The sequence below is a fragment of the Taudactylus pleione genome, unplaced genomic scaffold (genome assembly GCF_031769625.1).
Source record: "Taudactylus pleione unplaced genomic scaffold, aTauple2 ptg000397bl, whole genome shotgun sequence".
Lineage (NCBI taxonomy): Eukaryota > Metazoa > Chordata > Amphibia > Anura > Myobatrachidae > Taudactylus > Taudactylus pleione.
Genome location: NW_028284799.1, coordinates 7,121,088 through 7,265,266, shown reverse-complemented (window position 1 = coordinate 7,265,266; position 144,179 = coordinate 7,121,088). Strand labels below are relative to the sequence as shown.

Genomic DNA, 144,179 nt, shown 5'->3' with positions numbered 1-144,179 from the left:
AAGGTTTTTGAGAAATAGGAGATTTCTATGGTCCGTAAATACAGTAAATGGGAACTTAGCACCTTCTAGTAAATATCTCCATTCCTTCATCGCCAACTTAACAGCTAGTAGCTCTTGCTCACCTATGGCATAGTTCCTTTTGGCAGGTGAGAATTTTTTAGAAAAGAACCCACAAGGATGGACTCGGTTGTCCTCATAATGTTGAGACAAGACTGCTCCCACAGCTTCAGATGATGCATCTACTTCCAACAAAAAAGGCCTGTCCAGATCTGGTTGTCGAAGAACTGGTGCTGTGATAAAGGCCTGTTTTAGAAGATGAAAGGCAGACTCTGCCTCAGGTGACCATTGGGAAGGATTAGCACCTTTGCGGGTCAAGGCTGTAATGGGAGCCAGCAATGTAGAAAATCCCTTGATGAAGCGTCTATAATAATTGGCGAAGCCCAACAATCTCTGGATGGCTTTCAGTGTCTGAGGTCGGGTCCAATCCAGAATTGCTTGTACCTTCTTGGGGTCCATTTCCAAACTGGAGCCAGAAATAACGTAGCCTAGAAAAGGTACACTGGGCACACCAAAGACGCACTTCTCCAGTTTGCAGTAAAGGTGGTTTTCTCTCAAACGGGTCAAAACTTTTTTAACATGTTCTTGATGTTTAGCCACGGAGGGAGAAAAAATCAGTATGTCTTCCAGATAGACAACCGAAACATATAACAGATCCTGGAAAATCTCATTCACGAAACTCTGAAAGACAGCAGGGGCGTTGCACAATCCAAAAGGCATTACTAAATATTCGAAATGTCCATCTCTGGTATTAAAAGCGGTCTTCCATTCATCGCCAGCTCGGATACGAATGAGGTTGTAAGCCCCTCTCAGATCTAATTTAGAAAAAATGACAGAGCCCTTGACCCTATCAAACAACTCAGTAATCAGGGGAAGAGGGTATCGATTCTTTACAGTAATGTCATTAAGGCCTCGATATTCAATACATGGTCTTAGACCACCGTCCTTCTTGCCAACGAAGAAAAACCCAGCTTCGGCAGGTGAGGTAGAGGGGCGAATGAACCCCTTTGCCAGGTTGTCCCGGATGTACTCGGTCATGGCTTGAGTCTCAGGCAAGGACAGTGGATAGGTACGACCATGAGGTGGTGTCTTATCAGGTATCAATTCAATTGGACAGTCCCATTCCCTATGAGGAGGTAAGGTATTTGCTTGCTGCTCAGAGAACATGTCGGCGAACATCTGATATTCCTTGGGAATGGCAGAAGAAACTATTGGAACTGTCTTTCTTACAGGTCAAATTTTTGGAAGACAGGATTTCTGACAGTCCATACCCCATGACAGAATCTGCATAGAACTCCAATCAATCCTTGGATTATGTTGACGCAACCAGGGTAGACCAAGAACAATTTCTTGAGAGGCCTCTGATATCACCAGAAATTTTAAGGACTCAGAATGAAGTGCCCCAATTCGGACCAATACTGGTTGAGTCTCCTTGGTGACTATCCCATTAGTTAGAGGGCGTCCGTCTATAGAGGTCAGAGAGATGGCATGGTTGAGAGACGAACAGGGAATCTGAAATTTATCTATGAAACTAGACGTTATGAAATTTCCGGCTGCTCCCGAGTCGAGTAGAGCAATAGCAAAGACAGGTTTGGGTTTAAGATCCAACGCTAGGGTAATCGTGAAATCTTTAATTTTTGGAGACGGGGCTCATAACTCCTAACTTGATGTCTCCAGGGTCAGTTAGGATTTGGCATTTCCCGGTTTACGGGAGCAGGAGATCAGCAGGTGTCCGGACTCTCCGCAGTACAGACAGAGGTTTTTTTGCATTCTTCTCTGACGTTCTTCTTTGGAGAGGTGGGTATGATTCACCTGCATAGGCTCCTCTTCAATAGGAGAAGGAATGGGACGGGTAGAAATGGAGGGGGCAAATGACCTTTGCCGGTCAGTTCTGTTTTTTTCAGCCTGACGTTCCCTGAAGCGTAGGTCAACTTTGATACACAACCAAATCATGTCGTTCAGATTAGTGGGAAGCTCTCAAGTGACTAGATCATCCTTTAGTCGGTCTGACAACCCATGCCAGAAGGCCGAGGTGAGGGCTTCCTCATTCCATTTGAGTTCTGATGCTAAAATTTGAAATTGCACGGCATATTGACTGACAGGACGGACCCCTTGTCTCAGTGTCATGATGTTTGATGATGCTGATACAGTACGCCCAGGTTCATTGAAAATCCTCCTGAAAGATGACCCAAAGCCTGCGTAATTATCCAGCAACGGATCTGAGAGCTCCCAGAGTGGGGAAGCCCATTCTAAGGCCTGGCCGGATAACAGAGAGACTATATAAGCCACTTTAGTTCTTGCAGTTAGAAAGTTGTCAGGCTGCAGGGTAAAATGTATGTCACACTGATTTAGGAATCCTCGGCAGAGTTTAGGGTTGCTGTCAAATTTACTTGGTAAAGGAAGATGTAAGCGGGGAGATGATCTGCCTCCTGTATTCCCAGACGCTGATGCGGATGTAGATGCTGGTACTACAGGGGTAGAAAAGGAAGTTTGCAAACTATCCTGTCGCTTGGACATCTCTTGCAGAAATTGAGCCATCTGATGCTGCATGTTTTCCAGATTTTCTAAACGACCAGAAATGCACCGGAACAAATCCACTCCTGACTCCTGATCCGTGGCCGGCTCCATGGGGCCAGTGCAAACTGTTATGTTCTGGGTTGTTTGTGGACCCGGGGTGGTAGCAGGAGCGATCACAGAAGCGGATTTGAATAAAAAACTAGTTTTTTTTAATAAGTGCTTGGCAGTAAATAAAAGTCCAGGAATATATAAATGTGCACAAGAGTTCTGTGGTGGGAGTAATGGGTTAATGTCCAAGTAGAAACAATTAGAGCTGTCCAGGTGTGCAGGTAGTGAGACTGAAAATAATCAACCAGGTATGCAGGTAGTGATGCAGGAAAATAATAGCCAGGTATGCAGGTAGTGAACTAAGGCAATGAGCAGGATGTCAGCAGGCTCAGGCACTCAGGTATGGGCAAGGGTGATGGAGGAAGCGGGGTAGTCCAGCGGAAGCTAGGAGCTGACAGGCAGACAGTGAATTCACAGGAACAGGATAAGCACAGAGAACTCCCTCTCAGCTAGGCTGACGTTGCACTGGCAAAGTAGGCAGGCACTGACCCTTCCTAAATACCCCATGCCGTGCTGTTACTGGCCGAAGGGAACATGTGACTCACCAGGATTGGCCAGCCGCATCACATGGCCAGAAGGCAAGATGGCGGCGCCCATACCAAACGGAACGGAGACGCCTCCAGGCCTTAGCAGCGCAGAGTGACAACAGGCCCGCACAACAACGTGTGCAGCCAAAGCCCCCCGCCAGACACCAGCTCCGCCGCCAGACAGCCCGCGCCACAACGACCTCACAGGTAACACCCGCCTAGCGCCATGCTGAAATACCCTGGCCGTGACAGGTAGTACAATAGGAAAGATGTTCCTTCTACCTCTAGACCAGGCCTGGCCAACCTGTGGCTCTCCAGCTGTTGTGAAAGTCCCAGCATGCACAGTTTCAGTTTGGCTATTAGGGAATGCTAAAACAGTGGCAGGGCATGCTGGGATGTGTAGTTTCACATCAGCTGGAGAGCCACAGGTTGGCCGGGCCTGCTCTAGACAAAACTTTTTCTTTAGCATTTTGTTTGAATCAATCCCATCACACCAGTAGAGGGCAGTATTTAGGAATAATGGGTGTTAGGCATAAGACATGGATACAGGATGGTTTCAGCAGTATCTTTTTTTTTTCAAAACTATTTTTATTTTTATTTTATATACTCACAAATGCAATCACACATGTACATGTATATTTATACAAACATATGGATATATTGCATGAATACATATACACACATATACAGAACTACCTCCCCTTATAATGAAAGCTCTCACGAGCAGGGCCCTCTTCCCTCATGTGCTTCTCCTTCACTTAATTTTACTTTGATATACAACAGTACCCCACCCTTGGTTGCCGACACCATGCTGCTTATCTAAGTGTTATGCAGCAATATATTAATCATGTATCTGTCCTGCATTGTTTGTACTGTTAAGAACTGTTTTCTTGTGTGCTCATTTGTTTATGTACATTGTAAGGCGCTGCGGAACCCTTGTGGCGCCATATAAATAAAGGATAATAATAATAATAATAATAATAATAATAATAACTGCAAACTGTACAAACAAATACAGTTCATGAGCAACATCAAACAAAAACATCCTTGTAAGATATAGCTAATCAAAAATAACTCTTAAACATAAGCACAGAGATTAAATATATAAGTCAATTAGAACCATAATAACAGAAGACAAAAACAATATATATATATATTATATTTTATACATATATATATATATATATATATATGTATAAAATAAAAAATAAATAAAAAAAAACACATACCACCCCCCGAACCCTGGTGCAGCTTGACCTTTCCATTAGTAGGATACTCCTACCCTGGAGGAGATATCATTGTTCCTCTCAAAAAAACAAGGAAGGTTATCCCCTAACCCGTAAATATAGAATTTAAAGACATAAATATACAACATCACTCCAAATTACGAAGTAGAGACCAATTCGTAGTCTCGAATAGTCGCATTATATGTGTTCTAGCATCCAGGGAGTCGATATATATACCCAATTTAGCATAAAAGCGAGCCACCCCCTTCTCAACATCAGGTATAGTTGCCCGTCTATCAAAATAAAGTATTTGTAGTAAAATGGTTTTAACTGCTTGAAGATAAGGTGCTGTGGAAACTGTCCAATACGGAGGATAGCTTTCTTCGCCACAGTTACCACTACCATAAGAAAGGTCAACAATTCCATCCTATGACCCTGCAGGTCCCAATTCATAAAATTAGCGCATAACATAGCCAATGGGTCCTTCATAAGATGTAAGGCGCATATCTTATTTAGAAATACCATAATCTTATACCAAAATTTTCTAATTTTCCCACATTCCCACATATTATGTAAGAAAGTAGCTCGTGAGAATTTACACTTCGGGCAGCAGCCTGACTCCTCCTCAACAACATGTTGCCTCTGACTCTGGGACATATATGCCCTGTGAATGGTCCTAATATGTACTTCCTGCCAAACAGCTGAATGGAGAATTCTCAGAGTCTTCTCTGTATGCTTTAATAGAACAGTAGGGGAATATACCTGTGGTATTTCTGAGGACCAATTTTGGATGCAACTCTCCCATAAAACCCCCGTTGTCGCAGGAAGCAAATAGGGATACAACAACAGTGTCTTGTAATACCCAGTATTGGATAAGTTAAATAAGGGCCATAAAATATCATTATCTTCCTCCCGCAGCTTAGGAGGGGGTAAAGTTGTAAAAACATAAAAAAATCTCTATTAGTAAGAAGAAATTTAGAATTCAAATCCTGAAAAGAATACATTTGGCCCCCTGGATCAAACACATCACGAATGGCAGCGATGCCCCTCACTCTCCAGACCAGGTACTCAGCGTATTCTAGACCAGGACTAAACATAGGATTACCCCAGAACGTATTATATTGAGACACATTGTGGCACCTGTGAAGCTTTCGGTTTATTTGTAGCCAAACTAGGTAAGTGTTAAAAAATAGAATATTATTTTGCACTAATGGTGGGAGATGTGATCTGGGAGTATGAAGGAGAGCAGATAAAGAATAGGGAAAAACTATTTCTTCCTCCAGGGATTTATGGGTATAGGCCTCACAACCCGTCAACCAATCGAGTATATATCAAAAAAATACTGTACTGGTGAATGCAGAGACATATGGAACAGCTAATCCGCAATCAGATTTCCCCAAATACATCTTAGCTCCAGATATACGTGGTTTCCCACCCCTCCATAAAAACTTATAAAATAGGCGAGTAATTTGAGTAATATCAAAACGGGTTAATCGTATTGGCAACATTTGAATAGGGTAGGCCAGTTTAGGGAATATAACAGATTTCAGCAATGCAACTCTACCCAGGAGAGATAATGGAAGGTGTCGCCAAATATCCAGTAGTTTAGTTATGTCGGCTATCACTGGAGTGAAATTAACAGTAAATAACTTAGAGATATTAGCCGGAATATAGATTCCAAGATACTTAATAGTTTGCTTAGTCAGTCGGAATTGATCCAAGCATGTAGCAGAAAGAGACATAGACGAGGACCCTGAATCATGCATATAAAGGACCTCCGATTTATGTAGGTTAATTTTATACCCAGCAAAAGAACCGAATCGTGACAGCAATGCCAAAATAGTAGGAACAGAGTTTGGGAGATCTGACACAAACAAGAGCATGTCATCCGCAAAGAGACACATCTTCAACATTACTTTCCCAATAGAAATCCCTCTAAATCTCTCATGTTGGCGAGGAACTATCACAAGAGGCTCCAGGGCCAGTGCAAGGCCAGTGAGAGAGGACAACCCTGTCGGGTGCCTTTCTGAACTTCAAAAGGGGTAGACAAGTAACCATTAGTGGAAACCTGCATGAGTGGGTCACGATACAAAGTTTGTAATAGTGACACAAACTCATCAGGAAATCAGAACTCTGATAACTGCAGAATTAAAATATAAGGGTAATCTGTGTTCTTTCAAAATTAAATTAAAGACCAAACACAGTGTGTCACTTGCTCTATTAGCTAATAATTTGCAGAATTCCCTGGAAAGATCATCCGGCCCCGGGGCCTTAAGAGGCTTCAATCCCCCAATAGTCTTAAGAATTTCTTCCTTAGTAATAGGAGCAAACAAGGACTCAGCTTGTTCTTCAGAAATACGAGGAGTGGAAATATCTGTCCAAAAAAATCAGCTTTTTGGCGTTCGTCAATAGGACTACAGTGGAAGAACATGTATTCCACACTAGGTTAGACAAAAGTCGACCCAATTTGTTTCCATGCTTATAAAATTTAAGGTATGTCTAGTAGACTGTTGTGCCAACACCGCTTCAAACTGAGTCTTTGCCTATAAGCGGCTTTATTACCAGGGGATGGGGAGGATTTAAAGTTTACATAGGTGGTGTCAGGTTTGACGTACTGGAATCCCCTAGTGAGGGGTTGTGGTGGTAGTTTGGAAGAATTCGGGGAACTGGCCTGGACATCAGAACTCCTCATCCACAGGTCTTGGATGTTGACGAGACCTGGTCAAAGGTGCGGAGTCTAACCTGCAGGGAGGTGTTCGCCAGTGACCCCTCCAAGTGGGATATGGGCTTAGCTGCACCCTGCAGGCAGGTCGCGGTCCTTTGACCAGGTATCCAAGCCCCGTGGGAATAGAGACTCGAATGTCAGTGGCTCAAGGGAAGTGCCTAACCAAGGCACTATTGCACCAGGAGATTCACCAGGAGATGCTGTTTGTGAGGTACTTGTAAATAGCACTTGAACTGCGGGGTGGCACACAAAGGATACACAGGGAACGGTGTGTGGGCACACTTAGCCACACGGAATGGCACTGGTAATATTCACAGGTTGAGATGGAATGGTACTGTAGCTCACAGGAGACACTGGTAACTTTAATGTTCAGGCAGAGATGGAATTGCACTGTAGCTCACAGGAGACACTGGTAGCAAATATTGAGGCAGTGATGGAATAGCACTGTAGTTCACAGGAGACACTGGTAGCAAATATTCAGGCAGAGATAGAATTGCAGTATCACTGAAAACAAAGCTCTCAGGCTGGGATGTAATCAGCACTGTTGCTCACAGGAACACTTGTAGCTTGTAATTGGTGCAGCTGTGAAACACTCAGGATAACCTTGTAGCTAGGAATCACAAAACAGCATGCACAGGTAGAGATATTAATCACCCTGGTGCTGAAAGGAGACACTGGAACTCCAACACACACAGAGCTATAAAAGCACTGTAGCTCGCTGGAGGCTAGATACACACTCCAGGAGTGTTATAGCTCTGTGGCTCACAGGAATACACAGGAAGGAATGTTATAGCTCTGTGGCTCACAGGAATGACTCTGGAGACTTGGAACACAGGCAGGAATGTTATAGCTCTGCTGCTCGCTGGAAAGCACTGGAACAAAGGCTTGGAATCCGAGGGAACCTGAAACAAAACTCAACTAGTAAACTAGGATTGACAACTGTTGATCAGGCAACTTCCTGGAGTTCTGGAGGTGGATTTATACTCAGGGGTAGCAGATTACTGGAGCACAGCGTCAGCTGACTGAGATCATGCTACCATTGGTTAGGAGGACTGTCACATGAGAGGAACTGTCATGGCGGCGCCCATGATGGGAACTCCGATCCCCAAAACACACAGCCAACCATGGAAGTCCGCAAAAGCGCCTAAGGTAGAATACTCAGCATCACACCCCTCATTGCACCAGGCGTCTGACCACAAGGAAGTAAGGGGAAGCCAGCACAGAGGTAAGAGATAGCCGATCCTAGGCTGAACCCTGACAGTACCCCCTCATTTTAGGGTGGGCACCGAACATCCATAAAAGCTCAGCTGGAACTCCTCAGAAAGACACAAAAAATACTTGAAAACACAGGAAAGTCAATAATCCAAACATCTAAAAATCTTTGCTTGAAGACATAAGATGATTTTTGAAGATTAGAAGAAGAAGATACACAACTACCAAATGGTCTCCCAAACTTCAATTGGGACTAAATAATTGGAAAAAATGGTCAACTAGTCATAGAAAGGTTGGTCATCAGGAAGTCATCGATTTTTCTTCTTTTTCCGAGACTTTTTTGAACCACTAGAAGAAGATTTAAGTTGCAAAGTGTCTTTCACGGGAACTACCGAAATCATTTTTCATCATACTCAGGATCGTAGTCAGAATCTGTATTATAATTCATCATCCTTATGCCTCCTTGAGTCTTATCCTTCTGGACAGGTTGTACCGGATCTATTTGAGAAGGACTCAAAGAAATGTGTCTGAGCTTAATAGTAGAGGGTGGTACCCCAGAACATGAGACTTTGTTGAGATGAGTATCCCTGAGAGAACTGTCAGGATAAGTTGGACTAAATTCTTTAATGACTGCCGCTGAAAAAGTGACTAAATCTGACAGCATCAGATCCTTTGAATCATAAATAGGCTCAACCCAGTCCCAAGCTTTACCTCGAAAAGACGAAATTATAAATTTAACGACATTAGTAGGCTTGATTTCAGACCATGGAGAGGATTTCATAATAGCGATGAAGTGATCCACCAAGGCATAATACTGCGTTATATCTCCATCAAAAAAATGGGCATAGAAACATCAGATGGATCCTGAGGGACATTTATAGATGTAGTGGTAGCGTCATCTTGTGAACCTCTTAACTGATGGGGCACTAAAACATTTGACTTTGACACAACACTAGAAGATTCTTCCTTGAGTAAAGAACCAGAGATCTTTCCCTGGGATACGGATTTTGAAATCCCTTTTTGGGATGTAAGACTTGAGACTCTCTCCTGGAGTATGAGACTTGATACCCCCTCCTGGGGTGTAACATTGGAAAACCCTTGCTGAAGTATAGAACTAGAAACCCTTTCCTGAGGTATGATGCTTGCAACCCCCTTCTGGGGTAAGGAACTCAAAATGAGGACCCTCTCTTGGGGTGTAACACTAGAAATCCCCTCCTGGGGTATAACACTGGGAACCCCATCCTGAGGTGAGACACTTGAAATCCCCTCCTGGGGTATAACACTGAGAACCTCATCCTGGGGTGAGACATTTGAAGTCCCCTCCTGGGGGAAGATACTAGGAACCCCCTCTTGGGGTAAGAGGCTTAAAACTCCCTCCGGGGGTGAAGAACTCGAAACAAGAACTTTCTCTTGGGACGTAATACTTGAACTCCCCTCATGGAGTATAACACTGGAAACCCCACCCCCATCCTGGGGTGAAGAACTCGAAACAAGAACTTTCTCTTGGAACGTAACACTGGAAATCCCCTCCTGGGGTATTACACTGGGAACCCCATCCTGGGGTGAGACACTTGAAGTCCCCTCCTGGGGGAAGATACTAGGAACCCCCTCTTGGGGTAAGAGGCTTAAAACTCCCTCCTGGGGTGAAGAACTCGAAACAAGAACTTTCTCTTGGAACGTAACACTGGAAATCCCCTCCTGGGGTATTACACTGGGAACCCCATCCTGGGGTGAGACACTTGAATTCCCCTCCTGGGGTATGACACTAAGAACCCCATCCTGGGGTAATATACTTGGACCTCTGTCCTGGGGTAGAATACTTGAAATCCCTTTCTGGGGAATAATATTTAAGACTCCCTTTTGGGGCATAACACTAGAAACCAACTCCTGGAGTATAGCATTCGAGGCCCCTCCTTGGGGTATGACACTTGAAACCCCCTCCTGGGGTATAGCATCAGGAAACCCCTGTTGGGGTACTTGACTTGAGGCCCCTTCCTGGGAAACAAGATTTGAAACCTTCTTTTGAGGTGAGAGATTCAAGGCCCCTCCCTGGAGCACAGAACTTGGCACTCCCTGTTGGAGTATGGGACCTAAAACCCCCTTCTGGGGAAGCTAACTTGGCTTTTCCTTTCGGGATACGCAATATGAAACCCCCTTTTGGGATGCAAGAACAGAGACTTCCTCCTGGGGTGAGTGGCTCAAAACCCCCTCTTGAGGTATGAAACTTGAGACCCTTTCTTGGGGAGTAACACTTGAAATGACGGCCCTCTCCTGGGGCATAAGACTCGAAATGAAGGCCTCCTCTTGAGGCATGAAACTTGAAATGAATGCCCCCTTCTGGGGCATGAAACTCGAAATGAAGACCCCTCCCTGGGGCGTGAAACTTGAAATGAAAGTCTCCTCCTGGGGTACAACACTTGTAACCCCCTCCTGGGGTGCCATACTTGTAACACCCTTCTGGGGTGAGAGATTTGAGACCCCATCCTGGGGCGTGAAACACGAAGCGAAGGCCCCCTCCTGGGGCATGAAACTTGTAAGGAAAGTCCCCTCCTGGGGTACAACACTTGTAATCCCTTCCTGGGGGGAAAGACTTGAACCCCCCTCATGGGGTACGGCACTGGAAACCCCCTCCTGGGGTGAATGACCTGAAACTTTAATTTGCGTAGAAACACTCTCCTGGACGGAAACACTTGAGATCCCCTTTTGGGGTGTAACACTTGTAATTCCCTTCTGGGGGGCAAAACTAAAAACCCCACCTGGAGATATGTCACTGACTTTGGGAGGATGACCTACTCCTCCTATCTTCCCTACACAAGGAAAGAAACATCTAGTAGCTGGGCCCCAATTATAACTTTCCTTGACAAGTGTCCTCTTCTTGTCTGAAATTGGAGGAGTATGAGTCACCAATGGAGACAGGGAAGGACTGGAAGTTCCACCTGTAAGGAGCACCCCTTTATCCCCACCTCTGGAAGGACGAAGAACACAGTCTCTAATGAAATGATCCCCTGAGCCGCAGTACAAACATAAATGCAGCTCCTGACGGTGCTGACGTTCAGTTTCTTTGATGGAATTTTTAGACACATTAGTGGTAACACCAGAGGGTTCAGAAGTAATTCCCAAAAACTCAGGGATAAATTTGAAAAAATGTATGAGGGACTCCTGTACTTGCCCTAGTAAATACTGGAATGTATTCAGCTGACCCGAAGAAAATTTTTTAGAACACTGGAGGGACTCGAAGGTGTTAAACGGTTTAGTCAGTATTTGAAAACTCTGTAAAAGTTGTGAGTGTGTTATTTCCTGGTTTCTCAGATGAAAGGTAATATCTTGACTAGCCTCGATATCCAGGGAATTGCCGACTTCCATAGTGGCCTGATCAAACTGTCAGGTTTGACGTACTGGAATCTCCTAGTGAGGGGTTGTGATGGTAGTTTGGAAGAATTCGGGGAACTGGCCTGGACATCAGGACTCCTAATCCACAGGTCTTGGATGTTGACGAGACCTGGTCAAAGGTGCGGAGTGTAACCTGCAGGGAGGTGTTCGCCAGTGACCCCTCCAAGTGGGATATGGGCTTAGCTGCACCCTGCAGGCAGGTCGCGGTCCTTTGACCAGGTATCCAAGCCCCGTGGGAATAGAGACTCGAATGTCAGTGGCTCAAGGGAAGTGCCTAACCAAGGCACTATTGCACCGGGAGATTCACCAGGAGATGCTGTTTGTGAGGTACTTGTAAATAGCACTTGAACTGTGGGGTGGCACACAAAGGATACACAGGGAACGGTGTGTGGGCACACTTAGCCACACGGAATGGCACTGGTAATATACACAGGTTGAGATGGAATGGTACTGTAGCTCACAGGAGACACTGGTAACTTTAATGTTCAGGCAGAGATGGAATTGCACTGTAGCTCACAGGAGACACTGGTAGCAAATATTCAGGCAGTGATGGAATAGCACTGTAGTTCACAGGAGACACTGGTAGCAAATATTCAGGCAGAGATAGAATTGCAGTGTCACTGAAAACAAAGCTCTCAGGCTGGGATGTAATCAGCACTGTTGCTCACAGGAACACTTGTAGCTTGTAATTGGTGCAGCTGTGAAACACTCAGGATAACCTTGTAGCTGGGAATCACAAAACAGCATGCACAGGTAGATATATTAATCACCCTGGTGCTGAAAGGAGACACTGGAACTCCAACACACACAGAGCTATAAAAGCACTGTAGCTCGCTGGAGGCTAGATACACACTCCAGGAGTGTTATAGCTCTGTGGCTCACAGGAATACACAGGAGACTTGGAACACAGGCAGGAATGTTATAGCTCTGTGGCTCACAGGATAATACACAGGAGATTTGGAACACAGGCAGGAATGTTATAGCTCTGTGGCTCACAGGAATGACTCTGGAGACTTGGAACACAGGCAGGAATGTTATAGCTCTGTGGCTCACAGGAATGACACTGGAGGCTTGGAACACAGGCAGGAATGTTATAGCTCTGCTGCTCATTGGAAAGCACTGGAACAAAGGCTTGGAATCCGAGGGAACCTGAAACAAAACTCAACTAGTAAACTAGGATTGACAACTGTTGATCAGGCAACTTCCTGGAGTTCTGGAGGCGGATTTATACCCAGGGGTAGCAGATTACTGGAGCACAGCATCGGCTGACTGAGATCATGCTACCATTGGTTAGGAGGACTGTCACATGAGAGGAACTGTCATGGTGGCGCCCATGATGGGAACTTCGATCCCCAAAACACACAGCCAACCATGGAAGTCCGCAAAAGCGCCTAAGTTAGAATACTCAGCATCACACCCCTCATTGCACCAGGCGTCTGACCACAAGGAAGTCAGGGGAAGCCAGCACAGAGGTAAGAGATAGCTGATGGCAGGTGGCAGTTAATCTCTTCTGGGATTGCAGATATAAAGCTGAAATATTTTTCCTAAATTTGGAAAGGTAAGAAATAATTACTCCATGCAAAACAGACTTTGCCGTCTACCAAAACAATAAAGGGTTAGAAATATGTTCCCGGTTATCATGAACATACTCCTACCACTTTGCTTCTATCATATTCCGAAATTGAATGGAGGAAGAAAGATAAGATGGGAAGCGCCATTGGCGACAAGATCCCACATCTACTGATGTTGCAATAGTGCACCATACAAGTGCATGATCAGATAGACATATAGGGCAATCCCAGTATCTAATACTTTAGAAAATAAAAATTTGGTCGGCAGAATATAGTCGATACAAGGTACCATGTGATGCTGACAGGCACGTAAAGTCTCTATCAGTAGGATGTTGCATCCTCCAACTATCCACTAAACCTAACTGAGAAATAAAAAATTGTAAACCTAATTTCAGAGGAGTGGCGATCCGTTTAGGGCTATGAGATTTATCCATAGCAGGTAATACAGTTAAATTAAAATTCCCACCCACCAATAACTGAGAATCAGTGAATGGGTATAACTTTGCCAACAATCCCCAGAAGAAGATTTTAGAATAAACTGTGGGAGCATAGATATTACAAAGCACCAGCGTCTCAGCCAAACAGATACAGTGCTAATAACATATCGGCCCTCAGGGTCAACTATATTAGATTGAACCTGGGGAGATAAATCTTTCCTGACAAGTATCGCCACCCCTCTGGCCTTGGAATTGTAAGAGGCATGCGCCACCAATGTAAAACCCAGTGAAGACAATTTAACAACCTCACTATCTGTCAGATGCGTCTCTTGCAGTAATGCTATATCTATCTGCATCTTTTTTAAGATACAAAAGTATTTTCTTCCTTTTCATAGGAGAATTAATTACGTCCCACACATTCCATGAACACAACTTAAGTTGCGACATAATTCAAATTGAACAGGATATAAATCTGAAAAATTATACAGATTGAACATCTAATAACGAGCAAAAATAGACCATACACTGCACCAGGGCCCTCAACACAGACACAGAAAAATAGAAAAATAAAAAAACTAGAAAAAATAAAAAAGTACTGACAAAAAAGAAAAGAAAAAACACAGAAATAGAAAACATGTAATTGAAAAAGAAAAGCAACATCTAGTGGACATAGTTATAGAAAATAATAAATATTGAGAATTAATAGACCAATGATAAATCGGAACAGCAAAATTAGGATAAAGAGAATACACTTCAAATGAAGATATAGAGTACAATCAATAATACATTCAAAACCAATATAATAGATTCAAGTAATGTAAAAAACATAATGCTGATAAGTAGAAATATATATGTAGGCATATACCTATATGTGGACATACGTATCTGCGAAGGCATTCTAGGTATAATTAACTGAAAATCTTCAACTGTGAACTATAAAGATATCATCCAAATAAGTGGCAAATCGAATGTAGACCAACCATTTAAAATATTAAGCAATAAAAGAAAGGCATATACATTACGAAACAATATACTCAAGTATTTTGATCCATATCGGAGGACGGTGCGGCGCCATCCTCTTCCTGAAGATAAGCCTGTGCATCAGCTACATTGGTGAAGTCTCTAGGACCTTGTGAAGTAAATATTCGCAGCCGAGCCGGATATAGAAGAGCAAATCATTTACCAACTTGAATAAGTTGAGAGCAAACCGGAGACATCTCTCTGCGAGCTCTAGAGACCTCTGCGGAGTAGTCCTGGAAAATAGACATACGTTTACTATCCCAGGAAAGAGGGCCTTTCTTTTTGGCTGAAGACCAAATGAGTTCCTTATGGCAAAAATTTAGACACTTGAAGATGACTGCGCGTGGCCTGGTGTTATGAGAGTCACGAAAAGGGCCCACGGTGTGCTCGTTCAATCTTCATAAGCTGTAATTCTTCTGAAATGCCAAGGAGCTCAGGAAGGTCAGATAGTAGAAATTTAGCAATATCAGGGCCCCTGACAGATTCGCTCAGACCTATCAGGCGTAGGTTATTACGTCTCAACCTATTTTCAAGGTTGTCGACCCTGGAGAGTAACTGTTGCTGTGTGGTAGTAAGTGATGACACTTGCTGTTTTAACTCCGCAATGTCGTGAAAATTAGCCCGAATACGATTTTCATTTTTAGAGATTTGATGAGACATAGAGGACAATTTTGATTTTATGTCCACTACTGCTCCCATAAATTTGTCAGCTTGTGTTTGTAATAATGGTCCAACAGTGTCCTGAATGGCTCTGACCACCTCCGCATACGATAAAAGAACAGGGTGTACCAGAGAGTCCGAAGCTGAGAGGGTGTCGTGAGAATCAGGAGTCGCAGAAATGTCTTCAGCACGCTGCAAGTTAGCGTCCGCATGTTTGACTCCACTTTTACCCCGCTGAGTTTTAGGAGTGGACAATGAAGCCACATATTTATCCATTCTTCAAAATAAAGGGTCAAAAGGCCAAAATCACAACTGAGGATCTCCAAATCACTTTGGTCTTGCAATATAAACTACGACCACTAGATGGCTTGTAATTCATATTATATAAAATAGCATAGCTTTATAGTAGTTTAACCAAGTCCAGAAAAGTCAGGATTCCACGTGGTTCAATATAAGGACTGCAATCACATAGGAGAGGATTCCAGAATTAGTGACCTGACCAGCAGTGACACCAGTATAGTAAGCTGACAGGTGGTGGTGATGGTGACTGTCAGAACAAATCACTCCAGCAGTGAAGCACAAACCACGGGTTTAGGGGGAGGCAAGATGGTGAAGCCCTGTAGCAGGCTGAATTAAGAGACGGCTAGGACGACAGCCACAGCCCCAGGAGGAGACCGAAGGGAATCAGTACAACCCAGCATGAGTCAGTGCGTGGTGAGCCGGATCACCCTCCTCCAGATGAGACAGCCCCATGCAGGCAGAGCACCATGCTCCGTCACAGCCCCCAGTAGCAGGAGCCAGCCGGTCCCCACCAGGAGCACATACAACGCCGGAAGGCACCCACGCGCACCGCTATCCTCGGTGCTTGAATCAGGCAGCAGAGAGCGGGACCAGTAGGAAGAGGTCACCAGCGGGCAGGTATGGCAGCCCCGGCCGCTCCGGTGGCAGGAATACATCGAGGCCATGGCATTAGCGCGGCACGCAGGCCCCAGCGCTGAATACCACCACTGGGAATCGGGAGACGAACCGGCCGCAGGGAAGGAAAGGTAAGTAGGGATGAGAGGGGGTCTCCAAAATTCAGTAAGGCAGGAGCTCCTGAAAGATGCGTCCTACCCGATCGGCAGCCAAGCCACGCCCCCCGGCTTAGCAGTATCTTAAAGAAAGTGTCCATGTACATTCCAGGATTCCATCAGACTCTGCAGAGCTAGAGGCTTTGCAAAATGATCTACAAGCTCTAATCACAGTGAACAGTCGGCCCAGTTAATTCAGATCATTTTGCACTATTCTGGGCTGAAGCAATTTAGCAAATTTGTCAATTCCAGACTGTTTTGAATATAATTGGGGAATTCTATCCTCAAGACCATCTCAAAGGAGACTCTCACATCCAGAGATCAAGATTTTTACTTTCAATTTGCAGTTCAGCACTGGAGGTTGAGATTCTGGGTCATTGGTCAACACTTTCAATTCAACAGTTTGCCTTTTGGCCAAGTATCGTCTTCAAGAATCTTTTCAAAGTTGCTGAATTAAGGAAGCAGGGGGTCAAGATGCAGTGCCTATAGAAAATCATATCCTGTCAAAATACTTACCTTTTGTTACATTACATCTTGTAAAATAAATCAAACTTGTTCCAGCATTATTTAACCATTTTGCCTTACAAAAATATCTAATGAAAAAAAAAGGCAGCCTTCCTGAAAATTAATAAAAATGTAATAACATAGTTGGAAAAGTGATCAGTCCCCTGATGTGATACTTTGTATTGTTACATTTTGTTGCAATTACAGCTATCAGTTGTTTGGATCAATTTTGAGCACCTAGATTGGGGACTTTTTGTCCATTGCTTCCTTACAGAATTGTTAAAGTTCAGTTATATTTTGTAATGAGCGGCGATGAACTGCTGTCCAAGTCCATCCGCAGATGTTCTTTCTTCTTCAGGGTCCATAGGGTCCACAGGAACTACCTTGCGGTATGTAGTTGGAGTGATCCATTGCACCAAACAGCTTACAGCTTTCCAGCTCCCAGCATGCATAGGGCCTCCTCCCTATATACCCCACCCCCAGCTACAGGCATTCAGTTTTTTTGTTTGGTGCACGGCAAGTATCCAAACGCACCGGTTATAACAGCGTGACTGCTTAGGCAGTCCCAGGCTTTTCTTTTTTTTATTTACCTTAGTTTTGGAAACTACTGAGTTTAGCGGTACTAGGCGCCGAATAGGATGCATGTACTGCGACTCCTTCTAACTCTGCCGATGCCGAAACGCCAGTATCACTATATGCCCTGGGGATTTCGGCGGACCACAGCGAGGCTTAGCTGGCGGCATTGCTGGGGTCAAGACTACGATGGGATTCACAGAGATGGTAAGGCAATTCCTCGTTGAATCGTGCGCTGCAGTAAGGGCCTCCGGTTAGGAGACACATCGGAGGTTGCTGTGGGTGAGGGACTCGTCAGCGTGTCCTCACTAAGATGGTCGGGGTCATATCGTCTGTTGCCAGGGATAGGTAGTAGACTCATTAGGGCGCACTAGCAAGCGTCTGCTACTGTGAGACCAGCATACCCGTGCCGTCAAAATCGCAGTTTAGGGGAGATAGGCGCTCCCCCGGCCGCTCCTCCCCCAACCCAGACGCAACTTCCAGTGTGGATTCCCGCATCTGGTTTGCTATTTCTGACCACCTCGTGTGTGAGACACTCATAGTCCGTTTTGGTGCACTGCTGAAAGCTGTTAGTCTCAGAGGTCTGGCCTGTCTCCCTGTATACCTCTTCCCTGGGTCAGGTATATAGCACTCTAGATCCTGCCAATACCTTGGTGGGGCTTGTCAGTTGATTCAGAGTCCATTTACATTAGCATTTGAATGTATATATGCATTTTATGTGACTGTGATGTTAGCTTCTGTATTTATACGGCCTTTTGTTTTTCAAACTGTCAGATATATCTATCCCTCTGAAAAGGTGTGGGGATTTTTCATTGGCTTTTCACAAATGTGAAGAGGGTCACATTGCATTTATACTTTATACCTGTTATACATTGCTACTGAATGTCTAAAGGTAAAGAGAAGAAGGGTGAGCCTCCGGCACTGAGATCATGTAAATCCTGTTTGGCAGGCCTGTCAGAGCAGAATTTTGTGCAAGATGGTTTGTGTAGTGTCTGTTGTAAACAGCCACCTTTTCTATCAGGTGCACCTGCACCGGCACAAGAACCATCCTGGGTGGCCTATTGGTTTCAGGTTTTGTCACATTTAGTGAACAGGGCTGCAGCATCATGAGCTCCTGCTATGGGGTACCCACAGCATTTGCATCCTTCTATGTATATGTCCCCCATGAATCCCTTCTGGTTTGATTCTTTTCCTCACCCAAGTCAGAGTATGCTGCCGTCTATAGCCCCACAGCAGTTAATGCAGGCAAATAGACCAATGGCAGTAAAGCAGGGGCATAAGGTAGGTTCCCTTCAGACGTTGCCTCAGGATTCTGACTCGGCCTCCTCATCGCACTCTGATACTCAGAGTTCTCGTTTTTACTCAGTGGTGGAAGACCATCAATCCTCAGTGGATGTCCCCTCTCTGGTGAGAGCGGTTAGATCTGTCCTAATTATAGAAGAAGAGGAAATTCTAATCTAATTTATAGAATGGGAAGAGGCTGTGCTGTAACTACACGAAGAGAAGGGGCTGCTAAATAAAGTGCAGGCCACCCCGCCTGCTTGGTTAGGTTGTAGAGACAAAGATAAATGTATTCAGAGCTCACCCAAGTGTGACACAATTAGACTTGCACTATGCGGTGTTTCCGAAAATGTCCGTGTCCAAAGGTTCCCACAATGCACGGACATGGACACTTTCTGATACACCGTACAGTGCAAGTCTGCCGGCAGACCTCTTTGTCCTACACTTTTACCTCCTACACTGGCTGCGCCCGAGACAAGCGAACAGCCCACTCTTGTTCCGGAGAACAGTAAAGACACAAACGGTCCTCCACATTCCCGACAGGAAGATCTCCTGCAAGCAGCTGATTTGAATATTTATACTAGACCTAACAGAGCTTCTCTCCAATATGGAAGATAGCCTCTCACTCTCAGCCTGAACGGGTGAGTATCACCTGCTATTACATCTTAGACTGTCGCAATTGTGCCCCATCTTGGCAATACGGTTTTGCTATGAAGACAGCCTTTAATGACTATTGAGGAAAAGTCACCTCGCAATAGAAGGGGTTATAATTCTATCTCCCTTTCTTGTAACCGAAGTTTAAAGAATCTTTGTTTTATTTTTATTGTATGTTTTGTTTTGTCCTCTGTGTCCAATTAATGTTGTATACCGCTATTAGGCAATCCATTTGTATCACCACCATATACATTTGCATGCTAGCACAAGTACACCTGAAAGGTGTTATATAATTTAGCTAATTTTAAGTTGTTACTTCAAATATCATTATAGCCTTAAAAATTTCTTTACTTTGTATCCTAACCAATTAGTTATAATATCTGTGTTTAAATTTATACTTTTTATGAATACAGTATATTTTATTGAATAAATACTTTTATATTTACTTCAGTCAGACAATTATTGACCTTATAATATTGTCAAATTTAATTGTGTCACACTTGGGTGAGTGCTGAATATATTTATCTTTGTCTCTACTGCCGAAATCTAAGACTCTGGTCTTTAGGCATCAGAAGGTGGCTAAAGATTATTTCCCTCAGTCTGAGCAACTGACGGCTCTCATGTCTCAAGTGTTTTCATTATCTGGATCTATTACTAGACCAGCTATAGCTGTGGCCTGGGTAGCCAAAGTTATGGAAGAATGGACGACATCTCTGGAAGATAGCATGCCTGATGCTACCAGAGATCAGCTATCTTATCTTTGTCAGATGCGAGAGGCAGCTGTTTATGTTGGGGAAGCTGTTATTGATGTGGGTATCTTGGCTTCTAGGGTGTCGGCAACTGCGGTTGCAGCACGGAGAACACTTTGGTTAAAAACCTGGAAGGCGGATACAGGGTCCAAGAAGGCTCTGGAATCTTTGCCTTTTGTTGGGAAAGTACCATTTGGGCCAGAACTGGATGACATAGTGGCTTCTCTGGCAATATCTAAATCTGCTAGGTTGCCATCTACGACTACCCCTAAGTATAGGCAGTCGTCAGTTCGGTCCTTTCGCTCACAGAGTAGGGCAAAGGGGGCAGTCTTCCTCTAGATAGAATATTTCCCACAAGAAACCACAGACCAAGAAATCTTGGTCAACCAGACATCCAGCTTCTAAGCCAGACAGTAAGCCCACTGCCTGATGGGGCGGGCCTCCCCCTGGGGGAGTCTCAGGGTCGGAGGACAACTTCTACAGTTTTCTCAGGCCTGGCATCAGACAACTACAGATATCTGGGTTCGAGAGGTGGTCCCCCAGGGTTACGCCCTCACGTTGCTGAGGCATCCCCATCAGAGGTTCATTGATACAACCCTTCTTTCAGACCCGGTCAGGGCCTTGGCTTTCCAGGAGGCTATTGGGGCCCTCCTGAGGTCAGGAGTTATAATCCCCATTCCTGTGACGCAACAGGGAAGGGGTTATTATTCAAATTTGTTTTTGATTCAGAAATCAAATGGTCACATCGCCCTATTCTGAATCTGAGGTCTCTCAACAAGTTCATCCATGTGCCCAAGTTCCATATGGAAACCCTATGGTCAATTATGCTGGAGATAGAGCCTGGACATTTCATGGTCTCCCTGGACATACAGGATGCATATCTGCATGTTCCTATTGCGTGATCCCACCAAAGGTTTCTGAGGTTTGCTGTAGGTCAGCAATATTACCAATTTCAGGATCTACTCTTCGGTCTGTCCACAGCCCCTTGGGTATTTACCAAGATAATGGCAGTCATGATGGCTCATCTCAGACGACAAGGAGTCAGGATACTGCCATATCTGGACAACCTCCTGATATTGGCACAATCTCAAGAGGTGTTACAACGTCATATCCAATGACTATTGGCTACATACAGGAGCAGAGCATGGCTGGATAATCAATTGGAAAAAGTCTTCTCTTTCTCCAACTCAGCAGATGGTGCACTTGGGGGCACTGCTGGATTCCTTGGAGCAAAGGATTCTTCTACCAATGGGCAAGATTGCGGCACTATAATTTCATGTGCCAGTCTACTCTGCAAGCAGAAAGTATCAATTCACTTGGCAATGCAGGTACTGGGCTCCATGGTATCCACCTTCGAAATGGTGGCTTATGCCCAGTTCCACTCCAAGTCCCTGCAACAATGGATTCTGTCTCATTGGGATGGTCAATATCATCCGATAAAGTCTCAGATAATCTGCATCTCGACAGAGGTTCGGCTCTCCCTGGCATGGTGGCTGCAGAGGACTCATTTAGATAAGGGTCGTCCGTTATGGGTCCCAGATTGGGTACTCCTCACCACGGATGCAAGTCTGTGAGGATGGGGAGCATTGACAGGTTGTCACACCTTTCAGGGTAGGTGGACGGCTCACCTACCAATAAATATTTTCAAGCTTCATGCAGTGCACAGGGTGTTCATTCTGGCGCAGGACCTCCTTCAGGGCAGGCCTGTCCAGAATCAGTCCAACAACTCAACTACAGTGGCCTATATCAACCATCAGGGAGACACACGAAGTCCGTCAACCATGAAGGAAGTGGCGAACATTCTGCTGTGGGCAGAATGCCATCTTCCAGCAATCTCAGCAATATTCATCCCAGGAGTCCTTAACTGGGAAGCAGACTTCCTAAGTCATCAGGCAATACATGCCGTAGAATGGGCTCTTCATCTGGAAGTCTTTCAACTCCTGGTGGACAAGTTGGGACTACCGGATGCAGACCTTATGGTATCACTTCTCAACCACAAGGTCCCCAGGTACAGGTATGGGTCCAGTACAAGGGACCCCTCAGCCACCTTTGTGGATGCTCTGGTGGTAAGGTGGGACTTCAGATTGGCATACCTGTTTCCTCCAATCTCTCTCCTCCCAAGGCTCGTCAGAAAGTTCAAGCAGGAAGGCATCAGGATAATACTAATAGCTCCTTCCTGGCCCAGGAGACATTGGTTCACCGATCTGACATGCCTATCCATAGACAGTCCACTGCCACTGCCTCTACGACCGGATTTGCTAGTGCAGGGTCCCTGTCTATATCCGGATCTATCTCGGCTGGCTTTGACAGCATGGCTTTTGAGTCTTCCGTCTTAAGGGCCAAAGGTTTTTCTTCTTCTGTGATCTAGACGATGCTTAAGGTAAGGAAGCCAGCTTCCGCCCGCATCTATCACAGGATTTGGCATTCATTTTTTCATTGGTGTTCCCAAAGAAAATATGACCATAAGGTTTTCAGGGTCTCCTGAGTTCTTTCTTTTTTTCAAGCCAGACTAGACTTAAGTCTTTATCTGGCTACCTTGAGAGTTCAGGCTTCTGAATTGTCAGTTTGGTTCCAATGCAGAATTTACACCCTGCCAGATGTTAGAACATTTTTGTCCTCCATACAAGGGCGAGGTACCTTCCAAAGGTGGTATCCCGTTTTCATATGAATGAAGAAATTGTAGTCCCAGTCTTCGGGCCTTTCTGTAGGTGAAGCTTCACTGGATGTGGTTTGAGCTCTTCATATCTACGTTGATCGTACCAGCTCCATCAGAAAATCTGATACATTTTTTGTGTTATATGGCTTTCATAATCGAAACTGACCAGCTAACAAGCAGGCTGGCTCGGTGGCTGCGTATGACTATTTCTCATGTGTATACTCAGGCTGATTTCCCTGTTCCAAACACGGTGAAAGCACATTCTACTCGGTCTGTGGGACCGTCGTGGGCGTTTAGACATGGCGCCTCTGCAGAATAATTATGCAAGGCGGCGACTTGGTCTTCAGTCCACACTTATATCAAATTCTATGCATTTGATACTTTTGCCTCCCAGGATGCTTCCTTTGGGCGGCAGATTATCCTTTCTGTTCAGGAGCGTCCCCACCGTTAAGGAAACTGCTTTAGGACGTCCCCAAGGTAGTTCCTGTGGACCCTATGGATCCTGAAGAAGAAAATAAGAGTTATGGTATAACATACCTTAGTTAACTCTTTTTCTTCGAGGTCCATAGGGTCCACAGGGCACCCACCCTGATACACCTGGCCTCAGTTGGGATCTGTTTCTTTCTTTTTGTATTTCTGATTCCCTCTTTTGGTTTTTGAGAGTGTTTCTTGTGTACAATATACTTCCTTCACCACCTTCCGTCTCTTGCTGTTAGGCTTGTTTACAAACTGAATGCCTGTGGCTGGGGGCGGGTATATAGGGAGGAGGCTGGAAAGCTTTAAGCTGTTTGGTGCAATGGATCACTCCAACTACATACCCCAAAGTAGTTCCTGTGGACCCTATGGACCTCGAAGAAAAAGAGTTAACTAAGGTATGTTATACCATAACTCTTATTATTACCTAGCACGACAATGGATTATTGTCATGCTAGGTGAACCCACCTGCCTATCTTCAACTGTCTAGCAGAGAGTAGCAGGTTTTTCCTCCAAGAATTTGGGTGTACTTGGCACCATCCATATAATCCTGACCAATTGCCCAGTCGGAATCTTGCACTTGTGTACTTGCAGGAAAAAACCCACAGGTGCAAGATTTTTTGTAAATTCGCACCTAATTCAATATACCCCAATGTCAACTTAAACCCTTGACTGACAGCCTGCGATCCCTTAACATTAAATACCGCTGAGGTTACCCTTTTAGTCTCACAGCTACTAATGGAGGTAAATCTGCCACTCTCCGTGTTGCTGAAGATGTTGCCACCTTTTGTTCAGCCCTGGACATTGTTCAAGTTCAGGTTCCAGAGTGGCGGGCTCGCCAGACTCACCTCCTTCCACCTGTGGCTTCTCCTAAGATGGCCCGTTTTCATATTGTGGGAGCCTCTCCTAGATCTCAAGATGCCACCATCTAACTCCTACATCATCTGCTGTCTCTCCAGCCGCTGGACCTTGACCTTGAGGGGCCTGTTCAACATTTTGGGAACCCATGTCTGAAAATCAGCTTACACCTATTGGCCCTCCGGGGTTGAGTCACATAAGTTGCGGGTCATTGCCTGGTCTCTCTAAAACTGTGATAACCTAACTCATATATAGAGACCTCCCTTGTGATCTAATGGCTTTGCTTTATTTTCTATCCCTTTGGTTAGACCATATGGGCACTGCAAGACTTTTTATTGTAAACTTTGTTGCCCCCCCTCTTTATAGTCAGAGGAGATACATATGTCCCTTACTTTCTTTCCTGATGGGTGGGTGGGTTCCTCATTTTCTGTGTATTACTCACTCTTTTTTACTAGGACTTTTTAGTCGCTAATTTTGAAAATATATATTTTTTTTCTTCAGGGTTTTTCTGATCTAATGTATGTATCTGTCATATTGGGAAAATATATTATTGTATGTAATTTTTATTGCGGTTGTGTGTCGGGGGTTTCAGACGTTTTCTCCACAGTTACCACCTTACACCGTTAAATTTGGTCTTGGGCCTAGTGGCAGAACTGGATGTTGGCATTATGCTGCTCAGGAGCGGTGTTGTTCTCTCTGTGTTTCTTTTTACTATGTTTTCATTTCTAGTGCTTCCTGTCCCCCCCCCCCCCCTTTTTTTTAAACTTTTGTCTCCTCTTCTATCTCTTTTTTCTCTCTTCCCTCACTGCCGGGGTACTGTTTACCATATATTTCTCACATGTTTGTTTTACTTACTCATCCCTCCTATGTATTTTATTACCATTCAATGTCTCAATTAATTAATGTTTCTGTTAATGCTAAGAGACTCAAAATTCCGGAGAAGCGATCTCATGCGTTACGTGAATTGAGAGTGGAGAGGGCTGATGTTGCCTTCTTACAGGAAACTCATTTTAAAGGTGCCTCTCAGGTATAGAGATTTTCCATGCGGGTGTTTTTCTAATAACCCTGAAGGTAAGACTTTCGGAGTCGCAATCCTATTTGCTCGCCATCTTCCTGTAGCTGATACCTCTCTCCAGATAGTTGTACTTTGAGGCCATGTTTTGCTGGTAAAGTGTACAATATACTCTCAGGTATTTACCTTTGTCAACATGTATACCCCAAATAGCGCTCAGCCAACCTTCCTAAGCAAGGTCTTCAATCTAGTTCAACCACATTTTGAGGGGGTGTTGGTGCTGGGGGTGATTTAAATTGGTCCCTAGATCCTTCCCTTGATTCATCGAACCCATTCGCTAGATACTCCTATAAACTCCATCGTCGATTCAAATGTTCCTTACATGAAAATCAATTTAATGACGTGGCGTATACATCACCCCACTATGCAAGATTACTCCTTTTACTCACATCCGCACAAGGTTTACACCAGACTCGATTATCTTTTTTACCGCACAGGTGTCTACACTTAGCAATAGATACCAAAATAGGCACTATTTATTGGTCAGACCATGCCTCTATTTCGATGAAGATTAGATTGCCTTCATCTTGCCAAAAGACTTATTCTTGGAGATTGAATGATTTGCTGCTTCAGGACTCTGGGCCTGATTCAGACCCGCTTGCAAGCGCATTGCGCTCGCAAGCGGGTCGATGGTGGCCCAGTGCACACTCGCGAGCCCCGGAGCGAGCACAAAAAGCGCTCGCTCCGGGACTCACTACAAAAGGGTCGGCTGTCGATGTTGATCGACAGCTCGCCCCGTCTTGTAGGCGTGGCCGGGGGGTGGCTTCACAAACTGAGGCGTTCCCAAGCGAACGCCTGCCGTTTGTGGGCGGCCCCACTGACATCACCAGTGATGTCAGTGAGAGAGCTTCCAGCTCTATTTGAGCCAGAAGCTCTCTGGGGCTTGCGGCCACGAGACCCTACCACAAGGGTCTTGTCGCAAGCCCGATGGTTGCGATGGTCTTGCGACGAGACCCTTGTGGTAGGGTCTCGTCTGCCGCAAGCCCTGGAGTGCTTTTGGCTCTATCAGAGCCAAAAGCACTCCCACTGACATCACTTGTAATGTCAGTGGGGCCGGCCCCAGACGATAGGGGTTCCCATGGGAACGCCTCCGTCTGGCCATCCATGCCCCTGGCACGCCCGCGAAAGGGGGCGTGCTGTCACTCACCATCGACAGCACGCCCCCTTTGTAGCGAGACCCATAGCGACAGCTTGCCCGTCGCTATCTGGGTCTCGCGCATGCGCACTGGCCCAACATCGATCCGCTTGCGAGCGCTCAGCGTTCGCAAGTGGGTCTGAATCAGGCCCTCAGTCCTCAGCAGGATGCATCCAATAGGCTGCCAACACACTCAGGGAAGACCATCCAAAAGGCTGATGCACGTTTCGCAGCAACCAACTGACTGATGTCTAGCAAACTCTCAAACCAGATTTTAGAGATTTCACATTTTATTCCCACCCCAAGGGGAATTACATATTTTTTTTTTAGGTCATAGACATTTGCACATTAAGAGATACTCTCTTTAATGTAAATTGAGTCATTACTACAGGGCATAATATGGAAGATCTCAAGTGGAGGAGGGTATCAATGAGTATCTTGTCACCCATCTCAATAAACAAACAAAATGAAGACCAAAGGGAGGTTCTACTGCAAAACAAATAAAACTCTAGACACTGCACACAAAGGTCCTCATTCAGACCCGGTCGCAAGCGCTGAGCACTCGCAACCGGGTTGATGTTTAGGTCCTGCGTACGCGCAGCGGCCGCACTGCGCGTGCACAAGCCCCGGAGCGAGAATGGAGCTCACTACAAAAGGGGCGGCTGTCGATGTTGATCGACAGCTTGCCCCGTCTTGTAGGCGTGGCCGGGGGGTGGCTTCACAAACTGAGGCGTTCCCAAGCGAACGCCTGCCATTTGTGGGCGGCCCCACTGACATCACCAGTGATGTCAGTGAGAGAGCTTCCAGCTCTATTTGAGCCAGAAGCTCTCTGGGGCTTGCGGCCACGAGACCCTACCACAAGGGTCTCATCGCAAGCCCGATGGTTGCGATGGTCTTGACCATCGCGACCATCATCATGGCCGCTCGCAACAACTATGCGAGCACCCAAGAGGCCGCAACTAAAAAAACATGTGCCCGCCCTGATTCAGAGCGAGCGCTCGCTTTTTGCAAGCGCCTCTGAATCAGGCCCTCTGTCTGCAGGCAACAAATTAAAGAAGCTATTGAGGATTATATTGTCACAAATGATCTACCAGATTCATCCAAGGTAACTATCTGAGAAGGTCATAAATGTGTTTTTCGGGTGTAAACTTATGCAGCTCGGTACACACTTAAAAAAACAGCGGTTGGCAGAGAGGGAAGCTTTATTGCGGAAGATACAGTCCCTAGAACTTATCCACAAGTCCACTCTGCCCGCGGAGACTCTTCAGTCTCTTACAGACGCTCGCCAAGCCCTTAATACTCTTATGTCTAATAAAATCCAAGTAGATGTTCGGAAATGTCGTAGTCATTATTTTCTTTGGGGAAATAAACCCAGCAAGATGCTGGTGAGGACCCTCCGTACCCAACAGGTGGCTAAAAATCCAAGTAGATGTTCGGAAATGTCGTAATCATTATTTTCTTTGGGGAAATAAACCCAGCAAGATGCTGGTGAGGGCCCTCCATACCCAACAGGTGGCTACATAGCCCACAAAAAAAAGGTAAATCTGGTTAATTTTGTAATTCTACAAAGGATATAGCTTCGGGCTTTCACTCATATTACTACCAGTTATATCATTTGAAGGGACTGAGAACTGATGAGGATTTTTTGCTAAAATAAGCCGCCATTAAAGCTTATCTCGAGGACGTGGGCTCTCCCACTCTTCAGGACACTGATGCACAGGCCCTTGAGGAGCCGTTTACACTGCCTGAATTAGAGAAGGCCATTAAGTCAACCCCGAGCGGGAAGAGTCTGGGCCCTTATGGGTTTTCTATTGCCTATTATAAAACCTTTAGTGACGTTATCTCCCCTTTGATGCTTCGGGCATTTAATGAGGTGTCAGATCTTTCTCCCTTTTCCTCTCAAACCTTGCTCACCCATATCACAGTCCTAATGAAGGAAGGGAAAGACCCAGCTCAGTGTTCCAGCTACAGACCCATATCCCTGTTCAGGGGTGCCATCAGAAATGATGCGGCCCAGGACTGACAAAATAGGCAGGGCCTTAGATGGGGGAGGCAGTTTGTCAGAGGTGGGCGTCGCTGTGGATAATGTGGGTGAACAGCGTGAGGGTGAGAGCAGCGTGAGAGTAGTCTGATGGTGTGAGAGCAGCGTGAGAGTGTGAGAGTAGCATGAGGGTGTGAGAGAAGGGTGTGGGTGTGAGATCAGGGTGAGGGTGTGAGAGCAGGGTGAGGGTGTGGTTGTGAGAGCAGGGTGAGGGTGTGAGAGCAGGGTGAGGGTCTGGGTTTGAGAACAGGGTGAGGGTGTTAGAGCAGGGTGTGGGTGTGAGAGCAGGGTGACGGTATGAGCAGTGTGACGGTGTTGATGTGAGAGCAAGGTGAGGGTGTGGGTGTGAGCTGGGTGTGGGTGTGAGAGCAGCTTGAGAGTAGCGTGAGGGTGTGAGAGCAGGGTGAGGGTGTGAGAGCAAGGTGAGGATGTGGGTGTGAGAGCAGGGTGAGGGTGTTAGAGCAGGGTGAGGGTGTGATACCAGTGTGATAGTGTGAGAGCAGGGTGAGGGTGTGAGAGCAGGGTGAAGATGTGGGTGTGAGAGCAAGTTGTGGATGTGGGTGCGAGAGCAGGGTGAAGTTGTGAGAGCAAGGTGTGGGTGTGAGAGCAGGGTGTGGTGTGAGAGCAAGGTGATGGTGTGAGAGCAGGGTTATGGTGAGGGTGTGAAGCAGGGTGAGGGTGTGAGAGCATGGTCAGTGTGTGGGTGTGAGAGCAGGGTGAGGTGTGTAAGTGTGAGAGCAGGGTGAGTGTGTGAGAGCAGGGTGATGGTGTGGGTGTGAGAGCTTTGTGTGTGTGTGAGAGCAGGGCGAGGGTTTTAGAGCAGGGTGAGGGTGTGAGAGCAGGGTGAGAGTGTAGGTGTGAGAGTAGGTTGTGGGTGTGAGAGTAGGTTGTGGGTGTGAGAGCAGGGTGATGTTGTGAGAGCAGGGTGTGGGTGTGAGAGCAGGGTGACGGTGTGAGAGCAAGGTGACGGTGTGGGTGTGAGCGCAGGGTGAGGGTGTGAGCAGGGTGAGGGTGTGTTTGTGTGAGAGCAGGGTGAGGTCTGTGGGTGTGAGAGCAGGGTGAGTGTGTGGGTGTGAGAGCGGGGTGAGTGTGTGAGCAGGGTGATGGTGTGGGTGTGAGAGCTGGGTGTCGGTGTGAGAGCAGGGCGAGGGTGTGGGTGTGAGAGCAGTGTATCAGTGTGAGAGCAGGGTGAGGGTGTGGTTGTGAGAGTATGTTGTGGGTGTGGGTGCGAGAGCAGGGTGAGGTTGTGAGAGCAGGGTGTGAGCATGGTGAGGGTGTGAGAGCAGGGTAAGTGTGTGGGAGCAGGGTGTCAGTGTGAGAGCAGGGCGAGGGTGTGAGAACAGGGTGAGGGCGTGAGAGCAGACTGAGGGCGTGAGAACAGGGTGAGGGTGTTAGAGCAGACTGAGGGTGTGAGTGTGAGAGCAAGGTGTGGTGTGAGAGCAAGGTGATGGTGTGAGGGCAGGGTGATGGTGATGGTGTGAGAGCAGGGTGAGGGTGTGAGAGCATGGTCAGTGTGTGGGTGTGAGAGCAGGTGAGTGTGTGTTTGTGTGAGAGTAGGGTGAGGTGTGTAGGTGTGAGAGCAGGGTGAGTGTGTGAGAGCAGGGTGATGGTGTGGGTGTGAGAGCTTTGTGTGGGTGTGAGAGCAGGGCGAGGGTTTTAGAGCAGGGTGAGGGTGTGAGAGCAGGGTGAGAGTGTAGGTGTGAGAGTAGGTTGTGGGTGTGAGAGTAGGTTGTGGGTGTGGGTGTGAGAGCAGGGTGAGGTTGTGAGAGCAGGGTGTGGGTGTGAGAGCAGGGTGACGGTGTGAGAGCAAGGTGACGGTGTGGGTGTGAGAGCAGGGTGAGGGTGTGAGCAGGGTGAGAGTGTAGGTGTGAGAGTAGGTTGTGGGTGTGAGAGTAGGTTGTGGGTATGGGTGTGAGAGCAGGGTGAGGGTTTTAGAGCAGGGTGAGGGTGTGAGAGCAGGGTGAGAGTGTAGGTGTGAGAGTAGGTTGTGGGTGTGAGAGTAGGTTGTGGGTGTGGGTGTGAGAGCAGGGTGAGGTTGTGAGAGCAGGGTGTGGGTATGAGAGCAGGGTGACGGTGTGAGAGCAAGGTGACGGTGTGGGTGTGAGAGCAGGGTGAGGGTGTGAGCAGGGTGAGGGTGTGTTTGTGTGAGAGCAGGGTGAGGTCTGTGGGTGTGAAAGCAGGGTGAGTGTGTGGGTGTGAATGCAGGGTGATGGTGTGGGTGTGAGAGCTGGGTGTCGGTGTGAGAGCTGGGTGTCGGTGTGAGAGCAGGGCGAGGGTGTGGGTGTGAGAGCAGAGTATCAGTGTGAGAGCAGGGCGAGAGTGTGAGAGCAGGGTGAGGGTGTGAGAGCAGGGTGAAATGCAGTTCATATTTACCCAGACAGGGATAGGGACAAGGGGTGCAGGCAACGGCATTTTGAATTTAGCACCAGCTGCAAGCCAATCGGAGCTTGCACACCGGCAGAGAACCAGGAGCCGCAGCTGCGGCCGCTCCTGATTGGCTGCTGGTCTGCAAGCTCTGATCAGCTTGCGGCTGGCTCCAAACTGAAAATACCGCCGGCGCTTATCCACTCTGCTGCCACCCGGGCCCCCTTTCTGTCTGGGCTCAGGACTCTAGTTCTGGCAGTCCCCCCTGATGGCGGTCCTGTACCTGTTAAATGTAGATTTGAAGCTTTTTGCCAAACTAATGTCTAACTAACTTAAATTGTTTCTTCCTAATTTGATACATTCAGATCAGATGGGATTTGTCCCTGGTCGAGACGCGAGGGATAATACCACCAAGGTTCTGGACTTAATTCATGTAGCTTCACGTCAACAGATCACAACTATTCTCTTGTCTAAAGATGTAGAAAAAGCCTTTGACAGGGCAGATTGGAACTTTCTGCTGGGTATACTGGGACATTTGGGTCTGGGTCGGATTGGTATTCAGAGGATACGAGCTCTCTACTCCACTCCATCGGCTCGTATTAGGGTAAATGGAGAACTGTCGGACCCTGTTTTGATTTCGAATGGCACTCATCAGGGCTGCCCTTTATCTCGTTTAGTATTTGTTCTTTGTATGGAGGCTTTGGCGAGGGCCATTCAGCAGACCACTAATATATCAGGAATATCATTGGGTGACAGTGAAAATAATTGTTGGCCCTTTTCGCAGACAACCTTCTAGCCATAGTAACTAACCCATTGATTTCAGTTCCCAACCTTCTTAATGAATTTGAATGCTTTGGTTCCATTTCTAATTTTAAGGTGAATTGATCTAAATCAGTCGCCCTGAATCTCACTGTGGATCAGGCTACATTGCAAGGTTTACAATCTGTCTCTCAATTCCAGTGGCACCCTACACAGATTAAATACCTGGGGGTTATTTTACATAGGAACCCTTCCCAAATATCCTCCTCTAGTTTCCCACCATTACTTACTAAGATTAAGTCAGATCTTCAAACCTGTCACTCTAAGAGGATCTCATGAAGGATAGGAGTAATTAAAATGAACATTTTACCTAGGGTCCTGTATCTTCTGCAGACTCTCTCTGTTTCAATACCACACTCTTGGTTCACAGAATTACACCAGGTCACTAGATATTACGTGTGGGTGGACCGTAGGCCACGTTTTAAGAATGAAGTGTTATATAAACGAAAACACTTGGGGGGTTTACAACTGCCTCATTTTCTTTCTTATTACCATGCTGTGCTCCTCACAAGGGTTATGGAATGGTGCAGAGTAACTGATAGAAAACAATGGGTGGTGATAAAAGCTGCCTCTCCCTTTTTCGACCTCTAGGTTGCCCTGGCTTCATTCCTTCCCAAGATCACCCCACCCTCTGCTAGGCCCCACTTTTTTCTGCTGGCGGCGTTTCCTGTCCCAACCACTCATTCACCCGGCCCCTCTCCTTTAACTCCACTGTTTGGAAACCCAGCTTTTCCTCCAGGTCTTGTGCCCAAATCATTTTCTATTTGGTGCTCACGGGGAATCTTGTCTGTAGGCCAATTGCTTGACTCTTCTGGTGTAATGAGTTTCCCTTTAGTTCAGGCCAAATGGGATTTACCTAATAGGGAGATATGGAAATATCTCCACATAAAGCATTGGGACCCTCTTGTGCCTCTCGCCATGGGTTCACACCAGTCGAAACTATGTGCACATCACATTCCTATCCCTCACACCCTTTGACCTTTTATTTATAAATTACTTATAGATCACCTCTTCTCCACTAGGCCTAAATTCACAAAGGATTGGGAGGTAGATCTGCATGGATTGGTGGGAGAGGATGATTGGTCCGAAATTTTTCGTAACACATTCCCTAGCTCTTTTAATATGTTGGTGATGGAAACGCATTATAAGGTGTTATCTTATTGGTACTGCTGTCCTAATATATTAGCTAAAATGGGGTGCCTAATTCATGTAATGAGGTTTTGGGTACTCCTTTACATATCTGGTGGGAATGCCCATTATTGTGTTGCTTCTGGAATAAGGTGAGAGACTGCAGGTGTTATTCTTCAGGAGGATTTACCATGTAGCCCTAGCTTCTGGCTTTTGAATCTCTTAAAAAGACCACAGGCACTTTTTAAGAAAACCCTATTGCGTCATATACTTAGTGCCTCAAAAGCAGTCATCCCGGTGCATTGGAGGTCTGCTACTGTCTCCAACATGAAAGAATGGTGTGCTCGGCTTTACCATTACATGTCTATGGATGACTTTATATTGTCTTTACCACATAGTTATCAAGATTTCACAGCGATCTGGCACCCCTGGCTCCTATACAAAGAATCTGATTACAAATCACTTTGCAGGGGGTAAGGACACTGAAGTGGGAAGAGGCAGATGCCTTTCCTTGGCTGTGAGGATCTCTCTTTTTCTTTTGACTCTTTCTTTCCTTTTCCTTTCTTTTTCTCTATTCGTATTTTGACTAAGGCCCTCATTCAGAGCCGTACGCTCTGAGCAGAGCGCACGCTCTGAATGAGGGCCGGCCTCCATGAAAATGGAGCGTCCTTCTGGACGCTCGTATAGCTGTGGGTCACCACCCACAGGCTATATGAGCGTGCATTTTGATGGCCGTGATGCTCGAGACCATCGCGACCATCGAATTTGCGAGCCGGAGCCTGCGGTTGAGGTTTTCAACCGCAAGCTCCGGAGTGATTTTGGCTCTATCAGAGCCAAAATCACTCCCACTGACATCACTAGTGATGTCAGTGGGCCGGCTTCTGACGGGAGGCGTTCCCGTGGGAACGCCCCCGTCAGGGAGGCACGCCCCCGGCACGCCTACCAAAGGGGGCGTGCTGTCAATCAACATTGACAGCACGCCCCCTTTAATCGGACACAACGAGCGAAGGACTTTCCTTCGCTCGTCGCGTCTGGCGCATGCGCACGACGGAGCTCCCTCCGTCGTGCGCATGCTCAGTCCAGAACATCGACCCACTTGTGAGCGGACAGCCGCTCGCGAGTGGGTCTGAATCAGGCCCTAAGTCTGTATTTTTTTGTTGTTTGTGTATTTATTATGTGATTTTTTTTTTTTTCCTTGAAGATTGTACGCTATCGATTATTTCTTGCTGTTTCTGTTGTGGATATGGCATGATAATTGAACTTTGTTTGTGATGGCTTTCAATAAACATAAATTGCAAATATACCCCAATGACTTGTAAGTCCTTCAAAGTTGCTGTTGGACTAATTGTAGCTTTTCTGCTCAATATCCTTTTGGCTCTGTCATCCAGATTGTAAGTATGATTTGATCCAGGAAAGGTATCGGTGCCATATGCTTTCAAATTCTTCTTAATAATGCTTTGACCAGAATTCAGGGCAAGTAAAAGCCTTTGAAATCTTTTTTGTATCCTTTGAACTTGTGCCTTTTTGCAACCATACTGAATTCTTTGTATTACCATGCACTACATTAATGGAATCCTCAAGGAACAGCTGGTATTATTATGAAGTAATTATAACCACTACAATCGTCATGTGGTGGCCACTTAGCCTGTTTTGTGATGTGTAAGGTCATTGGTTATACCTGAGCTCTGAGCAAGTTTATAATAGTTATTCTAAGGATATGATCACTTAAACCAAGTACATTAGTAATTAAATTATATTAATTAAACTTTTGTGTAAATATTTTCACTTTCATGTTGAATGCTTATAATGTGTAAATAAAACTGGAAAAATTTAGATTTTATTTAGTTTTATTTCCAGGGTTTAATATAACAAGTAAGGCTAGTTTCACATGCAATGGTTTTGTCCGGACAGAGAAAAACCATCAGGTTTTCTCCTGTAGATCAGTCCCTTTCACAAGCAACGGTTTTGTGCCATGTGTAATGTTTTTGCCATGTGTTTGAATCTCTTTTCAATCTGTCAAACTGAAGACCGTGGACTGCAGCCGTCCTAGTCAGTTATTATCATGGCTGTAACACGGCGACCGTGCCGTGATCGTGCAGTGTGAAAGCCCCCATGTATATGTAACTTCCACTGAAATTAAACAATGGAAAAAAATTACTGTTTTTTTGTCCCTGTCGGACAAATCTGTTGTGTGTGAAATAGCCCTAAGGATTTTGACTGGGTATGATTATTTTCTATAGGCACTGTATGGTCATACTGGTAGGCATTGTTACAGGAGGGCCAGAATGTGATTTAAATGCCAAGACAATACTGGAATGAAGGTGGCAATTCTGCTAGAAGGGTTGGAGAGTCACTGTTGTGCAATGAACACTTTCTAACTGTCTCTGACAAAATGGTTCAAGAACCAATACAACCTTTTTTTTTTTTGTTTAACAGTGGTGTCTGTATTTCATATTTAACAAGTAGATTTGCTTAACCATCTTTTTACACACAGCTAGTGGGTGATAAAAGAAGAAACTACATTCCCTTGATTTGGTGAGAGCAATTACTATACCTGGCATTAGCCATCAATATTCACTTACCCTACTGAAATGAATGTCTGAAGTGTCTCTCCAAAGCTCTAGTGTGTATGGTGGTAGCACGGTACGAGTCTTCTGTAATAAGTTATACAGCTGGGAAATTCAATGTTTTGGGGATTTTGAACTTAACTGTTTAAAAGAGGAAAGGTCTCTACATAGCCGTCCAGCTTCGTTTTTGCACTTAAAAAAGGCAGATCTGTAAATATTCCAGCTCTCCTACCTGAAGCGACCGAAATTGAGAGTGTGGCCTCATTACCATAGGCCACACCCCTACATGACGTTATTTGGAGGCGTACCCGCATGGCACGCCTCCAAGTAACATCAGGCTGGGGGTAAAGCCCAGCCCTCCGACACTGGCTGGGCTTCCCCCAGCTCTCTCCCGTCTGCAAATGGATGACGCGCGCATGCGCGCTGCATCCATTCACAATCCGGGGGTCCGGCATCGCCACACAGCTGCGGCGGTGGGGGTCCCCGACCTCCCGATTTCACCAGCCGCGCGCTACTTCGGCCCACGGGTGGAACAGCAGGACAATATTGTCCGCTGAAATCGGATGTTGGGGAGGGGTGTGCCCTCTATGGGTGGCACCCCTGCTCGTCCACACTGGTCGAACACCCCTAAAGCTGGCCCTGCCTGCTACTGCTATGGCATGACCTGCTCCTGATGTCTATTGTTACAAGTCCATTCCTAGCATCTTATTTATCAAATTTATTTGGTAGCAAGCAATTACATTAGAATGCTGGAGACCACCCTGTTTGTATTTATCATAAAGGATCACGTCAAGGCTTCCATATCGAGGATAAGCAGGAGAAAGAGTACGTCCCTTCCTACTACCCTTTCTGATGTTGAGTGAGGGTAAGCTATATATTTTGATTCTAGAAGATCAAAATTTATACAAAGTGAAAATGCTCAGTAAACAATTTGAACTGACATAAACCTCCTCTCACCCTGTTAAAGGCTTTTTCTGCATTCATTAAATGGAGGACTCTAGAAGAGCTGGAACCTAAAATATGTTACATACGAGGTCCAGCACTTTCATTGTGTTATTTAAAGTCTTGTGTCCCCGTTCCAACACCATTTGTTCACTCTGTATTCATTTCAGTCTGTTTGCTAGTAGTTTAGCAAATAATTTCACACTGACATTTAGTAAAGATTATTGGGTCTTTCCCTCTATAGGAATTATAGAAATGAGCGTCTCTAGCAGTTGGTTTGAGAGACACATGGTCTGATGATATGGTATTAACATGCATCTAGTAAGTGGTGCAACAGTAGTGACAAATGGTGTTGATCAGATGGTGTGCAAAAAGCAGCCTATATAGCCCTTGAGTGGGGAAGTGTCACCCACACTCCAAACAATGTACAGTTAGAATAAGATCACAAACAAGCACACAGGGGCTATAGATATTAAAACATAATTTCCTTATATATAGGAAATCCTCCTGTAGGGATGAATGATAATATACCAGATGGATGGGATCTTCTTATACAAACATATATATTGTGGATAATATGCTCCACTCCCTTTATATGTAGTATCATCGTTTGGACTACCAAACGATGATACTACACATATGGGGAGAAAAACACACGTGTAGGGTGAGAGCACTGCCCACTCAGGATATCTGTGTCCTCAGTCAGAATGCATTCTCCAAACAGTGATATCGATCACCCTCAGAATAGAAGGAAGAGCTTCCAGTAGTTTAACACTGTTTTATTTAGTAGAATACTTAAAAAGAACATAAAATGATGGACTCCTATCAGATGTTGAGTCTACACATGCAGGCAGGTAGACATAAAGGCAGTTGTTAAAATCAGAACCAGGTGTCCCAAGTCACAGAGGAACAAAAACCAGACAGTGTCTTACCAATGTGTTTTGATACCGGGTCGAATTTCTAAACGATAACGATATCGTTTATCGTTCCATCATTTATATCGTCCTGTTTACGGGCCCCTTCAACGACCAATCGATGGTCGATATCGACCATCGCCCGTGTATGCAGGCCAACCTGGTTGATATCGACCAGGCTAGCCTGTTTACCATAGCGACCAGCGTTCGTTGATCGCGGTGTCGTTATAGTAGTGGGTGTTTAGGGCATGTGCTGGATGTTCGATATCGAACACCCAGCACATGCAGGACAATCAGATAACAATCGTTGTCGTTATCTGACAGTCTTTAAAGTCTGACCGTGTGTACCCTCCATAAGTGTTGTAAGTTTAACCTTAAAAGCTTTATAGTAGCCGATTGTGCAGACTTCTGGTCCAGGTGTATTTTTCTTTTCTCTGATTTGTAAGAGGAAATGGGTCTATGCTGTTTTTTTCTCTGCTGAAAGCCCTGGAATATCTTCAAATATGAGCAAATAGCTGCCTGTTTGGATACATTCTCAGCTGGGTCATTTCTCCAGATAATTTGTATAAATTAGAGCAATAAGACTAGACAGAATCAGAATGAATAACGGAAACTGATCTAGCTAAAATTTCCTTGTTTCTTAACACAGTGTAAAAATCTATACCACCTTCTATATGATCATTTTATTTAGTAGTTTATTGAAGGCATTCTAGCCACTATTAATTCTGCAAGAGTATCTCTAGAGAGATTTTGGCCCTCATTCAGAGGCGGTCGCAAGAAGCGAGCGCTCACTCTTAATGAGGGCGGCCGCTTATTATTTTAAGTGCGGCCTCCTGGTCACTAGCTAAGCTGACCGACCAGGTTGATGGTCGCAATGGTCAAGACCATCGCGACCATCGGAGCTTGCGACGAGACCCTAAGGTCTGGTCTCGGCAACCACAAGCCCCAGGGAGCTTCCTGCTCTGATCGAGCAGGAAGCTCCCCACTGACACTGCTGATGTCAGTGCGGCCGCCCACAAAACGGCAGGCGTTTCTTGAGGAACGCCTCAGTTTGTGAACCCACCCCCCCGCCACGCCTACAAAACGGGGCGAGCTGTCGATCAACATCGACAGCCGCCCCTTTTGTAGTGAGCTCCATTCTCGCTCCGGGGCTTGTGCACGCGCAGTGCGGCCGCTGCGCGTACGCAGGACCTAAACATCAACCCGGTTGCGAGTGCTCAGCGCTTGCGACCGGGTCTGAATGAGGACCTTTGTGTGCAGTGTCTAGAGTTTTATTTGTTTTGCAGTAGAACCTCCCTTTGGGCTTCATTTTGTTTGTTTATTGAGATGGGTGACAAGATACTCATTGATACCCTCCACCACTTGAGATCTTCCATATATGCCCTGTAGTAATGACTCAACTTACATTAAAGAGAGTATCTCTTAATGTGCAAATGTCTATGACCTAAAAAAAAAATATGTAATTCCCCTTGGGGTGGGAATAAAATGTGAAATCTCTAAAATCTGGTTTGAGAGTTTGCTAGACATCAGTCAGTTGGTTGCTGCGAAACGTGCATCAGCCTTTTGGATGGTCTTCCCTGAGTGTGTTGGCAGCCTATTGGATGCATCCTGCTGAGGACTGAGGGCCTGATTCAGACCCACTTGCGAACGCTGAGCGCTCGCAAGCGGGTCGATGTTGGGCCAGTGCGCATGCGCGAGACCCAGATAGCGACGGGCAAGCTGTCGCTATGGGTCTCGCTACAAAGGGGGCGTGCTGTCGATGGTGAGTGACAGCACACCCCCTTTCGCGGGCGTGCCAGGGGCATGGATGGCCAGACGGAGGCGTTTCCATGGGAACCCCTATCGTCTGGGGCCGGCCCCACTGACATCACAAGTGATGTCAGTGCAAGTGCTTTTGGCTCTGATAGAGCCAAAAGCACTCCAGGGCTTGCGGCAGACGAGACGCTACCACAAGGGTCTCGTCGCAAGCCAGATGGTCGCGATGGTCTTGACCATCGCGACCATCTTTTTGGCCGCTCACTATAGCTGTGGGTGTTCACCCACAGCTATGCGAGCGGCCAGGAGGCCGCTCTAAAAAAAGAGAGGGAGGGCACTGATTCAGAGCGAGCGCTCTGAAAAAGCGTCCGGCTCTGAATCAGGCCCTGAGTGTCCATTTTAAGCCACCACTGAGTACTTGCTTTCCTGTAGAGGTATGACCTGTTGCATCATCTTATCGAAGACCTCTGACTGACCCTGATAAGATTCAGAAACTAAACAAAAGAAATGGGAATGTTGGTGCACGGTACAGTGTTTTGTTAGTCAAGAATGTCTTATTGCCACTCCATAATTCGTCACACAATTGTAAGAATAAAATCCTTATTTGAAATGGGATACTTAAAAATGTTACTTTTTAAAATAAAACTGTATAGTTGAGAGATATTAGTTAGCAAAAAAGCAAAAATTAAAACAAAGTGGAAAAGAAATTGAAGAATGAATTTAAAGAAAGTTTGCTGAGTCTCTGCCTTATTATTGCTATAGTTAATTCAAGAGACTTGTTGAGAAATATGTGTGTTACTAATAGAATAATTGTTATTAATATCAGATGGTGTGGTGAGACGGTTTACTTATTATCCAGTAAGTGAGAAAATTAAATTAGGAGACAAGGAGATAGTGTGTAATTGTTTTAAGTAACCCTGAGAAAGGAGATGGAAGGTTATTCAATAAGAGTATGTCATAGTTGGTACCAGAGGCCATAACTAGGGATTTGGTACCAACTAGGGGTTGGTACTAGAGGCCATAACTAGTGATGTCAGTGGGGCCGGCTTCAGACGGTAGGCGTTCCCATGGGAACGCCTCCATCTGGCAGCCACGCCCCCGGCACTCCCACCAAGGGGGGCGTGCTGTCAATCAACATCGACAGCACGCCCCCTTTGGTGCGAGACCCGGAGCGACGGAGAGCCCATCGCCAGCCGGGTCTCGCGCATGCGCACGACGGAGCTCCCTCCGTCGTGCGCATGCGCAATGGGGCAACATCGACCCGCTTGCGAGCGTCCTGCGCTTGCGAGCGGGTCTGAATGACCCCCAGAGTGCAGGGCTCTGGGAGTTGCACCTTCGGTGCCCCACGGTCCCTACATCTGGCTAGCAGAGTGCCTGGAACGACCCCCTGAAGCCAATATCGCTGCTCCATTGCCGACCAGAGCGTCCTTTGCATGTTCCAGGCATCCAACCCAAACTGTGCAGTGATGTATTTCCCGGTTTTAGTGACCCTGCCCCCTTTGGTGAGACGTAATGTGTTCAGGGTGTGGCACAGAGCACACTGCTGCCCAGATACTGCACTGCCAGAGAATAATGTTAAGAACCAGCATTTATTCCATATCACAGCATGACTTAAAATTAGGTCAGAGATTGAGCTTTGTGAAAAAAGTTTCAATTCCCCCAAACTTTTATATATATTGTTAATAATAAGTTTCTATAGCTATAGTTTATGAATCCTAATAATGCTATAGATATATTGGGCTTTATTCACAAAGCATTGGCTTTTGTAAGCTGTTGCTTCCCGATGGATTGCAGGTGAAAATTTAAAACACTACTCGCAGTCAGTGTAAAGCATGTTGGGCTGACACTGACTGCAGGTGCCGTTTGATACATGATACAGGTGCAGTATCATATCACTGGTGCAGTATCATATCACTGATTAACTTTACCACATTTAAAAGGTTTGTGGTCACACATTACAAGGTCCTGATCCTCCCCCCCCCCCCCCGCCCCCTAAAAAGACAATTTGCACACCCCGCACATGGCCTATGTTCACCACTGCTCTGTTATGCAGGGCAGCAGCAAAAATTATATACCACCCCAACCGTCTGCCAGATTAGGGAAAATAGCTTTACTGATCGGATCGGAGGGACATATCCCCCAAAATTAGGTATATCTTGTTGAAAGCAGGGCACTTGGGAGTTATTCCTAATAGCTAAGGATTCTGATTTGGCAAAAGTGCAGAATTTGCAGTGGTATTTGAAGCAATTACATATATATGTATGCAGATATATTGCATTAACGTACACAATTCACAATCTGTTGTACAATAACACAATATATCGTATGCATCATACAAAACATCGTCTCAGCTGATATCACAATATATTTGTACTTTGAAATGTGTGTACACACTACATGATGGTCGTGCAGAATGGTCGCTGGTATCATGATTGCATGACTAATCGTGTGGTGTGTACCCAGCTTTAGAGTATGATGTTGATTGTACCAAATATTGCACTATTAGGGGTATTCAATATGGGAGCGAAAACATCGTTTTTGCGTTAACATCGCACCTATGACGTCATTATCGCAGGTTTTAGTTTTACACAGTATTCAATTTCAAAGACTTTTCGCAGGTTCGAAAAGTCTTTGAAAAAAAACAGGGATAACTTTTCACCACTGAATAGGTGGCGAAAAAAAGTGCAGAATTGGGGTTTAGGGGTGCAGGCTTAAAAAAAATAGACTGCACCCCTGGGAATGACATTTAAAAGATAACTTTGTCAAAAAAGGTTTTTAAAAAAAATAGGGACACCCCAAAAATTTATTTTAAAAATTGGGGTGAAAAAAAAAAAATGGGAAAAAATTGTTTAACAATAGGGAAATAGGTTCAGGGCTATTCTGCAAGTATGCGGCAGGTGTATTCTAGAATAGATTTATAGCGGCAGGTGCACAAATGCAGAATTTTTAAAAACTTACTTTAGGGACTTCAAAATATGCTAGTACCCATTTTCATGTACCCCAAATTTGATGGGACCACTTAAAAAAACTAAAAAAATAACTTAAGTGCTTTTCTGGAACACTTCTTCAATGTCGGGAAAAAAACACCTGCTGCGGCTATTTAAATCCCCGACTTTAATTTACAGGCTAAAACAGGGGTACCCATAGTGATCCCCCATGTTTTTACAACTTTAGGGGGGTCCTACAATTTTTTTAAGGAAAATTTCGTAACTTTACGCAAATCCCACTTTGCCAGGTCCCGTTTTCCTTAGTTTCATATTGAATACGGGGATAAGCGGGCGCGCGCCCGATACTTTATCCCAGGTAAAATCTCCGATATGAAACGTAAACTTCGACAGCGAAGTTTACGTTTCATATTGAATTCCCCCCTTTACCTCACCTTCATTTTCTTATGTGTCCCTTCTCTTGAAATGTAAAAAAAAAAAATGCCAAACCATATTGTGCAACGTTCTCATTACAGTTAAATAAGAAAAAAAATACTTCCATATATTATTTGGGGACTGTGAATTTAAAGACAAATTATTGAAGTTCATTACATAAACATAAACATTATTTTACATCTTTAATTTGAAATGTTTATAAAATATGTATTTGTTCTATTACTTAAAATGTTATCTTTTTTTTATGACAAACACTATCCGAAGGTTATCATTCTGTGTATTATAAATTGGCCATGGGGTGGCAGCATTCTATCTATGTTACTTTACAGTGCAAACAGTAGTAAACGCTCCTAATTGCAAATACTCCACTAATACAAGTCCTTGCACAGATTTATTTGTGTGCATGTTCTTGTGTATTTTTATTATTTATTATAAAATATCTTATCGCATATATCATGTGAAAATCACTGTCATTTCATTCATTTCTATATTTGTTGGTTTTTGACAAATTATGAATTTATTATGATAAATGCAACTTTTGAATCTAAGTTTAATGATATATGGCAATTAGTAAACATTATGTAATCACTAAAGAACAACAGTTTTTCTGCTTTTCAAACCAACTAATTTACTGAATGAAATATACATTGAATAAGTAATTCAAATTCAGTACCTAGATTTATATGTGGACTTTATGAAATATAGAAAAATTTAATTTTCCCATGATTCCAGACCATGTCTTTTTTTCCATAACTAATGAAGTCAATATTTACTTATGTGTTTCATATTCTAGATTTGTTTATGTACTTCCCATTACTGGTTCACAACATACTTACCGACTTTCTACATAACCTCCATGGGAGAGTCCTGGAGGGGGCAACCCTATCTGATGGGCAGGGGGCATGACACATCAATCTTATCATCCTAGCCCCACCCTCTGCTGTGTAAAGCCGCAGTTCACATAATTTTACAATGGGGACTATACTGCAAGTCATCGTGACCTCGCAATTTGCTGTATAATTACAGAGGGGGTGGGGATAGGGTGACACAATTCAATAAGAGTCGCGTCATCCAAATTCCCGACCGCCAACTTTATGTGAGCTTGGCGAACTCTGTTGGGAAGCCGGGAGATCACCCCCAAGTAGGCACTGAACTAATCAGTTATGTAGCCAACTAATTAATGGCCAGTCTTATAATCTATGGTTTTACTCACTGCAATGTATTCAAATCTTACACATACCACATATAGAATAAGCTGAAATTGGCTGCATATGCATTTCAAATAAAGGCTAAAATCAAATGGATATAAAACAACGTATTTACACCCATATGCCGAGTGAGAGGCATCTCCAGAAACAACCAGTAGCGTAAACTCCAGGTTTATATCAGGGGTACATCAGATACACTTACTGTACTTATTACTATGACATAAGCACAAGAAAATTATTCTTTTCACTTGCTTTGATAGCAAAACAACACTTTTGTTTTTAGGTGAATCACAATCAGCCAATCCAAAGTGTCTGGTACAGTTATGATAATCAGCATCTATGTACACCTGTCCTTGGGCACCTGGCAGTATAAAGCTGGGTACACATTAGACAATTTTTTGAAAGATTTACCCGATTCCGACGGATCGGAACGACAAATTGATCAAATTGACAAGTGTGTATGCACTATGCGCGCTCCCGTGGTGTCATACGTCGACCCTAAAGGCAGCTTAATCTGACAATCTCTTTAAAGGTTTTGTATAAATCGTACAGTGTGTACGCACTACCGGACGACCAGGCGATATGTTGACATTATATAGTTAACGATGAAACGACCGAACGACGCACAATATATCTTTTAGTAGTCTGGAAGATTGCACAGTGGGTTTGTCCGGGGGTTCAAGGGAAATCTGGATGACCATTGCATCGTTTGCTGGTTGTCTGATGTCTACCCAGCTTAAGTCAGCTGCTATCAGGTGGATTTGTGTCTCCATTAGGGTTTGCCTCAGTTTGCAATTATGCAATGACACAGTAGTTGGTGTATGTCCCTCCTTCGCCCGTTCTGAGGAGCAAGTATAGAATCTGCATATGTATGTAGCGTATACACCTTTGTGAGCATGTACAGTACAAAAGTGCGTCCAATTCAGCATGAACACCAATGTGTGATGAGCTGGGAGTGTGGCCCCAATGTATTCTTCATCTTTGAGTAATGCTCAGGTTGCTGTCATTATACAAAAGTAGACAAATTAGAGCAAAGCATTCTCAGAGGTCTATTTTACTAAGCAGTGTTAGGAGACAGAGTGAAAAGTGATAAGGTGCCAGCCAATCAGCTCCTAACTGTCATTTTTCAAACACAGCCTGTGAGATGGCAGTTAGGAGCTGATTGGCTGGCACCTTATCACTTTTCACTCTGTCTCCTAACATTGCTTAGTAAATAGACCTTTCAGTACGATACAGATTTAATCGCTCTCTGCACATACACCAAGCACAGGTCTGGTCGCTATGGGCGAGCTTATCAAACTATCTAAAGAGGACAAGTGGAGGAGCTGCCCTGAGCAACCAATTATATTATAGCTATCATTTTATAGACTGTAAAGGATAAATAATAGTTATTAGAATCTGATTGGTTGCTATAGGCAACTCCTCGGTATGATAAATCTCCCCTTTTAAGAGCTAGTATTAATGTATTTTCATTAGGACATAGGCAGTTCAGTATAAGAATTCCTATTTATATTTTGTACATGTATCAGTGGGTAAAATAACCCATTTGTTGCTATGGATTATTGGGACTTCTACTATGTACAGCATGGGTTCAAATAGGGGTACTTACTTAAAAGTCTCCCCTTTATAGTTGGTCACTGGGACCTGGTAGGTGGTGAGGATCAGTGATGCAATCACTTCATACTCACGATGACATCATTATACAATGCTCCCACAGGATAAACATTGCAAAACATTTTAAATTTGATTTTCTAGGCAAAACAAGTTCTCTATTTCCCCCATCCTAGTACCCACAGACTCAGCCTTATTAGAAATAGGAGAGTCCCCTCTTTCAAATAATGTGTGCCCTCAGTGGTTATAATCTGATCCAGAGACAATACCAACCTGCACTGCAGAAATTCTAGGATACCTGGGGGATGGGAGAGGGCACTTAATGTTCATGATTTCACCCAACTTGGCACCTACAGACTTGGGGGCACCCTCATTTGAGAGTCTTTTAAACAATCTGGTACTCTTCGATCGTTCGATAATCGTTTGAAAATTGTTTGCAGCTTGTTTTAAAACTGTCTAAAACGACAAGCGATGTGCGCTCATGCTGGTCATTTAGACACCTATCATTGTACAAATATGTTGTACATCCTTCAGCTTGTTTGCAGATAATTGATTGCGCCTACACTGAAAGACGGCTCGTTCAGTGTAGGCACATCACAGACTGACAAACGACTGCACAATTCCATTGTTGTAATCGTGCAGTCTTTTGCCTGTCTTCTAGTGGATGGGCACCTTTAGTAGTTATATTCTTGTGGTCCACAGACAATACCACCCTACCCTATAGGAAGTGATAAGAAGTCCAGAAATGTGGGCTTCTAATGTCCAGATCTCCCAGATTATTTGATGCTGCAAGCTGAATATATTAATAATGGCATGCCCTGTTGTACTATCATATTATCCCAACACATTTTACCTGTCTTCCAACACATAAAAAAGACATGCTTTGTCACATGCAAGTGCAGATTTTATTATGAAACCCGTTGTGTAGAATCCAGCCTTTTGCTGCTTTGTAAAGGTGGATTAATGCTGAACCAAGAACCTTAAAGTATACCTTGGTGATGATTAGAATACAATAGACACACATTTATCTTTAGTTCATACTTTTGCAATTTCAATCATTTTTTTTTTTTTTACCATTTTGGGGTGATTATTTTACCTTGAGATTTTCAGGAAATTCAGAGTCTTCTGAAGAAAATAAGGTATAATTTGTGTGGCTACTGCATAAATAAATACCGGTTTTGGAATGTGATCAGCCCTCCCAAAAAGCCAAAATAGGCTAAACAGAGAAGGGGTTAATAGGCAAGGAAATACACCAGGGCCTGGAAAGAGTTAAGAATGTTTAAAATGATTCACTCTGTGAGCACTGCAGAGACAAGTTCCTTCCCAGACTGCTGTTGATTAGCAATACTTCTACATCAGGGACTCCTCCTGCCTGGGGAGGTGCCTGACTCTGTAATCAGTGAAGGATGTGTAGCTGCTTATCCCACAGCAGAGAGAGCATAATAACTACTCCAGTGGACAACTGGATGCCTGATACTCTCAGCTGCTGGACTGCTCTATCATATCTCTCCTGAGTAGATAACTCTAGGATCAAGTTGGACATATTGCTGAGGGTTTTTTTTAGTGCTTTGGGATAATATGCTGAAGAAGTTCCACTCATGCTAGAAAAGTTCAGATCATTGTCACTTCCAAGATTAATGTAGAGATGGATTTAAATCTCCATAATTGCAGCACATGGTAATAGGAGAAAGAGAAATGGTTGTAAATAATGTTAAACAGAATCGCTGAAGTGGAGATAACATTGTGACACTGGTTAACAGACTGACCTCACACTATCTAGGTTGTATAAAGTTAAGTATTCTATGAAGACGGGACAGGTGTCTGCTGCAGATGTGATGGTTTCATGAATACATTGGAAATATAACCAGGATTAAGGGACAGAGTGACTGTGACAATTCCTAAGAATGAGAGCTGGAACTCTCTCCCTGCTTTTCCTTCTTGCTCTCTTGACTCTGTGCTCATGCATTCATCCAGCCACTGAGGAGACTGTACACACTGCAAAGGTAAGAAGAGAGATTGGTGTAACCTCCTAATGGAGGACTATGGGCCTGATTCAGAGTTGGGAATAGAGTGAGATATCTCTCTCAACTGTGAACCTGAACAAACCATATTGCAATTGCAAAGGGTGTAGAATACATACATTTTTTTACATGTGGGGTAAATACTGTCTGATTTTGCATGTAGCCCACAAATACTGCACTGCTTTATTATTACTCTACAATTTAGATGACAGTTTGGAAACACTCCTCCCAAAACTAAATCTCTCTGCACATTTTAAATCTGCCCCACCTGCAGTGCAGCATGGTTTTACCAAGATGATCAGTTGAGAGAGATATCTCACTCTATCCCTAATAGGGGTATTCAATATGGAGCGAAAAATCAATATCTGCGATGATTTTGCTCGGATGATGTCATTTTCGGCGCTTTTACACCATATTCAATTTGAAAACTTTTCGCCGGTGCGAAAAGTATATTGCATTTGACCCTGCGAAAAAGTATCACCAAGGAATGGGTGGCGAAAAAAAGTGCAGAATTGGGGTTTTGGGGTGCAACATTTCAGAAACCACCCTGCAAACTTCAGACAGTCCCCCAAAGGTAAACTGTGTCAAAAAAATTTAAAAAAACACTTCAGAAGACCCCAAAAAAGCACTTTCATTTTGGGGGCGGAAAAAAAAAAGTTGGGGTACAAAGTTAAAAACCAGTGAACTACAATCTAGAGGGGTCCCCAAGTATGCCCCAGGTGTTTTTTTCATTGCAGGTGTTTGCGGCAGGTGGATTTTTCACGTTTTTTAAAACTTCACTTTAGCAACTTTTAAATATGCTCACCCCCATTTTCAAGTACCCAAAATTTGCTGGGACTACTTATTTTCAGCAAAAAAAACTTCTAAATACTATTCTTCACCACCTTCCCAAATCCCCAAAATAGCAGCTATTGAGCCCGTTTAATGACCCCAAAAACCTTCAGCAGGGCTAATTGGGGGTAGCCAGAGTGATCCCCCATGTCAGAGCATCTTTTTGGGGGTGTTAGGGTGATTTCTCCAAAAATCAGCAAAGTTTTCGCTGATTTCACTTTCGCTAGTGCCGTTCCGATATGCGGCGAAAAGTTCGACACGCATAGACGGCGAAGTTTACGTTTCATATTGAATACCCCTCTAAGTCTGAATCAGGTCCTATATCCACTTGCCATCTTTTCCCTTTTTTACAGTAAGTCTACTTATCCTTGCAGGAAATTTCTTATCATTGAATTAGCATTTTCTAGGGGGAAAAAAATTAAGATGTTCCTCTACAGATTGTTGTTGTTAATTGCTTATTTTATATTAAGAGCATTGAGATTATTGTTATCCCCAAATGTGTTAAGTGTTGGGTCATTTATTTCTTAGTTGTGCTACTTGTACCTCCAAAAGGTGATGGTATCTCGCATAGGTACCATGGACAGGCTCATATATACTGTAGCCGGTAGTAGATCAGGTGAACGGCCCATATTTGAAAATGCTAAAGATCTATCTAGATTTTAAGCATGTTGAAATATAGACTGATGCCTCTCCACATTGTTATACATAGACAATCAGTTGTCACTCTTATACTATTTTTTTTTAAAGTTTTCCACACAGAACTGCTGTAAGGAGGTAGACACCCTCCCAATTTTCATGTTGTTCCTTCCCTTCCGCACAAATTAGTGTAGATACAAAACCTTTGTTTACTTACAAAAGATCTGTATATATAAACGTTGATGCAAGAGCCCGTATTGAACACTGTGGATAAGGGAGGCAGGTTGAACGGTAAATGGAGTGTGATGTATGGTTATTCAATTATTATGAAGTCCATCTGTAGCCACGTACAAGGTGTGTTGACTAGATATAGAACAAAAATGAATATAGGATTATTAGAAGTACTGGAATATTCAAGCAGTAGCATAGTTAGCGGCTCCTGGTTCCTTGGGCAAAATCAGAATGATGGCTCCTAAGGGCAGTCCCTACCATATGTGCTCGGAGTGCAGCCAATGGAGGGCCAACAGCTGAGAGGAGCCTGCCTTCCCTGTAAAAGCTCCAGGTGTATATGTCAGCCCTTCACCCTTAGGTGGCACATGGAGGCCCTTATAAAACAGTGACGTGCGGTGAGGGCAATGGCTGGGGAGTATGATAGTGGAGGCTCTGCCTACCCTGACTGCACGTCCCTGTTATTTCTATCACTTCAACTGCAAACTGCTCATAGGATTTAGCCAATACCAATATAATACAAAAATTGAAAACCCCACAAAGGAGCCAAAATCTGCTTACATGTCTAATTGGATATACAGTCAGGTGCATAAATATTGGGACATTGACAGAAATTCCATATTTTCGCCTCTATTCACCACCACAATGGCTTTGAAATGAAACAAACAAGATGTGCTTTAACTGCAGACTTTCAGATTTAATTTGAGGGTAATTACATCCAAATCAGGTAAATGGTGTAGGAATTACAACGGTTTCTATATGTGCCTCCCACTTTTTAAGGGGCCAAAAGTAATGGGACAAACTAAACAATCCTAAATCTAACTTTCACTTTTTAATACTTTGTTGCAAATCCTTTGCAGGCAATTACAGCCTGAAGTCTGGAACGCATAGACATCATCAGACGCTGGGTTTCATCCCTGGTGATGCTCTGCCAGGCCTCTACTGCAAATGTCTTCAGTTCCTGCTTGTTCTTGGGGCATTTTCCCTTCAGTTTTGTCTTCATGAAGTGAAATGCATGCTCAATCGGATTCAGGTCAGGGGATTGACTTGGCCATTGCATAACATTCCACTTTTTAGCCTTAAAAACTCTTTGGTTGCTTTTGCAATATGCTTTGGGTCATTGTCCATCTGCACTGTGAAGCGCCGTCCAATGAGTTCTCAAGCATTTGACTGAATATGAGCATATAATATTGCCCGAAACACTTCAGGATTCATTCCGCTGCTTTTGTCAGCGGTCACATCATCAATAAATACAAGGGAACCAGTTCCATTGGCAGCCGTACATGCCCACGCCATGACACTACCACCACCATGCTTCACTGATGAGGTGGTATGTTTTGGATCATGAGCAGTTCCTTTCCTTCTCCATACTCTTCTCTTCCCATCACTCTGGTACAAGTTGATCTTTGTCTCATCTGTCCATATGATGTTGTTCCAGAACTGTAATGGCTTTTTTAGATGTTGTTTGGCAAACTCTAATCTGGTCTTCCTGTTTTTGAGGCTCACCAATGGTTTACATCTTGTGGTGAACCCTCTGTATTCACTCTTGTGAAGTCTTCTCTTGATTGTTGACTTTGACACATATACACCTACCTCCTGGAGAGTGTTCTTGATTTGGCCAACTGTTGTGAAGGGGTCTTTCTTCACCAGGGAATAATTCTTCCGTCATCCGCCACAGTTGTTTTCTGTGGTCTTCCTGGTCTTTTGGTGTTCTTTCTTTTTTCTGTGGTCTTCCGGGTCTTTTGATGCGTTCTTTCTTTTTAAGAATGTTCCAAACAGTTGATTTGGCCACACCTAATGTTTTTGCTATCTCTCTGATGGGTTTGTTTTGATTTTTCAGCCTAATGATGGCTTGCTTCACTGATAGTGACAGTTCTTTGGATCTCATATTGAGAGTCGACAGCAACTAATTCCAAATGCAAATGTGACACCTAGAATCAACTCCAGACCTTTTACCTGCTTAATTGATAATGAAATAACGAGGGAATAGTCCACACCTGTCCATGAAATAGCTTTTGAGTTGATAGTCCCATTACTTTTGGCCCCTTAAAAAGTGGGAGGCACATATAGAAACTGTTGTAATTCCTACACCGTTCACCTGATTTGGATGTAATTATCCTCAAATTAAATCTGAAAGTCTACAGTTAAAGCACATATTGTTTGTTTCATTTCAAAGCCATTGTGGTGGTGAATAGAGGCCAAAATATGAAAATTCTGTCAATGTCCCAATATTTATGCACCTGACTGTATATTTTACATGCATGTAGCTGGAAGAGCACAGTAATTGCAGCTGGCTCTGCCAACTTCCTGTCACACACATCCTAGATACAACAGCTGCACAGAGAGTATATTTTGAGTTAAAGGGTGCAGCCAATTTTTCTAGAAAACAGCCAAATATAATGGTTTCCAGTGCTGTAATGTAGTACAAGGACATTTAACAAGATAATCATATGTTTTTCTATGACTTGATGAGTTAATTTACAGCTTTGTGTGCTTTATTGCATATTACTTAATATAAAATGTAAACTTATACATTATAGCTTTGATCACTGACAAAATTGTAATGCTGTTTCCAAGGATACTTTTTCTATTACATTTATAACCTTTTTATTTTATTGTCCAATGGTCACAATAAAACATATCTAGCTTAAACATGTAAATGCATGGATTTTAATAGAGGAACCTTTTTGAGGTATGACGTACCTCATTTTCTCCAGAGCCCTCAACTTTGTTATATAATCTCCATAGGTACAATAATTATTTTATGTATGTACGAATACCTGGATATTACTTCTTTCATATTATTAGTCTATATGTGAGATTGTCATTTTGGTATTTTGTATTTCATTAGAATAAATATATATATATATATATATATATATATATATATTTTGCATTAATGCTTCAATAATAATAATCCTGATAGGGACAGAACTGTTTGCATGTGGCAAAGTAGCGGTGTGTCAGCTAAATGAGCCATCCCATGGAGAAGTTATACTGAGTGAGCCATGACTCTCCCTTGTAGAAATCTCCCTCCCTTGCCTCTGTAATAACACATCCTTCCCTCAGGACCGACTATAACAATTATGGCTTCCCCCTCACTGTAGTCTCGATGCCCCTATAGATTTATCCCCTCACTCTTGTCTCCATTGTAGCATTACACCCCCCACTCCACCCCCGCCAGTGTCCAAATGTCCTCACTATAGCATTATCCCCATCCCTCAATGGCAATAGAGTCCCTCAGTGGCATTTGCCCCACCAGTAGTTATAAATCCCCGTGCCATTACCAGCAGCTGCTCCTGTCCTCTTACCTGAGGGGGGCTCAGGCCAAACCGGTCCTGGCACCTGCGCAATAAATCTGGTAGGGACTGGGGCATGAGCGGCGGTGGCACAGTGAAATAGCAGATTTTCCTAGGGTGGTTGCTGCCCCTAGGTAAAATCCGCCACTGGTCATTACTAGGGATGAGCGGGTTCGGATTTACTCGGTTCTTTTCACCACTTTACCGCGAGTTCAGATTAGTTTGGATTTATTTTATTGGCTATTCAAAACACATGATAGCCGATAGCCAATAAAATGCTGTTTTGAGAACCGAGTAAATCCAAACCTGCTTGTCTCTAGTCATTACCACCCCCACCCCTTCGTCCATAGATCTTCATTGCAGCATTAACCATTTCCCCTGCCCGATGTGTCCATATGGCTCATCCTACCCCCCCGTAGCAACAGATCCCTCAGTGCCATTACCTCACCCCCTAATGGCGGTAAATCCCACAGAAGCATTATCCCCTCCCCTTCATGCACTGTGTAGTAAAGTGTGTCTCATAAGGGACTGATTTTGTAGAAATTGGTGGAATAGTTCTCGGAGAAGAATCTCAATTCCCCTTTTTTCAGTTTGGTATTTGGTGCATGCTCTCCAGAATGCCGATCGGATATGTTTCAACATGTCTTTTTTTGTGTATAATTCTATCCACAATGTTAATGCTTACCCTAATGGAAATATTGCCATTGATTATGACAATGACGACACTTCCGATGCAGGTGTTGGCATTAATGATGTCTACATAATCAATGTCGACCTTCTGGTGTCAACATTGTTAATGTTGATATTATTCATGGTGACATGAAGACTGTATACCCTTTGAAAGTACACACCACATTCTTACACACTGACCTAAATGAGTAAATAAATTGTCCTGATGGGAACAATTTATACTCCAGCTCACTTGGCTTTGGCTCTCCAGCTGTTGCAAAACTACAATTTCCAGCATGCTTTACCAGTTGATTGGTGGGAGGATATGCTGGGACTTGAAGTTTCACAACAACAGGAGAGCCACAGGTTGGCCAGGCCTGCCTTAAAGCATTATTGAATCCGTAACCATGGTAATTGTACTATTAGAGCATAGTTACCAAGATTCACAATTTCCCATGACTGTCCAAGTTTTCCGTAACCCAAAAATGGAATGTCCTTACTGAAAATGGGTGTGGTTTGTACAGGTCAGGGAGCATTAAGAGCTGATCACTTCTATTACTATACATTTCCTTAACTTTCAATATGGCTAAAAAGGGAGGTAGTTGAAATGCTGGCTGTCGAGATACCGGCGCTCAGAATGACAGCATCGGAATCCTGACACCAGTCAGAATCCCAGCGCCGGCATCCCGACAGTAAGTAGTGGGGCTAGGGGGAGGGTTAGGCACTGGGGGGAAGTGTATAATTGACTTGTGTGTGGGGAGAGGGGGGTAGGGAGGCTGACGTTTTGCCTAGGGTGATCAGGAAACCTTGCACCAGTCCTGATAGGCAGGGATTAGAATGTTTTAGGATTTTTTGGTGGATGCATTTAAATGTTTTACAGTGTGTAAAGGCTGATTTCTGTAGTCATCTGCAAGCCGAATACAAGTAGTTGAAGTTCTAAAAGTGTCTACGAACATTAATATATATATTTGTGACTTTGACAAGATTCCCTTTCTTGTTGAATTAACTCTCGTTTTAGTAAAGAGAGAGCTTTATTTGGGAACCAATAAAGTCATTGAATATCAGACCCTAGTCATTGAATACGGCCCTTGGTACCAACTGCTATTTATTTTGAACAATGAAACGTTCAAACACCAGTGATATTACATGTGAAATATGAACGTGTTTAACTAGTGTTTTTTTCGGAGGACTCCTCTTATGGAATAAAAAGTGAGTAACACACACACTCTCACTCACTCACTCACTCACTCACTCACTCCAGCGGAATACATACGACCGGCCGCATGACCGGACATTCAGAGCCCGGCAGGGGTGAAAATCCAGATCGCCCAAGGCAAGTATGTTCTAATCTAACTTTACCCCCCTAACCCCCCCTTCCCCTAGCCTAAACCGGGGGGGGGGGGGGTGCCTAACCTGAAGTCGTCCCCCCCCCCCCCCTCCCCGGGAACCCTAAACCTAACACCCCCCCCCTGCGGCTGTACGCGCCTGTGGCCGGGCTTACTGTCGATCTGTAAGCCAGGTGTCGGGCTCCCAGCGTAGGTGTAATGACCGGCGTCAGGTTTTTCGACACTGGCCATTAGACACCTGCCGGGATTAAACAGTCAGGATGCCGTCGGTCGGCATTTAGACCATCGGCATCCCGCTCCAGCTGGGGGGGCGACAGCCTAGTAAAATTCTATAAAATGTTATCCTGTCCAGACTTCAAAGCCACCGCAGCGCAGAATGAATTGACAATGTAGGCCCCAATCAATTTATAGAAAAAAATTGCCATTTTATTAATACACTGTGGTACCTTTATAAAACAGCATCTTCCACTGACAAGGTTGATTTAAACAAAATTCATCTGCAATCTACACGTGAGTTACACAATAGTGAATGTTGGCTCAAGTGATCAGCTTTATTTTAAATAAGAACTTTGAAGCCAGCGTTCTGTAAATCTGCGTGAGTTTGATAAAAGTCTGATACAAATGTTACACCAATAATTAAGCATAGTTCTACTTTGTGCCTAGTGCTTTCCTCAGTCTGTGGTTCTCTTCTCTGTGCACTGATGCAGGAGGAAGCTTGTGGTGATCACTTCATCATGCTTTGACCAATCACTGTGCACCCAGGGGTGTATCTAGGGGTCCGAGCGCCGATGGCAAAGTAATGGAATGGCGCCCCCTCCCCCTATATTTTCTATATAAATACACACACTGTACTTAAAACCTCTCCCTAGCCATGTCTCACCTGCCAGTTACAGTAACACTACACCCTGTCACATACTCAGCCTGTCACCTGTAGCACTACACCCTGTCACATACTCACACTACACCCTGTCACATACTCACACTACACCCTGTCACATACTCACACTACACCCTGTCACATACTCACAATACACCCTGTCACATACTCAGCCTGTCACCTGTAGCACTACACCCTGTCACCTGTAGCACTACACCCTGTCACACACTCACATTACATCCTGTCACATACTCACACTACACCCTGTCACATACTCACACTCAGCCTGTCACCCGTAGCACTACATTCTGTCACATACTCACACTACACCCTATCACCTGTAACACTACACCCTGTCACACACACACTACACCCTGTCACCTGTAACACTACACCGTGTCACTCACTACATCCTGTCACATACTCACACTCACCCTGTCACCTGTAACACTACACCCTGTCACACACTCACACTACATCCTGTCACATGTAACACTACACCGTCACACACTCACACTACATCCTGTCACATACTCATACTATACCCTGTCACATACTCACACTACATCCGTCACATACTCACTCACCCTGTCACCTGTAACACTACACCCTGTCACACACTCACACTACGCACTGTCACATACTCACACTCAGCCTGTCTCACTACACCCTGTCATATACTCACACTACACCCTGTCATCTGTAACACTACATCCTGTCACATACACTACATCCTGTCACATACACTACATCCTGTCACATACACTACACCCTGTAACATACTCACACTACATCCTGTCACATACTCACACTACACCCTGTCACCTGTAACACTACACCCTGTCACATACTCACACTACATCCTGTCACATACTCATACTATACCCTGTCACATACTCACACTACATCCGTCACATACTCACTCACCCTGTCACCTGTAACACTACACCCTGTCACACACTCACACTACGCACTGTCACATACTCACACTCAGCCTGTCTCACTACACCCTGTCATATACTCACACTACATCCTGTCACATACACTACATCCTGTCACATACACTACATCCTGTCACATACACTACACCCTGTAACATACTCACACTACATCCTGTCACATACTCACACTACACCCTGTCACCTGTAACACTACACCCTGTCACATACTCACATTACACCCTGTCACCTGTAACACTACATCCTGTCACACACTCACTCTACATCCTGTCACACACTCACACTACACCCTGCCCCACACTCTCACACATCCTGTAACACTACATCCTGTCACACACTCACACTACGCACTGTCACATACTCACACACAGTCTGTCACAATACACCCTGTCATATACTCACACTCAGCTTGTCACACTACACCCTGTCACATATTTACACTCAGCCTGTCATCTGTAACACTACACCCTGTCACCTGTAACACTACACCCTGTCACCTGTAACACTACACCCTGTCACATACTCACACTACATCCTGTCACATACTCACACTCACCCTGTCACCTGTAACATTACACCCTGTCACACACTCACACTACGCATTGTCACATACTCACACTCAGCCTGTCTCACTACACCCTGTCATATACTCACACTACACCCTGTCACACACTCACACTACACCCTGTCACACACTCACACTACACCCTGTCACCTGTAACACTACACCCTGTCACTTGTCACACTACACCCTGTCACATACCTCTGGGGTCCCGCTGTCAGCCCGCACAGGAGCAGCCGGCAGGTACACTCCTACATCCTCCGCTCCCCGGTGCCCGGCGGAATGTGAGAGGGAGAGTCAGCGGCGGCTGCCGGGGAGGCCGAGCGGGGGAGGATCCGGGGACAGGGAGGTGGAGGCTGGGGGAGGACGGGCGGGGAGGTGCTGGGGCGGTTGAGGTGGTGCCGGAAATTAGGAGGTGGGTGACTCCCTCTCACTCACTAGCGGCTCCCAGGCCCTGGACAGACATCATAGGGCGTACCTGGGACTCCGCGGCAGTCCTGTCTATTTCTACCCCTTGACCATGGGAGGCACTGCCGGACGGCGCCCCCCCTCGGCCGGCGCCACTGGCGAGTGCCATCCTGGCCAATGGGTAGATACGCCCCTGTGTGCACCTGTAAGTTTCTGGAGTGTACCAGTGACTGTCAGGGAAGGAGAGCAAAGTAGGCCTTATGAAATGGGGAGGCATAGACATTGCCTGGCATTGGCAAGTAAGTTAAAATAAGTTGGCTAGAGGGAGGTAATGGTGTCCGCCTCGGGCAGTGTAAGGGTAAGAAATGGCTCTGTTTATTATATTGAAAATAACCGTAGGTCTGTCGTATAGTCAGTACTTCCCGATGTGTTCACGTAGCTATATATAACTCTGAAAATAGTGATTTTAGTGGGTCAAATCAATATAATTAAATAAATCCTGACAAAAGACCCCACATCCTTGAGGGTTACTACAAGCCATATCTGTACAAGAATGTTTCCCAGCTCCTAATACCGAAGCCTGGTATGAAGAGTTAATACAAATACTTTGAGGAGAATCCAAAGAGACAGATGGAAACTTGAAAGAAAATGTTTCAGAAGGCTGCCAAGACTGGTCCCCAGAATGTCTTGTGTTTTATGTGCTATTATGACATCTATCTCATGTCAACAGTTATTTTTGTTAGGGTGAGACCCCCCCTGCTTGTGCCAATTCAACACTTTATTATTGTCTGCTTAGTGGGTTTTGGCTACCCAGCTGCTGTGTACAAAGTTCTTTTCTGATTGCCATGGTAAACGATGCTGAAGTACATGGAATAGGGTCAGTCTTCTTGCCCCTCCATGCTCCCTAAGCGGGTCAACAAAACAAATGATGATCCAGTGGGGTGCAGCACACAGAACACTCTCTACTCTGTGCATGGGAACGGCTTCTCCATGCATCTCTCCCACCTATCTACACACTGTATTGCTTAACGTTATATTACTGTGGACACTATACACTGCCCTCTTAGTGCTGGATCCATATAAAACAAAAGATACTATTACGGAGATGTGAGTATTGTTTTGCTGAAAATCCTTCAAAGTCAGCAGATCTAAATTGTATCCCTGTCCCAATTCCTGTTACAGTGGCGACAATACATATGACTGTATGGTGGAAGTTGCTGGAGAAACATTTTTTAGCTATATGTGAAAGAAATCGAATATACAATATTAATAGCTGATCTTAGAGCTAGTCATTGTAAAAACACCTTATTTATTGCTTTAATTTCTTTATATATTCATTATTAGCTGGGATTCCCAGTGTTGCCTGGGTTGAAGACTGGACCCTGAATTACACCTGCAGCCTTTATTTGTTTACATTGTCCGCACCTATAACCCCATTCCACTGATCCTGAAAAGGACCCCACTGTTTGATAACATGCATGCAAGCCGTGACGTAACTACCATGGGTGCACGGGGGGTGGCTGCTATGGTGGCCGAGCTGCCTCTGTGGCCTGTTGATCCCCCTGCACACAGTCACGCACACAAGGTAGGCTGGTCCAGTCAGGGCCATCGAGGGGGGCCTGGTGTCAGTGATGTTGATTTTGTGCTGGCCCGCCAGCTGATTACAGCTGGCGCCCTGGCAGGCAGTCATGGAGAGACAGTGCCGCCAGTTGTGAGGCAATCAGAGCTCACAGACTGAAAGTCAATCAGCTATGACGGCTCCTGATTGGCTGATTGGCTGTCAGTACGAGAGCTTCTATTGACTCGCATCTGGCAGCAGGTTCAAATTGTGCTGGCGCTGTCAGTCCATGTCTGCTGCCGCCTGCCAGTGCGTCAGCTGTAAATTAGCTGGTGGCCAGGCCCCAAATCCACACCTGCTGGGAGGCATAATGTGTAAGGGTCACTACTACTGTGTGGAATAATGTGTATAATATGGGCCACTACTACTATGTAGCATAATCTATAAAGGGCATTACTGTGTGGTATAATGAATAAGGGGCACTACTACTACATGGCATAATATGTATAAGATGTACTACTGGGTGGAATAACCTGAATGGGCACTGTGTGGCATAACATGAATGAGCTCTGGGTGGGGGTAAATGTATGTGTTTTTTTTTTTTTTGTTTGTTTTGTTTTTTTTTTACCTCCTGGGGGGGTCCCTTTTAAGATCTTGCTATGTGGCCCACAACACTCTAGTTATGCCCTTGCATGCAAACACAGAGGCTCTGGATTTAATATGAACTTGTATGAGTCATCAAATTTTGCTCAGACTGAGCTTAAAAGAATACTTTTGTAGCTGTTCACAGGTTTTTGGCAGACTGACAATTTCCACTGGAGCCAGCCCGAAACCCGTGTACTTTTAGAGTGTCCCCATTTTTAGGGGTTGTTTGACAGTGTGTGGCCCTGACGGAGTTCAAACCTAGTCAAAAACCTAATCCTGGTCAAACTACACCAGCATGCCAAATTTGGTGGAGCTAGGTCCAAAACGCTGGCCGTGCATAAAGGAAAGACAGACACGCTTTTCGCTAATTATATAGATAATAAAATTGGCATAATTCTGCCAGGTAATTTTATTTCATTGCATTAATTTCTGTAAATGGCTGCTATAGTGTTCTTTGCTTGGCTGAGATAAAATTACATTTCTACTTCAGGGTCCATAGGGTATCCACAGGATACCTTGGGGTATAGGTGTGACGTCAGTCGCAGGGCACCAAAGAGTTAAGCTTTCAGCCTCCCAGGATGCACTAGGTCCCCCTCCTATACCCCGCCCCCGGGCCAAGGCACCTCAGTTTAGTTTGGTGCCCGGCCGGAGTCGGGTGCACCTGTTGGAGTGGGGGCTAGAAGAGCCCCTGAAGCTTATTCTTCATGCAGCTGTGGCTGCACAACTGGATGAACAGCATGGACAGTCAGTCCTGACGTCCATGCTGTCTTCCCTACACCCCGCCGGTACCAGAACGCCGGTACTGATCCGGGGATGCTGGTGGGCGTCTGGGGTCACAGCTAGCGGTGACCCCAGATGCTCCGGACCATGGCCGGATTCAAGGGGGACAGAGGTAAGCAGCGGGGTCCCGCGGTGGGTCCCCGCTGATCACATGGTCCTAAGTCCCCAGGCAGGGGGCTCCCTGGGGACTGGCTGCAGCGTGGAGCCAGGCGACCAACCTGCGCTTCCACTACCCCCTGGGACAGCGGACCGCCCAGGGGTTAAATGCATGCCAGGGGAGCGCGCCTTCCCTGTCTCACAGCCGGCGCCTCCCCCGCTGCACACAGCCCTCTCTGCATGCTGCCGACTGGTCCTGTGGCAGCGCTCCTCCCCCAGGCCAGCCTCCTCTCTGCTCCTCGGCGGCCATCTTCTCCAGAACGCATGGTGAACGCTGCTGGAAGCGCTGGACGGAAGCATCGTGGTCTGGGTCCCCCCGCATACCTCTCCTCCGCTGTGGTCAGGTCTGTGTATGCAGCGCTGTGTCCTACCAGGCCCTGTGTCTGTGTAGTTGAGTGATCAGCGCTGTTAGTGCAGGAATTGTTATTTTTCTGCATTGTATGTGACTGTGCTAGCGCTGCTGCCTGTAATCTTTTCTTCTCTAAACTGTCAGCTTTATTACTGTCCCTGTTCTTTCTGCTAAAGCCCTTGCGGTGCGGTGCTGCAGGGTGGTCTCTCGCCTATTTAATACTTAATTGGTGAGAGAGGTCACATACGTGGTGCCATCATGTCTGAAAGTGATTTTCCCCTCCGGCTACAGTGTACCACGTGCAAAGTACCGTTAGCGGAGGGGGAGGGTAGCGCGGAGGGCCTTTGCCGGCAGTGTTTGTCCATGGCGCGGCCTATTACGCTTACAGCACCGGTACAGGAGCCGCCCTGGGCTTGTTTCGCTCAGGCGTTAACAGCTTTAGTGGGCCAGTTAGCTCCGCAGCCCGCGTTTACTCCGATGGGTTTGTCCCAGCAGTCTGTGGTGTCGTCACCCATGCAGGGGTTCCCACGACAATTGGTGGTACCCCACAGTCTCCCTATTTCCCCGCTCCCGGGTTCTCAGGAGCCAGCGTGGGTTAACTCCCTGACGAGTTCTGTACAGCACTTGTCGGATGTGTTGCAAGGGGAGTCTGTGATGCGGTCTCATAAAAGGCCGGTGGCGTCTCTGTCCGCTCCTTATGAGGATGACGAAGGGACGTCTGATGATGGGGAGATTCTAGATCCTTACGATCAGGAACCTCTCCATACTAAGGACGCTGATGCTAAGTCCAAAGTATATATTCCTGGACTTATTCGGGCGGTCCGCACAGCCTTGGTGATTGAGGACGAAGTTCCCCCAGCGGCTAAATCTAAGTATGCCTTTTTCAAAGATGTGAAGGGCGATGCCACAGTCTTTCCTCTTTCGGGTCAGTTGGTGGACCATTTAGAGGAGGCGTGGAAACAACCTGGCAAAAGATACCAGCCGCAGAGACGCCTGGCGGTGGCTTATCCGTTCGCGGATAATTATTTTGCGAAGTGGGAATCCCCTCCACAGGTGGATTCTCACGTGACCCGTCTTGTCCGTAGTGCCACATTGCCGATGCCATCCATGTCCTCCCTTAAGGATGCTACGGACCGCAAGGTAGAAATCTGCCTGAAGTCCGCTTATTCCCTTGCAGGGGGGGCAGCACGGCCGGCTATGGCCATTTGCTGGGTTGCCAGAGCGATGGAGCGCTGGGCGGATTCATTAGAGGCTTCTTTTGAATCCGACTGTCCGGCCGATCAGGCGGAGTTGATTGGCAATCTCCGTGATTCAGCCACCTACATCAACGAGGCGGCTCTAGACATTAGTACTCTGGTGTCTAGAATTTCTTCAGCAGCGGTAGCTGCTCGTCGCACCTTGTGGCTGCGATCCTGGAAGGCGGACGCAGATTCCAAGAAAGGTCTGGAAGCGTTGCCGTTTACCGGAGAAGTTCTCTTCGGTCCGGATCTGGATAAGATTGTGGCCACGCTGGCGGCAGCCAAATCTGCCTGTCTCCCGTCGGCCGCTGCTCCTTCTGGTTCGGGACCATCATCCTTTCGGTCATCTAGGGCCCAGGGCAGGCCCAAACCACAGTCGTTTCCTTGACAGGCTGGCCCTAAGAAATCGGTCAAGCCCCGGAAGCAGGCATGGAGTACCAGACGTCCGGCCCCCAAGCCAGATGACAAGCCTGCGGCCTGACGGTCCGGGCCTCCCTTTGGGGGATCCCAGGGTGGGAGGCCGCCTGCTACAGTTCGCCCAGTGTTGGTCGACCACTACGACAGACACTTGGGTTCTGGAGGTGGTTTCCCACGGATACGCCCTCTCCTTCCGGCACAGACCCCCGGCTCGCTTCTTCACCACGGGTCTCCCATCAGACCGGAACAAGGCTACGGAGCTGCGGAAGGTATTGCACACTATGCTCCAGGCTGGAGTTATAGTGGCGGTTCCATTCTCCCAGAGGGGCCAGGGTTTCTATTCAAATCTATTTTTGGTACAGAAACCCAATGGGTCATATCGTCCGATTCTCAACCTCAAAGCACTCAACAAGTCTTTGCGGGTCCCGAAGTTTCGGATGGAGACCCTACGGTCCATCATTCTGGCGCTGGAACCTGGGGACTACTTGGTGTCATTGGACATACAGGACGCTTACCTGCATGTCCCTATTCTTTGGCGCCATCAACAGTTCCTCAGGTTTGCAATCAGCAGCGACCACTTCCAGTTTCGGGCGTTACCTTTTGGCCTGGCAACAGCACCACGTGTTTTCACCAAGGTGATGGCGGTCATGGCGGCTTCTCTGCGGCTGCAGGGAGTCCGCATGTTGCCGTATTTGGACGACCTGTTATTGGTGGCAGGATCTCCAGAGCTCCTGTTACGCCACTTGGACCTGACCATTGCACTGCTGCAACGGCACGGCTGGCTAATCAACTGGCAGAAGTCCACTCTAATCCCGTCTCGGAGGATTCTGCATCTTGGAGCCTTATTGGACTCGGGACAGCAAAGGATCTTCGTGACGGAGGACAAGATCTCTGCTTTACAGTCAAGGGTGCGCAGTTGTCTGCACAGCCGCCGGGTGTCCTTACACTCGGCGATGAGGTTACTGGGCTCCATGGTGTCGGTGTTCGACATGGTGGAATACGCCCAGTTTCACTCCAGACCTCTGCAGCACCTGATCCTGTCCAAGTGGAACGGGCTGACTCAGTCTCTGAAGTCCCAGACGATTGTGCTCACCCAGGAGGTTCGCCTGTCCCTTACGTGGTGGTTACAGACGACCCACCTCAACAAGGGACGTCCGTTCTGGGTTCCAAATTGGGTCCTGTTGACAACGGACGCCAGTCTTCGGGGCTGGGGAGCAGTTTCGGGTCCACACTTGTTCCAGGGTAGGTGGACGCCGACAGAAGCGGAGCTTCCAATAAATATCTTGGAACTCCGTGCGGTCTTCAATGCTCTCCAGCAGGCACAGCGGTTTCTCCAGGGTCGCCCGGTGCAGGTCCAGTCGGACAATGCTACCACCGTGGCCTACATAAACAGGCAAGGAGGAACTCGCAGTCGGGCGGCTCTCGTAGAGGTCTCTCGGATCCTGGTTTGGGCGGAGCGCAATCTTCCGGCCATATCAGCGGTCTTCATCCCGGGAGTGCTCAATTGGGAGGCGGACTTTCTAAGTCGCCAGGACGTTCATCCGGGGGAATGGTCCCTGCACCCGGACGTTTTTCAACTACTGGTGGACAGGTGGGGTCTTCCAGAAATCGACCTCATGGCGTCCCGGCACAACAACAAGTTGCCGGTGTACGGGTCTCGCACAAGAGACGAAGGGGCGTCTCTGGTGGATGCTCTGTCCGTCCGGTGGACGTTCCGGTTCGCATACCTGTTCCCTCCGGTCTCCCTTCTTCCACGGGTAATCCGGAAATTCAAACAGGAAGGAGGGACGCTCCTGTTGATAGCTCCCGCGTGGCCCAGACGGCACTGGTTCTCAGACCTTCAGGGTCTGTCCGTGGACATTCCTCTGCGGTTGCCGCTACGACCGGACCTTCTGTCTCAGGGTCCTTGCCTTCACCCGGACCTGACTCGGCTGTCTTTGACGGCGTGGCTGTTGAGACGGCCATGCTGAGGTCCCGGGGGTTTTCCAGCTCTGTGGTGCGTACCATGTTACGAGCTCGGAAACCGTATTCCGCGAGGATATACCATCACGTGTGGCATACGTTCTTCCAGTGGTGTCGACCGAGAGGTTATGCACCGCGGGAGTTTCGTCTGTCTCGGATTCTCGCCTTCCTGCAAGCGGGACTAGATCATGGGCTTCGCCTTGCTTCTTTGAAGGTACAGGTTTCGGCCCTATCTGTCTGGTTTCACCGTAGGATTGCTACAATCCCGGATGTGCGCACCTTTATGCAGGGTGTTCTCCGCATTCAGCCGCCCTTTGTTCCACCTGTGGCGCCTTGGGATTTGGCTGTGGTCCTGAGGGCTCTCCAAGGACCGCCGTTTGAACCACTGGGCTCAGTGGATCTTAAATGGCTAACAGCTAAGACTGTTTTCCTTCTGGCCATTGCTTCGGCCAGACGTGTTTCTGAGTTAGGGGCTCTTTCTTGTAGACCCCCTTTCTTGGTTTTTTATGGGAACAGGGCAGTGCTCCGCACTCGGCCCGAGTTTCTTCCCAAAGTTGTTTCCCAGTTTCATATTAACGAGGAAATAGTTGTTCCGGCCTTTAACTCACCGGGTCTTTCCGTGGGTGAGGCCTCTTTGGATGTTGTGCGGGCCTTAAGGACTTATGTTGACCGCACTTCTTCGTTTAGGAAGTCGGACGCTTTGTTTGTCCTCTATGGCTTCCGTAAAAAGGGTTGGCCTGCTTCAAAGCAAACTTTGGCAGCCTGGATCCGTATGGCTATTTCTGAAGCTTATCTTCATGAAGGCCTACCGGTCCCTCCTTCTCTGAAGGCTCATTCCACTAGGTCTGTGGGTCCTTCGTGGGCAGCTCGACGTGGTGCCTCGGCAGTTCAGATCTGCAAGGCTGCTACGTGGTCTTCTGTCCATACCTTCGTGAGGTATTACAGGTTTGACACCTTCGCCTCTCAGGATGCTTCCTTCGGGCGGCGGATTCTCCTTTCTGCACAGGAGCGTCCCCACCCTTAAAGGATACTGCTTTGGGACATCCCCAAGGTATCCTGTGGATACCCTATGGACCCTGAAGTAGAAAATATGAGATATGGTAAGAACTTACCCTTGTTATCTCTATTTCTACGAAGTCCATAGGGTTCCACAGGACTCCCGCCCTGTCGCACCTGTGCTGCAGATGGGCTTTGCTCTGGTCACCGGTTTTCCGTCTCTCTCTGGTGAGAATGTGATTCTTGTATGTGTCCAGATCTTTGTTCTCTCTCTTCCTTCTCCTCCTCCGGCCTATGGCTTGGTAACTAACTGAGGTGCCTTGGCCCGGGGGCGGGGTATAGGAGGGGGACCTAGTGCATCCTGGGAGGCTGAAAGCTTAACTCTTTGGTGCCCTGCGACTGACGTCACACCTATACCCCAAGGTATCCTGTGGAACCCTATGGACTTCGTAGAAATAGAGATAACAAGGGTAAGTTCTTACCATATCTCATATTTTCACATGTAGACCTAAATGCCTCCCATGGTGGTAATTTCATGGAAATGGTAGGATATGTTTAAACATCAGTGTATTTTGTTGTGTTCTGTTCAGCAAGAAGAATTATATAAAATATAAATTTAGCAAAGGCAGTGGCAAAAGCAGGATTTTGAAAGGGGGGTTTCCAAATACCGAATACAGAGCCAATTAAAAAAATAAAAATCCACAGATCTATACACACACACAGTATATATGCCAATAGCCCAGCACTCCCACAGTCTTACTAGTGTCCAACGGTGACCTCTGGAAAGAATTGTTATGAAACCAGATGAAAACAAGCAGCAGCACTTGTTGTTTTTAATATATATATATTTTACCATTTGTTCAGAATTACACAAATGCACTGACACAGTGACAGACACACTCACAAAGACTACACACACATACTGACACAGACTACACACACACATACTGACACAGACTACACACTGGCTGACATCAGAAATTGTGGGGCCCAGTACAAACAAAAAAAGCAGGGCCCTCCACCTCCTCTACCCACTGAGCAACACCTATATTAATTACACACACACATAATTATATATATACACTATAGACTTGCCAAATAACGTCAATATATCCCGAAAGAACCTAGTATACAACCCGTCATATTACTATACCACACAGCACAAAATACTACTGCACAACCACCCAGATAGGTTACAGGTTGTAGTATATCTCAATCCCAAAAAAGCTAGTAGTATATGACACCCCCACAATACAATACTACACACCCTGCCCTATCTTCCCTACCAGATAAAATAGGTATACACACCCCCTGATATATTACATCCTTAAGCCTATCTCAATTCACAGATAATATATAAGTATACACCCCCGATACATTACTATACCTCTCATCCCCATCCCCATCCCTGATGCATAACTATACACCCCCAGATACATTCACCTTACCCCTTCATACATTACTATACCCCCCAACACTCCTCACCCCCCTCAGACAATGTTTACCCCCCATACATTACACTCCTCAACCCCCATACAATATGCTTACCCCCCCCCCATACATTACACCCCTCAACCCACCTCACCAGGCTCCAGGTAGTATAGGTATATACTATATACCCCCACCTCACCCACATAACATGAATAGATACATCACCCTAAGGTACTTACCTCTGATTGCAGCATTGTGTGTCCTTCACACACCAGCTGCTGCCTGCATGGGACATGGACAGGCCCATCACAGCAGGAGGGGGCGGGGCCTCGTAGAGAGGGGAGTAGGCTCTGGAAGAAGCAGGGAGAAAGGACCTCACACTCCATCTGCCATAGAGACAGACAGGCCAGGCAGAGCAGTAGAGAGGGGGCGGGACTTGGATATGGGGGGGAGAGGGGACTTAACTCATCCCCTGCAGGGAAGAAAGGAGGACAGGTGGCCTTGCATAGACGCAATGTCGCAGACTGTGAATGGAGCAGAGCAGTGCTGGAGCCTTTGCTCTGCCCTCCTATTAGAAGGGTGCCAGCTAGTCACAGTAACAGGGGGCCCGCAGGGCGCCGCTGACCCTAACAGCAAACTGCTCTGTACATACAGGCAGACATCTGCCTGTAGCAGTTCCCAGGCAGGATCATCTGAACCCGGGCCCGGTACATAAGTTCCAGAGGTACCCCTCTGATTCACACACACTGATAGACTCTCACAAGACTACACACACACACTGACACAGACTACACACACACACATACAGGCAAACAAAGACAGCATCATTTATCAAAGAAACCCACCCCCAGCAACCCCCCCTCACCTGCGGCTCCAAGATAGAGTGCCGGAAATAGAGAGAGCCTCTCAGCTGCCTCTCACGCTGCCCCATCGGAACTGCCAGGGAGGAGCTGCATGGCGCATGCTGCTGCTACAGCGCCCCCTACATTCAGCCAGCAGCACAGCCCCAGCCAGTTGTAAGTCAGCTTAACTCCGGCTGCTCCTTCTCAAAAAAAAAAAAAATAATAATATCATTCAGCTGCGCGGCGATCGATAAAGTGAGCGGTGATAAGGTACCAGCCAATCAGCTCCTAACTGTCATTTTTCAAACAGCCTGTGACATGACAGTTAGGAGCTGATTGTCTGGTACCTTTATCACCGTTCACTTTATCTCCTAACACAGCTGAGTAAATAGACCCCTCTGTCTGTTGTTCAACTATTCCACATAGATTGTGCCTGAATGGTAATTATAATAGTTACACAGCAAAGTAAAAAATCAGAATGTATTACCAGACAATCATTCTTTTAATCTTTTCCCATGTACAAGTGATTTTCACATTAAAGAATAACTAAATACTAATTAAAGGCAACTGCATTTTTTCAAGCCTTACTGAAGAGAATTATACAATGGAATTGGCTGGTTGTTCTTGGTGGGAAACTTTCCTTGTATGTTTCTGCTGAGCAGACTGACAGCATGCTGAGCTACAATACTCCTCCGTCCTGATGTGTTCTCTCATTGTATAGTGCTGCTACAGCAGGAAGCCTTTCATGTCCTGAAGAATTGGGCGTAGATTCAGAAATATGCATTGCCAGCTGGGACATAAATGTTTCTGTCTGTAGAGAAAAGTATTATATGTGGGGGAAGCGGCACAAATTGCAGATACTACATACAACATATAAGAGAGATGAGATAAAGGACATGATTACGTTCCCCGGACTAACAACATTGAACAACCTCCTAGGTATGCCATTAGATATTTAAGGATCCATTCATCAACTACATGTACAAATGTACGGTTACAGGGGCAGCTAATTGAAGAGGGTTGCAATGTTACCGACAGTAGCAACAAATATTTACAACCATCAGTAAGAAGAACATAGGGTTCAGTAAAATTCATAACAAAATGATTGTGTACACCTTTATATAATATCCCTTGGTTACATTGTAAGATAAATAATGGTTTTGCTTTCAGTTTCCTATGTGTCAGTGAAAAATGCTAGCTACAAGTACACTTAAATATAATAGTTCTAATTTAAAATGTATGTCAAGGTTGGCAGCTCCGACATATATATATAATTTTAGTGTATTTCACAAGGCTGATTACTTTATATGATGTGTACTCACTCAATTTTGAAGCTTTCCTATTTTAACTCTATTAACAACTTAACTGACAATTTTTCTCAAAAGTAACCTCAAAAATGTTGTTTTTTTTATTTAGTCAAAAACATTTTTTAATATGCTCAAATAATGTTGAAAAAAAAAAAGTACTCCTAGGGGTGCACCACCACTCAGGTGTAAATAGATAACATTATGTTATTACCTTCCCCCTGTGCCAATTGATCCTCCAGTGGCATTATCAACCATCCCCCTGTGGTGACAGATCCTCTAAAGACATTTAACATCGCTGCTGTGTCCACAGACGCAGCTACACTACTAATGGCACACAACTCTGCAGGGCTGCCATCAGAAATTGTGGGGCCCAGGACTGTCAAAATAGGCAGCCCCCCTCCCATACAGTACAGAAACCGTGAGATGCCAATGATATGCCTCCAAACAGATATATATATATATATATATATATATATATACAGTATATTACATACACACATATATATATTTTGACTAAGTCTATATAGCCTATGTGAGGAAGTACAGTCTGTCTCTCCAGCCCTGCGCTCTGCCGTTTCCAGCCCCCTTCTGCCACACTGCAGCATGCACAGTGTTGGTCCAGCCAGCCCCCTACTTCCTCAGCCAGGCAGCATATGAATTTTCTTACCTTTTGTTCCAGGGTAGGTCCGGTCTTCTGTTCCATGGTTAGGGTTGTCTAGAAGGGCGCTGCGGCTCCTCTCTCCTTTAGTGGCGTGGAGACGTCGTGACGTCACAAACGCCGGATAATAAACTTTATTGTTCATGCGGACAGGCACCTCTTACATGCCGTGCGAGGCAGTAGCGGCGGGGGGGCCTCATTCATTTGCAGTGGCCGGGCATCAGACAGGAGGCCCCTTTTTGTCTTGCTCTGGCAATAGCGGCGGGTGGGTGGTAGGAGCAGGCTGGGCCCCCCTTCTTTGGGCCCGGTACAGTAGTCCCAACAGTTTCCCCCTGATGGCGGCCCTGCAACTCTGATTCAGGCCCAATATTCTGTGGCTTTATACAAGTAAATGTAGTACTAAAACAGGGGTTGTTGTGAGTCTGAGTTATGCATTATGTACACTATGTAAAACATACTTTTCTTTTTAAGCATAATTATTTGCTAATAATTATACAATACTTGCTTAGTAAGTTCTGTTTGATTTTATATATAAGATCATTTCTGGAAAATACTAAATAATTTAACATCATTGGACAAAATATAATAATAAAGGTGCATACACACACAATGATTTTTTGAAAGATTATCGATAACGCTATCGTTTATCATTCAATCGTTGAAAAAAACATTTACTTTTCTGAGTTAAAACGATGAACGATTATCGTTCACGTTTGTAGTTCAGTCAGACTGACCAACTCAACGATTTTCAGTAAGGGAATATGCAAAAATTGTTTGTATTTAGTAAATGAACGATTTTTGTTAAGTTTTTCAAGGGAAAAAAAATTAACAAAAATCGTTTACTAAAATCGTTCATTTACTAAATCGTTGTGTGTGTGTGTTTGTGTATGTGTGTATGCAGATTTACAAATAACAAATATTTTTATTTACGTTACAAGGTGCATGTTTCATTTTATTTATAATGAGGAATCTTTTTCTGTTATCCACCCCAAGCAGCAGTTAATGTGTTTTCACTCTGGATGACTTTATAGATACTTTCCAAGAAGTTCAAAACATGTGATGGGTAACATTTTCCAGATGTACATTGTACCAAAGGGGAGATGAGAGTGAAAATTCTATCTATCTATCTATCTATCTATCTATCTATCTATCTATCTATCTATCTATCTATCTATCATTTGTTTTAGTGCATCAATTAAACACCATTTATTTGTTATTGCATTATATCATACAACTTAACACATTCATTATTATTCAATGCTTGTTTCATGTTTAATTCTGTTTTTTTTTTCAACTATAGAATGTTATTATTTTCTTTCCGCATACAATATAAAAACCTCATAAAATAAAGGACAGAACGTAAATAAAAGGTGAGAGAAGAGAAGGGGAGGTCAGTTTATATAACATAAGGAAAATAAAAAAATATTGAAAAAAAAATAAAATAACATAAGGAAGGGGAATTCAACATTCAAGTGGTAAATTAACTACCACCCGGCAATCATAAGAAGTACAAAACGCTAGGAGACCTGGATACTGCATACTATTAGACTAAAGGGACACTTTTGCAGGGCGAGGTGCTCTGTATGATAGGAGTGTCATTGGAACCATTTGGTTACATCACATGTCTATTTTGCTGCTTGTTGGCTGTGCAGCTCATATTAGAGGCAGATTATGCTTGGTTGTTCTCTGCACCAAACCAAATGTATTGCAGTCTGCACTACAAGGTCAGATTATCTGACAACAGATTCCATTTTGACAATTATGGGCCTGATTCAGACCCACTCGCGAGCGGCTGTCCGATCGCAAGTTGGTCGATGGTCTGCACTGAGCATGCGCACGACGGAGGGAGCTCCATCGTGCGCATGCGCGAGACGCGACGAGCGAAGGAATTTCCTTCGCTCGTTGTGTCTGATCAAAGGGGGCGTGCTGTCGATGTTGATTGACAGCACGCCCCCTTTGGTGGGCGTGCCGGGGGCGTGCCTCCCAGACAGGGGGGCGTACCCAAGGGAACGCCTACCGTCAGAAGCCGGCCCACTGACATCACTAGTGATGTCAGTGGGAGTGATTTTGGCTCTGATAGAGCCACAATCACTCCAGGGCTTGTGGTCCACAGGCTTCTGGTCGCACTGGCGATGGTCGCGATGGTCAAGACCATCGCGACCATCATCCTGCACGCTCGTATGAGCTGTGGGTGGTGACCCACAGCTATACGAGCGTCCAGGAGGACGCTCCATTTTTATGGAGGACGGCCCTCATTCAGAGCGAGCGCTCTGCTCAGAGCGTCCGGCTCTGAATGAGGGCCTATGTTTCAACTTGGTAAAACTGATCAGATTTGATAGGGTATATGCCTTGCTTTAGGTCCCATATAGGTTGTAGATTTTGGCTAATCAACTGTACAGAGGCAATGATTCAATGGTAGCCATTCTCTCATAGTCTGTCCTGGCTCCCCAACAGTGGCAGTATCTGTAACATTCAGTGGGCCTGTATTCCACTTAATTACATAACTAATTAAAAATGCATTTTGGGCAATTTATATATTTGATTACAATCTGATAAGGGTTTTGCCAATTTTTGTTTTTGTCTGGCAATTTAATATTTATTCAATTGTTTTTTTGTATCAGTGTCATCCCAGACAGCTGTTCCCATAAATGGAAGCTTCAGGGATTTACAGGCAAGATATCACCAGTACTGTAGATGAGGATGTAAAGGGTTTCTTTTTAATCCTGATCAATTATATGGGCCTGATTATGAGCCGCACACGCAAACCGCACACAGGGCCAATGTACGCGTACTGGAGCGATTATTTGCAACTGTGCATTCGCAAAAATTTTAAAACCGTACTCTGCATGCTTTACAGGGAGTGTACGCACAAAGGTGCTTTTGTGATCGATTCAGACAGTGGCCCATATTCCATTTGAGTGGATCCGCAATACTTTTTCGCCTCCCGGACTTTTCGCCTGTTTGACAGGCGGACAAGTATTGCGTGCGTGCCTGCGTATTCAATTTGAAAGTAGGCGAAAACGGGACCTGGCAAAACATAAACAAGCGGAAAGTACTGTCAGATTTGGGGAAATTAGCCTGACAGCCCCCCAAAAGATGCTCTGACATGGGGTTAGGTATGGTACCCCCCGATTTGGCTTGCTGTTATGTTGAAAAACTCGTGAAAAATCCACCTTCCGCAAGACCCTGCAATGAAAAAAACACCTGGGGCATACTTGGGGACCCCCCCCCAGAGTCAAGTTCGCTAGTTTTTAACTTTGTCCCCCAACATTTTTTGTTTGCCCCCAAACTCAGTGATTTTTGGGGTGTTGTTTTTTTTTTTTTTTTGTAATTTTTTTTTTGACACAGTTTACATTTTGGGGGACTGTGTGAAGGCTGCACAGGGGGTTCCCGCAACGTTGCACCCCAAAACCCCAATTCTGCACTTTTTTCCGCCTGCTATTCATAAGCAAAACTTTTCCGCCTATTACATTGCATTGACTTTCCTCCTAGGCGAAAAGTCTTCCAAACTGAATACGGAGTAAAATCAAAACAGGTGAAAATTACGTAATCGGCGAAAAGTTTCCACCAAAAACCTGCGAAAACGGCTTTTACTGCTCAAATTGAATACGGCCCAGTATCGGAAAAGTGGCAGAGAAGTGATGGGCATTGCTGGGCGATGACTGAGAGGTAGCAAGTAAAATGGACAAAAATGGACATTTCAGTGCATGTATTATGGGAGGGTCAAGGGAGTATCTATGCAAATGGCTGTTCACAGATGTTCGACCGCTCACTTAGGAGGCCATGCTCAATAGAGAAACTGCTCCTGCCATAGGGCTAGTGCAAGTTTCAATGGTGCAACAATTGTGGCGTGTAAGGAAGCGCTAATTGGTATTACAGTATGCATTAGCCAGGGGCGTAACTAGAACTTTTAGTGCCCCATAGCAAAATTTTTAAGGCCCCCCCCTTAACTTAGGTCTCAAGCAATGCCCACAGTAGTTCCCCTAAAACACTAAATGCCCACTGTAATGGTGCTCCTTATGCAATGCCCACTGTAATGGTGCCCCTTACGCAGTGCCCCCAGTAGTAAGGCCCCTGTAGTGCCCCCTGTAGTGACCCAGATTATGCCCCCAGTAGTAAGGCCCCTGTAGTGACCCATATTATGCCCCCAGTAGTAAGGCCCCTGTAATGCCTCCATATTATGCCCCCAGTAGTAAGGCAGGCTCCTGTAATGCCCCCGTATTATGCCCCCAGTAGTAAGCCCCCCCGCACACCGACATACATACAAAAAACCCCACATGTTTACCTTAAACCCTGCTCCAGTGCCTGCTGCCGTCTGTCCCCGGCGCCCGCTCTTCGTAACTATGGGAGTGACGGCATGACGTCACTCCCATAGTGCACTGCAGAACCAGGAAGCCGGAGCTCAGGAGTGAGCTCCATCCTCTGGCTTCCGCTGGTGCTGGGGGGGAGAGAGAAGAGAAGGAGCCAGACGCCCGCTGGTAATACAATCTCAGTGGGCGCCCAGTAAGTGAAGGGTGCAGGGGTGCAATCGCTGTGCCCCATAGCAACCGCACCCCCTGCACCCTCCGTAGTTACGCCACTGGCATGAGCTCTAAAAGTGGGCGTCTTAGTCCTTGCACATTCAGCCGCCAGATGTGTAGAGCATTTTCATAAACTCCCAGATGGGTCGGTGGACGCTGCTATGTACAGTATGCTTTTGTGTACAACTCAGAATCCGTCCCTATGTGTGGATATCTCACTATTTCAATACTAGTTTACTACAAATTTTTGTTTTCTATACAGCTTTGAATAAACTGGATACTATTATCTGTGATATGTCAAATCCAAAGATTCGTTCTTTCTGTGTTTGTTGATTACTACTATTGAGGCAAGATCAGGGTAAGGGTGCCATTTCCTGGGGATAAATGGTTGGACTTGTCATGCAGCAGCCAATTAGTAGTATACCAGTTCAGGGCCTTGGCACAAGTATCCGCAGCTAGTTTTATTAGCAGTACAAAAATAAACCAAACATAAAAGTAAATGCTGGCCTGTCCGGCTCTAACTAAACAAAATTATTCCCTCTCTCAGAATGGGGAGACTTAACGTCCCCCTCACAAAACAAGTCTTTAGCACAGCACTTACATTCAGTAATAGTAGTGTCTCTCAACAGGCCTATGACCTGTTCCCCAGGCAGTGAAAGACCGACACACCCTTTATCAGCCTCTCACAGGTGGTCTAGCAATCAAGGTTGGTAATCAGCTTCTGACAGACCAGCTAAAAACCTTGTGGTTTTGTCACACTATGTTCCACGAATAGTATTTATTTGATTTATTTATTAAATTATTTTATATAGCGCAAATATATTCCACAGTGCTTTACAATGAGAATATTTGGCCATTCACATCAGTCCCTGCACCAAAGGAACTCACAATCTATATTCCCTACCACATGTACACATACACACTAGGGTTAATTTTTTTTTTTTGTTTGGAGCCAATTAACCAAACAGCATATTTATTTTTGGCTTGTGGGATGAAACCAGAGTGCCTTGAGGAAACACACACAAGCACAGGGAGAATATACAAACTCCATACAGTTAGGGCTGTGGTGAGAATCAAGCCTACGACCTCAGTGCTGCGAGTCAGTAATGCTAAGCATTACACCATCCATGTTTATATTTAGTGTATCTAAAATGAAAGTACGTGTCTCAGCTTATCATACTCTGGCTAAGACTAAGGGGAGAGATGTACTAAGCCTTGGAGAGAGAGAAAATGGAGAGAGATAAGTACCAACCAATCAGCTCCTGTCAGTCTACAGGCTGTGTTTGAAAAATGACAGCTAGGAGCTCATTGGTTGGTACTTTAGGTCTCTCCATTTTATCTCTCTCTCCAAGGCTTAGTATACAGTATCTGCTCACTAGTCTAGTATATGTTTTCATTGGGAAGGCCTTGTCATCATCCTGATGGAGCAGTGGTGCCTTGGTCGAAGCTGATGAGAAGGTTGCAGGAATCCGGATTTGCCAGTGCTCCTGGTTGATAGGCCCCATGGGTGCATGAAAATGCATAGTGGAGGAAGGAAGGACCCGACGCCAAAATCTAGAGTAAAGACAGGAGAGTACTATGAACTCTGAATATCCTACAATGTTGTTTATTTATTTGCCCTGGGGTTATGGCTATACAAGAAAAAAACTTATACCCCAGCAGTAAAACTGGGACTTTTGGCACTTTTTAATTTTTTTTTAAACTAGCACTTTTTATTTCTTACACCTTCACTGCACCTTTTTATGTCAGTGCGTATGTGTGCGCATATTTTTGGAAGGGTTTTGGATTAGGCCATTATGGGCGACTCTTGACCCAAGTAATTGGTGTCTCAATCCTTAGAGGGAGAGCTAAAGAATCTGTTTAGTCTGGGAAGCGTAGGCCAACCCTGAAAGGGGCAACCATGAGCATCTTGCAGCAGAGGGAAGCCTGAGGACCCTTGCCCCCTCAGGGTGCGTTTGGCTCCAGGGGCCAGAGATGTCAATGGAACTCCTAACTTTGATGAAATAGAGCCTGAAAATTCCTTCCGCCCCTACATAGACCTTTGGTGCCAGAGGGATGGGGAGAAATGGGGCCTTTCTCATTTGGAGAAGGTCCAATGACCCAAGCCCCCAGCAAAGTTGTTTTTCACTGTACTGAGTAATTTGGAGCATGCTCCTTAGGTTTAAAAAGAAAGTCATGTCTCTGTAAATGCTGAGCCATTCTGTACTAATACTGTAGAAGGAAGGTATATCCCTAAAGATACATGGTCTTCAAAAATAGTAACTTCTGCTGAAATCACTATCTTGTCATATTGGACAAGTAATTTAACAACATTGGCTATTACAGACTGAAAAAAAAGATTCTTTATACTGTTAAGGTCAATGGGTGAGGAGGGCAGCTGAGTCTTTCATAAAGTGCAGGAAATAGTTTACTATTCTCTCCTTTCATTAACAAAAATCAATGACACAAATGAGCTGAGGTCACTACAATTATCCTCGTCGAACTTTACAGTAACTGATCAATGTGGCCAATCCTTGAATATATTTTTTACTTAACATTATATCAAAATAACTGACAGCTAGTATATTGACCATGTATGTTAGCTACAAAGTGTAATATACACACACCACAAACATATAGGTCTGACTAGGCATCCTGTTGAGGAAACCATGTTCTTTGTTTTATTTCTTGCATGGAACAAAAAACTCATTGAGCTATTTCTTGGCTCCCAAATCATCTTACAGGAAAATCCTAATTTCCCTCTGTCTCTACCAATATCCTGGACAGAGGATGGTGACATGTAGCCATTTCTGTTGTGTGAAATTCCTCTGCATATTGTCTTAATGTGTTGAAGTCAGGAAGTTATGGTGGATATTGTTGTTTATGTAATACACATAAATGTGATTAGCCATGTATACAAACACAAATAGGAAATTCATATGATTACAGTTACTAAGATAAACTCATGTTTAGAAAGGGTCTAGTGTAACCTATGCAGTAGGTAAAGGTGCCACACAAGGAAAGTGAGTTGAATACATATTAGAGCACAGAGACGTTTGTCTGCTCCCTGCTAGCCCTCCAGTGTGCCCTAGAACCTATTGGTAATCTGTCAGTGGTCACTAGCTTGGCACACAGTACCCGTTGCATTTACAGTCATCACTGGTCCCAACTGTACTTTTACTGCAAGCTGCCTATCATGAACGTGGTGGTATAACTATTTCAGCTGCGGCTGGAATGCCAAAGGTTGGTTACTTCACTTTTCTTCAACTTGTTTTACTTTTGGCATTACTGCCAACATCTGACGTTACAAGGAATCGTTGGCTCCTTGGATGTGCATCTATACGTCATATTATGCAGATTCAGTGACAAAAGCAGATTGGACACCATAATGTGGCATCACTCAATAATACAAGCAAAATTTACATCATGAAGCACACTCTAGTGTCTCCCTCGATTGATGCATTAATCACATATAATTTTAAATATTGGGTGCAATAGATCCAATGTGATGCAGTAATTCCAATATCATGAAAAAGCTCATGATTTCCTCAGAGACCTCAGACCTGGCGTTTGGTCGCTGAAACCCTGGACTTTTTGCACATTTCTTCTCGTCACCTCAGGAAGCTGCAAACAGAAATGTAGACACCGGCGGCTCTCTTGCTGAAACGGAGCAAGAATTGAATTACTCTGTTGTGCACCCATTAGTTAAGCCGCCTAAAAAAAAAATCAATTAAATTCCCCCTTAATGTCTAATGCAGCAGGCATATTCCTATCCGCAAAAGTATTATGTGCTACATCTGGTTGTATTATTCAGAGGTAAAATATTGATTGTGTCTATAAAGCATAAATAGTTGCTATGAAATGCACACCCTAATTCTATTGTTATTCTCTTGGTTTTTTTTTTCCTTCTAGGTGTTTCTCATGAAATATGGTTACCTTAAAGGAGAAAAGGACTACAGCACATCACAGCTTGCAGCAGCAGTGAGGTAATGTGAAACGTATCTTTAGGAGTTAAATCTTATTATTATTTTTTTTATTGAGAGTTTTGAAAAAGTAAAGGTGCTGAAACACTGTTCTACTAATACTGAGATACAAAGCTGTACCAGCAACTATACCTTTAGCCTTTCCACGAGAAACAAAGCACCTACACACAGGAGAGAATTTTCTCTTGTCATGCTGGTAGCTCTAGGTTATTTTCTTACACATCATTATTTGCGGGTACTGTAGAACTTTTATATAGGGACGAGAGCACTGTGGGCCTGATTCAGACCCGATCGCTGAGATGCATACTCTCGCTGCTGTCGATGGTATGCATTGTACGCTTGCGTATGCATTGTGCGCATACCTTAGTGAAAGTTCACAATGCATTCGCTCGCTACACATAGACAGCCCAGCAGAGTGAGTGACCGGGGAAGCCGTTTGTAGGTGGTAACGGGCTGGACATTAAAAACGGGGGAGTGGAGGTGCAAATGCAGGTATGCCTGAGCATCTCAATGGCGTTTTAGAGGTGTGCATAATTATAAGACCGCATCATAGTACACGTCACCTGGCTTGTTTTTACACTGAAGTGCTCGCAGTGCTTGCGGTAGGGTATGGTCAACCTCATGTGCTGCGATGGCATCCTATGTACCGATGGTTGCATAGACTTCCTGGATATGACGTGCACAAGTGGGCGTCTTAAAACAGGCTGGTGGGTGTCTGCATACACTATGTGATCGCTCTCTAAGAAATACTGGGCGTGCTAATGCATTGCTGTACGATAGCACTGCCTACGCAATTTGCATACACATCGTGCGAGCGATCGCATCTAGTGAGCAGCTCTGAATCAGGCCCTGTGTTTACAGTACATAGCATTCTATAGTATAAAAAAAACAATCATGTTCAGTGATCTCTATATTAATAAAATAAAAATAATACAATTTCCAATTTCGATATAATCCACCACCAAGCTCAGCCTGCCAACCCCTAGGAGTGCCCGCCTGCTACCCAGATGACATATTCTAAACCTTTTTTTCTTATTCATTAGCCGGGATACTCTTTGTTACCCAGGTTAAAGACTGGACCCTGAAGTACACCTGCAGCCTTAATTTTTTTACATTGTCCTCACCTACTGTATAACCTGGATAATTATGCAAATTAGGAGTAAATGACAGTGCAGACAGGTGTATTCTCATACTGTTTGGAATGGGGTATATCAGGAGTAGACTGACTTACAGAAAATAAATCAGTATAGCTTCCACTTGAGTTTCAGAAATCACTGCAGAACAGAAGGGGTGATTCAGCTGCGTGTGGATCATTAGGTCTACAATAAAAAGGTAGACAATGTTTAGGTAGACAATACAAGTTAGACAGGCAATAGGTCGACAGGTTCTGAAGGTCGACACACTAAAGGTCGACTAGTAAGACGGTCGACAGAGTCATTAGGTCGAAACATAAATGGTCGACACATAAATGGTCGACTCTCTCTCTCTCTCTCTTTTTTTTTTTTTCTAGCCCTAATATTCACCCTAACCCTCCCCTTGGTGCCTAACCCTAACTCTCCCTCATAGTGCCTAACCCTAACCGTCCCTTCTAGTGCCTGACCCTAACCGTCCCTTCTAGTGCCTAACCCTAACCCTCCCTCCTGGTGCCTAACCCTAACCGTCGGGGTAAGTGCTAAGTGCCTAACCTAACAAAAAAAAAAGTGTCGTCCATTTGTGTGTCGACCTAATGACCATGTCGACCGTTACTGTGTCGACCTTAAGACGCTGTCGACATTCAGACCCTGTCGACCTATTGTCTGTCTAACTTGTATTGTCTACCTAAACATTGTCTACCTTTTTATTGTAGACCTAAAGACCGGATACCAATCCAGCTGCGGACGGATATACTATGCAGCTGCATTAAGGTAATGCAGCAGGAGGCATTACTCCTCCTGTATGCGTTACTGATCCGAGCTGCGTCCAAGGATGCAGCATCTGATCATCTGTGATCCCTTCGGTGGGCTGAGTGACCATGGATCACGCAAGCCGGCCACCGCAGATGGGTAAAAGGCCAGGAAATCTCTGTCAGCTGATGGAGATCCTTGGCTCTCCACTCCCCCCAACAGTGTCGATACGCCTCTGTTTTGGGAAACAGAGACCATCACCACCCGCTCCCCATCCAGAAATGGCAGCAGACGGTCAATCACTGAAATAAGTTAAAAAGCAAATAGACTCACTCAAACCGCGCTTCCCTAGTTATTACAATATAATAATAATAATAAACCATAAACAAAGCTTAAAAAACATGAATCCTCCGAATATAAAGAGGGCATACACAATGGTTATAAGTCCAAAGGAATCTAGGGAGGTAGGGTCTCCAACCCGAATCAACTATACAGCTGGATCGATTGTAGGCAACGTGTCCTTAATGTCCTAGTTGCGAGTTAGTCGACCTTCTTCCCCAAAAGGGTAATCCTCAAATTAAATGGGGGAAAAAAGAAAAGAAAAAGGTTGATCGTGTAGTATGTTCCCACACAATGAATAGTTCTCTCAAAGAGGTGGTAAAATCTTCAATCCGTGTAAGAGATTTAAATTCATACAGAGGAACCCTGCCATAAAGGTATCTTTATGTGCAAAATATTGTATGTTACGGCTCAATTATCGCACCACCCGTGTAGAGAGATTATATAGATGCAAGTGGTATGCACCCTACTCACAATTAATAATAGTTGATTGTTCACATAAAGGTATTTTTAAGGTCTCTTCTCTCTCCTGATCTATGCCTCCTCAAACCGTCAGGCTTCCCAGTGCTGTTTGACTTAAACCTGGTTCAATGCCAATGCTGGGGCATAAATTACTACTCCAGTGTACAGGATCTCTAGTGACTACAGCAGGGTTTCCTAAACCTACACTCCCAGCACCTGAGGGAGGCTCTTGATTTTTCGGGTAGCACCCCGCACCCCTGGAAGAGAAGGTACTCCTCCCGCATCTCGGCCACTTAATTTTTTTTTATGTTTGTTTTTGAAAAATTATAAAAGAATACTCAATTTAAAAAAAGTGTGGGGATGGGACCTAGTGACCCGCTACCATCACCACCCAACTATATCTCCTCTCTGTGCTTCTCCCAGGGAAGAAATTACTAAAGTATGTGTGTGTGTGTTGAGCATTTTATATAGTGGTCTCTCCACACTAGCAGCTTCCTGTCTGTGTGCTAGCAGATTCTTGCCTATGCACTAGCAGCTCCTGCCTGTGGGGAACAGTGTTTGGGTGTTTTTCCTTTCACTTTTGAGTGTTTTTTTTTTTTACTGGTTTTCTTGGTTTGCAGCAGCCTATTTGCAGGGAAATTTGCAATGTTAAGGCATACATGCCTACTCTCCCGATTTGGTTGGGAGCCTCCCGAAAATCGTGTGCTGCTCCCGACCTCCTGTAAAAGAAAGCTTGCCTCCCGGCCCTGATTGGTTGCTATGGGCAACATCTCCACTTAGTAAATATACCCCTAGCTGTGAAAAAAAGTTCCTCATGCATGCAATGATAAAAAACCATGGCTGTAAAATTAAGCTTTAGGCGAAATATTGAAAATCCACACACTGGAGACTAGGGCCCTGATTCAGAGCCGGACGCTCTGACCAGAGCGCTCGCTCTGAATCAGGGCCGTCCTAGTTAAATTTGGAGCGGCCTTTTGGACGCTCGCATAGCTGTGGGTTACCACCCACAGCTTATGCGAGCGTCCATGATGATGGTCGCGATGGTCAAGACCATCGGGCTTGCGACGAGACCCTGCGGTAGGGTCTCGCTGCCGCAAGCCCTGGAGTGATTTTGGCTCTATCAGAGCCAGAGCTCCCTTCGTCGTGCGCATGTGCATTTGGGTACCATCGACCCGCTTGCGAGCGTCCTGCGCTCGCGAGCGGGTCTGAATGAGACCCTAGGCGTCTTAGTGTCCTGCTACAGCACTTGGTCACCTTCTTATATTTGTCTGTAAGGGGCTAAAAGAAGCTCCCTGACAACTGCAGAGTCCTACTAATAATTGTTGTGTACTGAAATGAAACCTGATAGAATTCTGGGTAAGAATTTATATTGATATAGTGGTATTTGGTGTTGGTATTTTTGGCCATATTGGGTATTCTAACTAAAGGTATATTATTTTGATGAAGCTGAAGTGGTCTGAAGAATTGTTTGTGTGTGAGCTGGCATGGTAATATTACCTGATCATGCAGCTGAGCAGTGGGAGTCAGAGGAGTCAGAGGTCTTTGAAGTAATAGGAGAGAGAGGTGATTATAGAGGTCTGAGGAATGAGACACAGCCAGAGATACAGTACATGACAGAAAGAGAGAGCTGTGTATCAGATGAGCTCAGGGAAAGACAAGAGCTGACAGGAATAGTGAAGGTACCACAGAACAGCAGCCATCTTCATTCTGTGGACGATCCTGAGGGGCCCGGGAGCTGTCACCACCATTCATATTTGGTCCTGTGTTCTCCGAAGAGGAAGGAAACTTAAGATACTGTATCATGCAGAGTATAGACTAGTCAAGTTTTAAGTAAATGTCAGTTTATAAATATGATTTTAGGTCAGATTACAAGTAAAGCCACCTGTTATGCTTATCACACAGTTTTGTAGATTTAAGTATGACAGCCCACATGTTTTCTGGCTGCGTATGTGTTTTTCTGCCTGTCTTTAAGTACTATTGATATATATATATAATTATATATATATATATATATATATATATTTTTTTTTTAAGTTAAAAAATTAAAGATGCGAGGACAGCTCCAGAGAAAGTTTTTCAGTAACCACATGTGGTTACTTGTCTCATAGGGGTGTACATGGGAACTTGGGTGACCATTACTCTCCTGCCAGTGGCAAACACAGGATTTCTAGAGGGGGGTTTTCAAATGCTTGATTTTAAAGCGAGTGTGGTGAGTCCATGAAGAGGGCAGAATTAGTACTTAACCAGCTTTAATATGCGTCATACAAAGTGTATTGTGTGTATTAATTCCAAGCATACAGGACCAGCGATCACAATAAGCCATTAGATGCAGCAGTAGGGCCATCCTGCCTGAGCTGGATGTGTTTATATTAGATGTGGGCGCCATTCCAGACCATTGCAGCAGGTGCGGGAGCCTGGAGGAGCAGCAGAAGAACCTAGCACTGCCCTGGACATATATGTACATATTGGGCTCTATAGCAGTGCATCCCTAATAGTGCATGTTTTGCAGATCTTCTAGTTGGTGCACAGGTTATTTATTACTTGCTGATGCATGTTAAAAGATCCACAGGTGGTGCTAATAATTTCATTTGTGATACTGAGAAGAACAAGCAGCACTAGTAACAATCTATTATATTACTATTTCTACTGTGGTCATGTGTGCGCTGGAGAGGGGGGTTTGCAGGCAGACAGAAACCCCCCTTTGCGTTTGCCTATGCCTGCATGTCCTGAATTTCAAACTACATATAAGTTACTGTACAAGGATACTGTACTTAATGGGGTCATAAATCGGTAGACACTTTTCTGCTGATGAAGTGCTGTATTTTTGATGAGCCACAAACAGTTACCAGATTACATCAAACCACTTGAATATATCTTTAAGAGCAATCACATACACTTCTATATAAATAACCTGAAACTATCTTATCTAATCATGCTCAGACTAATTACTTTTTTCTGCATCTTTACATGAAGCACCTGTTCTGCATAAATTAAATAAGCTGCAAAAAACGGAACTCCTCATCTTTCCCCCAGCCAAGGCCCCCTCTACTCCCTCTACTCTCACTCTGTTAACAACATTTTGCTCTCCTCCATTCCCCAAGTACGGTGTCTGGGTGTCACCTTTGATTCTGCCCTTTCTTTATCCCCCACACACACAGTCTCTATCACAATCCTGCAATCCACCTCCACAATATTTCTAGAAACTGGTTGGCCCAGGGGACCCCAAAAATAAAATGGGATACTCCCTCCCGAGGGACCGCCAGCCTGGGGCTATTCCCTGCCTCCCTGGTGACAGTGGATGCAGGGTTTTCAGAATAGTTACTAATATTATTTGTTAAAGGTGGGCTACAAGTACAAGCAAGCCTGCCCTGGCATGCCGGCACTTGTGGAACAACATGTGCCAACATGCTCGGACAATATGGGCTCACTGGCACTTGTAGTCCGTCTGTAAATACAATATTAAAATAACCCCAGTACAGACACATACTGAAGGTTATAATTCTTCACAATAATAATAATAATAATAATAATAATAATAAAAATATAATAAAAATAAATAATAATAATAATGAAAAAGAAACTAGAAACTATTTCATACTTAACAAACCATTGGGTGGACTCCTCTTTGTTCCATGTAGGCATCCATAGATCTTGGTAAAATAAAGAAAATGCAAACGAGTCCACCGGACATGCACTGCACATTCTGTACAGTGCTTAACCCAAAATGACTGGTCACTACCATTGTCATGAATGGAGAAGCGCTGATTGACTTTGTGCTTTCATGCTCTCAGCCAATCAGCCACGCTTTCCCTTTTCATATCAATGGCAGTGACCAGTAATTTTGGGTTATGAACAGTACATAGTGTACAATACATGTCCATGGGGTTCGATGCTCATTTTATTATTTTAACAAGACCAATGGATGACTACATAGAAAAGAGGATTTCAAAGGGTTTTTTATCATTATTTTTTTAACTTAGGGCCAACTACACAGTGCCATGTCTCTTGTTCTACCAACATTGTATCTCCTTTCTTGTTTTGTATGCTTCATGCATTTCTCAGTGTTTATTTACTTATGTGTATTCATTCTGCTCATTCTACATGCTTGCTATAATCCTCAGTATCTGAATAAGGTCATGTTTTTGAAATATTTAGGCTGCAATATAATTGTATTTGACCAGGAGGTATGTTTTTGGAGATGTTTGTGCTCCAGTTGGGGTTATAAAAATGTAAGTTGGCCTTCATACTGTTGTAATGCTTCAGTAATATTACAACAGCCATCATTGTCCCATCGATATCCTCCTGTTGACAGCATGAAGGTCAACACAATAACTACTTTCCATAGTATAGGAACGAGTTAGTTATTTTTTTGCTTGATTTTCATGCTGCTGACAGGAGTAATTTGGACAGCACAACACTCTACAAACTGAATATATGAACTGAAGTAGTCCTTACTGTGATACCTCACTGCCTTATGTGCTAAGTGTGTGATAGATCCTGGGATATGTCTTCCTGTGTAAAGTAGGTATAATGTAGTAGGTATAATGTCATAAAGACCAGTTACCACCCCACCCACCTCCCTCTAGCATTGCTGTACACTGTTCTCTTTGTTACTGGTTTATAAAACAAAGGGCTTGCTATTGGAAGAGAAAAAACACTTGATGTCTTGTTCTCATCCTTTCTATTGCCATTTTCATATCTGCTTCTGTCTGTGACACTTCTAAGGCAATAGGAAGGGATTATGAAAGGATTCTTCACCTTAAGGGAGTTATTTATTAATGATAGGATCCTAGACCCGATAATTCTAAATAATTATTGCAATAACAAATGACAGATCACTCAGATGTACTAATAATCACTCTTTAGCAATCCCTTCACTACCTCTTTGGGAGCCGTGTGCACTACTGCGCATTTGTGACCTGATCCAACAGATCCCTCCTGGTGCTTTTTGCAAAGTGGAGCTCATAGGCCAAGGATGGCCAACCTGGTCCTCGAGATCCCCTAACAGTTCACATTTTCCAGACCACCTAGCTGGTGTACAGGTCTAGTCATTACTAACTGTCACATTCTACAGATCCACAGGTGGTCTGGAAAACATGAACTGTTAGGGGATCTCGAGGACCGGTTTGGCCACACCTTCCATAGTCTATCGTGGCCCATACTTCCTGGAGCTTGGTAAATTCATAAAAAAAACAGCCTTCATAGAAACCTATGGTTGCTGCTTTTTGCGAGCGAAAATGTTGAAACACAGCAGATATCTGCGGTCCCCTGCGTGTAAATGCCCCGGACACTTAATATTTGCTAGTACCCCCTCCCCCTCCCCAAAAGCACCTGCAAATATTAGTTAATAGGCCCCGAAATACAATGTAACAGCTAAATATGAGGTGGATACAGCCTATCATAATAAGAGCCCTCATGCAGGAGTGACTTACTGCACATGTCTATGTTGGCTGCTGTTCAAGTGGCTTGAGTGTATATATTTATGCAAGATACCTCCTGTATGTAGGCCTCCTGTTTGGGTATCCTTAAAACATAAATTTGAAAATAAAGTCCTATAACTAAATAATTTTTCAATTTGGGTTCCCCAGTAATGTCTACCTGAACATTTGTATTCTGAGGATTATGAAGCATTTTAATACCCACACACTGATAGTGTGCCAAGCTCAAAATGACGCTGCCACATCACTGGGAATTTGTAGATTGTGTTGTGATTCCGCTCACACAGAGAACCAGTTTGCAAAGTGAGTGACAGGTAGTCAGCATTTGGTGGAGTTAACAGGGGGGGGTTCAGAAAAACGCAGGTGTGTCTTACCGTTTAATTGCCATTACATGGGCGTGCATAAATTAGCCGTTGTGCTCACATACGCAGCATGAGAGCTTTGTGTCAGTGGGTGACCCTATGCTCGGGTGAACTTTGGAACTATTAGCATATTTATTAAGCTGCGATCGCATACCAAATTGCAGCTGGGATTGCGTTAGCGTCCATCTCTGAATCAAGCGAATAGTTTTTAGGACAAAATTGTATAGTGTACTGGAAGCATGACTGGTATAATCTTTGTTGATACTGTACTCAGAACTATAGTGTGCTGTGGTCATCTACTACCTGACTCTGTAAAGTGCTTTTAGTACTATTGTTAGCCTGCAGGAGATGATGAAAGTGGAGTGCTGCACAGTACTGAAAGATGGATGTGTAGTGGGACACCTGCTGTAATGGATGCCAAGTGCTGAACAGCCCAGGTGCAGGGCCGGCAACAGAAATCATGGGGCCCGGTACACCCATTCTTTTAGGGGCCCCCATTCCAGGGTTTCTGGCAGAAACAGGCCAGTTGCTTGAGAGTCTGCCTTACCCTATATGTGGTATTTCTGGGGAACCTCTGAGCCCCCACAGTTTCCCTCCATGCCCTCACAGTGTCCCTCCACACTGATCTTATTCTATGTATGCCTGCTGCTGCATCTCTGCTTGGGTGTCTTTTCCTCAGCTTGTCATGTGCTGGATCCCCTCTTGTCTCTCGGTTCTGGCTTAACTCTGCCGGTTACTTGATTCTCAAATTACTTAACCTAAGCAGCATGGGGCTGGTATTCGCTCCTCTGCATAAGCATATTTTATATAAGCATATTTTTATATTATATTATAATATTTTTTTTTATTTCTTACACATAAGCTCCATATCCCACTGTGCTCCCCCATCTGACACTATACTCGCTTATACATCATCCCACAATGTGCTCTTCTATTACCCATTGTGACCCCCATCCCATACTGTGTGCTCTGCCATCCCCCACTGTGCTATCCCATCCCCACTCTCACAATACTGTGCTATCCAATCCCCCATCCCCCCACTGTGCTATCCCATCCCCCTCTCACACTGTGCTATCTCATTCCCTCTCACACTGTGCTATCCAATCCCTCACTGTGCTATCACATCCCCCCTCACACTGTGCTATCCAATCCCCCACCCCCCACTGTGTTATCAAACTCCCCATTGTGCTCTCCCATCCCTTCTCTCACACTGTGCTATCCCATCCCCCATTGTGCCCTCCCATCCCTCATTGTGTGCCCTCCCATCCCCCACTGTGCTACCCCCCCCTCTCACACTGTGCTTCCCCCATCCTCCCTCTCACACTCTCCTGTCCCATCCCCGATCATATATTTTGTATACCCCTTCCACTTGCATCAGACTCTTTGGATCACTGGCTGAGAGATCCGAGGAGTCATCAGGCAGCAGCCCCGTCCCTACCACAGTGCTGAGCTTCGCCAAGCACCTGCAGCAGACAGTAAGTGTGACACAGACCGGGCCGGCCCTGCTAGTATAAGTAATGTATATGCAGCATGCGGCTGCAGTTAATTTCATGCCTGCACCCAGCTGATCACTGCAGCAGCAGTGCAGGCAACGGTACACTCCGGTGCCCCCTAGGACCTCTGGGCCCGGTACAATTGTACTCCGTGTCGCTAGGCCTGCCCAGATGGTAGATGCTTGGGATGAATGCAAACTGAATGGGTGCAGGAAGCACTTATACACAGGTAGCCGGTTTTAGAGTCAGTATGCACTAGAATGTAGGACACTGGATTCAGATGTTGATGCACTTTGTAAGCGCAGGATACTGGAAGCTGATTCAGATGCAGATGCAGTTTGTAAGAGCAGGACAATAAAATCTGAGTTTGATGCAAATACTGGAACAGAGCTGGCGGCCACTGCAACCAGGAGCCTGCTCCCAGAGAGAAAAGAGTTGTTCTTGCAAATAGCTGGACACAGGAGATGGTTTAAATAGGGCGCACCACCGCCTCTTGGCTGGGAAGGTCATGTGAGTGCAGCTGCTGTTAAGACCCTGATGTGTGACAGATTCAATTGGCCTAAGTTGCAAGTAGAGTTCTCCCCAAGAAAAAAAAACAAACAAACGTAAAGCTGGCCATAGACTTCACATTATTGTGCAGCCAACATAGACAATGGTTGGAGCGATGAGACGATAATTGGAGAGCCTCCATACACTGCAAGATGTATAGAGGTGATGTCTATACAAAGTCTGAAGTTGGCTGATCGGACAAGTTTGACAACCAAACATTCCAGACCATTTTTCAGCCATTTGCAGACTGTAAATAATTATAGTTTAGTGCCATATACTGAACGATAATCATTTATGCCAGTCATTTGGTCAGCTGGTTTGCACAATTAATGTGCAGTGTTTGGACAGCTTCAGGGGAATTGTAACCTGAGTGTAATGCCTATGCCCAGAGGGAGAGAGTGACAAATGACTTTTAAGTGAAGTGTAAACAACCTGATGGTGCGGAGAGCAGGAAAGAGAGAATCTGCTGCATGGTCAGTAAACACTGAGGGGTATATTTATCAAAATTCTATTTACATTTCGATATGATGTGCCATTTGGCTCTCCTCAAATCGAATCAAATTTTCAAATCCCTCATTTACTACAATTCTATTTTAGAAGCATTTTCTAAAACAAATTCGATTTGGTTTAGTTTTTGAACAGTGATTTGCTGTTCGATTTTGCATGTTCATGTACAAATCGAACAGCAAATCCCACTTAAAAACGAACTTCAAAGCCCCGACTGAATAGAACTGCTTCATGCTTTAATTTTCAGCATGAGCAGTTTGTTTTTACAGATACATGCATACATCAGTGAGATGCATGCATGTATCTTACTGTAAAAAGCTTAGAAATAGTTAAATAATACAAAAGTTACGTAGGTCAGCCCCTAAAACAGAACCAGCCCTGGACTTTTCAGTTTTCCAGTCTTAGTTGTGTAAGTACAGAGGAAAAATTGCATAGGGTTCCCCCTGTACTTAGCACAACCAGCACTGATCCTGTCCTGGTTCTGGAATTCAGGGTAAAAAATATGTAGGGTTCCCCTGTAATCTCCAGAACCAACACTGGACTCTTTCTAGCAGGGGGCTGATACCACAGCCAGGGAAGCCCTTTCATCGGGCCCCCCAGCCGAAGCAGCGCCCCTGACCACTAGTCAGCCCAGGTCCTCACATTGAATTTTGAAATTTTTCTCATCTGAGCAATTATTACGCAATTGCAGAAATTCGCCTTTTGGGATGTTATGAATGGTTGGTGGAAAATGATGACTGTTGTAATGTAGGAGACTTAGAGGGGTATTCAATATGAAACGTTAACTTCACTGTCGAAGTTAACGTTTCATATCGGAGTTTTTTTCTGCGTTAAGGTATGGTGCGCGCTCCCGCTTATCCCCGTATTCAATATAAAATTAACGAAAACGGGAAACTCCGAAGTTGGATTTGCGTAAAGTTACAAATTTTTCCTTAAAATAATTGTAAGACCCCCCTAAAGTTGTAAAAATATGGGGGAACACTATGGGTACCCCCGTTTTAGCCTTTAATTTAAAGTCGGGGATTTAAATAGCCGCAGCAGGTGTTTTTTTCCCGACATTGAATAAGTGATGCAGAAGAGCACTTAGGTTATTTTTTTCGTTTTTTTAAGTGGTCCCATCAAATTTGGGGTACATGAAAATGGGTACTAGCATATTTTGGTGTCCCTAAAGTAAGTTTTTAAAAATTCTGCATTTGTGCACCTGCTGCTATAATTCTATTCTAGAAAACATCTGCCGCATACTTGCAGAATAGCCCTGAACCCATTTCCCTATTGTTAAACAATTTTTTCCCATTTTTTTTTTCACCCCAATTTTTAAATTAATTTTTTGGGGTGTCCCTATTTTTATTTTTTTTAAAACTTTTTTTTGACAGTTCTTTTTTAAATGTCATTCCCAGGGGTGCAGGCTATTTTTTTTAAGCTTGCACCCCTAAACCCCAATTCTGCACTTTTTTTCGACACCTATTCAATGGTGAAAACTTATCCCCGTTTTTTATCAAAGACTTTTCAAAACTGCGATAAGTCTTTGAAATTGAATACGATGTAAAAGTAAAACCTGCGATAATGACGTCATACCTCCGATATTAACGCAAAAACGATGTTATCGCACCCATATTGAATAGCCCTGTTAGTTGTGGTAGGTTTTCTATAAAGGTCCGATATCAGATTGCCCTGTTCATCAATGGTGAGTTTGAGGTCCAAAAATTTTATGGTATCAGGATGAATCTCAAAAGTAAATTTGAGATTAAGACTATTGTTATTAAGCTTCATCATGAAGTCCTGAAATGTTTCCATTGTCCCCGTCCATATCACAAAGATGTCATCAATATATCGGACCTACATGGGAACATGCATGGTGTATACCTCGTTCACTTCTTTGAACACACAAAAATGCTCCCACCACCCCAAAAATAGATTGGCGTAGGTGGGAGCACATGCAGCTCCCATGGCTGTCCCCCTTATTTGTAAATAAAATTTGTTATTAAAAACAAAATAGTTGTTATTCAAAACAAACGATAGAAGTTCCAGAACCAAGTCATTGAAGTCGGAGGTACCTTCCATGTTTAGAAAGAATCATGTAGCCTCAATGCCTTGAGTATGAAGAATGCTGGTGTATAATGATTCGACATCAATACTAGCTAGAAAATGGCCTTTTTCCAATGTGATGTCATGTATCCATCTGAGGACGTCAGAAGTGTCTTGAGCATAGCAAGGAAGAGTGGTCACATGATGTCGCAAGTGTGTATACACAAAAATACTTGCTTGCTCTGATAATCCTCCTATCCCCAACACTATGGGTCTTCCAGGTGTTTCCACTCCATGTTTGTGTATTTTAGGTAATAAATAAAATGTTGGAATCCTGGGGTGGACCACCTGGAGAAATTCATGTTCTTGTTTCCCAATAACTCCATTTGCCTTTGCTTCATCTATTATCCCATTATAACGGGACATAAGATTTTGTATGGGATTAAACATTGTGTCGGTAACACTCTGCATCCCCAAGCTGTCGATAGGCCTCCTTTTGATACATATCTGTAGGCCAAATGACCACATTCCCTCCCTTATATGAGGCTTTTATTACTACTCCTGGCCGTTCACTGATTTCTTTCAAAGCTTTATATTCTTGTTTGTTCAAGTTTCGATGTCCTTCCCAACTAGAACCAATACAGGTTTTCTTAGTTAACTTGTCCATGTCTCTGAATACTAGATCCATGAATATGCGGACTTCAGGACAGATGTTCTCCTGAGGGGAAAAAAGGGGACTTTCTTTGGCAAATTGGTCTGGCTTGTACAATAAAATATTCAGTCTCCTCAGATTGTATGTCCTCTCCAAGTTCATCCAATATGTTTAATTTTGCTTTTTCTTCTTCAGACCATGTTGGAAAAAGATCAGGAGTAGTTGTTCCATAGTGGAACGTCCCATATGATGTAGTGATGATGTAATATCTCCTTCGTCTGATTTAGACATGTCATCCTGGCTAGAATCAAAATTGGATTTATCCTTTGTTGCAAAAAACTTTTTAAGGAGTAATTTTCTCCCAAAGAGATGTAAATCTTTTTCCCATTTAAACCTGTTAAAATTTGTAGTGGGAGAAAAAGTAAGACCCTTTTGTAGGACTGAAATATGATCATCCGATAATTGAATATTGGAAAGATTTATGATTTGCAAGTTATCTGTAATTATTTCCTTTGCTTGGTCCGCTGGGACTGTCGTTGGGGCATTGGGCTTTCCCATAATCTTTCTTCCCCTGTTCTTCTTCACCCTCCTCATACGTTTCCTCTTTGTGTTCTGTATTGTGCACCTGATCCTCGGAGATTCTCTAAAAAAGAGGAAGCACCTGGACCGCTTGTGAGGAGGTCAATATCTTCCGTTCCTGATAATTCGGCTTCTGAAGATATGTATTGGTAGTTGTATGTTTTAGGAGTTTCCCTATTGATTTTACGATTCCATCTAAAAATATGACCACTTGTAACATTGGTGCCCTGGTTTTGGCAATTAACAAGCTTGGTCTACAGTTGTTTAATAAAATGTGAATTTTGTTAAGAGTCTAGTCATGTGCATGACCCTACCAACAATATTGAATTATGATGGTCCGTTATCTGTCTGTTTTCAGAGTTTCTTTGCAAGTGCCCCTTTTTTACATTTCTACCTAAAGAGTGCAGTGATGTAAAGAGTGTGACCGTATGTGATCGGCCTGATGTCAGTATGCAAAATAGGTTGGCCATGCACTGCAGTGTTGTGGGTAGCGTCTCCCGTCTCTCCCAGCAGAGCCAGGCTGTGAGTCATCAGTGCAGGCAGAGACAAGTGCTTCTTATTCTCTCCTGTGTCAGAGGCAGCAGCAGCGGCTTGTTCTTTCCCCCCCTGCCCAGACACATGTAAGTAGTTAGTAGTAGTGCTCAGGGTGTGTGACTGTGTGCCCTGTGGTGGGAGCTGTGCTCCGGGCAGCAAGGTAACCGGGAGGGGGAGTGATGGGGAGGAGGGCAGAAGAGCACAGCTGTTGATTGTGTGACTGTGCCCTTAGAAACAGAGTGCAGGGAGCCCAGGAATTTCTGGTTACTCCACCCCTGTCAAGTTATAAAGACTGAGCAGAAGTCTTCCTAAGATGGAACCTTGCAGGAATAACAGGGGCATATATATCAGTTTGGATTGCACAGTTAACTTCTGGGTGAGGAGGGAGTCCCATGGTCTTATATCAAAGTTCAATCCTGCTGGTACCAATTATCACTATTATACTATAATAATGAGATCAGCTGCCGCACCCTCCTGCGCCCCCTGCTCCTGTTCCTTCCAATACCAAGTATCACCTCACCCTGCAGGAGACCATGTTGAGAGCTCTGATTATTATACTGCTGGTGCATATAATTTGATTATTGTTACACAACCAGGGGATCTGGTCACACTCAGTGATGATAGTTTGTGCACTAGTTATTATATTTCACTTTACTGCACAGCGCAATTCCTTGTGTTTTTATTTCTTCCATTTGTGGGGTCCTGAGCTCCTGCCGGTCACAGACTCCCCTCACCCTCCCACACACCTCTGTGGTGTGCAAGAGCTGCACATCTCACCCTCACATACATATATTACACATACATGGCCACCTTCTGCCCGCTTGGGAGGCCAGTAAATCTACGTTGGAAGACTGTCACTGGCCTCGGCACTCCCACAAAATGGATCCGACATGCCCCTGTTTGCCGGAAAGCAAGCAGCGCCGCTCCCTCCTCGCCTCCAAATGGCCGCAGCCTGTAAATCGGACAGTGGCTTAGAGGGCACTGCGTGTGACGACGCATCACCAGTTCTGCACATGCGCAGCCCTCCTGCCATTGGAGATGTACGCAAACCATTAGGTTTGTGTACATCTCCGAATCAGTCCCATAGACCCACTGTTTCCAATGAGACCATACCCACTTGTATGCAGGGTCGGACTAGCCAACAGGGTTACAGGAGAAATCCCCGGTGGGCCCCACTGCCTGAGGGCCCACCCCTCCTCTAGGGGTGGAGCAGGACCATGGTTACACTTGGCTGTTTGATTTGATTCTATGGAAACTACACTAAGATTAGCCCTACTACGGATCAAACTTTATGGTGCTGACACACCCCTGTCCTCTCTTGTATAAAGGGGTCCTGTTCTTTGCATGTCCTCTCTAATGGTTGGCTAAGTCCATCTGTTTTGGCTGGTCACACCCACTCTAGTGGCTAGCCACACTCTTTAAGCTTGGGCCCTTACCATTGCATTTCCAGTCATGCCCCAGTCCGACACTGCTTGTATGTTTGTATACTTGCTTCCATGCATTGCCTATAGTGACCTCCCAATGCTAGTAATCATTTTGGAAAAAAAAAATTGTCCTACTTAATTTAAGTAGCTAAAGTTTAAAATGAGGGGAGAAAGAAGGTCAGTGCTTAAGAGCAATGACCATTTAATAATGACACTGCCAGGTTTGCTGGAGATCATGGGTTGAATCCAGTTTTTGCATTCTTGTGTCCATGGTGCCACGGGCATCAGATTGAAAGCTTAGTTATTCAGAGTTGTGTCTGAAAAACTATTTGCAAAAGCTGCATAAAAGTATAATTGCTTGGTAAAATATAGATGAAAATGAGTATTAAATTAGGCATTTCTATGATTAATGTGTAAGCAATGCTATTTTGGCTTTGTATGGGACTTGCATTATAGCGTGCTAAGTTAGATACATTACATACAGGGAATGGCATTTTTTACTCCTCCATAACCCATTTGGTTGATTTATATTTTTCACAACTCTCCTATCTGTGTCTGGAAATGTGTCTCCTATATTAGCCTCTGTTAGTTCAGTTAACTTAAGCTGCTTACACACACAACGATTTAGTAAATGAACGATTTTAGTAAACTATTTTCGTTCATTTTTTCAAACGAAAATCGTTTACTAAAATCGTTGATTTACTAAATATAATGAACGATTTTTTTTTAACTACAAACTATTTTTGCATATTTCCTTACTGAAAATCGTTGAGTTGGTCAGTCTGACTAAACTACAAATGTGAACGCACATGAAAGATAATTGTTCATCGTTTTAACTCAGAAAGTGAACGATTTATTTGAACGATAAACGATATCTGCATCAATAATCGTTCAAAAAAATCGTTGTGTGTGTGTATGCACCTTTATTGTTATTTTATAAGAGACTTGGTATTAGAGATGAGCGGTTCGGATTCTGTGGAATCCGACCGCTCCGAACATTGGGGATTCGAGTCCACCCGAACCCTGTTCGGGTGTTCACCGCCTGACTCGGATCCCCGTTCGGGGCCGAACGGCGGCCGCCTGATGTCGGATTCTCACTAGAGAATCCGACATCAGGTGTCCTATTGTGTAGGGCAGAGCGCTGTGATAGCGGTCTGCCCTACACAGATACAAACACACAGCCGCCAGCGGCAGCTGTGTGTTTGTTACAGCAGCCAATGAGAGTCACACAGACTCTCATTGGCTGCTGCACGGAGGGAGCCGGCTGGAGCTCACACATGAGCTCCGTCTTCCGGCTCCCTCCGCAGTGTGTGACAGGCTCAGCAGAGCGGATGGCGCGGGAGCGGGGAATCAGGAATCAGGTAAGTTTTTTTTTTTTTTTTTAACTTGTGAAAGTTGTGCAAGGGCCGGGGTCTGCTACTGGGGGGGGGTCTGCTACTGGGGGGGGGTCTGCTACTGGGGGGGGGTCTGCTACTGGGGGGGGGTCTGCTACTGGGGGGGGGTCTGCTACTGGGGGGGGTCTGCTACTGGGGGGGCCTGCTACTGGGGGGGCTATACTACTGGGGGGGTCTGCTACTGGGGGGGCTATACAACTGGGGGGGTCTGCAACTGGGCGTCCATACTACTGAAGGGCCTGCTACTGGGGGGGGCTATACTACTGGGGGGGTCCGCTACTGGGGGGGCCATACTACTGAGGGGCCTGCTACTGTGGGGGCCATACTACTGGGGGGGCTTACTACTACTGGGGGGTCCATACAACAGGGGGGGCTATACTACAGGGGGGCTACTACTGGGGCAGCCTACTACTGAGGGGGGCCTGCTACTGGGGCAGCATACTACTGGGGGGGCCATACTACTGGGGGAGCATACTACTGGGGGGGCCTGCTAATGGGGGGCATACTACTGGGTGGCATGCTAATGGGTGGCATACTACTGGGGGGGCCTGCTAATGGGGGGCATACTACTGGGTGGCATGCTAATGGGGGGCATACTACTGGGGGGCATACTACTGGGGGCACTGTATAGGGGACCCTACTACTAAGGGGACTGCATAGGGGGCACCACTGCTGGGGGCATTGTGTAAAAGGGGCACTACTGTGGGCATTGTGTAAAAGGGGCACTACTGTGTGTCGTAACATAAATAAGAGACACTACTTTATGGTGTAATGTGAATCAGGCCCTATGTGCGGTGTAATGTGAATAAGATTGTGCACTGTGACTCTTTGGGCCGTAGCCCACTATGTAAACAAGTACTGTGACTCTGCTGGCCGTACCCACTGGGTGGGTGCACTACTTTTCATTTCTGCCACTGCTGTGTGGCAATGTGTCATAGATGTGCTTTATACTGTGGTGTCTGTGTCATTGTGCCGCTGCTTTGTCGCTTAGTAACCAGTCAGCTCACTGCAACCTTTGGCCAATAATGTTGAAAACAATATTATAAGCTGTGATATGGTCTAAATTGACTGGAAATTAATGTTATTGAGGTTAATAATACTCTAGGAAGAAAAAAAAGACCAATTTATGTGATTTTAGCTTTTTTTGTCAATTTTTGTAAAAAAAATCCAAATCCAAATCCAAAGCCAGTCACCGCAGTTTGGCAAATCCAAATCCAAATCCAAAGCCGGACGACGAATTAGAACCAAATCCAAATCCGGCAAAAATGGTCCGGCGCACATCCCTACTTGGTATATTGTTTTGACAACTAATGTTTTTGATTCAACATATATTTCCTAAATGTTTTACAGAAAAAAGAGAACCCTTTATTGGTGTGCACACTGACTTTGTCACGACTTTGCACACCTGGTGTGCATTTTATTAACAGGATATTTTATTTTCCATACAGAGCCCAGCTGTCTTCAATCTGGCATAGTAAAGGGACATTCACTAACCATCTGTATGTGACTGAAAGGATGCAGCCTCATAAAGACCTGAAAACTGCTGTGATGGCAGTTATAGTAAAAAAAAATTCTGGTTGCATAAAGATTTATTGTAGGCAGTGACTGACTAGGAAATTAAAGTGGCCCTAGAATAAATTGAGTGGCATCATGTGAGTGGGACCAAATCAACTGTTTGCAGTTTCAACACAAATGTAGGTGGAGTTAAAATACATTTTCCCTAGTTGTGTAAAAGGGGAGGAAAAAAACACATTGCCTCTGCCTACCTGTAACCAAAACTTAGAGCATCCTAGTCACATAAAATACTGAGTGGATCAAAAAGACTGATCTACAATATAGAGAGCATACTAGTGACCACCATACTATACAGAAAACCAGCGCCGCAACAGGGCTTTACTGTGCCCTGTACTGTCCCCTTTGCATGTATAGAGGGCGGGGGCCGCTAGCACCCGGAGCACCTGTGAACACGGCAGGACACTTGGGGCAGCACTGGCGCATCGATCCTAGCTGCAAATTGCCGTTCCAGACATCCCGCTAGCCAGAGTCATCATACAGATATGTCCTCATACACTGAGCACTATATGCCACACGGCGTTAGGTCCCCTATGCGGGATGCGGTTAGTTTACAGTCGCCCGGAATGCCGGCCATTGGAATCCCGACGGCAGAAGACCGACCCAGGAATAAAGATAGGTGTTAAAATGCCAACGCCTATCTTTAGTCGCACGCCGAAACCTCGCCAGCCGACATCCCGAACGAGGTAAGCCGGGGATAGTTAGGTTGCAGCCGCACCCCCTGTTGAGGGCTGGGGTTAAGCTAGGGGAAGGGGGTGTTAGGGTTAGGCACCCCCGGGAGGGACTTGGGGTTAGGCCCCACCAAGGGACGATTAGGGAGGGTTAGGGGAGGACAGGGATGGGTTAGCACACTTATGAGCCGCTGTCGGGATGTTCTCCCTTCGGGTTTCCGGCGTCAGTATGAGAACCGGCGGCTATTCAGCCGTTGGTATTTCATACCGATTCCACCCAGGGCAACTGAGTGCACTGTTTTTCTTTACATTTTGTGTCTTAGTTGCATTGAAGGCACAGCGAAAAGGCCCTCACAGTGTACCAGAAACGCTAGGCTGCAACTTTAACTGCACAGTAATTGGTTTTACTCACGTATAAAGTCACAGATGAAGCACAACGAAAACTTGGCATATTGAAAAGCCGCGCTGCTGGCATCAGAGCCTTTGTTACACAGATTCAGACTCGCCCACAGATAGATGTACAAATATCACAAGCCCCATTGATCTGTGTATGCTAGCAATGGAGTTTTGTTGCTTGCAGTTTTTTACTTAAGATAAGAAGACGCACATTGTGAGTGCAAAATATGCTCGGTGCGGCCGAGTCGCACAGGGCCTAGCTCACAGAGATGGGCTATTTGGCGCGACTGAAGCCACAGTATAAAAGGACACATCTGTAGTTGTTGGGTACTAGCACGTCACATAATTTGTCCCCACAGCTGACATTCTTGCTGATTGTGATTGTCACTCTGTGCTTTTCTGTCTAGTTCCAGGGAACCTAATGCCATCAGCTCCTGTGTCTGGGTCACTCACTCACAGGTTGGGCAGCCTGTATACACATGCTCCTCAGAGGATGCTTCTCATAGTGGACATTCACACAATTCACTTTCAGATCCAGGCTGGCAGCAGTTGGCTTGCCTGCACATGCCAAACTCGCCACAACTCGCAGTGGTATCACTGACTCCTGCCTCTCACTGGGCTTCAGTCTTCTTCTGGAATATCATTTGCTAGCACTCAGTTGCACCTCTCATTATGGGAAAGTCTTTCACTCTGAACTTTAGGAAGGGTACTGTACAGTGTACAAACAAAGAATTTAATTACAAACTTGTATAAAAACACCACAATAAAAATCACTTTCCTGACCTTTTTCTGCAACCCAAAATACTGTAAAGATTTGTTCCCTATCATTTTTCGACTATTAATAAAAAATACAAAATGAGTTGCAATTATTTTGGGGTCCAGGATACTTTCCCCACTTTTTCTTGCACTTCTCCCAGGTCGCATTTTGTAGAAAAGTCACGCAACCTTAATGCAAGTGCTGCAAATCTGCATTTCTAAGTGAATCTTGCATTTCTCTGTGTGCACACTCACGCAATGTTTGCAAGTTTTATGATACTAATTTACTTTCACAAACTCTCTTCCAATTGAATTCACACCCAAAGGCTCTAAGATATGTGTCGTATAACAACAAAATAAATAGCAGCTATTGCAGAGTCTGTAGATACAGGCTAGGATCTTTTGTTGTTCTTGAGAAGTCAAAATCCAGCTTCTCTTGCTTCAGTTAATAATATGGGTGTAATATTGTATACTGCTCTGTTCACAGTGCATTCTTGTTGTATGATTACAGAGATTTCCAATGGTCTTCACACCTTCCAGTCAGTGGGGAACTGAATGAAGCTACAGTACATCATATGCATTTGCCAAGATGTGGTATGAAGGATGTTAGTCAAACAAACTGGCTGCTGGACAGTGCTCTTTACACAAATCACCGCAGGAAGCGATATACAATGAAAAGTAAGTGAGACCTTATGATGATTTCCAGCTGTCCTCCGCAATTAAGGCTAACTTGAATTCTCTTAAACCACATACTTTATTGTAAAATAATTTCCTCCATCTGCATTTAGGTAAAATAAATAAATAATTATACCCATTTTTTTTAAAGACCTATTATTTTAAGATACAGTATTTGTTATACAGGTTGAGTCTCCCATATCCAAATATTCCGAAATACGGCATTATTTTGGAATTACTGAAACAATGAAACCTTTGATTTTCGATAGTTCAATGTACACAAACTTTGTCTAAGGTACAAATTATTAAAAATATTGTATAAAATTACCTGCAGGCTGTGTGTAGAAGTGTATATGAAACATAAATTAATTTAATTTCTGTACACAAACTTTGCTTGAGCCACAAAATTATTGAAAATATTGTATAAGAGTACCTGCAGGCTGTGTGCATAAGGTGTATATAACACATAAATGCATTCTGTGTGTATATTTGGATCCCATTCCCAAGATATTTCATTATGATATGCAATTATTCCAAAATACGGAATATTACGTTATCCAAAATACCCCTGGTCCCAAGCATTTTGGATATGGGAGACTCAACCTATACAAGATTACAAGGTGAGAGGTTTTATGTTGCGGTTATCATGAAACGTGAATAGATTCTTAAGGATGTTTCTACGATCTCACAAACAAGCACCATTATGGGTAACCTCTGACCAGTGTCCTGGGGCCATTGTGATCTCGAGTCAGAGTGAACCATAAAAACAATGCTGCTTCCATGTTGAAACAGGTACAGTACAGTGGCAGATTATAATTTGCAATGATTGGGGGGTAGCCTGGAGTATAGATACCTACATAATAATTCTACAGGTATGTACGTGCAGAAACAAGCAGACTAATTGTGACGTGTATTGGGAGCAGCTTTTGTGTTCCAGTGTCTAAATAGTAATAAACTTGGTCAGGTATAAGCATTAGTAGATTTCAGAAATTTGGGTGATACATTGCAAAAGAACCAACCATGGCCCTGATTCAGTATGGAGTACATACAGTCTCACTGCGAAAATATGCTAATGAGTGCCATCACAGCCAAACATAAGGAGGCTCACTTTACCTTACACACATCCGTAATACTTAGCAAGTCTGTGAAACCATAGGTAACATAGAGTACCATTGCAGCCTCACGCACACTTGCACAAGCTCTGACCTTACTCAGAAATTGCTAACTTCACGCAATGAAAGCCCAAGCTGCGTATGGCATTGCAGTTGATAATTTATGCACGCCCCTGTAACTAGCGTTCAAACACACTGACATCCTGAGAACGGTAATGAATCAGGCCCCAAGACTCTTAAAAGCTGGGTACACACCTAACAACAGATACAGTATATCTGCAGATAGTGATCTGCAGATATAGCTGCAGATGATGGTTGTTCATACTGACCAACAATCATCTGTCGTCTGACGTGTCGCGCCCCCTGCCCGCGGCCTCTGCTGACAGTGTATGTGCGGTTGGCTGACCGCCCGTACACACAGCACGATGCCCCAATATATCTGCAGATATTATATATTGGGCATCGGCTATGCAGCACAGCCGACACGATATGTCTGTGAACTACGTCTTTCACTGTACCTATCGCTGGTACACACTGGCCGACGACCACACGATATATCGGCCGTTCAATTGAGCCTATATATCTGCCAGTGTGTACCCAGCATTAAATTCCCTATGTTATTAGGAAACATTGAATGTAACAGCTACATCCACTTTACAATTGAAGCAGATTATCTGAATGAATGGTTCTTAACATATACGACAAAGTGCATTAAAAATAGGAACACAATGACAATTTATGGAATATATTATTTATATTTGGTTTAATCACTTGCAAGTATTTGTGTACTAGGCAAACATTGAGTTTCACCATAATTTTAAGGACCGTCCACCTGTTCAAGTGATTACATTATCAGCATATCCACCAAAAAAGCTCATATGTAAGCTACAGTGAAATGACAAGGCTTAGTGGATAAGAAGAACATAGAAAAATACATCTTAAATGACAGTAGGCTGGACGCTAACCCAACCACAATCCAATGCCATGCATAGCCCTGATTGGAGTAGTAAAAAACAACAACACAGCATCAACTATTTAATGCTGTGATTGTCTGGCTAAGCAGTTGTGCAGAAGAGACTTGGGGGAGGCCCCACCTCCTCTCTCCCCTCACAGCTCTCACTGGCTGCCAGGACACACAGGTTGTAAAATGAAAAGTACTCTCCCGTGTTGATAAGAATACTTCATTCAAATGTAATTAAAAATCTGCTAGAGACGGTGTCTATGACACTGGAATTCTGTTTAAAAATTCAACTAGCGATAGTGTCTATGACACTAATTATTTTTGGGGTAATACCTCTGTTTCACATGAATGTAAGTAATTTATGGAAGGGGTGTCTGAGACACTGTGATTCTCAGTACCTTACTCACATAAAGTTTGAAACTATTGGTAGAACCTATGTTGATATTGTAGGTGTCAGCGGTGTGTGATGGAGGTCAGTCCACACAATGAATAACTTAACCAGGGATTGGTTAATAGGTAGAACAGCAGTATGTGAGTCAACACAGGGTTAATGCAGCACAATGCAGGAACACACAATGGGAGACAGATCAGCCAGGAGCAGGTTTATGCAGGGGGCATGCAGTGTCTGTAGTACCTGCAGATACATGCAGTGGTGGCAGTGGGACTTGTAATGCGGCAAGTGGTGGTGGCATTGTGGTGTATAGTGGCATTGCCGCTGCTGTATGTGGTACTGGTATCTCTGAAGCACTGTCTAAGAAAGAGAGAGACACTCAGAGGCACCTAACTGTTCGGAGGATGAAGAATGTGAGGTAAGGCACATTGGGTTGGAGGTTGTGCATGTACAGCAGCTCACTTCTGTTACTTTGTGGACGTGGGACCAACGAAGACAGCGTGGAGTTCACTCCTCAACACCCCATTCCACACTCATGGCTGTCTCTGGTTACATGACAATAAGACATTTCTGTAAATAAAACACAAGAGGACACGAGAATAACATACCATATCACCATTTCTTAATGCACTCCGGTCCACATTTTGGTAGTAAGGCATTGAGCACATTTGACATCAGACCCTTAGTTAACATATCTGCAAGGTTTCCCTTACTATTTACATAAAACACTCTGACTAAAATGCTGTCCACCAGCTTTCTTATGAAATGGTGTCTTATGGCAAGTGCTTAGACTGGCCATAGTGTTTGGTGCTGCAAGATAATTTAAATGCACCTTTATTGTCGCATGCAATACCGATAGTGTAATTTGGAATAAAAAGACCCAGTTCACACAGTCTCCTTCAGCCACAAGCCTCTTTGGCTGTTTCTGTGAGTGCCACATACTCTGCTTCGGTAGTAGACAGTACAAAGTGCACCTCATCCTCCATACAGTATCTTTGTCTCTCTTCCTTTCATCTCTTTTTCCCATCTTTCTCATTGTCCCTCTTCCTCCCATCTCTGTCTCCATCTCCTAGCTTTTGTCTTCATAGGACGTCTTTATTGCTACCTGCATTTCATATGCTGTCACCTTTCTGTGAAAAATGTAATACACATACTCTACAGCTTAACCTATGGTTCCCGTGGCCTTATGCACATCATCAGGGTTGGAGTTTTCACCGGGATCACTAGTGACTTTCTACAATTTTTCCCACTTAAACTACATATGTTTTGTGAACTTCCTTGTAGCGTAGGTCTGTGAATCCATTATCTTGGCGAATCCCAAACTTGCATTTAAACTGTACACTTTCACCCAGGGTATGATTAAAGGTCTTTTATTTACTGACTCCGATCCTTTTATTCTGTTTTGTTACAGCTATGTTATTGGTATCACTATTCTGCACATACATGTTGATAGGTGATCATGGTGTGTGATAGAGTTCAGTCCACACAATTAATATTTTAACCAGGAATTGGTTTATTACACAGGTAGAACAGCAGGATGTGAGACAACACAGGTTTGATGCAGCACAATGCAGAAACATGCAATGGGAGACAGATTCATCCAGAAACAGGCTAATGCAGGTGGCATGTGGTGTTTGTAGTGCAAATCTCCAGGTGCATGCAGCGGGACTAGTAGTACGGCCAGCAATGGTGACATGATGGTGTGTAGTGGTATCGCCACTGCTGTATGTAGAACTAGTATCTTTGATGCACTGTCTCCTAAAGAGAGACTCTAAGAGGTATATGTACTAAAGTGCGGATTTTTAGAAGTGGAGATTTTGCCCATAGCAATCAATCAGATTCTAGCTATTATCTTGTAGAAGGTGCTAGATAAATGTTGTTTAATCTTATTGGTTACTTTGGAGTATGGAGAGAAGAGAACATGTGATAAGGTGTGCATTCGCAGAATGTGCATTAGGTCGGAGATCGCGTATATGCAGCAGCACACCTCTGTAGTTACTATTGAGAGTGCACTCCTCAACAGAAAAATCAGTTTATTTATGATTAGAGTCAAGGAAATAAACCTGCAGTAGCTCTTTTTAAATAATTAGCAAATTGTCATGGAGAATAGAGTACACACTTGTCGTTATTTCATATTTGCATCAAAACATATATAAAAGAATCAATAAACAATAAAATGGAAATAAGACCACAGTATAATAAAGTAAAGTAAAATAAATGGCATAAAATGCAAAAATAAAGCATAAAACAAAAAGTCCCTCTAAAATATGCTAGGTGTGTCTCTGGGAATCTGTATGATATGCCGGCTGTCGGGATGCCTCCTGTTACATTACAGACAGCGGCATCCCGATGGTTGGTATCCCAACAGGGGTCGGGTAAGTATACTTACCCTGCCCCCCTAACCCTATCCCTCCCTTCTGGTAGCCTAACCCTCCCCACCCTGCACCCTAACCCTCCCTGTTAGTTCCTGAACTTAAGTCCCCCTCCTTAGTACCTAAACCCTCTCTCCCCCCCCCCCAGCAGCTAAGAGGACGGGCGACCCAGACTTACCTCGTTCAGGCATCCGTCAGTCTGCTTTCCGCCATCCAGACTAAGATAGGTGTCAGTACCGACACCTATCTTAACTCCCTTGTCTGGATATCAGCGTCGGCATTCAGACCTCGCGGCCACCGGTCAGCTGATTACATCCTGTTTCTCTGTGCCGGTCCACTTCTTCAAGCAGTCAAAGCATAAACACACAGGTTGCGAGGATACAATCATGTTACCACTACTAGCTAGAGGAAGAAGGTCCCAAACCCCAATCAGAAAAGGGTCATGAACCGGGCTCCACACCACCCATGAAGTTTCACATTGTGCAGTGTGTCTTGGTAGGACCCAGGACTCTGTTCCTGAAGTGTCTAAAGCCTGGAGGAGAGCCACAACCAGGACCAGACACAGCTAGGTGATAAAAAAAACATGGTGCAGAAGCGGGGGGTGTGTACGATCACAGCTGCACAGTTCAGCGCACACTCAGGAGAGCAAAACTGATTGTACATTAATGAGGGGGATAGAGGGAGAGAGAGATGGAGTAAGAGGGAGAGATGGGAAGAAGAGTGAGAGAGAAAGATGGGAGGAAGAGGTAGAGAGATGGGAGGAACAGGAATAGCGAGATGGTGGTAGAGGAAGAGATTGGAGGAAGAAAAAGATGGGAGGAAGAGGGATAGCGAGATGTAGGTAGAGGGAGAGATTGGAGAATGGGAGAAATTGGAGGAAGAGGGGGAGAGAGAGAAAGGAGGAATAGGAATAGAGAGATAGAGGGAGAGGTGGGAGTGAGAGAGAGATGGGAGGGAGAGAGAGAAAAATGCGAGGAAGAGTGGCAGAGAGATAAAGAGAAATGGAAGAGAGAGAGACATGGGAGGAAGATCTGTAGACCTGGGTGAATAATGGGAAAGAGAGAGGGAAACCTCTCAATTGCGGACACAATGGTAACCAACCAGGTGAATGGCAGGTCCAAAATACTAGTTTTTCATTATGATTTGTTTTATTAACATTTTATTAATATTAACAAAATTACTAAAGTCTAAGTAAATCTCATGTATTTGAAAATATAATTAATTGCATGATATTCTGTTTTTCTTTAGATTAGATATTTGAAGTGTGGCTCTTTAAACCACAAGTAGATTATTTGGGAGAGTCGGGCCACACCAGTGTTTTTAGTTGTCACTTCTATATTAGCAGTTAATTCTATAATTTCATCATTATTTTCAAGAACTAAAAACAAAAAAACACACTCGTAATGATTTGTGTTTTCAATGAATTATTGTCCTTGTTCCATGTCCGCTTTGTATGACCTTCATGCTCTAGATGAAAACTCTGTATTTCCGTCTTTGGTGACCTTTAGCCAGTTTCAACAATTCCTTTCTTTTTCCCCTTTGCCATTTGTGTCAAATGGGAACCAAAGAATCCCTAATTGTGGACCTCCCCAGTTTACATCACATTCATCCAAGCAGAACAACACAGGACCAATTAATTCCCTCAGTAAATAAAGGCCTACACAGTTTCCTCAGATATAAGATACACTGTTAATGTTTACTGTAATTGAAGAATAGAACATACAATCTGAAATAATGTAATTAGTTACAGTCAGATCTCTCGTTAAAGTGAAACTCAAGTCTTGATATTGTTTCCACATATTATCTTAGTCTTTTACCCATCTGTTTAATAGATTGGAAAAATAGGCAAGGGAAATGATAACCATATGTCGTTTTCTTGTTCTATCCTGGTACATTCAAACTTAATATGTTTTCCAATATATATACTTTTTAGTGGGATTTTATAATGTTAGGTCCATCTTCAGGGACATGTATAAATAGAAACTTACATTTCATACATGACTTGTTTCCCATAGGCAAACGCATGGGGGGTTCTGGTTGCCTGGAAACCCCACTCCTAACCCACATCATGATGTCCACAATAGAAATAGCCTATAATACTTAAGTTGCATGCTTTTAAGATCCCCTCAGTGTCACAAATTAAATAATTAGCACCACCTGTTGATATTTTAAAATGTGTCAAGTAGCATTGAATATACAGTACTTGTGCACCAACTAGGAGATCTGGAAAACATGTACTGTTAGGAGGGCACTGATATAGACCATCCATAGGGTAACTTATTAATGGTGTAAACTGCAATAATACATTATCCAGTGCTGGCCGCCCTTTTTTGCCAGTTCAAACCCCGACAGTGTCAGCCCGACAGGAGAAAATCCAGACAGTGGCAGGTAAGTCACCTAACCCTCCCCTCTCTCCCCCCCTAACCCTCCCTTAGGGGTGCCTAACCCTAAACTCCCAGGGTGGTGCCTAACCCTAAGTCTCCCCCACCGACGCCTAAAAATCCCGCGGATAAGTGCTAGGGACGGCCGGACTCTCCTCAATCGGTCTGGCGTCGGGATGAAGATAGGCGGGATATAGACTGGCGGCATTTAGTCCACCGGTTTATTAACTACATCCCCATAAGGAGACCAAGCTGTACATATATGTCCAGGGCAGTGCAAGATTCTTTTTATATCCCGCCCCCCATCAAGATGAACTTGCTCAAATGATCTGGAATGGAGCCCACATCTGAAATAATAACATTTAGCTCAGGCAGGATGGCCCTACTTCCACATACTGTATAATGGCATACTGTGATTGCTGGCCCTGTATATGTCAGAATTATTACATATCTTCGTATGACATATATTATAGCTGGTTAAGTAATGATTATGCCCTCTTCATGGACTGGTCACACTTGCTTTAAAATCAAGCATTTGGAAACCCCTCTCTAGAAATCCTGCGTTTGCCACTGTTTCCATAGTCTGTAGGTGCATATTGCATATTGCAAAACCACTACCATTGTATTGGAAGGAACTAGTGTTATTTGTACACCTATTTGTACATCTAATATACTCACTATGGGGCCTATTTATTAATCTAGTGATACATGTGCTGAAACCTAATTTTCCTGTTTGCAGCAAGATAGGAACAGGTGTTGGGGTTATTTATCATTCCCCCCAACTAACAGTAATAGTAGCACCGAAAGTTTACACTGCAGAGTCCTTTCCCGGCAATATTACTACAAATATGCTACCTGCACTTTGAGGGCCAGAGGAGGTGGAGGGATCCAATTGGATTCCTCTTTTTACTCCGAACCCTCTTACCATAGGTGGGAGCGAGCCAAAGTTCTGTTTTCGGTGCTTGATAAATAGCACAACAACGTCATCCTCAAAGTCCTTTTTTCTTGTGTGTACTTCCCTGTATATGAATGTACAAGGACTAATGCGGGCCATACACGAGGCGATTTGAAAGCGTACGACACCACGGTACGTTTTCAAATTCAGCCCGATGCATCGCATGCTGCTGTGAATGGTAAACGATGCATCTTACAAGATGCTTTGGTTACCTATTTAACAGCATGACGGATCGCAGATCTTATGGGTTTTCCATAAGATCTATGATGCCGATGTGGGACGCACATCGCCGTCGTACAGTATGCCAAACCACACACGATATGCATGATTGATCGTTGCGATTGATCGAAATCATGCACATCGTATAAAAAAAATCTTAGTGTATGGCCGGCATGAGACAGCCAATGTCAGCATCTGTAGATGCTTTAATACTGCCTGGTGTGTCTTTAGACACCACCATCAGTCTGCACCATTGATGTTTGAACCAGCCCTATAGCAGGTGCAGATTTTCCATCCATCCGAGTATGGCCTCCAGAGTGATACCATGCATCTCAGTCACAGCTGTGCCTCCAATAGGGTCCCTCCAAGCAACTCCCGCGGCACATGCGCCATTCTACACATGCACAGAAGGACGCCAGAGGGGCTTCTAGGTCATAAACCCAGAAGTCCCTCTATCGCAAAGGACAGCTCTTACCAGGAGAGCTGTCCTTTGCGATTTTAATCGCTTTTCTAGGTACATACCGGTGATATTATCGCCGGTATGTAACCGATAATAGGAGGAATGTACGGCATCGTGGATGTGATGCTTAGTACATCAGGCCCTAAATGTGCATATATGTATGTACTGTATAAGTACTGTATTTACGAGATGTAGTTAATATTGCGACGATCGGGATGGCGGCTGCCGAAATCCCGGCGCCAGAATCTCGATCACTGACAGAACACCGGCGCCAGAATCCCAAAATGACTGGGGATGCTGACACGAAAACCCCGGCTTCTGGAATCCTGATAGTAAGGAGATTGGGGCAAGGTAAGTATCAGCCGTGGAGGGGGGGGGGGGGGTGGAGGGTTAGGTTTAGGCACCCCAGGGGGACTTAGGGTTAGGCTGCGGGACGGGGGAGGTTAGGTTCCAAGCAGGGGGGGTTAGGTCCAGCCACCACCGGGAGGTGGAGGTTAGGGTTAGACACTAAGGAGGGGGAGGTTACGTTTAGGCACTTAACGGGAGGGTTAGGGTGCGGGTTAGTATGAGGGTACAAAAAAGGAGGATTAGGGTTAGGGGGTAAATAGGACAGGGGAACATTACTTTCCGTTCCCCTGTCAGGATTCGAACAATCGGGATGCCGCTGTCAGTTTATTGACAGCCGGCATTTCCTCCGACGGTATTTCATACCGATTTCGTATGTACATATGTCTATGTAATGTATAATATTACTATTAAGTATTAATATGTCCTGAGTTTATCGAAAGTAAAATAAAGAACAAATAAAGGGTAGCAGTGTATATGGAACTATAAATAACTATGTATATGGGTATATCACACTTGGCGCAGGGGGCAGGGCTATGATTATGCAACTCAGCGTGAATCACATCATCCCCCCCGGACTGCCCACTTTCACAATGGCTGTGGGGAGGGAGGGAGATATTTTCCGTGGGCGGCAACGGACCGGGAATATTGCCCCCTCTTGCGGTGATTCGGGAGTGCCAACTGAATTTCATGTGTAGGTTGGTTATTATTTTGAATTCTGTGCACTTTTCTCTTCTGTTGAGAAGCATGCATCATTTAATAATCTATACAGTATAGAGTTCAATATACAAACAGGGATCAAATCCCCTGTGATAACTAAGGATTGAACTCGCTGCAAGTTAAATCCTTGTATTGGAGACATTCATTGTGTCTCCAATACTTAATTATCACTTCCTTCCTTTTGCGGAGACAGCTTTTCGGAAAAAGGGGACATTTATCCTGCTTCACTGTACCTTCGCAGCCTGTCTTCAAGCTGCACATGCACAGCTTGAAGACAGGCTGCAAAAAGACAGTGAAGCAGCAGAAGGAGTCCAACCCCCCTCCCCCCTGTACGCTCACCTGTTCCACTCGTTGCTGGTCCCTGGCTGACCCTGCCGCCTTTCATTTGAAACCCCCCCCGCCGCTGCAGAGCTGCAGCCACCGCGAGCCTCCCACTGACATCACAGACTCCCACTGACATCATGCAGCTCCGCAGCACCAGTCCCCCGCTGCTGCTGCTGCTGTGTCCTCTCCCTTGCTCCTGGCTCACTGGTGAGAGTTCGGGGAGCCGGGAGGCAGCTCCAGCAAGGTAAGATGACACAGCAAGGAGGGATCTTTCAGATCGCTGTGCCCCATCTCAGGGTGGCGTACAGCATCACTGACAAGTTCCGAAAAAAAATGCTCTTTCGGAACTTGATGAATTTCATAATTTCAACATCCCCATACTAAAGTATACGAACTGTGGAAACTATCGAGGGACAATTGTAACCAGGTGATATCAGTGATTATTATTAAAACTTTGTATGTTCTCTGGGGTGAACTGAGAAAATGTGGCCCTAGGGGGTTAGATTTCTCGAGTATGTTCTTCTCGTCAGACTGGAGTGTCTCTGATCTAGCAGCACTTTCTTCCCGCTTTCCCAAGTCATCGGGAGAGAGCGGTACTTCATACTAGGGCGGAATACCTTCCAAGAGTGGTATTCTGGTTCTATATGAATGTAGAGATTGTGGTCCCAGCTTTCAGACTACAAGCCTCTCGGTAGGTGAGGCTTTCCTTGGATGTTGGCCGTGCGCTACATAATTATGTGGATCGCGCCAACAGCATGAGGAAGTAGGTTCCTTTTTGTACTGCATGACAGTCATAAGACTGGCCAGCCGATACCTGGTCAGATGGATTCATATGACGATTCCTCAGGTCAGAGTAGTCTGGTGGTGCCAGACTCAGTAATGGTACATCCACACGGTCAGTGGGGCCTTCGTGGGCGGCCTGCTGGGGTGCCTCGGCTGAATACTTCTGCAGGGCAGCCACATGGTCTTCCGTCCACACCTTTGTCAATTGTTATGCCTTTGACACTTTTGCCTCTCAGGATGCCTCCTTCGGGCGTAGGGTTCTCCTCTCTTCCGAGAGTCAGGAGCGTCCCCACCCGTAGGTTTAGTGCTTTGGGATATCCCCAACGTAATGGCTGTGGACCCCATGGACCCCGAAGAAGAAAATAAGAGTTATGGTATAACATACCTTTGTTAACTCTTTTTCTTCAAGGTCCATGGGGTCCACAGGACACCCACCCAGACTCACCTGTAGTTCTGGGGGAGGTTTCCGTAGTTTCTCCTCTCGAGTCTTGACTCATGAGTTATGGGTTTCTTCTTTCTTACCCTTTGTTTGTCTCCGCCTGCTTGAGCTTGGTAATGAACTGGCTACCTGAGGCAGGGGGTGGGGTATATGAGGAGGAACCCCGGTGCATCCTGGGAGCAGAGAGCTTGTTTGTGTTAACTGTTTGGTGACCAGGATTTATACCCAACGTAATGGCTGTGGACCCCATGGACCTCGAAGAAAAAGAGTTAACAAAGGTATGTTATACCATAACTCTTATTTTTCACCTACTTTTGTAGAAATTAAGTGATAATGAATAGACCACCAAGTGTACTATAAACTGTTCATTTCATAATGGTGTCAGTCTATGTATTATATGCAATGAACATGCTCTGTGGCTTTACAGATACATATGTGTTTAAATCAAGTTAAGTGTTTGATGTTTGTGTTACATCAGCTGACTGTATATCTCTGGCTTCCAGTCACCTGCTTTCATCATACAGTACACACCCTTTTCCCCAAACCTGAATAGAACAAACCACACCCCGGGGCTTAGGTTGGGAATGCAGAAAAATGCTGAGATTTTAATTTTACAACGTGAAAAAGAAGACCAATGTTTTGTAGTGATTAATGGATTCATTCATTGATCACAGTAGAGCAGAGGTCATTTACCATATTTTCCTATGTAAAGGCTGCACCTAATGAAATGTCAGCAAAAGAGATTGGACACAACATTTTATACTTTTGCACAATGTGACTCTGGAGATAATCTCACTTAAGCTGGGTACACACCTATACAATCGTCGGCCCGTTGTTTCGATTTCGAACCGTTTGTTCGTTATCGAAAGAGTGTGTACGCAAGATCGCTCCTGTTTTGTCGGATGAAAACTGGTCGAATCGGAGGATCACATCTTCTGTGCAGTTTAATTTTTATCCGATTTGACAGGGCCTGGTCATACCGAAAGTGCTGTGTATGCACCTTCCACTGTTGTTATGATTGTACATCAAACCTGGGGCTGCCTCTCTGGGCATGCATACTTACACTTAGGAAGTTCAGGAAGCATTCTGTGTGCCACGCTCACATGTACATATCCGACATTTTGTTACCTTTACTCCACCACCTATACAGCAAGGCTTGGCTTGCTGGAGTGTGTAGTTCCACAACTTGCTGGGCTGTGTAGTAAAGCAATTGATAGTGGACACAAGCATACGTCCTTTTACCTTTTAGTTCAGAAATGAACGGACGTGATAGCTCTGAAAATATTCACGTAGGCTTGTTTTGGTCTCATAATCGCACCCCCTCCCTGCCTATTATGTTAATTTTAGATACACCCACTGTGAGCGCAGCCTGAAATCAGGAAAATGTGTACGCTGGTGCAATAATTTCCTTGCGATATTTCGGCAGTGCATTAATATTAGATATATCCAGGACCAGGCCACCAGGGACCTCACTGTAGTACTAGGCTGTGCCAGTGTGGAGTCTTATATGAAGACTCACATTGTATTTCCTGTTCAAGCATCTATCTTGCTGTCGGAATCAGTATGAAATACTGACTGCTGTTTAGCCGGTTTAAATCCCGACAGGAGAAGATCCCGACGCCGGCTGGTAAGTACCCTAACCCTCCCTTAGGGGTGCCTAACCCTAAAACTCCCGGGGTAGTGCCTAATCTTAAACCCCCCCCCCCCCCCCGGTGGTTCCTAAATCTAACCCCCCTTCCCGCACCCTAAACCTGACCCTCCGGGTGGGGTGCCTAACACTAACCTAGCCCCAGGGGTATTTCGATGCCTATTTTAAGTCCCCTGTCTGGCTCCTCCTGTCAGGATATAGACCGGCGGCATTTAGTCCGCCGTCTATAAACCGCATCCCTTGCTGTCTATCCCTTCTCTTTGTTATTTCCGCCCCAATAGCATCCCCTACAAATCAATGTTTACAGCACCGGGAGTAATAGTTATATATTTACACCAAACACCATAACAAATGGGTCATTTGCATATATCTGTTCTGATTTGTTGACACATCTTCAGGTGCACTGTTCATTGCTGTTAAAGGGGCGGGATGCAGCAAGGTAAGAAATGCTGTCAAATCCCAAAATTGTGGGTTGGACAGCATTTCTCAAATGCACCAAGCCCCGGAATGCGATGCACTCCGGGGCTTGGTTGCGGTGGGTATCGCTAACATCCTGATGGTGGTGTTACCCATGGAAGCCTATGGGCTTCTTTCCACAGAGTGCTGTAAGAGGTATCCGATTGTATCCCTCCCAGCACTCCCCGCAGTATGTGCGTCCTTTTGCCCATGCGCAGAAGGACGCAGGATGGGCTTCTGGGTCGTTGACCTGGAAGTCCCTCCGTCGCAAAGGGCTGCTCTTACTGAGAGAGCGGCCCTTTGCGGTGATCGTCATGCATACCGGCATTGCCAACACCAGCATGTATGCGAAAACCGGCGGAGTGCATCACATTCCAAGTGCGATGTGTCATGCATCCCATCCAATATATATATTATATAAAGTTAAATAACTGTTGTGTTCGTAATTCATGCATCTAAGCACAGCAATTATCCTGTCTGTATCATACCTTAATTGGTATCTTTTCTGACCACACTGTCTAAGCCTACTGAGATGCAGAGACACTGTTTACAGTTTTCACTCGCACAAACCATGTAATCAGGATCAGAGTGACCATTAGGTGAACCTAGGCAGTATAAGGACACACCCAAGTGCTATACTCCCTGCCTGAGGAACAGAGGATGTTGCTTCCATCTCCTAAGGTAGAGGTTCCCAAACTCCGCCATTACAGTCCAGATTTTAAGGATATCCATACTTGAGTCTAGATGGTTCAATCTAATTGACTGAGGTACTAATTAAGTCACTTGTACTCCAAGCATGGATATCCTTAAAACATGTACTGTCATGGCAGAGTTTGGGGACCTCTGCCCTAAGGTAAGAAGCAGCAGGGGGCGGGGTTGCCACTTCTGAGTGTGGGAGCTGGGGAACAACTACCTAGAATACCTGTAGGATTTACACTGGTCCTGCATATAATGTACAATCTTTTATATATAACATTCATTGGTTTGCTTGTTTATCCGGTTATGCATTTGGACACCCCTGCACCGATTGGGATGAAACCAACATGAGGTGGTCCAGTGGTATCCTGACCACGTGTTACAGGGGTAAGGGTCCCGGTCGTACCTCCCATTGGTGTACGCTGGGCAGAACTTTGACCCGGGGAGCCTGTTCTGGGCCTTCCACCAGATGTGATTGGACGAATACTTCAGAGTGGTAACATTGGATCCCAGAAGAAATACTAGGGGGTTGACTTCCCAGCCGGACCTCCCATTGGTATACGTTGGGCAGAACTTTGACCCGGGGAGCCTATTCTTGGTCTTCCACTGGATGGATTGGATGAAAACTTCAGAGGGTGGCAATTGGTCTGGGATGCCTAATAGAGTGGTTGGGGTCCTGGTCAGGAGATGTAGTCAGCATCGCAGCGTGTGGGATGTCAACGGTCTAAATATCGGTGCCGAAATTCCGACAGGTCAGGATCCTGGCATCAGTATCCTGACCATCGGCTTCCCGAAGGTAAGTATTGGGGTGTTACGGAGAGGTTAGGGTGCGTGGTTAGGCACTAGGGGGAGAGTAATGGTTAGGCATCGGGGAGGGGGTGTTAGGTTTAGGGTGCAGGGAGAAGTTAGGCTAAGGCACCGGGGAGGGAGGGTTAGGGTAGAGGTTAGGAAATCACTTACCGTTAGTTGCTATGGGTGTCTGGATTCTGGCAGTCGGGATGCCGCTGTCGGTATTCTAACCAGCGGCATCCCAACAGCCGGGATTTCATACCCAACCCCTGGTCGGACCTCACGGCGGTGTGCGCCAGACAAAAATTTGACCCAGGGAGCCTGTTCTGGGCCTTCCACTGGACGAATTTGAATGACATCACATAATAAAACTTAATATCTTGAAGATTTACACCCGGGCAACGTCGGTACTTCAGCTAGTTGATAATACAAGTACATTTGGTAGTATGGTGTTTTTACTGGCCATGGCTTCGACTGCAGGTAAAATGATACTGATATGTTAATTTACAAGTCAGATATTTAACTTTTTAAAGTACCAGAAGAATACTAATCAAACTTTCAGTGAACATTATTTGAATTTGGAAAAGGTAACTTGTGACTTTTTCAAACAAGATTGTGAGAAGATTGGCACCAGTAACCGAAACCTTTACAGTAAATTAAAATATTAGTGTAAAATGCATTCAATTGATTCTCTTCAGGTAAGTGTCTTTATATAGTGGGGGAAATGCCTCTCCTGAAGAAAGAAGTGAACACCAGGGGGGAAAAAAAAAAAAATTACAGTGAGTTTATAAATTAATTTTCAATGTGCAGAATAATTTGCAATAACCTCGGCTGCTGAGAGCTAGTCCTGAAAAGAACATTAATTTCTTATCTGTATTAGGTTGTTCTTAATGTGAGCCCACATGGAGGTAAGGAGAAGGAAATATACTGCTCTCTCTCTATTTTAAGTCTGTGTGTAATGGATTAAATCCAATTGCACTCACGTATTTCATAGTGTAGTGACATTTTTTTTTATATTCCCAGACACTTGTTTCTCTGACTGGTTACAGGGAGTGAAACAGAAATAAGAAAAGCAATATAGTGCTCTTTGTGTAAGCTAAGGTGACATGGATAACTCCTATAAATAATCACTCACCATAGGAATATGACAGAAATGCCTAGCATAGTATATAGAGATGTATCTGCCATCATCAGCATGTATTAATAACAATTATCTATTAAATTTCCAGAATATAGCACCACTGTACAATTAGAACTCTAGGCTATCCAGTATAATAATCCTCCATATGGTTCTGTAAATTTCAGCACTTTTCTGGCTCTGATTGTGGACAGATTGTAAATTTCTTTGGTAAAAGGAAAAATCACTTTTACACGTTTCTTGGATTACCCATCTGTTTCCTCTGGAAAGTGATATTACCAAAAGATGTTTCCAGCATGGGCGTAACTACCATAGGTGCAAGGGGTGCAGCTGATATGGGGCCCAGAGCTTAGAGGGGTCCATCTTCCTTGTTACAGTTACATGTGTTATATACATGTTTCACCATTGGGTGGTACATAGGGGCCCTTGCAAACTTTTCCTATGGGGCCTTCAAATACCTAGTTACACCCCTTCCCAGCATCACAAATCATAGGTGGTTCAACAGTTGTTTAAGGGGCAGACTAGATGGGCTGAATGGTTCTTCTCTGCCGTCAAATTCTATGTTTCCATGTCTTCAGCAGTGTTTAATATTGTAAAAAAAACACAGCATGGATTTAATCTGAATAATAGGCTTCAAATGTAATCAACATTCAATAAAATGAACATACAGAGTGATATAAATTTTAGTGAATTTATAGATTGTCTACTTACAGGTTAATTATCGTGAGACCCCTAGCAAAGTTGTAAGTGCATATAATTAATGATTTATCTGTTAACGGTATAAGGTATGATACAGCCCAGATGGTATGATAAAGGTTGCAGTGTCAGCTCACTCACATAACTGACATCGGCATAGAAAGCCTCAAAGTGTCAGGCAGACTAGAATAATAAGCAGTTACACAAATTGTTTAGAAATATTAATACTTAGAAAAGAAACTTTAGGTGTAAATAGCAAACTATTTCCATACAATATATTGCTTCCCTGTCTGTTAGAGATACACTTAAAGGTATAGTGTACAAAATGAGCTGCAATTCAGATGATAGACTTTAATAATGTATCACATGACATAACACTGTATTGTATTAGGTAATCTGGGTTCTGACTGTTTGCTATGTGTGAGGTTTATCTGATGAGTAATGCTGCAGACATATATATGATGATGTCCCAATGTCATAGTTAGTCACTGAACCTCATCATAGCAGGGCCTGGTATTAGTTACAGTATTGTGACTAAATAGATTTTAATCTAACTCCATACAGAGTTTAACTGTCAGAATGCTGTTAAGTCACCCATTTGTTTTACCATTCTTTTTGTTAACTTATCTTAACCTAAGCCTAGAAATGAACACACTGACAAATGTAATGCAATTAAAGAGGTCACAGCCAGAATTTATTGATCGAATTGAAATTAGAAATAGGTGGCAGGAAGAAAGCAGTGCTCCGAGGCCACAGCCCTATGGAAATCAATAATAAATAACAGGGGCGGATCCCCGCCCTGCGCAGCCCGACCTGAGGAAGTACCATCCCACCTTAATTGGCACAGCCTCGGCCCTTCCCTTGGACAGGGACCAGGTCCCCCCTTTGGGCGGTGACCAACTTGCCGCTCTCAAAGGAAAGAATGCTCCCCAGGCACTCCTGCGCTAAATAATAGGCCGCCCAGGAGCACTGCTTCCCGCCAGGCTGCACTTCTACCTGTTGGAAGAAAACACTGAAATGTACAATCCAACAAAACAATAAAGCATACAAACCAGCTTAGTCGGGTGGGTGGGTGGGTGTTTGCAGAAACTGGAAAAGAGGAAAATGGCTCCTCTGACCAGGCTATTTATATGGGTACCCTGAACACTCCCACAAATCCTACGATAGGCCTATCTCCCCCAAATGACCACTACCATAACCACACCTTCGCCCAAGCCTTAACCCTTAACTAACTAACAAAACTAAATATCAAACAGGGTGCTTATCTATCCTCAAACTTAATTAAGTATTCGGATGCATTTAATAGTTTTTCTTAAGGTGGGTACACACTGCACAGATATATCTGCAGATGATGGTCGTTCATATACACTGAAGACCATCATCTTACAGGCAGCCACGGGTGCCGCTGGCCGGGGGGTGGGTCGGGGCATGTCCGCCCCCTCCCCGCGGCTGCCGCTGCATGTGTACGTACACACTTGCCAGTGGACAGATATATCTGTCCATTGACTGTGCAGCACAGCCGACGCGATATGTCTGTTAACGACGTTCACAGACGTATAGCTGGTACGCACTGGCCGACGGGCACCAGATATTTTGGCGATCAATTGATTGGCCAATATATCTGTTAGTGTGTACCCAGCTTTAGGCTGATGTGTTGTATCCTCCATTTATCTCAACTGTTTAATTATTGACTTCATCCTGTCTTCTTATCACATTCCAGTGAGTCCCTGTAATTAGCTGCTTTTCCAAAGACTCTTCACAGCTTTGCTTTCCTGTCTTTTTGATGTTTCACATTCAGGTGTTAATTTCAGGGCACTAATGTAATCCATGGTGATGGTTATAGTGTAGAACAGATAAAAGGTAGTGTCATCCAGAGCCGGATTTAGACCTCACGGGGCCCTAGGCAAGATACTAGTTTGGGGCCCCCCCTCTCTCAAACAATCCATAGCACTATATGGGGGGAATTCAATTGAACGCGAATTGAACAGCACTGGGAACGAGCTCCCTGAGCCATTCATTTCAGTGCGCTGTGTGGTCGGAGAATGTTAAGGCACGTTAACCGGCATTCTCTGACCAAAGTGCCGGGCACACGGCTGTTAGGGCAGCGCAAAGCAGAAAAACAGCTGCGTGCCCAGCACTTTGGTCGGATTTCTCCTCGCATCCCCACGGGGTGCGAGAAGAAATCCTTAGCGCACCCAAACAGCGCAGTGAATTGAATAGCTGCGGAAGCTCCCTCCCACGGCTATTCAACATCGCGTTGAATTGAATTCCCCCCTATGTGAGTTCCTGATGCATGCCCTTACATCATTTTTTTTGTTTTTTCTCCATATATTTATCTTTTTAAAGCTTTAAACATTACGGACATCAAAACATTAAAATAGAAAATGAAAACACAGTGCAAACAGAATGTGCATATATAATGTGTGTATGTGTGTGTGTATGTATATATATATGTAATATATATATATATATATATATATATATATATATATATATATATATTACACATATTCACATATTCACACACACATATATATTATATGTAAATAATCTAGTGACATTGTAAAATTTGCGCATATATCCAGGACCTAGTGACAACTACTGGATATATACAGTTTTTACAATGTCACTAGATGAGAAAAAAAAAAATCCAATCTCCCTCATTTCACCTTATGACACTGTTATATAAAAGAAAAAGCAGAGATATATACATTCAAATGGGATCATTAGTATAATTTCCCTGTATTGGTTATAAGGCACAATGATCCCTATGCCTACATGTTTTTTCTGAGAAGTATCAGTGTGTTTTCATCAACAAGTAGATGTTACTAGCTGCTTTGGGGCTCATTTACATGTGGATGTAAATCAATTTTATGACACGCCTCTCAGATATAGCTGTACACGCCCACATTACCGCCACGCTCATAGGTGCTGCTATCACAATCTCCCTGAAATGCTTTTTCAAAAGCAGGCAAGTCTGATACACATAGATATATATATATATAGATATATATATATATATATATATATATAGTGTGTGTATGTGGTAGCTAATCAGGGTATTTGATACAAGTCCCTGCCTGCCTGGCCTTGGCTGCTGGGGCGGGTCACGGCAGGGCTAGCTGTATGAGGACGGATTAGCTGGGAGAGACAGCGCGGCGGGTCCCCGGAGAGTTACTCTGTGCAGCTGGCGGCTGCATACACACACAAGCTCTCCTAGAGAGCACCTACAGCCGTGCGGGACTCTGTGTAGTGGAGTGGAGGCGGGCCTGCGTGACGATGACGGACCGCGTGACGATGACGGACGTCACGCGGTATTCGCGCAGTGCTCCTCTGGGAGCGCTGCAATCACGGGATTTCTTCAGGCAAAGGGGCCCATCCACGGGCCCCTTGGTTCCTGCCGGGCCCTAGGCAAGCCCCTAGGATGGGTAGCGGAAAATCCGGCCCTGGTGTCATCCAATAAATAAAATTAAAAAAAGATGTACACATGATCTTTCTAGAACTGTATAATCTGCTGCCAGAGCTGTAACAGATTATTAAGGTGCACTGTGTCGGCCACACACCTCGACCGCATGACAACATGCCGAGGGGGTGGGGCCACCACAACCGGTAAGGACAGCAGCACCGCCAGAGCATCTTAAGGATGCTCCTGCGATACTGTACAGGTTGCCAGCTGCATGCCTGGAGCGTCCAACAGAGTGACACTGGCTGCACGGTGCTAGCCAGATGAAGGGATCGTGGGTCAGCATTGGTGTCGCCCACAGAGCCCCGCACTCTGCCTCCCCTGCCTACACGTCCCTGGCACAAAGTATCCATTGTCATACTCCTGATATTTGATAGAAAATAAGAATTAGAATAATACAAAGAATCTATATATAACTTATAAGCATCATCTTTGTTTATTGTAATAATTTTTATAGTTAACACTCACTAGCTTTGTGGAGCTCCCAGGGACTGCAGGGAGACGAGAGATGAGGCAGCAACAGCTTAGCCTCACTTATGTATAGTCAGACGGGACGGGGCCACACCACGGGCAATAAGCTACACAGAAAGAGAGCTAATAGAGGCGTGTCTCTGAGTATGGGGGATGTGCCCTGAGCACTGATGGACACCTTGGATGTGTCATGTGTTTAGAGATCAGAGCTCAGTCAGCAGCAGCAAGAGAAGAGACAGTGATGCATGTAGGAGAATCAATGCACACAGACGCTTAGTGTAGTGAGGGGAGAGTTACAATGAGTAGGGGGTGAGACAGGCTCCCAGCACTCAAACCCATCTCCATGTGTGCCTCCCCAGCCATTGACCTCACCACAAGTCACTGCTCTGGGCGGCAGCACTGCTCTCATACCCCTAGTTTCGACCCTGTCTGCTGCAAACATGCAATTACTTTGTCTATAAAACAAAATAAAACAGTAAATAGTATTATTTTTATTTATCCTTTATTTATAGGGCTTTGTATGTGATTCTAAGGAGTTTGAATTGGGTTTAAAGGGGAAGGGAAACCAGTGTAGGGCCTTGTGGAGAGTATCACTCATTTTAGTGGTGTGTTGAATTGTGTAGTTTCCTCTGGCCAGCTGATAAGTTGGAAAAACTGGAGGAACTTTACTACAGCTGTAAAGCACAACAGAATATGCTGGTGCTATATAAGTACATGTTAATAATAATAATAATAATAATAATAATAATTAATCAATCAGTCAGTTTGCTAAATTCAACCTTTTATGCCCTGGAATTTGCAACCTATATAATTGTTTGCAGTGTTTAAAAAATGACATGCTAATTTCTAATCTCAGAGTTTGGCCATCATTGTCAGACTGTTCTCTGATGACTGTTCTGGGTGAGTGAAGCCAAATAATTAAACGACTCATAGGGCTATATATATTTACTGGTGTGGGATTTTAGAAGTGTAAATGTTGCCCATAGCAATCAATCAGATTCTATTATCTTCTATAAGGTGCTAGACAAATTTTAAGTAGAAGAATTTGATTGGTTGCTGTGGGTAACATGTCATGGATCTTTCATGGATCGCAATTACGATAATATGCGAATGACTCACCCATCATTCAGTGCTTAGAGAGGACCACTAAAAGTATCTCACATCCGCCCGCTCACAAAACCAGAAACATCGAAAGCAGATCAGGCAGCTATCAGCCTTCTCCTGATGGCTCTCCTGCTGCGATTAGGAATGCAGTGACTACTTTATGGACGGCCAAAAAACAGTGTTTAACTTTAAACGGTCCTGTCACCATACTTGCTAACCTTTGGGCTGCCCCTCTGGGAAGGTGCAGCCAGGTCGGTACTGTGGGGTGCGTGGACCAGCTGAAGTGGACTGTACTGGGGGTGTGGTGCTGCAATTGCGTCATCTGTGCTCCGCTAGACAATGCCGAGATTAACAGCATTCTAACGTCGGGGGCGGGGCCAAGATGATGTAATTCACAGCAAAGCCTCGCGTCCCGAGTGAAGTGGGCGGCTGGGGTAGCAGCCGGTATCAGAGACTTTGCTTCTTTTTCGAGCAGCTGGGAGTGCCTAATGTGTTTCAGGAGCCTCCCGGCCATTCCGGGAGAGTTGGCAAGTATGCCTGACACAGCTGCATTTTTTTTTTAACACCCCCCATTACCTCCCCAAAACGCTGACTACCTGTCACTAACTTTGCGGGTGAATCCTCTGTGTGAGCATAATCGCAATACAATTGCTATGTGTGCACAGTGCGGCTTTCACGCATGCAGAATGGTTAACAATCACTCAATCTGCGCAAGCATCGGCCCTCAATTGGATCACAGAAACCCCACTGCATCTTGTATCTTTTGTATAATTTTTGTATGATTTGTATAATTTTTTGTATAATAATCACAGACAATCAAACCAGCTCCTGTAATGTTACTATTTTAGTTTTGATTTTCTGTTAAAAAATGTATGTATAAAAATCCCCATAATGAATGGATTGGGTAGAGGTAGTATTAGAAAAAGAAACTAAAGTAGAAAATTTTTTCAATACGTGGGAGTCATTTATATCTACTTTATCCCTAGAAATGCGACGTCAAATTTATAATAGTGTGAAAGATACCTCATGGTATACACTTCAGACCATTGAAAGCAACCCTCCAATAGATATCACTTCTGTTGGTCCCTAAACATATTGAATGTGGGAGGAGCCTTGTTACTTCTGGGTAGGGGGCGGGAGAGAGTATGTATTTATTTATTTCTTTTTCTTTTTAGTTAATACTTGATATTGATTATGTGTTAGGATATTGAAAATTTTAAATATCTGTAGAATTGTATTGTATTACAGTTAAAAAAACACATTGTACCTTCACGAAAATTATAATTACGAAACATTTGATAGAATAATGCAGTTATTTGATTAATTTGATCTCAATATTTTATGAATACATTGACAATACTATATATTTGCAATTTCATACGAAATGTTATCATACTCATTGTATTGTTGTTTTTGAAGCTTTTGATTGTGAATATGTGCAGTGTTTCAATAAAAATTTACTGGGGGGGGGGGGAAATCCCCATAATTTGCTTTGTTAAAATATCTGTGTTCATGTCTCCCGTCCCTCAGATAAATGGTATAAACGCCATCTGACTTTCCAGATAGTAAACTGGCCGTGGTACCTGTCCCAGGATCAAGTGAGAAAGGCGGTTACTGCAGCGTTTCAGTTGTGGGGTAATGTCTCATCCCTCACCTTCTCGGAGAAAATAAGCGACTCGGCGGACATTCGCCTGGCATTCTTTGATGGAGAACACAATGATGGCGCTAGACATGCATTTGACGGACCAGGTGCTAAACTATTCCTTCTTGTAAGCTTTTTTTTTTTTTTTTTATGTATAGTAATGTTTTAATCAGTTAATTAGGCCAACTTTGCACTCCCACTTCAATAAATTCATTAAAAATTATTTTATTTTACATTCAAGAGACCAGAACAGACAAAATAGCTGAATTGCCATCACTGTAATTGTAAAGTCACAGACTTCATTTTTCTAAATATCTTGACTTCGATACTGACTTTACAGCAGCGTACTTATGAAACAAGAGGAGGGGTAAAGGTAATACATGAATTAATATTTAAATCACACACATTCTAATGTCGACCACAACTAAACCATAGCCCAAATATTCCTAAACTGTGGCATAGGCCTCACTGATGATTTATTTTATTTTTTTTCGGTGAAGCCTTCTTGCCCTATTGAGACTGACTTTTATATTGCCTGACGCAACAATTCAAACAACCGGGAGAGGAACAGCGAACTAAGGGCCTGACTCACACAGCTGCGATTACGCACACAGTTCAACTGCGATAGTATGCTAATACATTGCGATCGCTTAGCCCTCGCAGCATAACATAAGGACGCCTGCTTTACGTACCACACATCCGTAATGTTTTGCAGGACTGTGAAACCATCGGTACAATTCGAGTACCATCGCTGCCTCATGCACACTTGCACAAGCCCTGACCTTACTCAGAAATTGCTAACCTCAGCGCACCCTGTCAGGCTGCATAGGGCATCCAGGTTCATAATTTATGCATGCCCCTGCAACGCCGTTGAACCAACGGCGATCCAAACTTAATAAGGCCCTAAATCAGGAAATATATCAGAGAATCAACAAATTTAGTATATGTAATAAGTGGTAGGGATGGCCATTAGTGTGATTACCATCGATGGTTACCTTCAATGACGATAAAGCAAGTAGCCATCGATGGTTACCACCTATTCAATGGATGACCATCAATTGTTTCACCAACCAATGGTCATCCTTGTTATTTGACTTTGGCCCATGGGCCAATCAGAACCTGGGGGTGTGGCTTCGTGGGTGTCCGGGGCAGAGCTATGCTGCGTGTCCTGGCACCTTGTAAAAAAAACACAAAAAAACATTCGGTCATGCTTATACATCAATGGAGATTTCCCCCATCGATGGTAAAAGCATTCAACATCGGTAATTAACCATCAATAATTATGATTTGTCGATGGCCATCCCTAATAGGTGGCCATTTGTGTTATACTGAAAATGAAAATCCCGGGTAATTCACTTTTACCCGATAATTTGCTAAACAACCCAGGATTTTTCCCTGTGTTAAAGGGTCATCTTGGGACTAAATTCCCAGGTCTCCGACCCTGTTTTTTTGCACGGTCATAGACCCGGGAATTAAATCCCAGGATGACCCTTTCACACAGGGAAACATCTCGGGTTGTTTAGCAAATTACCGGATAAAAGTGAATTACCAATGATTTTCAATTTCCTGTGTGAAAGGGGTATCAGTAAATCTGATCACTATGTGACTGCAGGAGTGGTATTGCCAATGCCACACACTAGTGTGACTAGACCGTAGGGAACCTATCACTGCTATGTTACAGCCATGTGCTTTTATAACATTTGTTCCTCTCTGGTACGTTAATTATATAAATAACCTGTAGAGAGGATCTTATTTCATGCTTTAGGGGAAATTTATCAAAGCTTGTAGAGCGATAAAATACCAACCAATCAACTCCTATCTGTCATGTTACAGGCTGTGTCTGCAAAATGACAGGTAGAAGCTGAAGAGGTCCACACTCAAGAGCTGTTTTTTTTCCATGTATGGAACAGGTGGTGCACTGGCACATGCGTTCTTCCCGAGAAGAGGAGAAGCTCATTTTGACAATGCTGAGCACTGGTCTTTGAATGGGAAGGGCAGAAATTTGTTTGTTGTCTTGGCGCATGAAATTGGACACACCCTCGGACTCCAACACTCACCCTCCAAAAATGCCCTCATGTCTCCATATTACAAGAAGCTGGGCAAGGAATACGTCCTGAACTTTGATGATATCTTGGCCATCCAAAACCTTTATGGTAAAGTTCCTTGAGAGGTCATTGTGTGTGAAGTGAACATATGGTAGCTGGTGAAACCATCAGTAAAAGATATTTAGTGGTAATATCCCATCAGAGGTTAAAAGTATCCCATTAACCTATTACCTTGTCATCCACTCTTGTTGGGAGAATGATTCACAAAAGCAAGTGTACATATATTAGATTCTTCCTTGACTCCACATGTGAGTTATATGGGAAGGGCTGTGCTTGTCATGCAACGCCTAACAGTGGCTGGCTTTTAGTTGTGTTATATTGATGGGATGTTAACTAAAGTGTCAGAAATAGGTATAGCTATTTTTAACAGTAACAAAAGTTGTAAATGTAGTTCTAACTTTATTAATGGATGAAGAATGTGGGTACTGGTGGTTGGGCAGGGCTATCTCTGAAGTGGGTGTCTGTGGACAAGAACCTACATAATATCTCATCCCTATACTCTGAATTAAATTAGACTTTCATCAAACATGCTAATGGGGCCCATCCATCAGCGATGGATTGCCGCGATCTCGCGATGCTGCAACCAGTCATCGCAGGATCGCAGAAATATTGGATTTTGACGATCGCGATCAAAAAATAATCGCGATCGTCAAATCGGGGGCATTTAACATGTAATATTTCAGCGATCCTGCGACGGATCGCTGACCATCGGTGTTGGCCGGCCGGCGTTTCAACCCGGCAGATCGGCATTTCCGATCGCGTCGCAGGATCGTGGGAATACCGGTCAGATGTATGGGCACCCTAAGACACATACAATATACCAGTGGTTCTCGAACTCTATCCTCAGGAGACCACACAGGTCACATTTTCCAGGTCACCCAGCAGGTGCACAGGTGCAGTCATTACTCACTGACACATTTTAAAAGAGCCATGGGTGGAGCTAATTATTTCACTTGTGATTCTTCTGTAAGGAGGCCTGGAAAACATGCACTGTTTGGGGTCCTGAGGAACGAGTTTAAGAACATATGCCAGTGTTTCCCAACCTCGGTCCTCAAGGCACACTACCAGTCCAGGTTTTAGTTATATCCATGCTTCAGCACAAATGGTTAACTCAAAATTACTGAGGTACTAATTAAGACACCTGTACTCAAATATGGCTTTCCTTAAAACCTGGACTGTTAGTGTGCCTTGAGGACCGTGGTTTGGAACCCCTGACCTATGCAGTATACAATATGATTATCCATAAACGATAATGTTGATAAATCTGAAATGTTTGAGATGCCAGATAATAGTACATACAAACCTGTCAACTTTGTCATTTATAAAATGACAGAAATCTTAAGCCTAATTACAGTAAACCAAGTCCTCACACACTTCATACGCAGAACTCTTCTGTTGCTACCATAGGGGACTTTCAAGTAATTGTGTCTTGTTGAGGACACACTATCTCCATTGCAGATCTTTGGCTGGTGGGAGGTGTTTTGCTTGTGAAGGTGACAGACATTTAGTAGTATTTTTATTATTTTCATTCACAATTTGGCCCAACTCCACCCCATCCACTTATTTCATAAAGAACATTCAGTGACTTATTAAAGATCATATTATAGTGCCATTATCCTAGAAAATTCATAGTCTCCTCAATTAAAACTTTGCCAAACCTTCTATATTCGATGCTTAATCCAGCCCTTCTTCCCACCCATGTTGCCTACTTTCTCAATACCTGCCAACACCTCTGCTATTACCTGTAACCCATTATTTGGCAATTGGGTACATTCCTGCTTAGGGGGTTTTGTATACAACTAAGCATATAGTTAAAATGTTTTTCTGGGAATTCCGGTGCTTGAGACTAGTTTACTTTTAGTATTTTTGCCCTTCGTCTCCATCTACTTGCTACACACTTCAGAACTCTGCACAATCAGGACTAGAGAAGAGGTTCAAGCTGAAAGACTTGATCTGATTTGTGTATGTCTGATATGGGGCTGACCATTGTTCTTGTTTTCTTTATACACAGGGGCTCCCTCAAGTGGCAAACTTGTGCAGTTGCCTGGGAGAGAGTTCACAATGTTTCAAGACTGGAGTGAAGGAAGCGTTGCTAATGGCAAAAGCAAGAGTTATTATTGCCAATCTATGTTTGATGCAATCACTTGGGGTAAGAACTTCAGTAATAATGAATGTGCTGTTATGTAATGTATGCTGTATAAAATAAAATACAATATGAATACAATAATGCATGCATTAAATCTATGATAGACAGATGAGAGCTGTAGATAAATGACTAGGTTCTATCCTGAATGGAGTGGAAATAAGCTGAAACAAGACAAGTACATAAGGGCAGTTTGGTAATGTTTTCACTGTAACAACTACTGAGAAAATCTTCAGAAAAGTAGTTTCAGATGGAGAAAAGTAAGAGTTCAAATATTTCTATTCTCCATACTTCTGTCTAGGAGACAGCCCCCTCCCCCCCTACTTAAGAAAGTGGTGGAGATATGACGATCGCTCCTGGATACAGTTAGTTCCTGAACAATATCCAATTCTGCAACCTCTGGATATAGCACCATCCTTCTTGAATTATTTTACAGAATTGGTTTCACAAATATGTCATCTTTTTATATTTTTATTCTTGCACAGATCTGAAACACACATTGTACATATTTAAAGGTCGCCACTATTGGACAGTCACCTCACGCGGGAATGTCTCCGAGCCCCAGCTTACACAGCAGAGGTGGAAGAAGCTACCAGCCTTCGTTGAAGCTGCAACAGTGTCTGGAACAGATGGAAAGTTCTACTTCTTCAAAGGTCAGAAAACATGATTAAGGTTTAGTTTTTAGGGGCAAATGTATCAAGGTTTTTTTCATAAAATGATGTAGAAACTGCAGTTATATTAAAATATGGAACCATAATAATCGCTGCAGTTTAGCGATTATTAGTACATAGGCCCCCAAGTCATTTTGTAAACTGAAAACCACATAACTACATTCTAATCCTATTTTTCTATAAATATATACATAGAGATAAAATCACTCATACAAATACTGCTTCTACATACAAGACACTGGCCACACACAGCACCACGGGGTGCTGACACCAGTGAGCAAAACATGAAACTGTCATGGGAACGAATCCTAATTGGCAGCAATACTTGCCCTGAGAAAATGAGGCCTTTGTTGTGGTCACCAGGAATTAATAACCAGGACGTTTGCCTTTAGCATGAAATTAGCACAGCTGTAGTGTGCATGGGGACAGGGCTCTTACTGCATGCTGCCTGGGTTGCTAAATAGGTAGACTGTCTACTATTGCTCATTCATGCCCAGGTGACTTATGGTTACAGAATAGTTTACACATGTTCACTCTCTGGCTTCTAAATTACATGGATTACACTATTTGGCATATACTTTCATTGCTTTATGTAATGGAGCTAATTTCTGGTTGTGGCCTGTCTTCCACTTATTTACTTTTTATTTTATTGGTGTTTCACAAGATGAACATTACAAAATTTGGAAAATGTATTTACGCCACTCTGTATCCCATTACGTCTGAGTATAGGGAATATATATATATATATATATATATATATATATATATATATATATATATAAAAAATGTACAGTTACAATTATATGGATATAAGCAAAATTGTCATTTAATTTTTCACCATAGGAGCCCTTGTTAAGAGAGTACACTTTGATAGTCTTTCCTTATGCCAGTACACATAGACCCTCATTCAGACCCGCTTGCAAGTGGGTCGATGGTGGGGCACTGCGCACGCGCCGCACGCAAGCCCCAGAACGAGTGAGAAATTCATTCGCTCCGAGGCTCGCTACAAACGCGGCGGCTGTCGATGTTGTCAGCTCGCCCCATTTTGTAGGCGGGGAGGGGGGGTAGCTGGACAAACGGAGGCGTTCCTGAAGGAACGCCTGCCGTTTGTGGGCGGCCCTACTGAGCAGGAAGCTCACTGGGGCTTGCGGTAGTGAGGTCCACAAGGGTCTCATCGCGACCATCACTTGGTCACCCACAGCTTAGCGAGCGGCCGGGAGGCTGGCTAAAAAAAATAAACGGCCACCCTCATTTAGAGCGAGTGTTCGCTTTTTGCGAGCGGCTCTGAATGAGGTCCATAGTTAGATGCAGTGTAAATTGGATCTAATAGTAACTGACATATCATTGCTGTTTCAATGTCTACAAGGCACTAGGAAGGGTAATCTAATCTGTTGCAGTTATACATTTTATACCTTGTTGGTAATACATGGATTTGAATCACTTGTATAAACATTTAAGCTAGTTGAGACTGGAAAATACTGACTACTTGTCACAAGCCGCCAAACTGCGTCTGCAGGTGAATGTCGGACGAAGGTGCACTGAAACTCCTCCTATCTTCTCTTCGTCATGCTTTGATTGACCCAGAATGGGTCCTGTCTCCATTTCATCCCTGTGTGAACACTGCTCCGATGCTGGTAATAGCGTTCCACGTGTTTCTGGTTCTGGCATAGTCTCCTGTATTCAGTCGAGTTCCCAGTATCCAGTCAGCTTTATTGCTTTATCGAGTTCCCAGTATCCAGTCAGCCGTTTGTGTCATCTACGCATTTATACTACCTGCCGCTCGAGTCATCCTGGCGGCACGGTCTGCATCACCACCTTCTGCCGTTTGTGTCATCTGGGCGGCGCAGACCGCACACAGAACCATTCGCTAGTTGCGGCCGCTCCCTTCCAGTGTATGGTAATTCAGCTAAGTGACATCAAGTCAGGCGATCACATGGCAAGGCATAAGCACACCCACTATGTCTGGGCGAGCGATTTACTTTGTGTTTATAGACGCCCACCATCCTATCTTTAGCCACCCACTTGTGTACATCATCTCCAGTAAGTATATACAACCATCGGTACATCGGGTTCCATCGAATCTGACCGCAGCGCTTGCGGTTGCCTTTACCCTACCCCCAGCACCGCGAGCACTTCAGTGTAAAAATCAACCAGGTGACGTGTACTATGATGCTGCCTGTTAATTATGCACGCCCCTGAAACGGCGTGAAAACACTCTGGTATGCCTACGTCCGCAACCCCACTCCCCCGTTACTACTGGTCTGCCCCTGTTACCACCCATAAACGGCCTCTCCAGTCACTCATTCCACTGGGCTGCCTTTGCAGGGCGAGCGAGAAATTTCCGATCGCTCATAATAGTTTGCACACGCGCATTACGAAATACACGCATGCGCACATTAGTAAACCTCGTCTGCAATGAGCGGCCGCTTGCTAGCGACCGGCTCTGAATGAGCTCCTCTGTCCAGAGTGCGCAAGCCAACGTCCAGCGTCTTGTGTCAACCCTGGCGGCACAGATTGCACACCAGTGTACGAGATTGTGTGTATTGCCGCTAGTGTAATCCCGGTGGCACTTAGCGCACCTCAGCGTCCTGTGTACGCAATCTTGTGTACTGCCGCTAGTGACATCCCAGCGGCACTTAGCGCACCTCAGCGTCCTATGTGCGCAATATTGTATACTGCCGCTAGTGTCAACCCGGCGGCACTTAGCGCATCTCACAGTCACCTTGCCAGGTCTATGAGCCCAGAGGCTGCTTCTTGGCCTAAAGGTCACATCAAGCCAAGGTTACCAGCCCTCAAAGCTGCTACACAGCCCAAAGGCTGCTCCTTGGACCAAAGGCCACACCAAGCTAAGGTTTTCAGCCTTCAAGGCTTCTGCACAGCCTAAAGACGTCTACTCGGCCCAAAGGCTTCATCGAGCCAAAGTTTCCAGCCATAAAGGCTGCTACACAGCCCAGAGGCTGCCACACAACTCTTAGACTTACATCTCTGCCCTGAAGACTGTGCAGGACAGCATTGGGTAATCATCCCTACAAATCTTAACACTACTGTGCACTAGTCATAGCCTTCCCCCACTTTCCACAGTCATATAAAATAAAGTCTCCTCCTGTGTATCAGGACAGGTGCCGTGTTGGCAAGAGCACTCACTGTCTATCAACCCAGAGACTGCATAGTGTTCAGGCAGAACATGACTGGAAAATGAAGGCTCTATGGCAAGGAATCAGCTGTCTTCATCCATTGCAGATGACCAGGTGTATTGTTTGGGAAGTAACCGCTATCTATCAGAGCTGCCCAAAGTGAATACTATATAAGACATTATAAACTTGAGAGGTGGATGCAGGGTCTATGACGCATGCAGATGGCCAACGTTCTAAGTCTGCACATGTGTCCCGATGGTTGCCGCAGGGAAATGCAGAACGTTTGGACACAAGAGCTGGGGATTTCAGTGGGCGTTCTTGATAGGTAACATAGGGGTGGCTAGATAGACGTGGGCATGTTGCTGACAGCGTCTGCATCTAAAGACTCAGTAGCGCAGACACAGGACGCCATCTTCAGATGGCGAAATTGCACCTGCCATCATAGTGGTGGTACAAGTTGATGGTGTGTTTAAAGACTCACTGTAACAGATTAGTGCCACTGCAAGTGGGCATCTCCGTGTTCTCAGAATCGTCCGCAGCATTAGCCACAGCTGCACTCTCCTCAGAATCAGTCCTTATATATGCTATGTATAGTAATACAAATTAATATAAAATAAATTTGAAAAGTGTGAATTCCATCCATAAAAACCGTGCTTTTACCCATTATAGTTCCCATTTAATGCTTCCTACAGTAGAGGTGCTCTGGATGGACGTTTGGTAGTTCCATGTCTATACACTTTTCTGTGACTTGTTTTTCAGGTGGAAGATGTTGGAGGTACAAAGGTTCTAGACTAGAGGCTGGCTTCCCTCTCAAATGCAGTGACCTCGGCCTCCCACGACATCCTGACACAGCGCTATATTTTCAGCCACTTGGGCATCTGGTCATTTTCAAAAGGGAAAAGTACTATGTGATCAATGAAGAATCACTGACGGTGGAGCCATATTACCCTCGCAGCCTACAGGACTGGAAAGGTGTCCCTCACAGCGCCAATGCAGTGCTGACCCATCCGGCTGGCTCGGTCTACTTTTTTAAAGGTGAAAGGTACTGGAAATTTGACCAGGACAATCTAAGAGTCACTGCTTCTGGGAAGTGGGTGCAAGACTTACACTGGCTTGGTTGCCAAACTTCTTAATGTGGAACTAAAGGAAATACAGAAATAATTAAACATGTGGCTTATGTACATTGCAATCTTTTTTTATCTAGTTATTCAGCTAATGTCAGCTCTTCTTACTAGACCAGTGCCATGTATTACACGTGCGGTACCCAGGCTTGTGTTTATAATGAAGCAACATGAGGCAGAGGCTTTAGAGGCATGAAATGTGGAGAACTAGTTATGGTCTTGCTACAAAAGTCTCAGTTAGTTTTTGCTTTATTTTTAAAGCTTTATAATGATAAAGGAGAATTTACTTATGCTTTATAGTACAAACTACACTAATATACAGGCCATTACTGGTGATTAAGGACCACTGAAATTGCAAGTTGGCCTATACGCATGTATGTGTGTATACTGTATGTGTATATACAGTACTTGTCAAAAGTATTAGGCAGGTGTGGGAAAAAATACTGCATAATAACACTTTCAAAAATAGAAGTGTTAATAGTTTATTTTTATCAATTAACAATGCGAAGTGAATGGAGAGAAGAGAAATCTAAATCAAATCAATATTTGGTGTGACCACCCTTTTTCTTTCAAAACAGCAATTCTTCGATTCTTCTAGGTACACCTGCACACCGTTTTTGAAGGAACTTTGCAAGGAGGTTGTTTCAAACATCTTGGAGAGCTAACCACAGATCTTCTGCGGATGTAGGCTTACTCAAATCCTTCTGTCTCTTCATGTAATACCAGACAGACTCAATGATGTTGAGATCAGGGCTCTGTGGGGGCCATATTATCACTTCCAGGACTCCTTGCTCCTTGGTTTTCTTTACACTGAAGATAGTTCTTCTTTTTTTTTTTTAAATTGAGTATTTTTTTATTGGAATTTACATAATACCAACACCCAATAAAAAACAATAACATAAAACAATACAGATAAATTGACATAATTAAGTAGACACATAATAATGTGATACATATTTAGGCAATACATATATACCCCTAAGTTAACAGTATACTAAAAAATATCGTCCCGACTGTATAAAGATATTCTACATCAGAACTAATTTGGTACGGCTCAGTCCTAAGTACAAAAATATGCTAGCAATATAACACAATTAGGACATATATTCCACAATAATATTAAACCTATCACACAGTAAGCAAATCCACCTTATATTATTAAATAACAATACACCTTAAATAACAAAAAAAAAATGAGAAAAAGAAAAAATGTAAATGAAAGAGAGAAGAGAAGCTTCTCCCGTGCCTGCACCTATACCATACAGCAGTAAACAATATTTAGGCATTACACATCAGGGAGAGCGTACCTGGACTCACTCCATCTACTCCAAATACGGCCAAATTTGAACTCTGTCTTTCGAGTTAGATAAAGATATTTCTCCTGCCGAACAGTGGTACTGACCAATGCAAGCCATGCACAAAAGTCTGGACCCTGAGAGGCCAACCAGGTGCGAGCAATACTAACCTTAACCAGAATACACATATTAATGATGAACTGCCTAGTATGTTTATCAAGAATGGTATCCTCCAAGACACCGAAACATACCATCGGAGTAAGAAGAGAGGCATGAATTCCAGTGGTGGAAAGAACATGTATAACCTTACCCCAAAATGTCTGTACTGAGGGGCATTCCCAGAGTAAGTGCCAAAAAGTACCAACAGCCATCTGACATTTTGGGCAAACATTAGAAGCAAGGCCACTATATTTCGCTAACCTAATTGGAGTTAAATAAACTCTATGTAAAATATATACAGTAGCTGAATCTGTTGATATCTTACAGAGGCAGTGGAGGTGCGGGGAATACTCAGCCATATCCCATTCATTATTGATCCCACATCCGCCTCCCATTTTTCTTTAAGATTAGATAACTTGGATTCGTGGTGAAAGGACAAAAGGTATGAGTAAATAAAGGACAAGGACCTACAGAGACCCAATGAGATAAGTAATGTTTTAATGAGAAAGGACTTCAATGTCAGGACGACCAGCTCTAAACTGAACACTGAGGGCAAGTCTAAGTTGCAGAAATCTGTAAAAATATGCTCTAGATAGAGAAAACTCCTCCTGCAGTTGAGAAAAGGATTTAAGTATAGAACCGACATATAACTCTCCTAGAGAGTGCATACACTTGGTGCCCCACACTTGTCTAGTTTGAAGTGATCTCAATTCAGGCAGTGCCCTAGAATTTCACAAAGGTATATCAGGATCCAATCCAGTAGATTGGGCGGGCAGCCTTGTTAGCACGCAATCTTAACGGCCTGTATTAGTAACTGGGGAAGGGACCTATTAACTCTATCACTCAACAAGGCCTGTAGGGGTGCGTGACCAGGGGAAGCCTGAGACACCAGCAATGAGTGTAGAGCAGTGGGAGAAGTATTCGGAAGCCATTACCTCACATGAGAGAGTTGTGCCGCTTATTAGTATAGTCGAAAATTAGGGAGCGCCAATCCTCCAGCAGATTTAGGTCTCGGCAATATTTTTAATCTAACGCGAGGTCTTCTATTCGCCCATATCAGAGAAGATCGCATACTGTCCAATTTACGAAATACTGAGGCATGTATAAACACTGGGGACTGCTGAAATATATATATATATATAATGGTTTAGGTTGTTCTATCATCTTTATCAGGTTGATCCTGCCTGTAACCGTGAGGGGCAGTTTAATCCAAGATTTAATTTTGTCTTTTAAGTATTCAAATAGGGGGTCCAGGTTAAGCCCTATATAGTAATGTAAATACCCAAATATGTAAACTGGGATACCCATCGCAGGGGGAGAGAGATTGGAGAAGGTAAAGAGGGTTGTCCTCTAAGAGGGAGGATAAAGGATTTATTCCAATTAATTTTTAACCCAGAGTAATCGCCAAATAAATTAATAACTTGAAGAGCTACAGGCATAGCCACTATATAATTAGTTAAAAATAAGAGTAAATCATCGGTGTATAGAGCCACAGTGTCTGTTCTGGTGTCTAATTGAAGGCCCACAATCTGAGGGTGTGACCTCAAGGCACAAGCAAGAGGCTCAATTGCTAACGCAAAAAAGGCCGGGGATAGTGGACAGCCCTGTCTCGTACCCCTTTCTAATAAAAAGGGTGCCTAAACCTAACCTCTGGGGGGGACTGCCTAACCCTAAGTCTCCCCCCGGAGCCCTAATCCTAACCTTCACCCCCCCCCACGCGGTTGTCCGTGCTCGGCATCCCTTTGATTGGTGCGCCGGTCTCCCGGCGTAGGTTAATTATCCCTCGTTTGGATTCAGTAGTGGAGATGACGGCGGTCGGCATAGTGACCTGCCGGCATCATAAACTCATCCCAGCCACAGGCCTATAGTATAACAGCTGAACCCACCATAAGTATACAGGGCCAAAACCCATACATTTCATGACCTCCCAAAGGAACAGCCACTCCACAGAATCAAAAGCCTTAGCTGCGTCCAAAGAGACAATGACTGAGGAGGACTCGTCCCCATGGGAGGCCTAAACATTAATAGAAGTGGACTTGCCTGGCATAAAGCCTGTCTGATCCGAGTGGACCACAGAGGTGATAACCTGATTAAGTCTTAAAGACAGAATTTTGGCCAGGATTTTCATGTCCGTATGTATTAAAGAAATAGGACGATACGAGTCCGGGAGCCTGGGGTATTTGTCAGGTGTTAATAATACAATGATTAGTGCTTCTGACATAGATGGTGGGAGGGTATTCATTTCAAACAGATCATTATATAGCTCTAATAGTTTAGGGACAAATACATTGGAATGCTTTTTATAAGCCTCTATTGGGATACCATCTGTACCTGGTACTTTACCCCCAGGAAAATAATTAATGGCCCCATCCACCTCCTCTAAAGTCAGTGGCGCGTCAAGAAAGGTGTTAGCCTCTGGAGAAAGGCGTTGCAACCCAATTGATGTAATATATGCACACAAATAATTCAAATCGCATGACAAATGAGACCTATAGACGTCCTTGTAATATGATAGGAAGACATCAGCAATATCAGAAATGGACGTGGCCACATAACCGTCACTACCAACAATCTCTGAAATGGTAATAGCAAGTCGGGCGGACTGGACCAATCTCGCTAGATAACTACCTGGTTTATCAGCATTAAAATATTGGGAGTTAGAATTAATTGTCAACTACAATTTCGTGCTGTCTAATAGGTGGGCAGACCATGCCCCCTGAGCTACCAACCATTTAATTAGAGAAGCATAAAGCCCATCTTGTAGAAACTGGAGTTCCAAATTTCTACAAGTATATTCCAACTCAGTCTCCTTATCCCTATAGTGTTTTTTTAATTTTGGCCACCCTTTTCAACAAAGTCCCTCTCATGAAAGCCTTAAATGAATCCCAATTCACATCAGACCCAGCAGACCTAAAGTTATTACCAAAATAGCCCGTCCAAAGTGCCTCAAGCTCTGACCCTTCCCCCAGTTGTGTCAACCAAGAGGGATGCAGCTTCCAGAATTTCTGTCCCCTTGGTCCGCCTAAATCAAATCCCATTACCTATGGAGAGTGGTCTGACACCCCTCTAGTCATATATTAAATTTTAACTATCACAGAGAGCAGGCTGGGTGAAACCAGTGCCATGTCAATCCTTGAGAAAGCGTTAAAGGAGGAGGAGAAACATGAAAACTGGCGCACCTCAGGATGCTTTTTGCGCCAGGCATCAACCCAACCTAAACCTTGCGAAACTAGTATTTGTTACCCCGTGAGCCCGGAGTCTGCCGCTATCTGTCCAAATTCCCATTCATAATGTTGTTAAAGTCCCCCAGGCATATAACATGAGTATTAGGGGAGTCGGCAATAAATCCAGTTGCTAATTTTAGTACATTATAACTAAACGGAGGCGGGATATAAACTGCCAATAAGAAAAGCGGAGTGGAGTGAATTTTACAATCTAGAAATACAAATCTCCCATATGTATCAGTTTGGACTCTATTCAGCAGAAAGGGCACATTTTTATTTAGGAGTACGGATACCACCCTAGATGATGTGGACTGATGATGGTCCTTAATGACATTGGCTGTATGTCCTGCTGAAGAATAAATTTGGGAGCCAATCAGACGCCTCCCTGATGGTATTGCATGATGCCTGTATTTCTTAGCATTGAGGACACCATTAATTCTGACCAAATCCCAACTCCATTTGCTGAAATGCAGCCTCAAACTTGCAAGGAACCTCCACCATGCTTCACTGTTGTCTGCAGACCTCATTAGTCTACCGCTCGCTCTGCTAGGTATATTTCATCATGGTGCTCCAAATTTAAGAACCATCCCCATGTTCTAGTCATTCCAGTTGATTGATCTTATACCTGTATGTAAACATTTCAGGAGCTTATCAGAGAAGAAATATTTAGGATGAAGTTGTGACTTTGAACAGACCTCCTGTCAGTAGTCCCAATGATGGTACTGCTGCCAGCCTGCCATTTGTAGCTCTTCTACGAGAAGAAGGGCACTACATCACTGGCCAACTCAGGCAATAGAATGACTAGGACCAGCAGTGCTGGTGCCAACTGCAACAGACTGATCACGGTACATTACAGCAATATCTGACTGTACAATTCTCACATTCCAGATTTAGGATACATTTACATGGTGTGGTAAGTATTCTAAATAGACTTAACATTTCTCAGAATGTCCATATTTTTATCAACTTTATTTAGCTCCAGGATTTCATCAAAAGAAAAAAAAACAGATTAGTGCACACTGAGCTTGAAAGAAGGTTGAACCCAGAGGCATGATCAAAACTCCTAATTTAAGAAAGGTGTAAAATTCAGTATAATTAATCAATGCAATGTACTAAGCTGCATACATGTACAGATTGTTTTCATTATGTTTTGTGTGTTGTCAGTGGAGTCACAGAGGGGTGTGGGCCGCACCCGGCGGGTGACACCAAGGTGCTGGCTCCCCCTCAGTGACAGGAGACAGGGTGCAGCACTCGGCTCCTGTCCCAGTGAGGGAGCCGGCAATTCGCACCTCCGGTACCCCCCACCACCCTGTTAGCGAGGCCACATCCCAGCCCGCGAAGCCATGCCCCCTTTCAGTGGCGCGCGCATGGCATCCCTCCCCGCATCGGGTGTCACAGCGGGGAGGGCGCCACTGTGTGTTGTCCATGTTTATTGTGCTGCTAGTTTATGAGCAAGTCATACATTGTATATATTGGGCATATCCAAAATGTTTTTGATGATCATATTTATTCAGTGCATACTGCCTTAGTATAGCTTTTGCTGACACCTTGGTTAGAGAAAGGCAAGTAGTGTCTTTGTGTAAAGCTGCAGAAGCCTGATTTTACTACCCAATGCTAATGTGAGATTCCATACAGCCAATGCAAGGATCTATGCATCTGCAGATGGGTAGCCGTGCCACCCACTGGTTCTACATCAGCTGCAACAGTCATCATTAGTATCGATACTTGTACCAGTCCAATGCTAGGTGCAAGAGATAAATCAGTAACGGGCTTCCAGTCTCAGCATACATGGCTCAGAATCGCACAGAGCTTTAGCTACACACTCATGACACTCCCATGGGAGAGATCTCTTGCATGTTGCTGATAAGTTTCAGTCCATTTTTTGAAAAGTGAGATCTGACCGAGATCCCATTAAGGGCTTTATTTTTGAAGCAGCGGCTTTTGTAAGGTGAAAATGTAAAACTGCACCACTGTCAGTGTAAAGTATTTCGGGTTTTCCACTGACTTTGGGTGCAGTTTTACATTTTCACCTGCAACCTGTTGGGAAGCAGCGCCTTACAAAAGTCGCTACTTCGTAAATAAAGCCCAAAGTATCTGATGTGTAATATACTCAATAAAAAATTGTATAAACTTTCCATTAAAGTAATAACACTTTCCTGATGTTTGTATAATTTTTATGTTTCTTTCATTTGTAATAAAATGTGTTTATCTTGCTTATATTACACAAAAGTGCACAGATATGCAGATATGCACTAATAGAAACTGTATACAACATACTTTCTCTGCTTGATAAAATAGGGGTATATTTACTAAGGTGCGGAAGTGGTTTTGTTGCCCATAGCAACCAATCAGATTCTAGTTATTACCTTCTAGAAGGTGCTAGATAAATGTTAAGTAGAATATGATTGGTTGCTATGGGCAACAAAACCACTTCTAAAAATCTGCACCTTAGTAAATATACCCCATAGTTTCTTAGATCTCCCATGTTTCTTGTTTCTGAATGTGAATCAGAAGTCTAGGCTCTGGAAAACCAAGCATTAGTTTAACATATTTGTTGGAAAAAAAAAAAAGACTTTACAGAGATAACTGTGACACATTTGAAACCTACCACTGTTATTTCATGTACTTAGTAAGAGTCTTTAGGCCCCTATTCAATAGGAAGTTAGAGAGGCCTCTCTGCTTCCCAACCCATGAAGGGATCTTTGGAAGGATTTGGGGAATGGGATGACCATGAGACCACAAACCACCTCCCTTAGGGAACATTTAGTCCATAAAGGTCTGACCCATAACTCACGGTACAAAATGTGAAACAAGTTAAGAAAAAAATGCACTAAAGGCTAAGGGGTCTATTTACTAAGCAGTGTTAGGAGAAGTGAAAAGTGATAAGGTGCCAGCCAATCAGCTCCTAACTGCCATCTCACAGGCTGTGTTTGAAAAATGACAGTTGGGAGCTGATTGGCTGGCACCTTTTCACTCTTCACTTTTCCTAACACTGCTTAGTAAATAGACCCCTATAGCTGCTCCCATACCATTCAACAGAGTCAGTAAGTGTATTATGGGAAAGTATTATTATACTATGGTGACTGGTTGGTTTACTGTATTGTGGGGACTCAGGGATGTCAAGTGGGGATTTAAATGTTTTGTGTGGGTTTATGTTGTGGTGTTTTGTCCAGTACTCCTTCAGAACTGACATGGATGAGCAGTAGATAAGCATAAAAAAGATGCTCTGTCACTAGCCAAACACATTTTAAAATGAGTTACTATCTCCCGTACTGATTTATCCTTTTTATTGAATGGCCGCAGTCCCGTTCGCTGGTTTTCACTGGCTTGCTGCTTCCTGTTAGTGGAAAACGGTTCTGTCCAGGGTGTCTCCCATTTCTATAGTTTATAACCAGTAAAGGTTTCTTGTCTGCCAATAAAAACTACCCAGTGAAAAGTGGGAGGACCAAGATGAAGCTTCCAGTAGTGCATTATGCCTACATAGACTAATACTACAGAAATGAAGGAACTCCAGTGAAGCAGCACTTAGGGCTCCATTAAGCAGAAGGAACAGGTTTGTAGAAATGTATTAACTATGATTTCCATTTAAATTAATTCCTTACACTATTAGGCCCAACACAGAAAATGGCAAGCTGTTGCATGACCACCCTTTCTCTTTAAATGGATTCCCAATTACATACATTATAATTAGTATATATATTTTACATTTGGGTAGGAGATACAAGGAAAGGAATGATAAAGGTATACCTTGGTTTACTGATTACTAGAAGCGACTGTGTAACTACCTGTCAATCAGAGAACACGGAATGCATACTGTATATTGACTTTTACTTGGTATGGTGAAAATGTTAATCAGTTTCTCAAATGCCTGAAAGTGATGGGGAGTCATTGTCAGGTAAATCTCTTGTTGAGCAACAACTATTCTATGACTGCAAGACCGAGATTAGATTGCCCACAATGAGGCCACATAGTCTTCTCTTTCATTCAACCATATCACTTGTTGAAATATTGACCTTTCCTTAGTAAATGTTTAACCAATAGGCCTAATAACAGTTGTGCATTACACTTTTCTTCTGCAATTTCAGATAAGTATGTGATGATTTTTTCAGTCTAACATCTTATTAATCAGTGCTGTATTGTGCCATAAAATATATTATTCCTGATTTATCACCAAAGTTCAAGGTGCCTCTTTAAGTTCATGCTTTATGAAAATGTAAGTAAGTCATTTTCATTAAATTGGACCCTTCATCACGTGCTAACCACCAGCTTTATATATTGTGCTAATCATTTTCAGGAAACTATTATGCTTTAATTAACTAAAGCTATGCCAACACACCAATTTGTGCAGTTTGATTTCATTCTAATACTTTTTTGTGCATTTATTATCCAATTGTAATCACACGGGCTACATTAAATAATAGCTGTTAGCTAATGTAGTCCATATAATTCCAACTGGAAAATCTGAATGTAAAAACAGGAGCATAACATTATATGAATTGGAAAATGGAAAGATGCCCACTGATTCCCTGGTCAACATACAAATAATGTGACCACAACTGGGTGCAAAACAAGGCAACCCGAGACTCCCTCCAAAGAAGAGTCAGCACAAGATCCATTACAATACATAGAAGGTATCTGTAGCACAATCCCCTTTATGTAGCAAGATATAAAGCTCTTAATCATAGGTATAATTATGAGCTTTTCAGGTGGAAACACGCAGGGTGGGTGTAGAACTCCATCTACCATCTATGTATTTTTTTAATGGATCATTTATAATGGATTGCATTACAGCTTTCCACTAGGAGAGTATTATACTTTACTAATACACCTATACAATATTTACCTTTATTAGGTACATTTTGCCTAATGCAGGTAGTGTGTCTATTATTTTTGTCTAATTGGGTAGGTTTGTATTAATATACAGAGAGTTCTTCAGGTATCATATGACTCATTGTGAAAGTGTTGTATGATGAAAGGAAAGGTAAATGCGAGATTATTACACACTGTAACAGATTAAAAAGAAAGATGGTCCCTGTCACTGTCACCTAGGAGAAAGTAATTACAGATAATCTCTGTGTTTATCGCTCAGCATTCCAGAGACAAAACTTCTTTTGTTGCTGTAAAGCCACCCATGTGACTATTGGCTGTCACAGTGTACTGGGAGTGGTATAGCAACAACAGGTAGTGAGTACATTCTGCCTATCAGTGACATATACTGTACAGTATTGGGCCACACAGTTGGCAGACTTAATGACATTGCACCATGCCTTTGCTTGCTTTATGTACTCTCACCAATGTATTTGTCAGTGTATTTTTCCATAGATATCTTCATGGCTTCTAGTTTTCTGATGGCACTGCCAGAGAGTAAATAATTAAATGGACAGTGCTTGTTGTGTTAAAACTATTTGATTATAACGCTTTTTATGCTTGAGTTTCTGGCATCAGGTCAACAGAAATAGCTGACATTCCTCTGCTATATTTAAACTGTAAGCCTAATAGCAGGTAGATCAAAGGGTTACTTTAGACCAGCCTGGGTGAGCAATAAGCAACACTTCAGCTGTTGTGGCACTACACATCCCAGCATGCCCTGCTACAGTTTTAGCATGCCCTGATAGTAAAACTGTGGCAAGGCATGTTGGGATGTGTAGTTCCACAACAGCTGGAGGGCCTCTTATTGCCCACCCCTGCTTTAGACCATTTATCACTGTTTTTAAATCCATTTGTCAAGTATATGAAATTAATTTATCACTGTTCTATTGTAAGGCTCTCTCCACTGGCTAAAAGTAAAACCTTTTGGACGGGATGTATCATGTATTACAATTAGATCGCGACACATCCTGCACATATTCGCATGTATGCAGCTGGCGCTTTTAATGCCATTATGCATGAATACTTTTGTGCTGGGACAGCTCTTCAAATGTAGAACTGTAATGTACAAGCCTCCGGGTTTATTAACCGGGTGTCCTATTGTATACGCAAGCCTCGCGGGGGGTCGAGAGGGATCTGAAGGAGAGTTTTAGCAGATAGAAGCCCTCCAGGCGTCTATAGGCAATATTATTTGTAGGGTAGACTGTTTTGTTATAATACATGTATGTGTTTTTTTTGCATGCATAATTTGTTAGTGAATAATTTGTGAGGAGACTACCCACAGCAGTTTTAGAAGAAATCTACACCAAAAAGTAATGCATGTTGTACCTTTGTTTCTGCTGCATTATCAGAAGAAAATAAATCACTAAATATGGCTGATACACAGATCATTTATCTATGCACCAAAATGCAATCTCATGAACAGCAGTAATAAAGTGGGTGAGGAACTGACATAAGAAAAGGTCTGGTCCAGTGGTCGAAGTGAGAATTTTGAAGTGGGGGTATGGAGATACACTGTTCACGCCAAAGGCGCACTTTGGAAAAATGGAGGTGACCAAATGTCACAAGAGGTGTGGCGACATGTCAGGAGGGGTGTGGCCACTCAAAACAGGGGCGTGTCATGCATCCATTTCTCATTCCTTTCTTTATCTCTCACCGTTTGAACTTCTCCCTCCCTTCTTCCATTTCTCACCCTTTGGACCTCCTACTACAGTACCTCCTTCACTTTCTCAGCTCCACACCTCTCACTCTCTCCCCTCTTTTTGTAACATCCTGCATCTCTAATTCTTTGCTGACTTTTCTCATCTCCTGTACCTCTTAAGCTGTATACACACTAATGGGGGTATACACTAAGCGATTTAAACAAGCGATTGCACGATAACTATGTCATTATCGTGTAATCGCTTGCAAATCGCGCATGCATCGTGCATGCATCAGGCATCGTGCATGCATCAGGCATGTTGTGGACGGAAGCAACTCGCGATGCGCGTGCCCGCGGGTCGCTTCCGACATCGCCCGTACATGCAGGTCAACCTGACGATCTCGTCAGGTTCTGCATGTGCGGGGATGAGGGATGTGCCAGGACTGAACGAGTGAACGCTCAGTCTAGGCACATCACTAGCTATACAAACGAGAGCACGATTGCAATGTCACAATCGTGCTCTCGTTTGTATATCGCTAAGTGGATACCCCCCTTAAGATGACGGATCAGCCGTCCGGCGATCCGCCATTCTATCTGACGTTAGGTAAGTGTCTCTGCACTTACCAATCATTGACACAATGTGTCGTGACTGACATTACAACTCGGCGGGCATTTACATGT

At 44.3% G+C, this 144,179-nt stretch overlaps 1 protein-coding gene across 1 annotated transcript; it reads left to right on the top strand.

The window, feature by feature from the left end:
• The first annotated feature begins 46,572 nt into the window (after positions 1 to 46,572).
• MMP28 (matrix metallopeptidase 28) lies at positions 46,573 to 132,372 on the top strand. The gene is made up of 8 exons (XM_088446325.1): positions 46,573 to 47,208; positions 77,792 to 77,865; positions 99,410 to 99,576; positions 123,027 to 123,245; positions 125,049 to 125,291; positions 127,255 to 127,392; positions 127,872 to 128,039; positions 131,951 to 132,372. Exons 1-8 carry the CDS (start codon positions 47,110 to 47,112, stop codon positions 132,322 to 132,324), a joined length of 1,482 nt encoding a protein of 493 aa, XP_088302451.1. The 5' UTR covers positions 46,573 to 47,109; the 3' UTR covers positions 132,325 to 132,372.
• The last annotated feature ends 11,807 nt before the right edge of the window (positions 132,373 to 144,179 follow it).

Excerpts from the sequence above, each read along its gene's own strand:
- MMP28 (XM_088446325.1), top strand. The coding sequence starts at position 47,110 with ATGAGAGCTGGAACTCTCTCCCTGCTTTTCCTTCTTGCTCTCTTGACT. Across the intron at positions 123,246-125,048 it reads ACATGCATTTGACGGACCAG|GTGGTGCACTGGCACATGCG; the intron begins GTGCTAAACTAT and ends TGTATGGAACAG. Across the intron at positions 125,292-127,254 it reads GGCCATCCAAAACCTTTATG|GGGCTCCCTCAAGTGGCAAA; the intron begins GTAAAGTTCCTT and ends CTTTATACACAG.